At 36.1% G+C, this 144,179-nt stretch overlaps 2 protein-coding genes across 4 annotated transcripts in view; one reads left to right on the top strand and one right to left on the bottom strand.

The window, feature by feature from the left end:
* The window catches only part of LOC145980773 (uncharacterized), a 54,359-nt gene extending 654 nt beyond the window's left edge, over nt 1-53,705 (bottom strand). Inside the window, exons 1-14 of one of the 2 annotated variants that reach the window (XM_083113844.1) lie at nt 53,598-53,705; nt 45,389-46,624; nt 44,750-44,804; nt 40,322-40,430; nt 38,612-38,692; nt 37,722-37,823; nt 35,715-35,853; nt 28,790-28,986; nt 27,022-27,125; nt 26,029-26,065; nt 7,933-8,516; nt 4,284-4,452; nt 2,636-2,809; nt 1-34 (exon numbers count right to left, since the gene is read on the bottom strand). The exon at nt 1-34 is cut by the window's left edge and continues 654 nt beyond it. In XM_083113844.1, coding sequence (XP_082969970.1) covers nt 1-34; nt 2,636-2,809; nt 4,284-4,452; nt 7,933-8,516; nt 26,029-26,065; nt 27,022-27,125; nt 28,790-28,986; nt 35,715-35,853; nt 37,722-37,823; nt 38,612-38,692; nt 40,322-40,430; nt 44,750-44,804; nt 45,389-46,624; nt 53,598-53,637 — 3,061 coding nt within the window. In that variant the 5' untranslated portion in view covers nt 53,638-53,705. Of the gene's footprint in view, nt 35-2,635; nt 2,810-4,283; nt 4,453-7,932; nt 8,517-26,028; nt 26,066-27,021; nt 27,126-28,789; nt 28,987-35,714; nt 35,854-37,721; nt 37,824-38,611; nt 38,693-40,321; nt 40,431-44,749; nt 44,805-45,388; nt 46,625-53,334; nt 53,470-53,597 lie in introns of those variants that run through there. The other variant, XM_083113845.1, reaches the window with a different exon arrangement.
* Nucleotides 53,706-78,418: 24,713 nt separating this feature from the next.
* LOC145980760 (uncharacterized) lies at nt 78,419-143,727 on the top strand. 2 transcript variants are annotated; one of them, XM_083113824.1, is made up of 13 exons: nt 78,419-80,082; nt 86,688-86,742; nt 91,348-91,456; nt 98,662-98,742; nt 102,011-102,112; nt 105,976-106,114; nt 108,513-108,709; nt 110,158-110,261; nt 117,660-117,696; nt 121,320-121,840; nt 126,571-126,742; nt 129,620-129,796; nt 142,941-143,727. In XM_083113824.1, exons 1-13 carry the CDS (start codon nt 78,621-78,623, stop codon nt 142,947-142,949), a joined length of 3,165 nt encoding a protein of 1,054 aa, XP_082969950.1. In that variant the 5' UTR covers nt 78,419-78,620; the 3' UTR covers nt 142,950-143,727. The 2 variants fall into 2 exon arrangements, with proteins under 2 accessions (XP_082969950.1, XP_082969951.1); XM_083113825.1 differs by lacking the exon at nt 142,941-143,727 and adding an exon at nt 136,864-136,959.
* The last annotated feature ends 452 nt before the right edge of the window (nt 143,728-144,179 follow it).

Raw genomic sequence — 144,179 nt, 5'->3', positions numbered from 1 at the left:
TAATTTTAACTCTACTGTGATGTTCCATTAACATCTGAAAGGCAAGTAAAAGATAATTTAAATAACATTAAAGTAACCACAATATATAAAATACAATCTAAATCTAGTTTTATTTCAGCACATATTATGTTGCAAAATTTGGCAATTTATAAATAACTAGTTCATAAAAATTATAAGTACAGAATTTTTCAATGTTCTGATACAAGCACAAATGATACAGTTAAATCCTTATCATTGGGGCTCCCACGTAGCCGAGTGGTTAGTACTCTCGCCTTTGGTGTGAGCAGTCCCAGCTTTGATTCTAAAAATTTTGGCGTTGATCCAATGTGGTGAGGACAATTGGGAAGCTATTTGAAAAGAAGAAGTAGCGGCTCCGATGCACTGACCATGTGTCGCCCAATGAAAAGCCACTCTGACCCTTAGAGGGCTGTTGCATCACAGAGTTTTTTTTTAATCCTTATAATTGAGTCTTTAAATACTAAATTCTGAGGATTTCATCCCCGTGCAACAAAATGGTCTCAGCACCAAGGACTAAAAATGGGGATGTGGCAATTAATTCGTACTCTATCAATATAGAATGATAACACATGTTACACTTCAAAATAATAAAGCCATGTAAATTTAACACACTTATATTTGAACTTTCTGCTGCAAATTGTCCAATAAATTCTCTCAAATGTTTATCATATTTAAAATTCATACTCAAACTAATTTTATCTAACTGTTTTAATATCTATTACAGTTTACAACTATTGTTCATGAAATGTATTGTTAATCTGTGAAAAAGATACACCTACAAATAATAAAATCAATTAAATTCTTTAAAAAAAAACACCGTAGGTAGTGATCAAACATTGCCAGAAAAAAGAATTATAGTGGCCAAATATAACTTACATGGTTTCATTACTTTGAAGCACAAATTGAACATGGTTAAATAGCTCTTTGGGTAGTTGTTTAAAAATCTGAAATTTGTACACAATACAGTACTCTATGATAAGTAACTTCAGTAAAAATTTTGAGTTTGAGATTCAATTGGCTTAAAAGATACAAAACTCGTGAAAAATTCGATATTTTGCAATAAATATGGTATGCCTAATTTAATTTCTTATTAACATTTTGTGTTAAAATTCTGCAAAATGTAAAACTCTAACTGAAGGCCACGTACTGCAACTGATGGAGGTCATCAGAATCGTGTTCAGCTGGGGTTTTCCTTACGAGTATGAACAGCCCAATTTTAACACAAAATGTTAATAAATTAAATTAGGCATACCATACTTATATCGAATTTTTCACAATCTCTTTTACACCAATTGAATCTCAAACTCAAAAATTTTTTACTGAAGTTACTTATAATGGAGTACTGTATTGTGTACAAATTTCAGATTTTTAAACAACTACCCACCAGAGATATTTAACCCTGAACTTGGAATTTTTTAACAAAAAGTACATGTTTATGACCCTGTAGAAGAAAAAGGATTAAAGTCTCAAGCTTCAAATAATTTTGACACACACTATTGGTACACAGGTACTTGCACAAAAAAATCAAATGTTAAACAAACTGCCTTCCCCCTAGAAAAAATGTCCAAAAATGACATTTTGAGTGATTTAACACAACTTTGACCTTAATATGTATTATGAAGGAATAATATTGAGGATATTATACACAAATATAATTGTAGTCTATAATATGCTTAACATCACAGATTTTGTCTCATTGTCCTAGGACTTACCAGAGCTGAGATAAAAAAATTGCCGCTGATGCTTACAAATGAAGAAAATGACGCGCGCCATGATAAAAAAATGCCCGCCATCTTGAAATCGGTGATGGTGAAAATAAAATAACAGTGGTTCTGAACTGTCAACATATGAGGCTAACACCACACAAAAAATATAATTTCTTAAAAAGGTCAAGCAACCATGTTGTACCACATCATATGGATTGACAATACATAGTTTTTCCTTTTATAAACTATCAATCAAGTTTATGTACACAATTAAGGGAGAAAAATTATCTAGGTTCTTTGTAAATATTTAGTTTTATATATCAATACATTCCTCGTGCTCTTGGTTAGCAATCCCACCCCAAATCTTTAATTTAAGAGAAGTATTCAGAAACCCTTTACTTCAGAAAGCATTTAATTTGATTAATACCTTTTATTTGTGATACATGCTTTTATTATTATCTTGTTTACAATAAAACATTTAGTTACAAGATGAGATTAATTTTAAGGAATGGATCAATATGAAATTTTTACTGATGCTGCTAAAATACTAATATAAAACTGCAAGTGTTCCATGAGCACTACTTAACAGGTAACTGTAATGAATTTTAAGTTTTGAAAAGAAACTGAATAATTAAAATATTTAGACATTTACTTTACGAAACCAGGGATATATTGATGAGAAAAACAAAACAACAGAATTTTACACTAAATTACACAGATCAGTAAAATTGATAAAATATTCATATATTGGACAATACTAATTAATCTATCCCATTTCTCATTTTTTAAAACTGATTTGTGTTTGTATGTTTGAAGAAAAATAAATTATGCGTAAACTTATTCAGAATGTTATATTCTCAGTCTTTTACATATATAAAAAAATCTTATCCTCCCTTTACCAATTGGTGTACCTGTGATGTTGATTGCTCAGAAGTTGCATCTGCTAGGAACAATTCATCATTACAAATTCTGCATTCACTACCATCTTGGACAATCAAGAACACCCTTTTAAAGGATCTTTGTAGTTTTATCGCTTTCCTCCTTTCCTCAAAAATACCACAGAAAGACACAAGATAAGCATTACCCTGAAAAAGAAAATAAAACCTCATTTTAATTCATCACATATTCATAGCAACATAACCACTACTTTAAAATGACCTACCCTGCTCATTGTAACATGCAATTTACACATATGGAAGCAGATTATGTATGTATGTTTTAGCAACATGATATGAACTAAATTGAAGAACGTTTTGCAAGAAGAAAAAATTGTAAACTACTTTTTTTACTGCTTCAATATTTTCTGTTGATTTTCAAGCAAATTTTAAATCATTAGAAATGCTGTTATCAACATATTATTTTGTATCAGGTTTGTGCTTTTGGTATTTTTTCTGTCACTTTAGATAATCACAATGATGAGGATAAATGAAAAGACACTAAAATAAAATAATAAAGAACATCCATACTCAAGCTGGGATTCCAACTAGGCAGTGGTGTGCCCAAGGGGAGGTTGGTTGGTGGGGGTTATAACACTTCCATTTTTGTCCAGGATTCCTAAAAAGAAAAAGGCAAAGGCAGGAGAAAATGGCAAAATAAGGACAGACCGGTGGCTCAGTCGGTAACGCGTCTGACTACCATGCTAAAGGTCCCAGGTTCGATCCCCGGCCGGTTCAAATCCGGGAACTTTTCTAACGTTGGAAGCGGCCCCAGTGCCCACCCAGCGTCAAATAACATGGGTACCTGGGGGAAACCCTGGGGGGTAAAGGCGGTCAGGGGGCATGATGCTGATCACATCACCCCCACTCATGACCGGATCAAGAAAGTGTGAGGCGATACCCCCACACCCCCTATACGCCTTCATGGCATGGTGCTAAGCACAGGGGAACACTTTACCTACTAAAAAAACGTATACATAACCCCTCCCTTTCGAAAATCCTGAGCACACCACTGTAACTAGGGGTGGGTGTCTGAATCCAAATCCTACAGGACCAGGATCTGATATCCAAAAATTGGATCCTGGATCTGATATCCGAACATTGAATCCTGGATCCTATACCTGAACCTTGAATCCTGGATTCTATACACAAACCTTGGTTTCTCAATTCAATATAAAAAACTTGGATCCTGGATCTGAAAATCCTATATTTGAACCTTGGATCCTCGATCTGGTATCTGAACCTTGATTCCAAGGTCTGGTACCAAACCCCAGATCTGACACCCATATCCCAAATCATGGATCTACTATCCAAATCTCAAATCTGAATTACAAATCTTCATTCTTGGATGGCAAGATTGTTAATCAACCTTCCTGAGACACTGAAATGGCTGTTTGGGAGGAAGAGGGGTATTTTACGTTGCTTTTTATCTCCCCAGCATAATCATGAGAATGAAAATGAAATAAATTATGAAACAAGCAAAACGGCTCATGCACACCTTGTGCTGGATTTGGATCTAAGGCCTTTGTGTTTCTAGATTACTAAATACACAAAAATAGTGGTTTTGTGAATGTCTTGGTAGCACATTCACACCAAATAAAGAAAGAAGCAGAAAGGTACTTACTGTATAATACAAGAGATCAATTGAAAATGAAGTAGAAAAGTGTTTAGTGTGTAGAGGAAAATTGCTGAGAGCTGCAACAATTTTCTCATTTCCTACGTAAACCTTTTTCCATCTCTTCTCCCAACAGAACGCCATCAGGTTTCTGTCGTTGTTGTCATATGAAGAAGCCCTGCCAAATGATAGATGATGATAAATACTTGAATCTGTTCATCATATTAATCAATACAATACATACAGTAAATACAATGGCAGGAATTAGCTTCATGATAAATAATGAAGCACCTTACACCCTACCTTTGTACTTGTGGAACACACATGGCCTTTGCATATTATTTGAACTATGCATTTTTTATTGGGCGAGATAACTAGGATGCTAAGTCTGGCACTTATTTGGTCAACTGATCTTTTGGATATTTGTTCTTTTTCTTCTCTCTTTCATCTTGTTTCTTCATTGAGTTGGATTATTCTTGAGTTTAATTTTAAATTTCATGTATTCGTAATAAAAAAAGTTATAAATTTATTATTTATCAACTTTCAGTTGTAAGCCCTGATGTGCTGCATTTCTCTCCTGTGATTTTTTGTAATTGACATCCACGATGGATGAAATATTGTGCAAAAACAATGTGTGCCAGGAATATCAATATTCCAAAGTAATTGTACAGTACTTCTTTCCTCCTTAAAAAAGAAATACATTTTCCCACTACACATTTTGCCACAAAATTAATCAATGATTTTTGACTTTTGCATTACAGGATAATTTTAGATGTGGAAAGTATTGCATCTTCAAATAAATTATAAATTTTAATGTTTAAGAGTTAATTTTGCATCCTTTCATTGTAACATGTTGTTGGAAAATGCCCTTTCCACCTTTTGACACAATCTAATGAACATTAAGATAGGTAAGATATGCAATTCCACATTTTTAGTTTCTTTAGAAGGAATATAAAATTTATAATTCATGCAGTTTACAATAATTTCTTGAATATTTCTGAAGATAATTTTTGTAAAAACTTTTTAAAAAGTTTGTGCTTACAAGTGGTTATAAAGTCTCGATCCTTTTTTTTTTTTTTTTTTATTAGAAAAAAGAGGCTTGAGAGTAGAACAAAGCTGTTGAACTCCCTAGTGCCTGGTAACAAGTAATCAAGATTGAAAGAAAAAATATCGGACATAATAAGTGGTGTACAGAAGAAAATCCATGAAAGTGTCACCTGAGTGTACTTCCACATGAGCGCTTTGCATGTCCGCACATGAATCCCAATGTCTCACCCTTTCACCACATACAAGTTACTTGTCTGTGATTTCACTAAAACACCTTTGAGACCATTTCCGGTGTCATGTTGAGCACAACGTGCTGGATACGTTGACGTGGGTGTTGAAGAGGAATGATCGAATCTTCCTGCTTCTCTGCCTGTAACAGCTCTGCACACATTGTTTCACGACCAGCACAGTCCTCCCTGTCTAACTTGTGCACCACCTGAAGGTGGTATGACCGTTGTTTTAGGATGTAATGGAGTATCTTCCACACAGTCGGTTGTGGTGACAACAGCTCCCGAAGCCTTCTTGTTGATGCATTTGGGCTTCTGGTGATGGCATCTTCTGCCCGTTGCATGATTTCGGCTGCTACGCTGGGCCTTTCTAAACATTTAGCATCGTGCACAGTACCTGTTTGCTTGAATTTTTTGAACCAGTAGCCTGATATTAGCCCTAATTGGAGCAGGTTGTGGAATATACTTTCGAAGGTTGCACAGACCTCTTTGAAGCTTAATCCCAGCAAATCTCAGCAATTCTCTCTTCAGTAGTCAGCATCTTTCATATCATCCACAAGGGAAAGAAGAAGTCGGCAGTTTTCACAAAAATGGATTGAAACTTTATAATCACCCTGTATAATACCAGGCACTTCACATATGTACAAATATGCCAAATAGGATGGAAAATTTTTATTTTGTGTAATTAGTGTAAAGCACTGAAATCAAGTTTCAAATTTTATACACCTTAACAACACCAAACTATCAATTTATACACATAACTGAACCTGGAACTCTGTTCTTTCTTGTGATGAAATTTTCATTTTTTTTACATTTATCACAAATATGTATGTCTAGTTATTCATGATGATGATGAATTATGATTATGTAAAACTGATTACACTTTCTTTTCTTTCTATTTCAGTTATGACATGTTGCTTTCCTACCTCATATGTTAATTGCGACAATGAGGATGAATGATGAACTAATTAAATGATGTGGGGAAAACGAAGATATATCCATGTCTCAACCAGGGATTTGAACCTGGGAACTCTGGTTTCATAGCATGTTATGCTGAGAACTCCACCACAAAGGCTGGCAAAATTGATGAAACAACGAACATGATGAACCTAGATAGATCATGAGTTGACCACCATCCATACAACAGTAATTTATCCTGATATAAGGTATAAACCCAGCATACAAATTTCCACAGTATTAAATATACTTATTTATTTTGTAGTCTAAGGTTGTTACAAGCATAAAAACACAATTTATTGCTTTGACGTTTCAGGAGAACACACGCGTCCTTCATCAGACAACTATTTTATTTTTAAACTAAAAATAAATGGTTTTTCTTGTATGTACGCATTGCTTGCATTGTAGAATTATTTTCCTGTAGTTTACGGTTATTACAAGCATAAGAAAACAGTTTTTCGTCAGACATTTATTTTCATTTTGACTAAAGATACAGTTATAACAATGGTTAGCAAGTTTTTAAACAAAAAGAATCTGTTATATAATGGATGTTGTCAATGTTACATTGTTGTAATATAGCAACTTAACTGTGAAAAAAAGCAGTCTGTTTTATTTTTATTTCAGATAAAAATTTTGATCACATTATCTTTTATTTAAAATTATTAATCTTAAATATCATCAGGTAATTCAAAGTCATCATTGTTTTCACAAAGTCTCTTGATGTTTTCTGTTACATTAAATTTTAAAGATGGTGGCTTACTCCATACATACAACAGAAAACATCAAGAGACTTTGTGAAAACAATGATGACTTTGAATTACCTGATGATATTTAGGATTAATAATTTTAAATAAAAAATAATGTGATCAATTTTTTTTATCTGGAATAAAAATAAAACAGACTGCTTCTTTTCACAGTTAGGTTGCTATATTACAACAATGTGACATTGACAACATCCACTATATAAGGGATTCTTTTTGTTTAAAAAATTGCTAACCATTGTTATAACTGTATCTTTAGTCAAAATGAAAATAAATATCTGATGAAGGGAGCATGTGTTCTCCCGAAACGTCACAACGAAAAACTGTTTTCTGATGCTTGTAATAGCCGTAAACTACAGGAAAATAAAAATAAATGCCTGATGAAGGGAGTGTATATTCTGAAACGTCAAAACAACAAATTGTGTTTCTATGCATGTAACAAATGTAGACTACAAGATAAATAATTCTACAATGCAAGCAATGCGTACATACAAGAAAACTTAAATCCACTTCAAGAGCATATAGACTTACTGCGACAGGACCTACAGGAGAAACTGTACTACTAAAACATACACCTTCTGGGAACAAAACAAGGAACCCCTTGGTTAAAACTCACCACAAATTCTGAATTATACATAACTAAAAGAACAGAACATCGTAACTCACCCTTGACAAATTACTGATGTTAAAGAGAAAAGTGCCAATTGTGTATACCAATTAACCAGCCTGTTCCTTTTTCCTGAATCATATACCTCAACATACATCTGAACAAATTTGGTAACAAATTTAATAGCTTCTGGGTCATCTGTGACGAAAAACATCTGCTGTGAGCGTGGTAGAACCAAATTCTTTGTCCAAGCCTTGTCGGTTTCTTCAATCTTAATTTCATTCTTTTTTACAACAAAACCCTTTCTCTGAAGTGTGCTTGTACCTCCAACTACTTTAATATCATTATCCGAGCCATTTTCATCTACGAGATCAACCAATGGGGGCTTGACTTTAGGATTAAGAAAGTTGTAATGGCCCAAAATAAGAAATTCTGATTCTTCATCATCCATTCTGTCTTCCAATTCGATTCCTTCTACGTCTTTCCCTTCACATTCACTTGCATTTTGTTTTTCCACTGAGAGGAAAGGTTTCAAGACTTCCTTTATTAAGCTTCTAGCCCTTTCCTGTTCTTTTCTCCTTTGTCTGGCTAAATCTGTTTCTTCATTTATCACTATCTTGTGCTCATTTATACCAACTGAATCCTGAAAATAGAATATTCAAATTGAAAATTGAGAAACAAATTATATCATTTGCATGTTTATTCACTATTTAATACTGCAAACAGCACATTTTTTTCAGTTTCTCTCTTTAAAAAAAAAAAAAAAAACAGATGACATTTCACAAACTTGTTGTTTGGTCAGGTATTGCAGATGAAAGAGAAACTAGACATTTGCCTTCACCTGACAAAGCTGGATTGATCGCCAAATAATAAATTAGAAAGAAGTAGATTCATACAAACAAGAAATAATTAAATAACAGGCATGTACTTGGAAACCTCTATTTCACATACGTGGGTTGTAAATAAAGTAGTGGCAACACTGTCAGGAAGAGGTGATAACACTGTACATGTGCTATCAGGCAGTGAGCAAGGTCAGTTTCGGCCCATGTCGATGTGTGGAGTGCCAAAAGTGGTCAGTACAGTGAGTGCTGTGGTGTATGTACGACGTTGAAATGAACACCATTTTTTGTACTGCTCTAAAATATTTTTGCAAAGGAAGAACATTGATTGTGGATCAAAATCCAGGTTGCCTGTGGAAAAAATGCACGACAATGTCAGCAAGACTTGCATGAAGACTGTAGCAACAATACCTAGCCGTATCTGATGGTTGCATAACGCGTCCGTGAGAACAACCTCAACATGCATCATGATGGGGTGCCGATATTGTCACCATTGTGCAACAATTAGGTAAGGCTAGTTGTTGTTGCTTCAGGCTTCATGCAAGTTTATATCACATTCTTATGCATTTTTGCCACGATCAAACCTGGATTTTGATCCACAATCATTGTTCTACCTTTGTAAACATGTTTTAGAGCAGTACAGAAAATGGCATTCATTTCAACCTCCTACATACACAACAGCACTTGCTGCACCGACCACTTTTGGCACTCCACACATCGACATGGGCCCAAACTGACATTGCTCATTACCTGATAGCACTTGCACATTGTCATTACATTTTCCTGACAGTGTTGCCACTACTTTATTTACAACCCACGTTGGTACCAACAGTTAAAGAAATATACAATCAAGGTAGTAACATCTAATGAAAAAAGATAGAAATATAGCATAAGAACAGAAGACCTGGCAACTGTTAGATCATGTGTTTTACCACAAATAAACATATTGGAGCAGATTCAACTAATCATGTAATTCATGGTACTGGTATCTCCATTGGGTCTCAGTATATTAATGAGAAGTTTCTGTATCACCTCTTGTCAGTGGTAAAAAGGGAAATTCCTAGCTGAGGGTCGAGTTTGGAGATGTATGGATCAACACAGAGACAATAAAGCAAATGGGGGGATGCCAATGAAACTTATCTTAGCTGGGAGGTACCCCTCTACATCCTACCTTTCCCTTTGAGCACTGCCTATTGTAAAAAGAAAGAATAAACTGTTTATAACATTAAATAGTGAATAAAAATATATTTTTCCAGCACAAGGCATATAGCATAAGACAGTATCCCATGTCACCATCTCATCTGTGCTTGAAATATTAATATTATGTAATTCACTAAGATGCGAAAGAGATTTTCACAAATTTCAGACCAAGAATGCATAGACAATGTTTTTCAACATCCAACAATGCATTTAGAAAATTTTTACTTGATAACTCTTGTGTCTCAAAACAGATATTTTGGCAGCAACAAAAATCTATGTGAGTTAATCTCTGCAGTGTTACCAGAGGTATAAAATAGCACTGTTAGATGAGTATTGACATTATGTAGGGATTACAGCCTCAAATTTGTGATGATCGTGACTGTATGTGGACAAATTACAAAATATGTTCTGGTAATTCAAGTCAAAGAGTTATATCATCTTCATCCCAATATTGGAAAATTCATATTTTGGATGCATGCAACTTACTCACTATCATATATAAGCATAAAATCAAAATTTGTTATTTACTTACGTACAGTGAGTATATACTTGTCAAAGACAAATGGTACAGATGTAATAACCGTGTGGGAGTACGTGAGGTGGTTTAACATAAGTACAGGTTACAATTATTTTTACTGCAATGATAAAATCTTTATGCAAAAGGAAGGTCTAACAATGAGGAATCCTGTTTCAGGACAAATTAACAACATCTGCAGTAAATTATCATCTAATCTATACCTGCTAAAACAAATGGCTGAATATAATTTAACAGAAATTAACAAATGCATATATTATGGACTAATTTACCCCTATGTTGAATATGGCATAATAGCTTGGGGTGGATCATTTTATAATAATACTGTCAGAATACTGAGACTTCAAAAGAGAGCACTTAGAATAATGTACAAACTAGGCTGTAGGGAATCTTGCAAAGAGTTATTCAGGGAGAAACAAATAATGACAATATACTCCCCTATAAGGCTATAACGTTTGTTCTAAATACTGGAAGCATGACTAAAAATAACCAATTACACAACCACAATACAAGGGGGAAAGATAATTATTACCAGAACCAACACAGACTCAATATCTCAAAACAATCACCAATGAATGCCGGAAAAATATTCTACAACCAGCTGCCTCATGACATAAAACTGATATCTCCAAAAGATAAACAAATACAAACAATAAAAAAATATTTGACAGAGAGAGCTCTCTACAGTATCGGAGAATTCATGGAACAAGACAATACAAGGCCAATGTACTAAAAAATATGTATTTTAATTGTATTCGTATTTCAATCATGCAACAATGATAATGTGTTTTTTATTTTTATTGTAGTGTAATGAAGTGTATTTTTTTCATTTTTACTTTGGTGTAGTGATGTAATGCACTACACAATGTTTCTTCTTTTTTGTTATGATGTAGTTAACTAATTATTATTTCATTATGTATCTTGACGTTTTCCATGCCCTTTTAAACAAGGGTCAACGGAAGAAAAATAAAATTCAAATTCAAATTTTCATATACTATATTGAGAATGCAGCTTTAAGCGCATTAAGTAATGGAGTCAAGTACTATGGGAGATATGTAGACAACATTTTTAGTGATTGGGAAAGAAAAGGTGCTGGATAGCCTGTACTCGAACCTAGAAGAAGAAGAGGCAAGAAATAAGTTCACGAGGGAGGATATGAAAGATAATGGGATTAGCTTCTTAGATATGGAGATCAATAAGAGGGGTAGGAAAATTAAAACGGGTTTCTTCCATAAGCCCTTAGCAGGAGAAAAGTACATAAATAAGGCATCAACACATGCTATGAGGACAAAATATAATGTCTTCTTAAATTTCTTCATTCAACCCTTAAGATTATGTAATTGTAAGATGATGCTGGAAAAAGAAATAACAAGGTTTTTTGTAATTGGTAGAAAGAATGGGTATAAAAATGAAGAAATGTGGAAGAATTTGAGTAGGGCGAGAAAGATATGCTCCAAGGACGATAATAAACAAGGGAGAGAAGAAAGTGGAGGAAAATATAAATAAGAAAATAGGGGAAGGTAAGTTTACATGTGGCAATCCCGTATTTTAGGGGAGTATCGGAAAAAGTGGAAAGAGTAACAAAAGCGTATAGAATTAAGTGTGTAATGAAAGCCCCTAAATGTTTAGAGAAACATTTTATGAGTTACAAAAGAGAAGGAATGAGAAAGGGTGATAATGTAGAGGGAAAAGAGTGCGTATACAGAATCAAATGTCAATGTAAGAAAGAATATGTAGGGCAAACTGGTAGGAGTATGGGGGTCCGATGGAAAGAACACGATAAGGATATTAAAGATGGAAACCCCCGTACGGGATTATCCGAGCATGTATTGAAAGAGGAACATGAGATAGTCGCATGGGAAGTTATACGTGAGGAAGACAAATTATTAAGTAGGAATGTTTATGAGGCCTCATTTATATGCAAAAATAGAGAGAACAAGCTGAATAGAGAAGATGGGAATATTGATGAAATATGGCTAGGAATTATTTTCTTGTAGTTTACGGTTATTACAAGCATAAGAAAACAGTTTTTCTTTGTGACGTTTCAGGAGAACACACGCTCCTTTCATCAGACATTTATTTTCATTTTGACTAAAGATACAGTTATAACAATGGTTAGTAATTTTTAAACAAAAATAATCCGTTATATAATGGACGTTGTCAATGTTACATTGTTGTAATATAGCAACTTAACTGTGAAAAAAAAAAGCAGTCTGTTGTATTTTTATTTGAGATTTTTTAAATTATGAATCCCAAATATCATCAGGTAATTCAAATTCATCATTGTTTTCACACAGTCTCTTGATGTTTTCTGTTACATTAAATTTCAAAGATGGTGGCTTACTCCATTTGTGAAAAAGAAAACTCCATACTGGATCTACATTACCATTTTCATTATTTAATTTATTCCAGTGTTCTTCTGCAATGAACGAAGCTTCCCAGACATTCAACTCTGTGTTTCCCGTTAATCTTTTTAAAACCCTTCTCTTTTTAATCAAATGTTTCTCTTCGATGATATGAGTTGACAAACCTGTTCTTGGGTTTAGATTTATAATGTCCAAAACGTGTTCGTGCCATCTTATTGCCATTTTCCTTGCTGTTTGTCCCACATAATCCTTTGAACATGAACAACTTATATTATATATTCCTGTGGTTTCCGCATCTGGTAGAGAGTTTCTCATTTTGAATTCATTAAATGTACATTCCAAACTTCTTGGTGATTTAAAAACAATTTTGAAATCAAAACTTCTGAAAATTTTTGCAATTTTATGTGAGAATCCCTTGTGGAATGGAATGCACACAAATTTCTTTTCAACAGATTTTTCATCTTTGTCTGTATTTCTCTTTTCCTTTAGTTTTCTTGCTACTTGTTTTTTGATTTGGTTTATTCTGTTAGTGTGAAAGCCATTTTCTTTTGCTATATTAAAAAGCCTTTCTTCTTCATTTTTGATATCCTCATTATTAGAACATAGTCTTTGTGCTCTCAGGAAAAAATTTAAAAATATGTTATCCATTGTTATACGCGAATGTTCTGAATTGGCATGGATGTATTTTTCACCCGCTAATTTTTTCTATGGACTGATGTTTGAATTGTTGAGTCAGTTGTCTTAATTTGCAGATCAAGGAAAGAAATTACATTGTTATTCATGGGTTCACAAGTGAATTTTATGCGACGATGTGATTCATTTAACAATTTAAATACGTCCATGATGGTGTTATCATTTTTAGCCATAATTAGCACATCATCTACATATCTGATGTAGAGTTTGATATCCGCACCTATTGCATTAACAATTGGAGATTCTATGTAATGAAGGAAAATGCTGGAGATGATTCCGGATACTGGGTTTCCCATTGATAGACCATTACTTTGCTGATAGATTTTGCCATCAAATATAAAGTAATTGTAATTTGCACATACAGTAAACCATCGAACCATTTCCCATGATTCTACTGGGTTAACCTTCATCTCAATAAGCCATCTGTGTAATGCATCTGTGGCACCTTCTATTGGGACACTTGGATATAAATTTTCAACATCAAAAGTTGCAATACGATACTCATTATTCCAAACAATATTTTTTAGTTTCTGTTTCACTTCATATGCATTTTTAACACTGAATGGTGTTTGTTGTTTAATTATAGCAAGTCTTTCAACTAAATATTTGGATAGTTTGTATGCAGGATGTGTGAAAGTTGCAATGGTGGGTCGTATTGGAGTTCCTGGTTTGTGAGTTTTTGGTAGTCCAAAGGCAATCGGCAGGGTTGAATTTTTGACAATGAGTTTTTTCTTCATTTCCCTTGGTATCGTGATACTGCTTTCAATTACTTTCTTTACCTCATTTATTATTTTATTTATAGGGTTTCGAGAGGTTTCTGTGAAATTGTTTACTTTGAAACATTCTTCCATTTTTTCCTTATAGTCCTTAATTCGGATAAGGACAGGTTTATTTTCCTTGTCTGATTTTATTAAGAAAATGTTGTTTTCTTTCAACCAGATCTTGAAGCCATGAACTTTTTTCCCCAACCTTATATGCTCTTTCTCCCGTTCTGTGTATTTTGGACATCTGTTATTTCTTCTGTTGTATTCAAAACTTAACCGTTCATCAAGAGCATCATGTGTGAGACTTCGTAATTTTCTCTTTTCCTCCTCATCATCTAAGAAATTCAGTGCTTTTTCTATTGAAATCACAAAATCTTCTTTGTGTATATAAGCATTACCAACTGCAAATTTCATTCCGAATTGAAAAATTTGTATATACTCATCAGGTACCTCAATATCCGTAAGATTTATAAATAATCTGTTGTCAATGTTCTTAGTTTCTATTTTACCAATGACATTAACTGCTTCTCTTCTTTCATTGTTGTTGTGTGTAACTTGTTCTTCTTGAATTAGCTGGTAGAATTTCCTATCAAGTCTCCTTTCTGAAAGCTTGCTGTAGTGTTCTACAACTTGTTGTGTAGCTCTGTTTACTTTATCCCATATGAGTGGATGCAAATAATTTTTTCCTGAGAGCACAAAGACTATGTTCTAATAATGAGGATATCAAAAATGAAGAAGAAAGGCTTTTTAATATAGCAAAAGAAAATGGCTTTCACACTAACAGAATAAACCAAATCAAAAAACAAGTAGCAAGAAAACTAAAGGAAAAGAGAAATACAGACAAAGATGAAAAATCTGTTGAAAAGAAATTTGTGTGCATTCCATTCCACAAGGGATTCTCACATAAAATTGCAAAAATTTTCAGAAGTTTTGATTTCAAAATTGTTTTTAAATCACCAAGAAGTTTGGAATGTACATTTAATGAATTCAAAATGAGAAACTCTCTACCAGATGCGGAAACCACAGGAATATATAATATAAGTTGTTCATGTTCAAAGGATTATGTGGGACAAACAGCAAGGAAAATGGCAATAAGATGGCACGAACACGATTTGGACATTATAAATCTAAACCCAAGAACAGGTTTGTCAACTCATATCATCGAAGAGAAACATTTGATTAAAAAGAGAAGGGTTTTAAAAAGATTAACGGGAAACACAGAGTTGAATGTCTGGGAAGCTTCGTTCATTGCAGAAGAACACTGGAATAAATTAAATAATGAAAATGGTAATGTAGATCCAGTATGGAGTTTTCTTTTTCACAAATGGAGTAAGCCACCATCTTTGAAATTTAATGTAACAGAAAACATCAAGAGACTGTGTGAAAACAATGATGAATTTGAATTACCTGATGATATTTGGGATTCATAATTTAAAAAATCTCAAATAAAAATACAACAGACTGTTTTTTTTTTTCACAGTTAAGTTGCTATATTACAACAATGTAACATTGACAACGTCCATTATATAACGGATTATTTTTGTTTAAAAATTACTAACCATTGTTATAACTGTATCTTTAGTCAAAATGAAAATAAATGTCTGATGAAAGGAGCGTGTGTTCTCCTGAAACGTCACAAAGAAAAACTGTTTTCTTATGCTTGTAATAACCGTAAACTACAAGAAAATAATTCTATAATGCAAGCAATGCGTACATACAAGAAAAACTATGGCTAGGAATGTTGAAAATATGGGAAAAACGTGAATATAAAGAAATCGGATTCAAGGTTAACCCAGACATTGAACGGGAGGCAAGCATCATACTGTAACGCCGTTCCTCGATGTCGGTAAAAATGGGAAGCATGAACAAGGTGACCTATACTCGCAGAGGTATATAGAGCGTGGATAATATAAATCGAGGAACCGCAATTACAATTTTTGCTTGTTATGGGGTTAACCGAATACATATACGGAAATTATTCCCACGATAACAACAGTTTGAATAATGTGCGTGTAAACTCCTCACCCTTCTTTACCCTTTCCAAAAATTCAGCAAGTTGTACAACAAGCATTACCTCAATTACGTCACCAATCGCAACTCACACCAATAAAAAGGTATTACATTCACTATAGACGTTTATTTAACAAATTTAAATTTGCGGCAACATTCTTTCAATATTTCCTTCTATTTCTTTAACTAAGCTTCACAACAAAATTCCAGTTTACGTACACCCGACAATTCTCATTCTTAGCATTCTTTTTGATCAGAATAATTTACAATAATAATAACAATGCAAATAAATGGTACGCCTTTTTCGGCAATAATACAGATAAAATTTACTTCATTTTTAAAGTTTGTACCAGTTCAACATTTAACAGACAAATTCTACTAATTTATAAATACCTAAAATTATAACTATTTAAAAAGAGAATTAGATGCTCATTAATTCCAAATACTCAGTCGGTTAAGATCTGTCTCGTTTTATTATTAGTTGTAAAAGGACTTTCGTTATGACGTTTTTGAGGTTGAATGATTACCTATAAAAATTACGTTCTTGGGTCACACGCGTATCGGTTGCACATTTGGGTTACTGTTGCAACGACGTTTTACGCTGTTACATGGTACGCGCAAAATGTACATATCTATTTTCTCACTCGTGATCTTGTTTCATGCACATGACACATTCAAAGCCCCCATCTTTTATCGCGTCTTATTTGTAATGCAAAAATCAACAATTGGCAAAGTATGAATTTAAGTTTGTTACACAAGTTCCAGTTCACTATAACACACGTAATCTTACGTACCTTCATAAATGTTCTAGTTGCCAAATTAGACCGGCTGTTCGCAACATCCAAAGTAGTCGAATTGATGCAGTCAAATCCAAGTGTTCTGTTACGTAATAGATTTTATGCCGTTACTTCCTTGACGCCTTGTGAGCATGTGGATACTGCAGCAAATTGTATTGGTTCTAGTTATTTCAAGGTTCAATGTCTATGTTCCGACTCAAGTTCATGCTGACATTAAATACTTCTTGGTTAATTGCTTCGTAAAACAAATACTAGTCATGCAAATATATATATGTGTAAAAATGGTTACCACAAATTAAAATACTGGGCGTGACAATTACCACAAAAATGACTAACGCAAGATTTATATATATGCTGAAAATTGGTTCACGAAAAGAAAATAAGTCCAAAGCACAATTCCTTACAAAGTTTTTAGTACGGGACACGATGTTGCAAAGAAGCAATGTAAGTTCAAACGGCAACACGTAAACTTTAAAATGAATGACGAAAGTTCTAAAAGTCCCAACTTACGATATGTGGTTGCACACTATACAATAAAACTTGCCCCAGTTTTTGAATAAAATACCAAGCGACGTTGAACCTTGATTGTCGTGCGACGAACTGTGATTTTCCTACCTCCGCTGCTAACGAAGAAGAAACAGGTGAAAAGTAACAAGAGAGACATCTATCGGTATAACTTGGTAGTGAGGAAAAATAACCTCATGGGGATTTTTATAGAATGAAATTTCCCGGGTGGGAAATTTTGCACTCAATGTAATGGGATGACGCAAAGCGGGACTCACAAATAAGAGATTTACGTCATCACCGTTACAATACGAGACTTCTCGTTTGAAATGATGTAATGGAAGGAGAAGTTAGGGGAAGGAGGAAAATTGACTCACTCGCAACCTCGCGCATTTGAGTACATACCAGTTCCAGTCAACATGTGAATTGTGATCGGATAGTAACACGGGTTTTAACAGTTTTTATATGAGTTTTAAGGGATTTTAAAATGTGGGAATAGTCCTGTTTTAGTCATTTGTTATCCTAGCATTCAACCTGTCCATGTAAAAACCTATATCCTTTTTAAATGACGAAGCTGTGTGGATTTCCGTAAAGCAGACTTCTTGATCCAAAGAATGGGGCAGTTGCCACCGAAACGTTGTCTTTGACAAGTAAATACTCACTGTACGTAAGTAAATAACAAATTTTGATTTTATGCTTATATTGGAAATTTGTTTAACACGTTTGTATCAGTATTCATATTATTTTGCATCACTTTTCTATCACTAGGGTTAAGCAGAATAATGATCATTAGATAAAATGCCAATGTCCTGGTCAGGATTCATTCCAAGTAGCAGCATCTGCAGAACACATGCATACGAAGTGTTAAACACTTTTGCTGTAGCAGACCTACCTACCCTATGGTCAAGAGTACTGTACAAACAGATTTGTTTTTTGTTTTTCTCCTCTAACCTTTACTCCTAGATTTCTTAGATCTTTCCCAACCTCTTCCAGTCATTGCTTCCTATGTTTTCCTGCTCTTCTTTTTTTCCTGTGGTCTTTCCATTTGTCCTAGCCATCGCAATATAATCATCATAAGACTCATTTATGATATCTGGCTTCTTTTTAGTTCCACACACCCTTTCATTCACTGGCCAATATATTTTCCCGAAGATTTTCCATTCTTTAATCTGATTACTTTTAAAAGAAAAAAAAGTAGCAGCAATTCTATTGCTCATCTCTGTACTTATATTTTAATATCTGTTAAAATTGTTGCTAAATATTTGAACTTCTCAACTCTGTCTCACTACCTGTCGACTTCTTAACACCTTTCTATGTATTCCCTCTCAGTCACTGCAAGACGTGCACGTTCTGCTTGATTGTCTAATTGCATAAACTTTTATTTGATTCCTGTTACAGTCATACTCATTAAATATTCATCATCTGTGCAGTGCACTATGATGTCAGGGGTTCCGGGTTCGAATCCCAGCCTGGGCATGGGTATTCTTTGTGGGTGTCTTTTCATCAATTCATCATATCACTCATCCTCATCTTCGCGATTAAAAGCAACATAAAATAAACCATTTCTATCCCTTGTATGACTTTTTCAATGATCACACTGAATAACTGGGTTACGAGGACATCCTCCTGCCTTATATGTTGTGAAATCTAATTCACCTTTACCTTTGTGATTAACTTCTAAGATACATAGTTCCAGACAAACAAACAAAGTCAGACCTTGCATGCAGCAACAACATGTCCACGTGGATGTCCATACAAGAACTGGCAACATTAAAGTGTCATGCCTCTTCATGCCTTGTCAATACCATTTGTGACTGTTTTCAAATTGTAAAATGTATAATCACTTCTTGTGTAAAAGAAAAAGAAAGAAATGTTATAGCATACTGTTTTGTTGCGTAGCAACCAGTTGTTGAAAAACAATTGAAAAGAGATAACAAGAACGTTTTTGCATATAGTTCGAATCATAGTAATTGGTGCATAATTAATGTATTTATTCAGTGCAAATAACAAGTATACTCATCAGAGAACAGTGTTGTAATTTTGAACTATATACATTATTGTTATTTCATAATTTGCTGTGAAGTAGAACAGTGATTTACTGAGTATAATGTAAAATGCTCAAGCCTCTACGACACTAGCAAAAAGTGGCGACCGTGTGACAGGACTCTGAACTTAAGTAGTTCTTCGGATAAATGATGTCAAATATAATCTCAATAGGTCTGGGATTGATTTAAGTGTGTGTAAGTTTTTTTTTCGTTGATGAAAAATGTCTTCCAGAGATTCATCTAAATCTCGTAGCAGAAAGAAAACTGCTATGCAATACGAGGGCACATATCTAGCAACGTTTACAAACGTTCAAGGTCAAGAAGTTAATTCTGATGATAAGACTGATACCAGTACTCGCAAGGTGGAATGTTGTGGTGATACGAAAGCTGACATCAGATTTGTTCAGTGCTATAAATGTCTTTCATGGTTTCACTTTTCTTGTCTTAAGTTGTCAGTTGTACATTGGTCTATTTTTTCTACTACGGTAGAGAATTACTTTTGTAAATCTTGTGAACCTAGCTATAATCCATATGAATTGTCAGCTTACAAAGAGAGTATTAGTCCTAATTTTAACGATCTGATAGAAACAATCAAGAACATTCAGTTCGTGGTAGTTAATTCTAGTAAAGAATTAAAATCTCAGCTTGAAGATTCTAACAAAGAATTAAAATCTCAGCTTGAAGATTCTAACAAAGAATTAAAATCTCAGCTTGAAGATTGAAACAAAGAATTAAAATATCAGCTTGAAGCTTCCAACGAAGAGTTAAAATCCAAAATTGAAGCTTCCAATGTCGAATTACAGTCTAAAATTGAATCTATAAATTTTGATTTTAAGCAGGTTAATAACCGTATAGACATGTTGGCTTCTGATGTGGCAATAAGAATCGAATCTTTAGCAGAAACGTGTGTAAGTTCAAATGCAGAATTAAACCAGAAGTTGCAAGAAAGCATGCAAAATTATGACTGTAAAATATCAGACATTCTTAGTATACAAGATCTTCGTGAGAAACAAATAAATGAAATTGAAGGTTCTCTACAAGGTGCAAAAGACGATATAGGTAAACTCAAATGCGGAATTAATGATTGTTGTACGCAAGTTGAAACATTCGATTCTAAGGTTTCACAGTGTTTCGAAATTGTTAATCAGTACGATAATAATTTGAAACAGCTTGCATTACGTGTTGATGTCATTGAGAATAATATGCACAAACCAATTAATGTAAATTATGGTGGTGCTGATTGTGCTGTTACAGGTACTTCTCATAACAAATATTCTAATACGAACACTCAAGTTCATGGTATTGATAAAGTTACAAATCGCCAATCGAGAAGATTAAATGTAAGGCGTGATTCTGGAACTGGTCATAATCATGATTCTGGTTTGAGTGATTCAGATGGAAGTTCTATTAACGCTACGGATACTACTAAAGTAAAGACGTTTTATGTAAGGGAACCGCATCTTAAGCATGTAAGTTGGAAGCAAAATCGCAAACAATCTAGTTTACATTATGCTAGAAAGATGCAAGTAAATTCTAATTGCTCTTGTATGAATAGATCTAGTTCTATTTTAAACGAACACAGAGTACAAACTGAGAATAACATTGATGTTTCCTCGAATAACGCATTTCCTGAAACAACATCAAATATGTTAGGTAGGCCAGAGGACTTCCGCAGTTATGGAGGATATTGTAATTTGAATTACACAAACTATCCTTGCACTTGGTGTTCCGGTTCTACTAATTATACTCAAATTAATCCAGACAGGTCTGATAAAACAGCTTCAAGAATGAACAATACACAGAGAGCATTTAATTCTCATAGTGATAACGATGAGTCTAGAAGGAAACTGTTTAATTGTTCTTACCCTTGCACATATTTTGCTGGTAATCAACAGTCACCAAACAGTCATGATAGTGCATTTGTGAATGGAATAGAAAATTGTAATGGTACACATAATTTTCAAGAAGATTGTAATGCAAGACCGAACTCTGATTCTTTGCCCTTGTACATGAGGAAAGATAGACATTTGAAGTTAAATGAATTGTCTTTATTACCAAAGTTCTCAGGTCGAGTTGAAAAGCAATCTGCAAGAGAATACTTGGAACAATTAAACTCAACGTTAGATCTGATAGGAGTGCCTGCTGATAAACGATTGCAGAGCATTCAGAATTGTTTTACAAATCGAGCAGCTTATTGGTTTAGAACACACAAAAGATATTTCTGTTCTTACACTGATTTCAAAAGTAAGTTTATTCAGCAGTTTGCTTCGCCTGAAATGTTAGTCACAGTTAGCTGTTTTAAGGAATCAAAAATACGACCAAAATGCACATGGAAGTTTAGAAACCTTTGCACTAAAAACACATTCTACATATTGTAATTTAGTGAACAATCCGAATGATGTTGATGTTATACAATTGATAATGAGCCAGTTGCCTGATAATGTTGCTAACAATATCGCTTGTCATAGTGTTCAGACGATGGATCAGCTTACAAATATGCTTCGTAAATTAGATGTTATTAGAACTAGTAGGAAAGGACTTATGTATTTACCTGAAGATTTAGATTGCGACAAGTCTAACAAAGGTATTAAGAAGAATGAACATCAAAGATTAAATGTACGACAAGTAAATATTCGACAAACAAGAAGTACTAGTTCTTCTTCTACTCAAACTCTGCCTTCTGATAATTTGGATGCCTCTGTTGGAAATAGTTCAGACAATGTAAACCAATCTATGAGTTCAAGATATAATGCAAATAATGCTACTAATTTTGGAAATTTCCGACGAAATATAAATCAGATGTTTCCTAGGAATTTTTACTATACTGGCAGGTTTTACCGTAATAATAATAGAAATATCCCAAATGAGAATTCCAGACAAGATAATGGTCTTAATTTTAGGCAGCCTAATTACAGATTTTCTAGGAATGGTTACTATAATAGTAACAGATCTTTGTTTCCCTCTGTTTACGAAAACTGTCCACCACAAAATCGAGATGTGTCAGTGGTGAGTGATACAATGAGGAATCAGCCCAGCAATATGCAAAGTAATATAATGACGAGTACATCTAATACTGCTGTAAATCCTAATTTGACTCAAAATCCAACTTCTGATGTTCAGTCTTTACAATTTAATGATGCTAGGCAACAGCAGTTGGAAAGGCAGTCTACTATAAATTAAAGTGGCAGTCGGAAGAGCCTCTTTCCCTCTGCACTACCTACAAGAGGCACAAGGAAAAGTCAAATGATTTAATGTTTGTGATGCTATGCAATTTTCGAATGAAAATGCATTAAGTAACTTGCAAATTAATTTTTTGTTACAATGGTTTGAGGATGAACCTGACTGGGTTATTAACGATGAAGATATTCCTGTACCTTTAACAGAAGTTCCAATTGTACATGGAATTATATGTCAATTGCCTATCATTTGTATAATAGATTGTGGTAGCCAAGCAAATGTTATGAATTATGAGGTTTGGTGTAAGATATCATCCTGTATTGGTAATCTTACGTTGGACAAGGTGGATGACATTAGATTATGTGGATTTGCTGGAAATAGAAAGTGCAAAATTGTCGGTTGTAAGACGATAAATATTCAGATTAACAGCGAATACTTTCCAATGGAATTTTTCATTTTAAAAGAACTTAATGCAGACATTATTTTAGGTGTTCCTTTCTTACGAAGGTACAAAGCAATTGTGGATTTTAGGAACCAGAATATAAGTTTAATAACTTCATCAGGAAAGCAAGTGTATACATTAGATAATAAGGATTCTAGTACGATAAGTGTTGAGTCTGACAAGCTTGTATCTGGTGTGAAGCATGATACTGACATAACGGAGAATGAATTCCAGTCATGTAGGATGTTAAAATATGTAGACTACATATGTTAGATATTGAAACAAATTATATACCTTCTCAGAAGAATATTTAAGTAGAGTATTTGAAGATGAAGATGATCTTGAATTTAGTTTGGACGAGGAAGATAATAGTGAAATGGAAGATGTTAGTGATAACAATGATGAATCTGGTGTTAGTGATAGTTCAATATTATATGAAGATAGTTCAGCATTACATGATGATTCCTTTATAGAGAGAAGAGAAAAGTAAATAAATGGAGGTAAAGGGATTTTATTCTTCTATTTGAGATCATTTATGAGCTAGACAAGTTAGATGAATATGAGGAAAATGAAGATGATGGTAAGGGTGATTCACAAAAATGTGATTAATTTTCACTCTTATGTAATGAGTGACAGATATTCAAAGATAGAGAGAAATGATATAATGGTTTAATAGAGAAACATGGAGTGCTGAGTGTAAAAGAATACACAAATTTATGGACTTGTGGCTTGGTCCATATTTAGTTAAAGAAATTAATGGTAACTGTTGTGAATTGTTATCGTTGGATGGAAAGAGAACTGTACAAACACATAACGTATCCAATTTAAAGAAATTCAATTGCAGTCAGGAAAGAAAGGACGAATTATGTAAACTTAAGTAATTTCAAAAGATTTCAACAGCCTTTTATTAAGAAATGTTAATATGTTTTAAATAATTATGATATGTTTTCAATATTTTCTGTGTTAATTAATGACGATATGTATGTCAGGAGAAAGTCTGTTTTCTTTGTAGTTTTTCATGTTATCTAAAAATTTTAAAACCGATGTTCTAAAATTTTTCTCCGAAGGACGGAGAATGTTGTGACTGTTTTCAAATTGTAAAATGTATAATCACTTCTTGCGTAAAAGAAAAAGAAAGAAATGTTATAGCATACTGTTTTGTTGCGTAGCAACCAGTTGTTGAAAAACAATTGAAAAGAGATAACAAGAACGTTTTTGCATATAGTTCGAATCATAGTAATTGGTGCATAATTAATGTATTTATTCAGTGCAAATAATAAGTATACTCATCAGAGAACAGTGTTGTAATTTTGAACTATATACATTATTGTTATTTCATAATTTGCTGTGAAGTAGAACAGTGATTTACTGAGTATAATGTAAAATGCTCAAGCCTCTACGACACTAGCACATTGCGAGAAAGATAAGCTCAGAGTTTTCTTTTAATTTGTCGATAATTATACTGCTAACAAAAACTCTCTAGACATGTTGTAATATGCAAAAGTCTATAAACAAACAGCATAAGGTGATGTTATGTTCATACCACTTTTCGGGATGCATCTTTTCAAAAGACACAGTCTGCAGTTGATTCTCAATTATTACTTCAAATTTATCCGCTACAGGGTGTTATTCTTTTCACTGGCGTTCCTGACAAAATTCTATAGAGGACACTTAACAGTGAGATTCATCTGTAGTTTCTACAATCAGATTTATCCTCCAATTTACACATGGAGGCAAATAATACTCAATGTCTCATGTTCAAGTCTCTCTTCCTCTTTTCAAATTCTCTGTATGAATTGATGCAGTTTTCTTCCAAGCTTCACCCCTTCCCCCCCCTTTAACACTTCTGCCTCCCCTGGTGTATCGTTATTCTCTTACAGTTTCTTGAACTTCTTTGCAGCTAGATTCTGATGTTGTTCTGCACCATAAGGTACCAGCTGGCATATTCAGCAATTCTTTCAAATATTCTGCCCAATACTTTAGTATTCCTTCTCTTTCCACAAAATCCCCATCCTTAGTTTTTCATAAAGTAAGCCTTTGTTCATATCCTTCTTCATTTTCCCAGTTACTTTAGACATGTTTCCAGTATTCTGCAATAACTATTTGCTTCAATACCTTTCCTGACTTCCCTTCTCTTATCTATAAAGTTTTCCACTGAAGTACAGAGTACATGTTATAGTTAACATATTCGGTCTTGCCTCATCTGTTGAAAAAGTACAGCAAAAGTTATGAAAAACAATGTATGAAAGTAGCAAAGGAACATTTGGTGACCCAACATTTTTTATAATTTTTGAACTGTCTGCAGAAAATGTATGTAAATATTTCCAATATTTATATCTTCATATAGCTCTGCAACATTTCAATTCGTATCAAAATCACAATTTTTAGGGAATGTTTTATCCAACAGATGCAGGCCAAGACATGTGCTCATATGATAACATCCCGGGTTCGATACCCGGTGGAGGCACAAGTGGTTCGGATCCCACTTTAAACTGTAGGTCCAGTCCCGATTAGCCTTACTGTGCATAAAGTGGACTTAAAGCAACAAATCAATCAATCAATCAATCAATCAATCATATGATAACACAATTGCATTAAGTTCAAGACTACTTAAAGAGAAAAGTTTAGTGAATCCCTATCAAGAAAAATAAGATTTACAAATAAACGAAGACAATATATGATCCTTATCAACATTTAGGAAACTAACTCATAACAACAGCTAGACTATTTACAAAAATTGAGATTAAAATATCTCCTCTCTAGGTTTTTAAAAGTATGCTTACCAGCTTCTGCAAATGTGGTAAATACCTCCGAACAGAACTGAAATGAAGAAGGAAAAATATGAATGTAGAAAGAAAGGAATTATGCAAAATTCTAGGCACCCACACAAATGTTAATTCAGAATAGAATTTCAAAAACTGAATAACTTACAAAAACACTATTATCTTTGTTTATAAATATCAGTAAACAAATCTTAAGGACCGATCGTGAACAAAAAATAGCACTATATTTTACTTGACATACTGGCACTGCAAGGCATCAACAAACAAATGCATACACTTATCTAGTGAAGTGGGTTGCAAGTAGACAATGTACGCAAGAATAGCGGTGTAGATTCAACAAATGCCTGCCTGCTGCTTTCAATGCTCATTTCATTGGTTAGGATGCACCACGTGATCATACACCACATCCTACATTGCTCCAGAGCATAGTGCAAACAGTACAGACAATAAATATACTAAGTGACACCAAATTGACGAAGTAGAGGACTTGGTGTTGCACTTTCTAACCAAATAGATGTGAGAGTCAAAAGGTGCAGCAAACTGAATGAATGCATCGAAAATGAATCTCCTTGGACAGTGGTTTATCCACAATAGGAGGGGGATTTTAGGGAATGTGAATATTTCACTGCCCTTGGATATGTGAAGGGATCTCATTTCCTATTGTGATATATACTTCTATCTCATCTTAAGCTGAGGAAAAAAAGTTTTCATAAATACAAAAAAATGGCTGCAAAATATACATACATAGTAAAACATTAAAATACTGACAAAGGCAAAATTTATAGTATAAAAAATATATACTCTAAAATCTTAACGTTTCCACTCTCTAACAGGGTCTTCTTCAGACGAAACTTCACAATAAATTGAGGGTGAAAACGTTACGATTTTAGTGTATATATTTTCTGTACTATAAATTTTGCCTTGGTCAGTTTTTAATGTTTTATTAACATGGAGACAAGGCTAAACTGTGATACATACATAGAAATTAATTACCTTGCATACTCCTCAAAGTCAACTGAAACTAGTCTGTTTTGTTGCAAATATAAATCTGTTACAAAAAATGATTGTACATGGCTTAGCTCTGAATATTCCCTTATCTGAAAAATCATAGAATGGACAGTTATAATTGACAGATTAATGAATTTTCTTCACTTATACTATAATTTTGGATTCTTTAACTGAAATGAAAAGTTTCAATATGAATTAAAATTTCAATTAAAAATACAATTTTTATAACATCTAAAACAAAAAGGTAATATTTAAAACATTAATTTAAAAAAAATAGTGCACATAATAGACATCAAAATGGAAAAAAATTAGTTCATAACTTTTATGATACATTAACCTTTTATACAAATATTTGTATTAAGATGGATTGGTCCTTAGCATAATTTAATATATTTATAAATATGGGCTGAAATGGTATGAAATTTTAACTGACACTGATTCAAAATCACAGATTAGTAAAATTTAACAAAAAAATGATATGCCACTGTCAATTAACACAATCAAATGATTAATCTCTTCCACCCTTACCACCACACACAAAAATTTGAGACTGTCGGTGAAAAGAGTAACTTATGCAATGCTATAAATTCCCTCTGTGATGGTTTTGATCTAATTCATTTAATGCCACTTTCTGCCATATTTGGCCAATCGTGACGATCCTTCTGCAATGGCTTTTGAATGGTTCACTTACTACTTAAATAATGTACATAACCACCCATTTTGCCTTAAATGGGTAAAAAAAAGGTAAAGTGCTCCCCTGTGCTTAGCACCATGCTTGAAGGCGTATAGGGGGTGTGGGGGTAACGCACAAACACTTTTTTGTTCAGGTCGTAAGTGGGGGTGGTGTGATCAGCATCACGCCCCTGACCACCTTTACCCCCCAGGGTTTCCCCCAGGAACCCATGTCATTCGATGCTGGATGGGCACTGGGGCCGCTTCCAACGTTAGAAAAATTCCCAGATTTGAACCGGCTGGGGATCGAACCCAGAACCTTTAGCATGGTAGTCAGATGCGTTACCGACTGAGCCACGCAGCCTTAAATGGGGTATTTTGAAATTCAAAAAACAACAGCATACAAAAAATTACACATATATAACAAAAAAAATAGCACAATTGTGCAATTTATAGAAATATCAAATGGTATTTGTTCTTTATTTTACATTGCTTTCTGCCACTTCTGGCTAATTGTGACGTTGAGGATGAGATGAAATTGTGAATGGACACTTGCAACACTTATATCCAGGCCATTTAGAGCCTTTGGTGGAAGACCATAAAATTTGCAGGGCCATTACAGTGGGCAGTTTATATTGATATCGATAAGCCCATATCAAGCAATACCAATACACTACTGAATCCTAGAAAATATAATATATAAAGACATGAATTATCTGTGTGTAGTCAAGCGTAGTAGAGTTGAAACACAAAGAAACAATAAAGTAACTGTTTTACATATCTGCTTCAGTAGTGAGCATAGCTTGAAATGGGTTTAATATATATATATAATTCTCAAGAAGAATGTAGCAAAGTATAGAAAAAAGTGTGTAACTACAAGAAAAATACTATGAATTTATAATGCTTCTGCATATTTTTATGTGAATAAGACCTAAAAGAGGTTAACAAATACCAAATATGAACGTTATATTTAAAATTTTACCGTCAGTTACTATTACTTTTGAAAGAAAACATATCTTAGACTTACGGTCCATTAATATCACAATAAATAACATGAACAATATTTATAGAATATAGTTACCTCATTCCTTGATAGATCAAGTTCATTGACCATCGCAATTCGAGTTCCAACTGCCAATTTCAGAAATTCCAAGGACCTAATTTTATTCCCATTCAACTTCAGTTTATTTAACTGTCGCAAATGTATATTAATATATTGAACAATAAATTTAAAAACCTCCACGTCATAAATTGGGCAGCAATGTGTTGTAATTAAATCTGAAAAGATGCCAATTTCATAAATATATTATGTATGGACCAATATGTAATCTTAAGCAATAGAGATAAGGTACTGACAACTCATATTGTAAAGATCTGATACAAAATGGGCTTTTTCATGATTGAGTACGAGAAAACACCACTTCTTTGAGGTGTGTTTTGTGAGCATATGCTAGATTCTACTGTAATGCTTCACCGCAGACAGAATAATCAGCAAGTGGAGTGTTACTGAACCATTCGTATGCTCTACAGATGTTTGGCAAAAGATCCAAAAGCATGCCAGTAGCCACCTGTGAAGATTGATTGAGTTGGTGTTTTAAGTCTACTTTATGCACATTAAGGCTAATAGGGACTGGACCTACAGTTTAAAGTAGGATCCAAACCACTATATGTCTCCACCGGATACCACCTGTGAAGAGATCTCCTCACAAATAAAGGTTTGCATTATGAAGTGTCATGTACTGATTCGAAGAACTTATTCAATGAAACACTTGGGTTCGCACATTTTTATATTAACTCCATAACACATGTATAAAATCAACAACAAGTAACCATAACAACAATATATATTATCATTTGAAATTTATGGCTGTTTCAGCCCATGGCTTCATAACTCAACTTCCACTAATATATAACAATATTCCCCTTGGTTGCAAAATGAAACATAATAAATACAACAATCATAACCATTCTAAACTGGTTCATATCTGCAAGGTGGTTTATGTATCCTTGCAGACCTTTGTGGAAATGCTGCTGCTTCAGTGGACTCTTGTTTCGAACATCCTGGCTTCTCCAGGCCCTGCATCCTCCTTGTCACTGTTGCTCCATTTCTTCATTGTAAGCCACAGAAGGTAATTCCATATAGTCCAAGTTAGCAAATTGATTATGCTCACCACCAAACTCTTCTGTACATCGTTTCGAGCGTTCACCATTTCCATATCTTTCACTCTCGTTCCTTCTGGAAATCTCTGGCTTCAAAAATGAAAAATGAACATTTCTTGTGTAATTGTCCCTCTAAACTTTGAAAATTGAGTGCGATAATTGTCCTACTATCTCGCCTTTTTCATACTGATTTTTTTCTGGACAATAATAATATACTCCAGATCCTTTCTTATAATGCTCTGCCTCATAAATAACCCTTGTTCTATCATTATCAATTAATTTATTGGCGTTTACTTTGATATGTTCACTTTCTCGACTGACATTACTATCACCACCACTATTCATGTAACTATGAACAAGGGGAAGTTTAAGTCTTAAAGCATAATTCTGCCTCATTTTCGGAGACAGGGAACTTTTCTCTATGCTTTTTGATTCTGGATTGGCACAACCATCACCACCACTTTCACTACCAGCTGAGACGGATTTACTTGAACTGTGTTCACTAAGCTTTCGACTCAATGCCTTTGTACTTTTTGCAACACCTTCCTTCTTCCTAAGATTCATGATTTCCTGTCCAAACAGTTGCACTGTGACATCTGTGTCGTTGTCAGTGTTAAATCTTCCTATCATGTACGAATATTCATCGGTGGATTTACCAATTTGTTGAACTTCAAGTTCACGGCCAGTAAAATGTGCTCGAAGCTGGTACAAGTATGTCATAACAGCAAGCTTGTCTGGAACAGCTAGAACATCCATATCTGCTGGTTCTATGACTCTTGATATTCCTAGGGCTTCCCCAGCATAAAATGCCTTTTTACAGTTCCATTTAACATCATGCGGTCTCAATGACTCAAATTCAATCAAGTCTGGCTGAAAGTGATGAATCACTGCACAAAATGCCATCCCGTTTCTCCAAGATGTTGTCATGTTTGTAACTCTTACTCCTTGGTATTCTTTCGTCACCTCTTTACACCATTCCAGTAGGTCCTGACCTGGAGTTGTCTCCTTCAATCTTGACCCGCTGTCATTCTGATTCACTAAATTCAAAGGTTCTTTCTAATGATGAAAAAGAAGAAAAACTGATTTAATTTTTTATAATTGATCCTTGCATTCTTTTTTTAATATCTTGTTACTGTGATGGTCACTGTGTTATTTGCATCTCAGTTTCTATTACAAAATCTTCTGTATTAAATTTCATTGTAGAAAACATCGCTAAATATAACAGCATTAAGTGGGAGACAATTTCTATATTCGCTCAACACTTCAAAAAAGGTTGGAACAAATGTCTTCATTTCTCTTTCAAATGGAGTCATTAAGTACCGCTATCTGTGATCTTTGCACTATGTAGTCTGCATTTGTATAGTTCTTCAAGCATCTGTGGAGCTTGATGGCTCCACAAATGTCCACTTAGTGAATGGACTACCAGCATAGTATAAAACTTTATGATTTAGTATGTTCCACAAAATGGGCCACAAATGGTCCAAAAACATGCCACTCAGTGGCTCCATCTGAAGTGAGCCTCAACTTGAGAATTACTGCAGCTAACTAGATAATTGGTCTCACACTGTGGCCCTGTGGTCTAAGGTATCATGCTTTGGGCTTCGGTTACAAGATGAACCCAGGTTTGAGTGTCCTGGAGGAAGCATAACAACTTTTCTCCTGAGATTTCAGCCTGTGTATGGGACCAGTGGCCACTCACCATTGTGAGGAAATTGGGTTACGAATGAGAAGTGTAATCTGGTCATGGAAACCTACAACACCAACTGAAGGTTCGTCGTGCTGACCAAACGTCACTCTGTAACTGGTTATAATATCTCCTGCTCTGGTGGATGTAAGGCTAGCAGACAGACTGTTGTACATCAGGTTATTTATTACACTAGGCAACAAATATGGACAAAATTTTTGCCCCTGAAATGAAAACAGCCAATTCTTATAGATTTTGAGCTGCTGAATGCGAAAATGACAATGAAAATTTAAAATTGGGTACGGTTTATGAGAGATAAGCAGTAGTTGCTGATATAGTATAGCAATATGTATTTACCACATATATTGTTTTTTGTCCGCTTCTACTCGTGACTTATTGGCTGATTTTATCACACTATTGTCAGGGAACAAAAGTGAAGTACAGCGCTACCAACTGATACGTACATATGCTATGAACACTAAGTAGGCTTAAAAATACTATGCATATACATTAGAGCCAATCAGTATTTTTTATTGTCATTTTTGTTTTCAGCACCCCAATTAGAAAGAATGCGCTGTTTTCATTTCAGGGGAAATTTGGCTGTTGGTCAGTGTTATTATTTAACTAGATACAGTCAACTCTCGATTCTACAACCCCGGGTATAACGACCCTCTCGAAGTAACGACCCTTTTCCTGGGAACCGTGAAAAATTTAGAAAAAGTTGAAAAATCTGGGAAAAAAGTTAAAAAATTGAAGGAAATCGGCCGAAAAATGTGTTGTTTTTTTTTTTCACTCATTCTCTTCACGAGCGCTCTACCGCTCACAATTGGGTCTGAACTAAAAATAGACACCACTACACCATGCTTGAATGATATCCAATAGCAGTTGAGCTTTGCCCTCCCCTCCCTCAAGTGCACCAATGTTAACCCTGCACCCGACAGCCATCACCCAACGCACCAGGCTTGTTTTGCCACTCTTGCTCTTGGATACGCGAGAAGAGAAGATCGAATGTGTTTCGATGTTATTTTAAAATGACCTTGACTTGTTTCCTTGTCCTAAGAGCTGCTGAAAACTTGCAGGGGAGGGGGGGGGGGAACAGACCGAAATGACCGCTGGACTTGCAGTCTTTGCCAACGTGTATGGCACATTTCATCGATAAATACACCAGCTTGAGAGATAAGATCGCAGGAAGGTTCCAAAATACAGACGCGTGGCACCTGGAAGTCTGGCCCGTCTGTCCAGCTCTGACCTAGAGTTCAGGTTTCCCTGAGTGAGCAACTCTTGGCCTTGTAGCCGACAACTTCCGGTAACCGCTTTCATTCAAAACGTGTTCTCTGTTCCCTGTAACACTTCATAAAAAAGCGAAACTGTTAGAGATTAAAGATAATCAAAGCCACATAGGCCAACTAAAGATCGTCAACCCACTTAATGCGTTGTCATCCAGGTTTCCATAAAAGTTTACTCTTACGTGAATCATAATCCCACTTCATATGTTTTCCTAATTGTGTCGATGTCGTAATATCTGCCAAAAAATTGTTCCCTTTAGCTGACTGACTTCTCCCTCTTTTCCTGTCAGCAAACGTGGGGGAGGGGCAATGCCGATTGTTTCAGCCACGATTTTCTTGCTCGTGTGTGCACATGGGCTGATTACAGGCGAGGGTGGAAGTGGACCCACCCCTATTCCTTTCCTTTGACGTTTGAAATGGGGCAACCAGTTCTGGATATATTCTTGAAAACGAACAAAAACCATAGAACAAGTAAAAAAAAGTGTCCCCCCCTTTCCCCAGCTCATTCTCCCCCACTGGTGTGCACAGCAATGTTGATAATTGCAGAATTCAGGTCCTATTTTTTTTTTTAATGCTGTTGTCTGCATAGGAAATGTTGCCCGTATTATTGTCTGTTGCATGGTAAAACGTAAAGCAAGGGTCATTTCTTTCTTCTTTACACTGCTGTTAAAAGTTCAGTCTTCGACCACCTGTTGCTCGAACTTCCAGCCGGTCTCCTTGTTTTTACGCTTCACCTGGTGCCAGTGTTTTGTCTAGCGTCTGCAAAGCTCTTGCTTGCAGATAACAGCAATGATTCATCCAGCGCGAAGGAAAAAGTTATTGTTTTGAATCTCGCAAAGCTGTTTTGATTTGACGATAACGAAATTCGATCTCCAGAAAGAAAAACAAGAGTTAAAACAACTTCATGTTCTGCACCTTCTGTTCTGATAAGCAAAACTGTAAATTTAATTCGCATCAGCCTTTTCTTCAGAACCATTCATGTGGTGGAAGAAGAAGAAAAAAAAAAGTGTTCAATGTAGGAATGTTTGCTGAGACCGATTAAAAAGACATTATTCAAGGGGAAAACTTTTGGAGGAGTGGGTGTTTGACATCGAGAATACTCCTAAATCCAACATTAAATCGTCGATTAACGTGAGAGTAAATAACGATCTAGCATTTTGATATGTGAAAATAAACCTTGTTTTAAGTTCATTTTATGCTGATGGGCTAATTGGGACTAAATATACAGTTTAAAGTGAAATTCAATTCCAAACCCGAATGATTATCTACTGCAACCCTGTTTAATGACGTGTCCTAGAATACGCATTGCATGAAAACAGATCGCAAGTTGCGCATTTCCTTTTTAACACTGGATTACAATACAAGTCAAGGAAGAAGTTTGGACTGCTCCCTTGAATGGGGGACGGGGGGGAATGAAGTTGGTTGACGCAAAGAAAACGTGACCTTTTTTTACGATGTATTTTACACTGCCGAACCAGAACGAAATTTACAGCCCCGCCCTTTTTTAAAGGTTGTGTTGTTTCTCCCGAGAGATCTAATCTTACCAGTTAATCTTGTAACAGACAATGCTCCAGTAGACCCGTATAAAATCCAACCTTCATTCTGCCAGATATCTCCCGACTTTTGCTGGCGCCAGTCTGACTGGTGTCAAGATTCTTCGAGTTTCACTTGCAATAAGCGAGAGATCGTTTTCCTTTCCATAGGTCTCAGTGCAAACGGGTTTCTCATGAACTAGAATTGTAAAAATTTCCTGGGAGAGCAACGACTGTGCACAATTGAAAGAAAGTAACATTATTTTAAATCCTTTTTTATGAAAACGTTTTCATGTTCTATTTTCCTTCTCACAACGCCATGTGCATAACAGGTTGTATAACTACCAGGATACATGGTGTTACCATCTCCTAGGCATCTTTATGTCCGTTTGAGCTCCGTTTAAGCTGAAAATTGGTGCAAATTCCAATAACGACCCCTTCGAAACAACGACCCTTTTCCCGGGAACTGTGAAAGGTCGTTGTATCGAGAGTTGACTGTAATTGAGAAGAACATTGGATAAGGTAGATCACATTTGATGAGTCATGAAGGGAGCTCACACTGGGAATATGTATATGATGTAAAATTTTCTGAGTTTGCCTTTCAAATGGTACTAGTTACAAAGTAATTATAATACATACAATAGAATAACAAATGTTAAACTATTGTTTAAAGATACCATGCACAATTTGGTGCAAATTGTTTTTTTTATATTTTAGAGACATATATTATAATTTAGAATATTATGATAGAGAACTTTAGAGACTAGACCAGTTAACAATGATTAGTGGAGTGTCTTTTTTTAATTTTAAGCCCATTTTATGCACAGATGGGCTAATTGGAATTGAACCTACAGGTTAGAGTGGGATCCAAAACAGCAGTTGTAGAATAACACTTTCAGTATCAAGAATGTACAAAAAGCAATATTTTCCACTGGGTATCGAAACCAGAACCCCTTGATTACAAGGCAATAGCATTACTATTATGTAATTGAGGAGGCTCCATAATTAGTGGAGTGGAAATCTACAGAACATCAGATGTTGTAAGAGTAAGCTGCCTGTAAATCTTTTTTGTTCTATTGCGTAACAGGTGAATCATACGTACTTTCCAAACACACCATGTATGCAACATTTGATTGATTGATTTGATGTTTTAAGTCCACTTTATGCACAGTAAGGCTAATCGGGACTGGGTCTACAGTTTAAAGTGGGATCAGAACCTCTATGTGCCTCCAACGGGTATTGAACCATAGACACCTTAATATGCAACATTTACAAAAGAAAAATGATCTGGGGGGAGGGAGGTACAATGCATTCATACACAACTTAGAATATTATGATTAATACCAGACTTTCGATGAAACTCTCCCAGATCAAGTGTTTTATCTATTATTGTCCAGCTTGACAAAATTGTTCTTGCAAGCATCTTCTTGAAATCTTCTGATAGCACTGGGACAATAGAAAACAAGGGCTCAATACGTCTCACCTGTAACAGAAATAATTCTTGACAAGATATATGAATATAGTGCATATAAGGGAGGAGGGTCACCACAAGGGCCATATATATGTGTGTGGAGACTTGCAGTGTTATATATTTGTATTTTTTATGTTCCATTTCTGCCACATTTGGCTAATCACAATAATGAGGATTTGGTGAACGGCACTTACAAAGGAACAGTCATGCCCAGGCAGGAGTTAAGCCAGGAACTTTTGGTAAGTCGACCACATGACGCACTTGAACATTGAGATAAATGCATATATTCAGTAAAATGTGCATATAAAAAGCAATCTTTATTTTATCTGATATATGTGTAGCGCATTGAAAGTTGTTCAAATGTTATTTCTACAGCTGAGTGGATAATAGTAGTATTGATTTGAATGTCATTACTCATTCCAGTCAATGTCTTTCCAGACTTGGGACATCTTGTATGGCCTTCAACACTCTGTACAACATTTTTGTGAAGCAGCACCTGTAGTGGAAAATGTTAGCTGGGAATGTTTGGTTGAGCCTCGGGATTAGCTGAAGGGATGGTTAACATGGTGACAATGAGACAGGTGGGTGGGATGCTTTGTGAAAATTTTGCTACCTCCATCATCCCTCACTTACAGTCGTGAAGACCATATATCACTGAGATAATAACAAATGTGCAATTTTCATTAATTTTGCAGGTAATATTCTGATTACCTCAAACATATTGAACAATTTTAAATGATACAATGTTCATGAGTATCAATCAATTGGTAAGACTGTCTAGGTTCAGCACTAGTTTTTCTTCAATGTTCACACACATTAACGACCAGTTAAACAAAGAAAATATATGTATGTAGCTGTTGGAATATAGTGTTTTTAAATATGTAATATATATATATATATATATATATATATAAATCAAAAAAGGTAAAAGGAAACACTCACCGGACAGTAGAAAAATTCAAAATTTTCGCTAATTTCATAGCATCATCGGTGTGAGAAGAAATAGATGGAACCGGAATATATATATATATATATATATTCTCCACTTCAGTTTTTTTATGTTACTTCTCTATCTCTTAGGTTAATCATGATAATATGAATGAATGACTGATTGATTAAGCTGGTGTTTTAAGTCCACCTTATGCACAGCAAGGCTAATTGGGACTGGACCTACAGTTTAAAATGGGATCCAAACCACTATGTGCCTCCACTGGGAATCGAACCTGGGACCCCTTGATTACAAGGCGAGAATGAATGATGAACTGATGAAATGACTAACAGGACACACAATACATCACACCTCCACCATGTGCAGGGCCTCTTGGGGCAGTGATATTCAGGAATCATCGCCGAGTGACTCTGCATCAAATTACATAATTAATAGGAAAGTGATTGATTGATTTACTTTCTTTAAATCCTTCCACTTCTTTTCAAGTAGTGCCCCAACTGTCCTTATGATGTTGGGTCACCACATACTTTGGGATATGTGTCTAGAATCAAGCCCAGACCTCTCATACCAAAGGCAACAATGTTATCCACTCATCTATACAGGAACCCATTTTGTATTCGTATGTTTCTCATTATATGGTACTTTTCTACTATTTTGGCAATGATGAGGATGAATGATGATTAGATTAAATTGATGCAGGAACACTGACACCCAGAATTGAACCAGGAACTTTCATTGGTGAGATTGTAAGTTAAATACTCATCAAATAGGCCATTGAGATGGCTAACATTTGTTTTGCAGAAAACATCAAATTCAGATAACCTCATCTTTCAAATGGTATGACATGCAATAATATAATGTGTAAAACGTAAAAGAACTCTTTCTCTACAATACACAAATATATACTGTCAAACACATTAAATGTACAAACCTGAATCTTGTCCTTTTCTAAACATTTCTTCTTGCAATGTAGTTGGTATGTCTTGCTGCTACAATCCAAATAGAATTCTGCTAAACGATTGGTTGAAGAGTACTAGAAAAATAAAAATAATGTATATGTACTTTCATTTCTTACATAAAAATTAATTACACATTACTTACAAAGAGGATATTTGCCATGGGCATCCTGAGGCAAAAGGGGGGACTGTTATACGAGGGAAATTCCAAAAATAATGCACAATGTGGCAACACTGCAAAGTGGATGCTGCAATCAGAGTAAAAGTTATGCTAGTTGCAGTTGGGCATCTCTCCCTACCCTCAAGCAAAAAAGCTTAATTCACACAGTGAAAAGAATAATGTAATTTTAAAATCCATTAATATGTAAACCCAGATTTTTTTAAAGGAGGGTGGATATGAATTTGAATATGAATTTAAAATTCTGGGTGTGTCAGGACTTAGGCTATTTTGCACCCGTCACGTTATACGGGGTCCAGCCCCTTACCATAACTAAAATAACTGTAGTCGTAGCTAAAATATTAAAATATTCTTACTTGGGTTAAAAGCTGAGTCTGTAAAGGGGCACTCAGCACACACAAGGACAAAACACAGGAGAACACACACAAAGACCTACGAAGATTATACAGGCCGTAGGTCCAGACGCCAGTGCCTTGTTAGTCTGCAAAATGCTGTCCAGGATGTACTACATGGAAGTGGGGTTGACAGTTGGGTGTACTACGTGATAGGTCAGCCCTTACACCCCGAATAGGGTAATGAAGCAAAATAATTATACCGTTCTATTATTTTCAGGACAATGCTGTCAAAAGTGATGGAATCATTCCTCACACACATGCACATTAATAAGGAAAGCCAAAACCAACTTACGCCAATGGGAGTAACAATCCCCACATGTTTCCTCATTAAATGAAAGAAGGTTTTTTCTTTGAGATTGGCTTCAACCAAACACTAGAAAAAAAAAACACAAAAGTGCAAATATGAGATGCAAAGAACACAAAAACAAAGAACCTGGAACAAATACTAAATATCTTTACCTTTGTTCACGAAACAAATAAAATTAAAGAGAGAACACCATACACCCGTTTTAGAGATATATTAGTTTATTTATCACTTTGGCCTTTCTTCCCAGAATTCACTGCTGTAATCAGATTGGGTAATCAAAAGGGGTGTTCCCTTGCGAGTGTCAATTACATCTAATCATCATTCATCTTCACTGCTATGATGAAGTCAACAGTGGCAGAAGATCTATGCAAAAATTACAAATACAAAATTGAAGTTTTACCTGGACAGGTGTAGATAAGTTTTACATGTAGGTTCCGTAAATGCTTTTATTTACCTATTTCAAATTGCATTAGAGGTCCCAGGTTCGATACCTGGTGGAGGTGCATAGTGGTTCGGATCCAGTCCCGATTATTTATTTTTATTTATTTATGCTTTGCTCTTCTACAGATGATTGAACCTCCAATTACAGAAGGCGTACACTGTGTTTGATTAATACAATAGAAATTACATAGAAAAATACAAACACATATAGATTCATTCATGTACAATACATATAACATACAACATACGTAACACATGAGATATATATATATACACACTTATCTATATACATTTAGGCAAGAGGTTTATATGTAATTCACAAGTATTGCACACTGTAAATGGTAACATTTATATTAAACAATCTATATTCTATCAGAGTTTTGTTTCCTATAGCACTGAATCTATTATTCTTTTATGTCTGTCAAATGGAAGTGAAAAATCTACACATTGGTTGTTTGCAACAAGGATATTGTAACTGTGACACATTCTATTTATTCGTGGGTTTCTACATTTCTGAGTTTTTGAAATTTTAGAAGTTAGAATATTTCTATTACGCACATTATTTTTTCTTATATTGAATTGTATTTGACCGAGAAAGGAGCTGTTGTCTAAAACACCATTAATTGTTTTATACAAGTTCAACTGTTCTAATATTCTCCTCCTATTACTAAGACTCTTAAAACCAAATATGTCAAGCAGATTATTATAATTCATATCATAATATAGCCTTACTGTGCATAAAGTGTACTTAAAACACCAACTTAATCAATCAATCAAATTACATTATGTGGAAGCACACATCTTATGGTAACATAGTTTTAACGCCACATAGTTTTATATATGCATAGCAAGCAAAGTTTTCTTCATTTGTATTTTTGTTATTTAACATTGCTTTTCTGCCACTTCTGGCTAATCGTGAAGATGAGGATGAATGGCGATAAGATGAAATGAACGCAGGGACAATCAAAATCACACATGAAAAGAACACAATATAAGTATACATACAGGCTGTGAGTACAGATGACACAGCCTCATTAGTGTGCAAATGAAAGAACACTCACAAATAACACCCATGCACAGACAGGGAGTCAAACCTTGGACCTTAGCGAGATTAAAAGTCACATAGAACCTCATTGGTATACCACAGAACATTCCATTTCTATCGAAAGATATTCGGAACTTCATTAACATTTTCAACTACAAAGCACACATCTACAGAATTCACATAATGTTTGTCTATGAATTATTACTTACAGTGATTTTATAAAATGGAGGTAATTCTATCCAAAGAGGCTCAGTTATTGGCCCTCCGCCATTAGAGACTATCTTCACTCCTCCTTCAAAAATCTGGAATGTTGGAGTACTGCAAACATGAACGTAAGCATAAATATATACAATTGTTATTCAGAAAGTAATCTAAAGAAGGCTTAAAATTAAAATAAAAAAAAACATTTGAACAGATTCAAACTAATACTGATGCTTGCAAATTGTAATAATTAAAGGTAGTTCATAATAGTGGTCAATATTAGTGCATAAGCATTACATTCCAATTATACGCATCAGTTTACAAGTTTTGCTGCAAATGGATTGTCAAATGCCCTTTATATAATCACAAAATCCAGTTTTCCACAGAATTTTGGCCCAAAATAAATGGAAACATCGAATTTTGTTTAATTCCAAGGATAATTAGACTCAGCGTTGTGTGGCATTTTTGCGGACACCATGGAACACTAAAATGCCAGACAAGTATCAGCCAGTATCAGTAAATTGTGTCCTGCACCTTGTCTGTGCTGTCTAAGGTGTCATGCTTTAGGTTCCAGCTACAGGACGCATGCAGGTCCGAGTCTCCTTGGTGGAAGCGTTACAACTTTTCTCTTGAGATTTAAACCTGTGTATGAAACCAGTGGACACCCACCATGCTGAGGAAATTTGGGAGCTACAAATGAGTAGCGCAACCTGGTAATAGAAAACCTCTAACAATGAGTGAGAGTTCTTCATGCTGACCACAAGTTATCCTGCAACTGGCTGGTATCCCACCTCGGCAAGTAGGCCCTGGCCCTCATGGGCTGTAGCACCATGGGTTATTAGTATAAGTAAATCCCAGCCAACAATGCTGATACAACTGGTATCACCTGCCGTGTGGTTTTTAACGCACACAGCTATACAATGGAAAATATATGTGCAGAAGTTTGAATGTTTGTAAATGCTCTTGCCAAGGTTGCCGGTGAATTAGACGGTTAGTTTTCCCCCAGTGGCTTTCTTGTTTAAAAGGTAACAAAAGGACCTTCGCCCCGGTGATTGGGCGTGGGCCAGTTTTGTCGGAGGTATAAACACCAGGTTATAACTTGTTTGAGAGGCAGTTTCACAGAACCCAATGAATACATAGACTCAGATGGACTGACACACAGTTGCGAAGAGCCAGATGGATTGACATACACAGAGATGAATGCGCAGCAAGTGAGCGCTGTATGTAGGGACTCCTGCGTGATAAACTGTGGGGGTGAGTTAGCACTATGGTAAATAGTGCACTCGTAGCTCGACGTATAGGTACAGCACTTAATGAGAGGACTGCATAGACCACGGGTCTTCAACCCGTCAGACAGTGCAGGCCATATAACAATTTCAATGATGCTTGCGGGCCACGAAGCTATACTGCAGTTTTGAGAACAGTAAGATGCTGCCATCTACCAGTCCCAAGCGGTACTTTATGTTAAGTACTTAATTTTTCAAACGGAAACAAGCCACGGTAAAGGGCTCTGCAGGCCACCTCTAGACCACCAAGGGTTGAAGACCCCTGGCGTAGAGACTCTTAAGTGATAAACTGAGAGAGTGAGTTAGCACTACGGTAGTGTGCTCGTAGAGCGAAGTCCGGGAAAATGCATTCTTATGTAATGGAGCAAGAGGCAACCTGGAGCATTTTTTACTGGATCTGTAATGGAAAGATGTATATACGGAGAAGGAGAGGGGTGTAAATAAAGTGTACACATAAATTACCTCCATGAGGCATTCCACACTTAAGAAATCACCCGATACCAATACATCAGCATCAACTCAGCCCTAGTCAGAATACTTACACCATAGAGTACATCTCGACACGGTCACCACCATTGCTACAGTACTTGTCACACACTGGGACACAGGCTTTTGTAGAAATGAGATGCCCAATTCCTTTTGCATTGTGCATGTGTCATACCCCGTCCCCCCCTCACCCTGTTCCATCCTGGTCAGGTACCATTAATTAGAGGCTGAGTGAACAGCTTCTTGCAGAATATTGTCGGAAAAATTCCTACCAGAGACCACCCACACCCCTACTGGGTATTGAACCTGGGTCTTCCACGTGATAATCAGATGTTCTACAAACAGGACCACTGCTATAAAATCACATATTCTTTTACCGACATGACTATGAAGTTCCACTTGCATTGTGGTCCATTTATCAATTGATAATTACTGACTACCATTTCCTTTACTGGAGATATACGAGGCGTATTCGGAAAATAAGTACTGAAAGGGTGTAAAAAATAAAGTAAAATACTTTCGTACCTTTTTTTTTTATTTGCATTGCATTCCACAGACCTTAAACTACTTTTCTACGTAGTTTCCACTATTGTTCAAGCATTTGTCGTACTTAAACTACTTTTCTACGTAGTTTCCACTATTGTTCAAGCATTTGTCGTAACGTGGCACAAGTTTTTGTATCCCATCATCATAGAATGTTCCTGCCTGTGATGAAAGCTATCCATGCATAGCTGCTTCGTCGTCGTCATCCTCGTCAAAATGCTGACCAGCAAGAAACTTCTTCTTCAGATAAAGAAAGAGATGGTAGTCACTTGGTGCCAAGTCAGGGCTGTGGGCGGATGATCAAATTGTTCCCAGCCAAATGACGTGATCAAATCTTGAGTTTGTTCTGCCGTATGAGGACGAGCATTGTCGTGAAGCAACACAATGCCTTGTTAAGCATTCCGCGTCTTTTGACTTGCACAACGCAGCAGTATCAATGTGTCACAGTAGGCATTTTTGTTTATGGTCTGTCCTCTAGGCAAGAATTCAACCATTCTTGCATTGAGAAAACGAATCACAGGCCGGACTTCACAGTCAGCGGGATGATTGATTTTTTTGAACATTTCAAACCTTCAGAAAACTACGAAGAAAAGCATGACCTGCTCCCACACGTGCCTGTGGCTTACTAAGGGATGAAGGGCGTCAGCGAGAACTTACACGGTCACGACTGTAGTGCTACAGCGGCGATATTTGCAAACGGTACTTACTTTACAAATACGCCTTGTATTATGTAATCAATAATAAAATGCTAATTACATTTTATCTTCAGTATGTGGATTTACGTGAAACCTTGATTTATGTTCTAGATCTATTCATCAGGAAAAAGCTTACTTTTCCTCACAAACCTGCTTCAATACCAGAGAGACATTACTCCATCAGTATCAGTTAATATAGGCATATTAATGAATCGGTAAAATTACCAATGTTAGCAATCCTACTACTACGTATCAATAAATAAAATGTAATTGAAATCATATTATTTTTATGAATATGAGGTATAAGTTAAGATAAGATGTGGAGGTAGAGCTCCACATATTCTTGATCTCTGCCATAGTTGGGCTGATGTGATCAACATCACTCTCGACCGTTTTTCTTCCCCAGGGTTGCCTTCAGGTATCAATTGATACGAGGCTGGGTGGGTCTCACAGCCATGCAGAAAAAGGGAAATGACAGGAAAAATTCCTACTCCAGATCACCTGTCCCGGGAATCGCACCCAGATCTTCCGTATGGAATCCAGATGCTCTACCAACTGAGCTACTGCAGCCCATAGTTATCATGGTGACATACTTTAATTAAGCAGGTGAATGAGGAATGCATGTTCTCCATGGAATATTTACAATTATACAGGGTGTGTCAAAAGTAATAGCGCAAACTGACAGGTGAAAGTACACGATCATAGAAGCAAAAAAAATCTCAGTAAACATGGGTCTGCAAACGAGTCTGTTTTCGAGATAATTGCGAATGTGTGGTTACAAGCCGCCACTGACTTCATTGTTTGTAAACGTCGTCCTAGTTGGTAAAATGTATTCTTCGTTGCTGCAAGGTTTCATTTTCACTACGCAGTACAGCACAACTGACGTGACTTCCACAGTACGATTAAACGGTGTACTGATTGTATCCATCCTGCTTGATTACAACGCCACCTCTCGGAAATGTTCTGTTTTTTAAACAAAGAGCAACCCTCGGACCATGCAAGGAGTAAAGCACTCGGTGTTTACAAAATGCAATCAATGCTGGCTTGTAACCACACATTCACACACATTATTAGCATTTTACCAACTAGGACGACATTTACAAACAATGGAGTCAGTGGCGGTTTGTAATCACACATTCACGATTATTTCGAAAATGACTCGTTTGCAGACCCATGTTTTCTGAGACTTTTTTGCTTCTATGATTGTGTACTTTCGCCTGTGTCAGTTTGCGCTATTACTTATGAGACACCCTGTATATTAGATTGGTAAATATTGGTACAGTAAAATTTGGTATTGATCCATCCCTACCAAACACCAAAATTAAATAAATTACCTAATAGATTTTTCAATCGTATTATGAATAATATCTGATGTATATAAGTTTGTTAGCTATTAGTGTAATATGAAATTTGCAAGAAAACTTACAAATGAATACATGGCAGCTTTCCTTCATAATATTTTGTCCAAAACAGCTGAATGTCTGAAAGAAATAGTAGTTGAAAATCAATTAGTGCAAGTTAAATAGAAGAACTAAGTTGCACATCAATTAATTCTACATTTTTTAACCTGCTACTAGTTTGGTTTCACATGGTACTTGTTATAGTTCCACTCTGTGAATGTGTTATTTATTTCTTATTCAACTTGTTTGCTAACGATTCAATTCTTCCAAATACAATTATGAAATGAAGGCTAAATATGCTCATGAGGAAAATATCAAATAAATAAGCTTTCAACATCAATATGCATCAAAGTACTTTGTGTCTTTCTTGGATGCAAATATGTTTCAGAGGGCCTCCGAGATAACGTAGTGGTAGCATTGTTGCCTTGCAATAAAGGGATCCCGGGTTCGATACCTGGTGGAGGCACATAGTGGTTCAGATCCCACTTTAAACTGTAGGTCCAGTCCCGATTAGCCTTACTGTGCATAAAGTGGACTTAAAACACCAATTCAATCATTCAATATGTCTCAGAGCTTACTTTACAGTAAAAAGTGAAATATTGTAATCACAGATAACTGAAATGTATCACGACAATAAAGGGAGTTTTAGGTATAAATAAACTTACCAGCTAGAGTTGTTCCATGATTTTCCACTGTATGACGTATGAGAAGTTGATCATCTGCTTTCTCATCACTCCTATCAGGTTCCTTTGGATTGGTACATTGTGATTTGTTAACCCTGGTTTCTTCTTGCATGTTTCCCAAAGCTGGCAAGTTGTTTTCAGTCAATCTGAGATCGGTAAATATGTCTTGAATAGTTTGACATTCCTGTGCTATCTTCGCCCTTCCTTTATTGGTTGCACAGCAATTTGATCCAGTTTTTTTCTTTCTGAAATTAAGTTTTCGAGAAGGATGAACTGGTGTTGGCCACTGTGAAGAATGCGCTTCTGTAGCCTGGGAAAAATTGTGTTGTACTGGCATAGAGGAGGGAAAAATTGTAGCTAGAAATGGGAAAAAATGTTGTTCTATCTTAGGATGAGGGAGATGCATTGCGTGATAAGGTGGAAGGTCTGACAGTAACAATGTTCTCGAAGAATGCACTGAGGAAGCCTGAAATATTTTGGGTTTTGGAGGAAATGGTTGTGAATGAATTACTTGACAATGACCTGTTGCCTGTTCAGGAATAGAAGCATTCCTCCGAGATAATGAAGAGTCAAATAATGACGATGAGGATGGCATTAGACTGCTAGCACAACTTTCATTTAAACGTGAGGTAGATGAAAAATCATATTCCTTGGCCAAGAATCTGGAAGTAGACCCAACTTCATGGCAATTGTATCTGCCAAGTGATACTTCAGACTTAGTGTTGCCAACTACATCTATTTTTGGAAATAAATTCATATTTTTTGGTGTATGTGTTGCGTGTATTACGGTTGTGGAGGACTGTTGTACCGAAGCCCATATTTCAGTACAAACTAAAGGTATCTTTTCTCCTAAGGAATTTCTTAATTCATTATTTGGCACAGTACCTCTTCCACTTAGAAATTCAGTTGGATTACTCAACAGGTCTCCATTATCATTTCTCACAACAATATCATGTCCATCCTGTAACTGATCCACACACAAGCCCATGTTATCATCTTCAACGGTTCTTCTCATCTTAGGTGCCTTAAAATTCAACTTTGTTTCTGCAAGGCGCTTCCCAAGTTGAAATATTTTACTTTCCACAGAATTTTCTGGAGGATGAAAATGAGAAACTATTCCTAACTGAGAATCATCTAATTCTGGGACTGGTACATTCTCATCTTCACTTTCTGCACATCTGTACATTTCTTGCATGCTACGACTTTCACCAAATGTATCTGGAACATATAAGGAAATATCACAATTAGTATGTTTAGCTTCTTCTAACATTGCACTCAAGTTTCTTTGTTCACTATCATCATTAGAGACGGTTACACTGATATTCATTACCATTCACATTAGATTTCTCATTACCGATAAAATTTTCATCTTTTGTATTCTTGCATGTAACCAATAATATTTGTATTTGATATAGTGCAGCAAGGTGTTAATATAAGTACAGGTAAGGAACAGAATAATGTGTCAAGTCAGATAAAAACATAGAAAAAAGAAATCCAAGTGGAAGGTACAAAAATATAATTTAAGCTGGATATGGTAGTGAAACTAACATATTACCACAGAGTTACTGTTAAAATATAAAGTGCAAGGAAGGAATTGGACCATTAAAACAAACTTTCACGTTGCTTGTGCAATATGGGAGGAACACAATAAATCTTGTTGGTACTACTACCACTATCAGTGTAAAACTGAGAAAGCTGTAAATGTTCCTGTAGAATTTTATATTGTGCAAAATTAAACAATACCACATAAGCAAGTAAAGCGTTAAACATGGTTTTGATTTTAAATGTAGATGTTAAGCCATTTAATGAAAAAATTATTATCAAAGACCATGCAAATGTGTTCTCCCGTAGCATGTAAGGTGCAAGCATTGGGCTCTGTCTATGGGGCATGCCCAGGTTTGAGTCTCCTGGGGAAAGTGTAACAACTTTTCCCGAGATTTCGGTCTGTGAATGAGTAGTGTAACCCAGTCATAGAAAACTATAACGATTAGGGTCCATCGTACTGACCACACATCATCCTGTAGCTGGATGATCTCCCATATCTGATGTGAGTGAGGCTGGCAGTTTGTAAGTAGGCACTGGCCATCACAGGCTGTTATGCCACAGGATATTTGTTATGCAGATGTGTTAAAGCGGTGGCACATTCTCCCATGCTACCTAGTATACTTAGGGTTGCCTGATCGCTACAAGGAAAAAAATAGGACATAATGTTCCAAAATGTAGGACTTCAAGTCAAAATGTAGGACACAAAACATACGCAATAAATAATACAAATTTCTAGGACATGTTAGAAAATAATTTAAAGTTGACACTTTTCAGTTTTAATGAAAAACTATGGTTTCATAATGAAATCTTAAATGCAAAATTTCCAAACTGAAATTGTATTGAAATTATACTGAACCAGTATGAAACATTTTACAGACTTTATGAAAAAATATTTATCTCATGAGTCTGTTATGCTGCTGGTAATGAAAGTACTCTCTCAACATTTGCACAGTGATAGGAACGCTACATTTTAAAAGTAGCTTCGCTACAGCTACAGCTACTCTTCCAAAATGTAGCTTCGCTACAGCTACATTTACCAAAAAGTAGCTCGCTACGCTACTCCTGTTCGCTACTCGCTACTTTTTGCGCTACTTCTGCATAAAAAAAATGAAAACAATGATATGGGTATTAAAAAAATCCCCTACTACTGGTAAATAGATTGTTATTTTTTATCAGGATTCCAGTCATTCGATAATTTTGATAGCAATGTTACTTCAGTTACTTATTTTTACAATAGTTTTTGAGAATACCATACCTACGCAAGTGGCATACCAATTCAAATTTGATATATGAATATTGCAATTAGGGTGTTGCCCAAATTAATTATTACAACTATACACAAATCAAATTTGGTAGGATTACGTATTTATGTTCACATCAACATATTTTTCTTGAGAATAAATATTTCATTTTTTATGGACTGATATGAAGTCAGCCTTTTGAATGAAAAGAACCTGGAGCCCTTTGACTACAAAAGGGCCCCAGGTTCGATACCCAGCAGAGGCACATAGTGGTTAGGATCCAGTCTCAATCAGATTATCTATGCTTAAAATGGACCCACAACAAAAACTAGGAAAGATGCCAAGTTGGGAGGATGAGATCCACCTGCTCCTCCATTCCCCACACTGCTCATCAGTCATCATTCTTCCTCCTTCTCACAATTAGCCGAAAGTGGCAGAAAGGGACTATAGATAAGAGAATATTTAAATAAAATATTCATCCTCATTGTCATGATTGAGAGAAGTGGAAGAATAGATGAGGAGGTAAACAGAAGAGGACAAATGAATGGTGGTGGACTATATCAAAGCGTTAGAAGATTAATATGGAATAGGGATGTACCTATGAAATGCAAGAATGTAATATGTAACATACTATGTGCCAATAATTACGTATGGAGCAGAGACTTGGATAATGACATAGAGAGACAAAGAAAAGATGCAGGCAGTGGAGATTAAATTTCTAAGGAGTCTTTTGAGGAAGACTAGAAGGGATAGAATAAGAAATGAGGAGATCTTACAGACAGTGGGTGTAGTGAAGCTTCAGGACAGAATAGATCAGGCACAGGTGAGATGGTTCGGACACCTGAGGAGGATGGATGCAGAAAGACTACCAGTAAGAGCTTACAATGCACAAGGAGTGGGAATAAGGCCAAGGGGGAGACCAAGATCTCGGTGGAAAGAGCAGATACTAGAGAGTGTTAGGACACAAGATTGGAACACCTTGGAAAGAGAGGAGTTGTGAAAGACCAGGAAAAAATGGAGAGGCTTGACTTCTATGCCGACCCAGTCAGAGGCAGGAAACAGCGAAGGATAATGATGATGATGTCATGATTAGCAAAAGTTACAGAAAAGTGACGTAAAAGTAGGAGAAATACATAAATTTGAAAACTATGTATATTAACTAAAGAAAATTGTCGTTTCTGCAGGAAAGTCAATAACTCGTACATACTTTTTGCAATATGATAACATTATTGAGGAAACTGTCATATAAACCTGTGTGTTCTAAACGTATTGTAATTTTAAAATTTGTGAACAAATACTATCGTGAAAATAATTGTAATTACAGAAACTCTATCATTCTTGTAACAATAATTTCTTGCTGGTGAGATCCTATATACTGACGATGATCAATGCTGTTAACGTACTGAACCATTTATTGCTGGCACTATTCCCTTGTCAGTGCAGTGGATATTCCATTGCTCGTTTTTGCACTGTAAGTTGTGTCTTACACAGCAATTAATGACATTTTGGTGTCTCTTACACCATGAATATCCACAGGATTTGTTCGGAGGGTGACACAAACGAGGCACTTTTTTCCAGTGGTGCAGCAAACGAGGCAAAATAGCGAAGCAGCTAAAAAAACGTAGCTCTTAGCAGGAATATATTCATATACGCAGGGCGCGAAATTTCCAGTCGCCAGGTCGCCATTGGCGACCAAAAGTTTGGGGCTGGCGACTAAAATTTTGTTGTTTCAAATGTGTGTCAAACATGCCCGAACATCTCAATCCAACGTTCGTACATGCTTTTGGAAAGGAGCCAATTGAAAACCCTGCGCCACTCATCGCCGACACCATCTAATCAGCACAACAGTTCTGCAACTGTTGGGATGCTACCACTTTGGATGCACATGCAACCCAACCCAACTCATTTTCCCTGCTTTGCTTTTCCTCCACTCTGTTGTTTCCAAATGACGACACTGCATAAAGTATGTGTGCATCGTGCACCACGCGGACTTGAATTTTTTAATTTGAATTTGAATTTAAAATTTTGGATGCGTCAGCACTTAGGCTATTTTGCACCTTTTATACAGGGCCAGCCCCTTATCATTACAAATGACAACTCTAACGTTGCATAACTAAAAATCTTAAAATCTTCTGACTTCTGTTAAAAGCTGAGGCTCTAAACGGGCACCCAGCACACACAAGGACAAAAAACAGGACAACACACACAAAATTATGCTGGCCATAGTGCCAGTCGCCAGAGCCTTGTTAGTCTACAGTCCAGGGTGTACTATGTGGAAGTCAGGTTGACTTTTGGGCCCCTATCTGGAAGGTACCGCTTACACCCCACGCGGACTTGAGGTGGGGAGGGGTGGGGTAGAGTGGAGCAGACCATGGCCCAACCGAGGCACCTTGCTTGTGCACGGAAAACCCCTGTTTTCACAGTTGTGAACTGCTCTCGCACGTGCCAGTGTCCAGTCTTTTTTGACAAAAGAATGTGATAAATGCACTCGTGAACGTTGGTTGACATGGTAGTAACGTTCATCCTGTTTACCTCATTTTTTTTGGTTCCGTGGTAGTTGCCTGTGAGTGAAGTGGTTCCAGAGAAATACATACATCAGCCTTCTGATTGATGGATGTGTATGTTCGATACGTGGATGCAAATGATTGGTCACGTCAAGGAGGACATTTTAGGAGTAATAGAGCTTCCAAACTCTACTTCTACTGGTTACTTCACAGCCATAACTGATTATTTAGATAAGGCAATAGGTTCAAATAAATACTGAAACAAGTGTTACATTGTGTACTGCATCAAATATGGTCGAGCACAAATCAGGATTGGCGGTGCAAATGAAAGCTATTTGTAATAAAATGATAAAATATTCACTGGCTTGCACACCGTTTGCAGTTAGCTGTGCTGGATGCGTGTGGTGAAGTTGAATATCTTAGAGAATTTGTTTCCATGATTAGGAATATTTTTCAGTGTTATCATGGCTCTGCTAAAAGACTTCACCTCTTGAGAGAAACGGCAGAAGTTATAGGAGAAGAAATTCTAAACTCAGTGATATCCACACTATTAGGTGGTTAGCCAGCAAAATATGTTGTAAGAACTCTCTTGCAATCATGGAAAGCTGTTGTGACTCATCTTGAACAGGTGGCCCATGGAAAAGACAATGATGGCGCTAAAGGTAAGGGTTTGCTGAAAAGTTTGAAGGAATTAAGTTTGTTAAGCTTCTGTGCTTCCTTTTGGATTTCTACAAGAAATTGAACCCTTAAAGCGTGGCACTACAAAATAACAATATTTTGATTGCATCTCTGAAAATAAGAATTGAACACTGGATGACCTAGAATCTAATGTTGGACCAAGCAAACAAGATTTCTTGGACCATGTATCCATTTCAGGGAAGATCAGGGACGTGCAGCTCACAAACATTCAAAATGGAGAGCAAGAGTTAGAGGAAACTTAATTAACAATGCGAAGGTGTACATCACAGAAAGATTGCAATCTATATCAACAGATGTGATTGCATCTCTGTATGTTTTCAACACCTTGGGTTGACCTCCCAAAGAATTCAGTTTGGGATAGAAGAAATAAAGAAGCTCTACATGTACTTGAACCCGACCCTTTATAATGAGAAAATGGATGTTCTGTTAGCAGAGTGGACAGAATACAAACTTTTGTTTCCTTCTCTGACTTTGAATCAGATGCTGGAGGAGATTCACAGTGAGGAGTGTTCAACAAGATTTCCCAATTTGTTCCAGATTTTGACATTTTGTGCTGTTCTACCAGTGAGCACAGCTTCATGTAAGAGAGGTTTCAGCTGTCACAACAGACTCAAGACTACTTACAGGAACTCTGAAGACTGAGACACTGGATGATTTGCTCAGAGTTTCCGTAAATAGACCCCCCCGTCAGAGTTTGACCCAGCAGCTGCTATTGATAAGTGGTACTTCAGTGCAGAACGACAGCGCTACACAAACATTAATTCCTAAGGTATGTTCTTTTTAATAATTGCTCATTTTTTATTATTTATCAATACAAAATAGTGGCGACCAAAGATTTTAGTCCGGCGACTGACTTCAAACTTGAAATTTCATGCCCTGATATATGTCAGTTAGTTATCTGGATATCTGAATTCTTCAGATACTAATTAAATTACGCAGATATCTATAATCTACAATCTAGATAATCTGTATATCCATGTAATATACTGTCTTTATGAAGCTCCTGCAAAATTAAGGGTTATTGTCGATTTTTTCTGACGCTGTTGCCACATTCAAAAATTCACCTCAAAATGCCGAGAAAAAATGTAGCTGTAGCGAAATTTTCACTACAACTACAGGAATTTTGTAGCTTCGCTACTACTACAATTTTCAAAATGTAGCGTCGCTACAGCTACAGCTACAAATTTTGTAGCTAGCTACAGTAGTGACGCTACAAGTAGCTCGCTACTTCTGACCACTGCATTTGCATTATGATCTGGAATGGCAAACAAATGTCCAGTGATTACCGTCACATGAAATGGTTTCAGAAGTTTCATCTGGAGTAGCTCTTGGTTTAATAACTTTGTCCCCATTGAATAAGAATGGGAAACACCTTAAAGTCTTCCATCAGCATAAATAAGAAATTCCGCTCAGGCACTGAACAGTGACATCAGAATATGACCCAAACTTTGTTCAATAATTACTTCAGTTTTTGTTCTAGCAGGACAAACTTTCTTGGGGGGGATAACTGAATCAAAATCAATTTCACTATTGAGTTCGAGAGTGCAGTCCTTTGACTTGTAACGTGCATAATTTATCTTTGTTCAACTGTGAACATGCATTTTCCTAATTAATATTATGTGACGCTCAAAATGTAGGTCATTTATAACATTTTTCGAATTCCTCCCGGTCGCTAGGCTAAAATGTAGGACATGTCCGGGAAAACCTGGACGTCTGGTAACCGTATAACCACTGGTAATCTAAATTATATAGAAAATTTGAAGTTGTCAGAGTTCTGTTTTTGTTTTACTTGCATGCCAGTATTGCGTTTTATTTCTCTTATATCTAATTAATATATGCAATAAATAAGAATTGTTGCGGTAAACCAGGTCAAATTTTAAAATTTTAATTTTAAAATTTTAAAAGGAAAACCTCACAACATACAATAACATCATAGCACCTCAATCAGTGACGATAAGCTGTACAAGAGCATGATGAGAATTTGAAAAGTGTACCAGAATGTCAGAAAATGTAATGTCAAATTTAACGAAATTTGCGTATTCCTCTAGTACACTGTCAGTAATTTAAACCATCCTTCTCCATTCAAAATATATTACGCAGCATATCGTTACTGACAGTAGCGCTGAATGATACACACTGAATGACAGCCCTTCTTTATTTATTAATATTAAACATATTAATGCATGCTAGGTCTAAACTTACAGTTTGTAAACTCGGTGGTATACAATTGTATGTTATGCATGCCAACTCAATAATTTGGCACGACATTCATAATTACGATACGTGCCTTTAAAATACAGCGCCTTCTTTAAACACTTGAACAAATACAACAAATTTGATGACTGGTTCCGCAATGTGACCACACTGACCTACACCGCATCAATCTAACATATTAATACGATAATATCTTCTGTCATATTCAAATTTATTTCATTTAAGAAATATGTTGCATTTATCTACAAAAACTGATTTTAGGAATAAAACTAATTGTGCTGTGAACTAAATTAATACAATATTTTGACCAAGTTGCATAATGTATCTGACGATTGGTCCCTTACTGCGGCATGAAAAAAAACGTGCGCTGCGCTGCGGAAGAATTTGTGCGTTGCCCGCTCCTTTCATTTTTATTTTTTAAGAATGAAACTATGAGAGTATATCAAATAATAATCAATTATACCAGGGACGACTGATTATACTGACACCATCATTTTGCTGATACATCTCGCGTTCCAACACTTTGTTCGTCATGACTTGAAGATGGGTCAGAACAAATAATAAATACTCTCCTCATTCAAAGAATGAGGAAGAGTAACCGAAGTTTCATTCATCACCAGAATGAAAAGAAAATATAAAAATATAATGTGGTTTATTAATGTTCTAATTCGTAGGCCAATCCCCAAGGACAGCGACAGGGGTGGGCACGGGTGGGCAAACGCCCACCCACAAATTCCTCTGCCCACCCGATCAAATTCAATAAATATATACGTATAATTAGGGAAATGTAAACGGTTATGTGAGTATAGGCTGGTCCTCACTCCATGTAGGCTATATTTTACTTGTGAATATTGCAGATACTAGAAAGTTCACAAGTTTAAATTCATCCCCTAACAAGCTTTGCTGTCATTTGGAGAAACTTTTGTCAAATAAGTAAGTTTACAAACATTAGAGCAAATAAGGTGTTGAATGAAATTAATTTAAGCTTTTCTTTCTACTTCCTTAATTTTGCCATTGGAAAGCTAAAGCCACTATCAGAACGCTTTTTCAAAATGTAAGCTAATAAACACTGCTATGATTAGAAGCAATCAACAGGCTTAGTAAGTTTTATGGGATACTCATAATAATGAGTTATGTGTATATGATCAAGAGTTCGTCAGGATTTGGGAGGATTTGGAGGACTACAGCTCCCAGCCATCAATGCAGAAAAATTGCTTTGAAATCAGCCATATATTGAAGAAAAAAGATATTAGGAATGTGAAAAATATTGAAAAGTATAACTAACCATCTGACATGACTTGGGTCATAGACTAACTGAAACTGTGCATGGATGGGAGTGAGTTCTTGATGTTGTCAGCACCGGCCATCCACATAAATCTCGGCCTGGACATGAGTATGATCAAAGTAATAAACAATTAACAAATAAAAAAAACATCTTCTTTGCCTTAATCACAATGATGAGTATGAATGATGATGATGATGAAGGGGCACTCAAAAAAAGACCCATGCATGCTCAGACTGGAATTCGAACCCGGACCCCTGGCATAATAACGCACTGCGATAACCACTCCACGTGTAATTTGATGTGTCACTTTCTATATTCTATCACAGTTTTTTTTATTATACATACCTGTCAGTAGGGTGATCAGGAAGGTTCTGCGCCATACTTGGTACGAGGCCTATTATTTTTATTAATTTAAGCACAATAGAAAACCTATTTTGACGATGTTTTTGTCGATTTTATACTATTGCAAATCTGTGACTTTTCACCTCGTACTTGATACGAGTGGTACGAGGTCTATTATTTTTATTAATTTAACCACAATGGAAAATCTATTTTGATGATGTTTTTGTCGATTTTATACTATTGCAAATGTGTGATTTTTCATCTCGTACTTGGTACGAGTGTCAATTTTTTACGAGTTAAAGTACGTAACGCCTACACCCACCCACACTTACACCCACCCACACCAACACTCACCCACACCCACCTACACCCACGCACACCTACACCCATGCAAATTTATTTTCGGTCTACTTCGGGTCTACTTCTATTGCATCATGTTGCGCAACAAGTTATTACGCTACATTGCGATGGCTCGTAAGGGTAAACTATTGCATCATGTTACGCAACAAGTTATTACGCAATCTTATGATGACCTTGTATCTGACGTGACGTGGTGTTTTCTGATTGGTTGGTTTATGACGTGATGCGATGCCGTGTTGTTTTCTGATTGGCTCACTGTTTCTGATGTTCTCAACGCGGTCCGCGCTGAGGTTATATAAATGCGAAAGCAGTACAGGTCAGTCAGTATCGTGAGAGCGTTTGAAGAGTGCGGACGCGTTGTTGCAGTGCTGCTCATATTTTTTTTGTTAAAAAGTTAAGTATTCAATTTATTTTTAAAGCTACATAGCGCATAGTAATTTCGATCAGCTTGAGTTTTGGTGTGATCAGATGTTACTTGTTGTCTCTGGAAATTCTGTATAAATAACATAGCTGAAAATTTTATCGTAATAGCTACAATTATTTTATCTTGAAGGCGATTCAAGTCGTTTTTCATACAGATTGAATTTGTATTGAATTTTCTATTTTTTTCGTACAAAATTTGTATATAAATACCAGAGCTGAAAAAATTATTATAATTATGACTATTGTCTTTTTTAAGTTACATTCTATCAATTATCGTAAGTTTAAAATTGTCTTATTGAATCTTGACTTGATTGTGCGTCTTATTGTTATTTAGTTAAAGCATATTAAAAAAATGTCATCTACCACTTTCATCGAATGTGTCATTTGTGGAAAATTCATCTCCAAAAGTAATATTAGTAAGCATAGGGCAAGATGTTGTGAAGTAATTTAAGTAAACACATGAAAAGTTGCAAAGCATCAACCGGACATGGAACATTGAAAAGAAAAATTGATCATCCTGATACTGAAGCTTCTACTTCTAAACAAATAAAGATGTCTAATGACCAAAAGCCGATTAGATCTGCATTCAACAACCAACTCTTGGATTTCTGTTATACTTCGAACCCACGCTGTGATATTTCTAGTTTCTTGAGTGAAATTAAAACATCTATCATAAATATTCTGAAAAATAAACTAGAAAACAACTGCATAAAAGTATATGTTGATCTAATTTGTGAATATGAGAAACCCAATGGTACAAGAAATGTTTTCTTTCACAAAACGAAAAACCAAGTTCTTTATTTGGCAGACATTGATAATTTGAACGTTTTTTATTCTAATCTTACAAGTGAATTGATTAGGAAACACGATGAGTTCAAGGCTAAGGGGTCATGTTGGTCTCTATGCGGAAGTCCTCACAGGTTAATAGCTTATGTAAACAAATTTACACCTTTTTCTGCTTCGAGCTACGTTCCACTTCCGGTAGAAATTCTGCATAAGAGAGCTGTGCTGAACATTCATAACACCGACAATAAGTGTTTCATGTGGTGCATTTTAGCAGCGCTTCACCCGGTTCATCGGATAGATCATCCATATCGAGTTATTCATTACACACAATATATCGATGAGATTGAATATGCTATGACAGGCATCGAATACCCCGTTGCTATTTCCAACATAACAAAGTTTGAAAACAGGGTACGAAATGGAGAAGGAAAACGATTAGCTATAAATGTATATTCATATACTTCAGTTAAGAACTTTGTGCATCCTGTTAGGATATCTAATAGACGAAGCCATTGAAATCAATCTGCTTCTCATTGCTGACGATCATGTTCATCATTACACGCTAATTCGTTCACTCTCCCGCTTAGTCAGAAGCCAAACAACCAAGCGTGATGCACACATCGAAGTTTGTCCAAGGTGTTTAACCGTATTCGACGATGGTGACCAACGCAATTACCAAGATATCCAAAATCAAGAAACTGCCAAACAAAAACTTGCTGAACATAAAGTATATTGCGGTGTAAACAGACCGGCTCGCATGTTGATGCCCGAAGCGAATGAAGTGGAAAAATTTTAAATGCACAAGGCCTTGTTGGAACATCCGGCCATCCCTTATCGAGGACTTTGAGGCTTTCCTCAAACCATTGTCTTATTGCGATCCGGATCCAGAATTGTCTTCCACAACACTGTACCAGGTTCATGATCCAAATAGTTTTGGATACGTTGTTGTTTGGCAAGATAGGATACATAAGCCATATATATATCGCGGACCGAATGTTATTGAACACTTTTTCAAAAATATGGTGGAGGAGGTTGAGAACATTGGCAGCTTCTTATGTCAATCGAAATCAATGCTTCCACTATCAAGCGATGAACTTAAATTTTACAATAACATTGAGACGTGTCCAGTGTGCGATCAACATTTCACGGATGAGAATCGGAAAGTATTTCACCACAATCACTTCACCGGAAACTACATTAGTGGAATCTGTAACACCTGCAACCTCAAGATCCAGAAGCCCAAATTCGTACCAATATTTTTCCACAATGGATCTAATTACAATTTCCATTTCTTAATTAGAAGTCTTGGATACGATACGCAAAGAATAGATATTCTTGCTCAAAACGAAGAGCGTTATATTTCTATAAGTAAGAAAGTTAAGATTCCAGCAACGAATGAAATCATAGAGATGAGGTTTCTAGATTCTTTCAGATTCCTATCGGCAAGTCTCGATGCTTTAGCGAGTAAACTTACTGACGAACAGTTTAAAATTACAAACGCTAGTTTTCCAAACGTACACCTAGAGCTGATTAAACGTAAAGGCATTTATCCTTACGAATATGTAACCGATGAGTCTAAATTTGACGATGACAATCTCCCATCTCAAAAAGAATTCTTCAGTCAACTGAAAAGAACCGGAATCACGAACGAAGAATACGAACATGCGAAACTAATATGGAAGGAATTGAAATGCAATACTCTTGGCGATTATCACGATGCGTATCTCAAATTAGACGTAACGATACTTGCTGATGTATTCCAAGTGTTCAGAAAAACAGCAATAAATATTTATAAATTAGATCCAGCACACTTCTACAGCCTTCCAGGTTTGGCGTGGTCTGCTATGTTGCTCCAGACAAGGATCAAGTTGGAATTGATATCGGATGTGGACATGTTACTTTTTATAGAAAGGGGGATACGTGGGGGGATGGTGCAATGTTTGCAGAGATACGCAAAAACAAACAATATTCACATGTCTGAGAATCAATACGACGCAAATCGACCATCGAATTACATATTTTACGCTGACGTAAATAATCTATACGGATTCGCAATGATACAAAAACTTCCATACGGAGGATTCGAGTGGCTGGATCCTATTTCAATTGATATTAACCGTTTCGACGATCGTGAATTTGGTTTGTTCATTGAGGTGGACATTGAATTTCCAAATACTTTGCATGCTACTTTTTCCGATTTGCCTCCGGATGCAGAAATTAAATGTCCACCTGATTCTAATCAAAGCAAGCTTATGTTAACTCTAGAGAGAAAAGAGAGATATGTCGTCCACTACAAGAATCTCCAGTTTTTGATTAGGAAGGGTGTTCATATAGTAAATGTGAGAAGAATTCTCAAGTTCAAACATTCTGCATGGTTAAAATCTTATATTGAGACCAACACGAGACACAGAATTAGATAAAGATTTTTATAAACTAATGAATAATGCCGTTTATGGAAAGACGATGGAGAACGTCAGAAAGCATGTAGACATAAAATTGATTTCGGATAACAATAAATGTAGAAAATTGATAGCTGATCCTAGATTCAAATCGCGAAAAATTTACAACGAGAATTTAACACTTTTTAATCTAGATATAAAATTGATAAAATTCAGAAAACCTATTTACGTTGGCGCAACGGTTCTCGACTTTTCGAAACTGTACATGTTCGAATTTCACTATAATATTATGAAACCTTTCTATAATGATAAGCTGTCAATTTTGTACATGGACACTGATAGTTTTATTTATGACATACAAACATCTAACCTTTACGAAGATCTTAAACATCCTTCCATGCTTGAGTATTTCGACACTTCTTTCTATCCTCAACTCAACAGATTTGGAATTCCTTTCCACAACAAGAAGGTTCTCGGCAAGTTCAAAGATGAGTGTAACGGCGATATTGTTGTTGAGTTCGCTGGTTTGCGTTCGAAGATGTATACATTCAGAACAGAGAGCAGCGTCACGAAGAAAGCAAAAGGAACGTGCAAAGATTGATTGATTGAATTGTTGTTTTAAGTCCACTTTATGCACAGAAAGGCTAATCGGGACTGGACCTACAGTTTAAAGTGGAATCCGAACCACTGTGCCATGTGCCTCCACCGGGTATCGAACCCGGGACCCCTTGATTACAAGGCGACGACGCTACCACTGCGCCATCGGGGAGGCACTAGAACGTGCAAAGATACTGTAGAAAACAAACTAACATTCCAGGATTATATTTGTTGTCTTTCTTCACAGTCGAGGATACTTCGAGAGGATAATAGAATACAAAGCTCAAACCATGAGATTACAACGAATAAAATTAAAAAAAAATAAAAAATAAAAAAAGTAGCCCTGGATCCACATGACGACAAGAGGTGTATTCTCGAGTGTGGAATCCATACTTTGCCTTGGGGGCACTTTAGTTTAGAAGTTAATAATAATTGCAGTCTACACGTAGTTTAATTTTTTATATATTATTCTCTACTATGCTATTACAATTTTTCTATCACTCTTTCATTTTTAACATCATAAATATATGATTTCTCCGCAACTAAAATTGCACTGCATGTAGTATTTTCAGGTAGAGTTTCATGAAATTCACATATCAATTTTATATTAGTTCGATCATTTATAACTACTAATTTTCTTTTTGATGCGTTCATTAAAATCATTGGTCTGTGAATTATGAACTCATCTGGATTATAATACATGTCTATGCTACCTTCAGTTACTCGTTTAAATGCACTGTAAGCTTCATATAGTTTTAAATAATCTTGTTCTGCAATGTTTAAATTGTAATTTTCACGAGGAAATACTTCATTTCTGCCATTCTTCAGATACACATTTGTAACTTTACAATTATCAAACTGGCTGCTATCTTTTTGCTGATTGTCATCTCTTCCTGTCTGAAACAGCACAGCTACGAACTCTGGCATGTCATATTACAAAGATTGGAACTGATTAGTAAGGTCAAGTTCAAACAATTTACCCTCCACTGACCTCTGTATGCATTGATAAGTATAAAACTGAATCGGAATTTGAGGATTTTTCAAAATGTTCGCTTTGTATTTGAGGACATAATTCGATTCATATTCAACTATAGGCATTCGCAACTCCATAGACTGGATCACACATTTCGCAGCTTCGGGTAAACTAGCCTCATTGGCTGTTCCATCTGCATTCAAAGTTTTGTATCTCATAATGGCATTATGATCATTGGGTGCTCTGCGAAATATGACACTCAAACCACTTTTCCACATAATTTCTTTGTAATCAGAGAAAAATCCAAATAGCAATCTCATGGGGAACAGTACTGTGTGACTTGTTGCTTGAATTTTTGTTCCAGTTTGGAACCCACCAACTTTGTAATATGCACTCTCTAATTTGGACAGTTTCAATGTCCCTACTTCCAGGGCAATCAATCCTGTCAATCACTGTACCATGCTTTCTGACTTCAATTTGAGAGAATAAGAATGGAACAAAATTATCTATAAGTTTTATATTAGCCCCAGGGAGGGGATATTCTTCACCATTACTTTGTTTTACAATATCAAATTTTATATACAGATCAGATTTATGTTGATGAATGAACCCATCCCCTATCGTGATGTCATACTGTATCTCTTTGTTGGGCTGATTCAAATTTGCAAATGTTCTTCTGTTTGGAGGGAAGGACTGTAATTCATAACTCTCGATATTTTCCATCTTGGTATTTATTTATATATTTTAAATATTAATTTCTATTATCGCAGTGCTATTAGCACCGGCAAAGTCGATGATCTCATTTTTCTCATTCGTAATTGTTATCTCTATGTAATTAACTTTATCAATAGCAACAGGGAAATAGACTGGTGGGATTGGGGAATAGAAGATAGGTTCCATAAATTCCGAATTCGGTGTGAATGTAGCAATGATACCTGTCTCCTTGTGGCTGCCAATCGAATTTTCTTCTGCTTTGATAATCATACCTTGGCAATGTTACAGTGAATATTCAATGTCTCTATAGCTAAGAATGTTGGTATAAATTTACCTACGTGCCTAACACCTGGTTCTAATTTGCTATTGTTCTCAAATCCTAAAAGTTCCCTTATGGTAGATAAGTCCACTGTTTCATTAGTAGTTACAATCTCTACTCTGTGTGTTACAGAATTTTGAGAAAGCAAGACAGTGGTTGGAAGTTCAAATTGTAAAGTAGATAAGTTATACTGTCCAGGAGGAATAATTATTTTTTCATTACCTACTAATATAGTATTGTTGTAGGTAGTTACATTCGGAATTAGATACATACTGTAGAATGCTCTCAGAGCTATGGATTTTGGATAGATAATATCATTGTGAAGATGTAGTTTCAAAACCGAAGTCTCGCTTGAGAGATGGAAAATTCCCATACTTAATATATAATACAGCTTTTTGAAAATCTTTTAATTTGATGTTTGGTATTTTATTTAAAATTCTGAGCATCGTAATGCAAACATGACCACATATAATTTGATCGAAATCTTGAACACGATCGTCGTTGTAATAAATTTTAACATGTTTCAAGTAATGAATGAATTCTGTAGGGGGGTTCCCCTCCGAAAGAATCGGAATTAAAAGCATTGTCATTTTGTTTATGATAGCATATCCAGTGAGTACCAACGTTCTCGGACTTGTCCAAATTCACCACGCCACATTCTCGAGAGTGAAGACTACCTTTAGGGAGAGAATCAGACATGAAAACCCCCTTGAAGTTTTTAATTTTAAATATTTTAACTAAAGATTCAATATCTTGGTTCGTGAGTGCTTCTTATTTTTTTTAATTTTCTAAGTGCTCTAGACTTCACACCTTTACCTATTTTTTTCTCCATGGCAAGATTATGACGCTTTTGCTCTTCTAGTTCTGCTTTATTCTTCTTCGAATCAATCACAGTTTTGGCAATAGCAGCACTACCCCCAGCCAAGCTCCCAACAGCCCCCAATGCAGCCAGGAAAGCTGGAATGCTGAATATGAATCCACCACTGTGCGTTTTCTTTCTTGCATTTTGCAATCTTTTTAATTGTGGCGTACTGAGTAATAATTTCATTCCGTTCCCTTTGGCTATACATTGCCTCTTCTTTTCTTGTTTTTTAGTTGAAATCGAATTAAATTTTAAATTTTTAAGATCGTTATACGGTATTTGGTACACAACTCCTTTTGGTTTCATGTTGTTGTTGTTATTATTATTATATTTCAGTGTATTTATATTACAAACCCCACCCTAATTTTTGTTTTGTATTCAAAGTAATTGTTGTACCCAACGCTGTTATTTTTTCACCCAACGATGCATCTCTGCTTGTTAATCTTCCAAAAGCTGCCTCTTCTAGTTTTTGATCAGCCACATGACGATCATTCAGATCTTTGTGTGTGTTGTATGCAATATCATGTTCTTTGCAAGCTGCATCCAGAGGATTAATACCCCTGTCCCCTCTCTCTATTCGTTTCTCAAGTTTTGTACCAGGACCACAATATTGGTAACCAGGTACGTTTAACTCGAACGGAAGTTTATTAATAATATCATTCACTAAACCTCGACCCTCTGATATATTCCAGAATCTAGCAGGTAGAGTATTGATAATTTTAATTAAGTATCCTATGCCTTTAGGATCGTTTACGATAAAATTAGCTAATTTGTCACTAATCATGTTTACAATACCCATTTTCTCATTATGGAAATTATTGTTCCCAGCATTTTCCTCTCCTGCTATAACAAGCAACCTATCTATAAGTTTTGTCACATCGTTTACCCATACAAATTGCTTAGGTAGAGTATTGTATTCTTTTATACCACTACCGGTTTTGAGTTGATTCCAGATAGGTTTAATCAGATTTTTGTATTTATCCCCGCTGCTCGATTTCACACGCTTTTGACTAGCATCGTTATTTTGATACAAAGCATCAAAGAGTGTCAAAATTCCAGAGTAACTTTGATAATCATCTTCTGTAAAATGTTTTGGTTGTTTTTTGGTAATAAGCTCCCATAGCCCTACTGTACCAGGATATCTAGACCAGCTGTTTCTCCCACTCAAATTAATTTTTATGTTGTCCCCTTCGAATGTTACTTTAGACTTGCCAATTTTCCATACTACGCCTTCATTACCCTCCATAGTTGGATACAAACCAAACACTTCATCTTTTTCGAATTTTCCTGTACTAAAATAATCCCTTGCCAGGGGACCCAACTCGATTTTCTCTGACTCTTCTATAGCTGCTTTAGCAGGTGGTTCCTTGAGTACTAGAGGTGTGTGGATGCTAGACAATGGCGTAGGAGGAAAATCTGCATAATTTTTAGCAGTAAGAGGTACCAATTCATTGATGAGGTTTTTATTTTGTTCTGTCACACTCTTAATTTATTTACCAAGACCACTGATTGCATCGATAATAGGTTGGTCTTGACGCTTGTGTTGTTCGTAAAAACCTCGATTCTCTGATTTCCAGCCTTTGAAACGTTTGGACAAGTACTCTCATAATTTTGAATTGTCTTCTATTGTATGTTTCGTCATTTTTTTTATTTTTTTTATTTTTTTTATTAATGGTTATTTTATATCGGTTCAACGTTTAAAAAGTCGTTGATTTTATTTCTAAACTTACCATTGTTAGGTTTACGAGTCATGTCGATAGTAACAGATCCAAAATCGTCGCTGTTCCAACAAGATGAACAGAATTTTGAAAATTGATTGTAATTTAAGTCTCCTCCCACATAATCATCGTATACATGTTTCAAATTAGTATGATCTTGACGAAACAAACAGATTAAGTTTGTATTATCTCGTAGCTACTGTTTGGGAATTTTGGAATAAGTTTGAGCTAAATAAAAGCAGTCTATTTCTTTGTGACGATCCTGTGTAAAAAATTTCTAATCTCATTCTGATTTTCTAGAATAACATAATCGAACACCACAACAGAATTTTTCAAACATTGGTCGAGAGTTTTTTTTGTTGATGCAAATGTAGCTATGCCCAGTCCCTCGTACAGTTTCATGAGTTGTTGGTATTTCGGTTGCTCTAAACTCTTTGAGAATACATACAAGTGTCTATTTTTCCAATCTAGCCAATTGGGGGCAAGCTAGAAATTATCAACCAGCAAAGTGGTTTTTCCACAACCTGATGGGCCTGCAATGAGGCATCTTATGTTATCAGGTAACAACTCTCCATTTCTCTTATTAGTTTCCACTACATCTGGTAAACGCTGTACCACATTCCTTGTTGGTGTCAAAGAATCACTTGGTTTGCTTCTTTCCAACTTTTGTCTTGCAGACCTAGCCATTTCACATACAATTTATTATTTTTCTTCTTCAATATTTTCTCGATTAGATATGTATCTCGATATTTTGTTTTACTAAGTTCCTCTTCATAGAATATCCCTTTCGATATTTTGTTATGATTATCTTTTATGATATATGTATTTCTATTCCCTGGTAGAACTTGAACCACTGAGAATAACTCCGTACTCCAATTTTTAGTGAATCCCTTCTCGAATAACTGTTTATATTTACTGACTCTTACCTGATCCCCTATTTTAAACTTTGGCTTCTTGGTAGTGTATGTATATTTTTTACAATAAACAGTAGAAATGAATCGTTGCTCATCAGATTTGGTTACCTCAGCAGGTTTCATGCGAATGGTAGTGTACTGTATTGTTGTAATCATGAACTAGCTTGCGTAAAATTTGCACCCATTTATAATTGCCTTGTAGAGTAAATTGTCTCCACATGCTATTTTTTAATGTTCTGTTGAATCGTTCCACTATACTAGCTTTCAGATCACTGTATGTAGAATAATGTAGAACTGTATGTAGAACTTAGCAAATGTAGAATTGTAAAATTCTTTCCTTCTATCTGTCTGTAAATATTTTGCTATCCTTCCCTCACTGAATATCGACTTAAAGGCCTCGGTAACACAAGTACCAGTCTTGGATTTTAGGGGAACAGCCCATGCATATTTGCTAAAGGTATCAATAACTGTAAGCATATATTTGTAACCATGATTTATCTTATCCAAAATTTTTAAAGTGCCCCCTTTAGGCGAGGAGCCATCTCTATCAGATCAGCCTGGAACAGATCATTTATACAATTCGTTACTACACTTCATCGCTTGTAATTGCGACGGGCTGGTTTGTGTAATTCGTGAACTATATCTTGTCTTGACATCGAGTTCGAAGTGAGAATATCGCATAAAATGGATTGTCCTCAGGGTAAAAGCGCTTTATGTCAAATACTAGCTTGTCATCAATTTCAATATCAAAAACTGATAATTGTGCATCGTCGTGTACTTTTTATTTATTTGTAGACTCATCCCAGTATGCAATAGGTATTTGAACTGCCTTGTGTATACCATCTTTTCGCACTATAGTAAACTATGGAACTTCAATATGTTTTCCATGTTTTAGAAAACTAAACTTCAGAAATCGTAAACTACCATCAACAAAAAATTCATGTACCTGAGTGTACGGATATAATTTGTAAACATTGCCAGCATTGGCGTACGTCCAGTGCCCTCGAGCATTTGGAACACTTTGTAACCTAACGATTTCCATAGAATAAAATTGACGAGTATCTACGTCATCTAGTCTGCTTAATACCGATTTCAAGTGTTCGTTGATAGTACGAACCAACTCATCGTAGCTAGGTTTGATTTTTACATCAACATACAGTTGTTTATATTCCTCTTTGAGATCGTGAAGTTGAGTAGCAAAACCTGATAAAGCAGAGTCTTGTCTTGCTTCAAGAGTGGTAATTTATAACGTAATATTAGAAATAATCTCTTGTAAATTTTCCACAAGTGTCAATTTAGAACTTTGCGTAGCAAGATCGTGTACTTGACTTCTGATTTCTGTAAATAATACATGTAGTTCGTTAATTAATTGATTGTTGGGGAGAGTGGCAACAGTTTCTTTGATTTGCGCAATTTCTGCTTGAATGTTTTTGATATATTCAGATTTTAAAATTCGATGTACTGCTCTCCTCATAGCTCTGATTTCTTGAGAAGTAGGCAAATCAGCTACAGTATTCTGAAGTGTGGTGAGAGTTAATTTTATATCATGGAGTTCTGTTGCATCAGCTGCATTTTTCAAAATTTCTTGCAGTTGCGTTATGTCATCCTGCGTAGGTGTAGACTGTTGCAGTGTCTCTAATTTACTTTGAATGTCGTCAATAAGATGATGGAAATGCGATAATTCTGATTCAGTGTTCAAGCTTTCAAGCTTAGTAACTTGCTGTTGAACTATAGCTAGGATATCAGTAATGCCAGGCAGTTTCGATTCCAGAGTTTCCTGTACACTTGTTAGCTCATTTCTCATAGTTGCCATAGTATCTTCTATGTGACCTATGGTACCTTGTATCTTCCCAAAATCTTCGTAAGTCTCCAACTGTAATTTGATGCCGGCAACGCTCCGAGCAATAGCATTTAATTCAGAAGATGAAGGTAAATTATTGATAAAGTCTTCCAATGTCTGCAGTTTCGATTGAACTTCCGTTATAGCTGTATGCAGTTCATCTGTCTGTAATTCAGATTTGATACTTTGCAATGTAGGAACTTCGAAAGATTGAAACTGTTCTTGCAATTTAGCAATACTAGCATTTACCTGCTCATATTCTCCTTGAGTTTTGATATTCTGGATGATGTTTGCAGTTCGGTACGAATACTATTTGCCTGGTCATTTAATTGCTGTTTCAGCTGTTCGGTATTCGTTCTCTGGATTTGTCTAAATTTATCAAGTTCTTTTTTCAAGTTGGCAATATTCTCTTCTAAGTTCTGAAGATTATCTATTGAAGCTAAATTAGTATATTTCTCGAGCAAAGCTTTGAGTTCTCCATCAATTTTTACTATAGGATCAATCAGTTGAGTGTGAAGATTTGTAATATCTGCTTGAATATTTAGATTTAGCGAATTCTGTATATAAGTGTAAATCTGATTTCAGTTTCTTTAGCCCGACCCTGTGGCCGGGTGGTTAGCACATCGCGCTGCGACGCCAAGGGTCCCGGGTTCGAATCCCGGTCGGGCTTGGTTGTTTGTGAATGTCCATTCATCAATTTCATCATTTCATCACTCATCTCCATCTTCGCAAATTAGCCAAGAGGCACAAAACGCGAAGTAAAATAAACTAAATCAATCAATCAATTCAGTTTCTTTAGACGTGCATCTAAACTAGCAATCTCGCTTGAATTATCTGGAATCTCCTGTCGCCTTCTACAGGGTGTCGCACGAACAGCGCAACTGGGAATTAAGAGTGGCGTTACTTTGTAACCGAAACCTGTACATACATAAGTCATACACCAAATGTTAGCCCTGTCCAAGTAGATATTTTTAAACATAGAAACAACAAACGGAGTGCAGTGTTGTTCATGCAGTGTTGCCAAATGTAAGTGAAAGTGTAAATATATTTTTCCACAAAGCATGGAAAATTGCATGTCAAACATTCTTACGGAAATTTGGACGTCAATTTCCACCTTGGGTAGGTGGACTATTTCGCCATCTATAGTTCAGAGAAGAAAACAGATCGTTTTCGCGTATACACAATCCTGAAATGCCTTGTAAATGCGTACCGGTCCAAATGGGTGTTTTAAAAAAATATGAGGTACAGTGGCAACACTGTTGATGTTTGCAGGCAACGAAAGGTGTGTTTAGTGATGGTCTATGACATGGAAATACTGGAAACAGGAAAAAAAGAAAATGAAAATTATGGTGAAAAAAGTGCGGAGCGATACCTTGTGACCGGCTCTTAAAACAGTAGAATTTATTAATGATAGGATATCATATGCAGTTTTACAGGGTAGGTGGTGTAAAATTATTTTATAAACATACATGCACCAACGGAAGATAAAGATGATTATACTAAAGATGATTTTTATACAGAGTTAGATCAGGCCTTTGATAAATTTTCTCAGTATGATACGAAAATTCTGTTAGGTGACTGTAATGCACAGATTGGCAAAGAAGAGACATTTAAACCAACGATTGGTAAAGAAAGTCTTCATGAATTAAGTAATGATAATGGTATAAGATTGATTACTTTTGCAACCTCAAAAAATTTAATTGTGAAAAGTACCACTTTTAAACATAAAGATATCCATAAATATACCTGGTCTTCTCCAGATGGTAAAACCCATAATCAGATAGATCATATTCTCATTGATAAGAGAAGGCATAGTAGTATAATTGACGTTCGTACACATAGAGGTGCTGACTGTGCCAGTGACCATTATTTAGTAATTGCTAAATTAAGAGAAAGACTCTCAGTGATAAATCATAAGCAACAAAATCTAAAAGTTCTAAAATTTGATACAGGAAAGTTTGCTGATCAAAGAATTAAGAAAGATTACCAAATTAAACTGTCAAATAGATTTGATATTTTGCAGGATTTAAATGATGATGAAAATATAAATGAAACAGACGTAAATAAGAATTGGGAGAACATACGCAATGCAATAGAATCAGCAGCTAAAGAAAGTATAGGACACCATAAACCGAGAAAAAGTAAGCCATGGTTTAATAATGAATGTCATAATCTAATAGAAATAAGAAATCAGGCTAGACTTAGGTGGTTAAATAACTCTGATGATACAAATCTAAACAATTATAATAGAATAAAGCGAGAAGTGAACCGCACGTTTAGAAGTAAAAAAAGAGATTACTTGAAAAGCAAGATTAACGAAATTGAAACAAACAGCAAAAATAAAAATATCAGAGATTTATATAAAGGTGTAAATGAGTTTAGAAAGGGGTGGCAACCTAAAGTAAACTTGATAAAAGATAAAGACGGTGATTTTCTAGCTGACCCAAGCGATATTCTAAATAGATGGAAGAACAACTTTAATGACCTTTTAAATGTCCATGTAGGAGATAAATCAGAAGTAAATGAAGTACACACAGCCAAACCTTTAGTTCCAGCACCTAGCTTGACTGAAGTTAAAAATGCTATTAAAAGGCTAAAGAATAACAAAGCACCTGGCATTGATTTAATACCAGCCGAGTTAATTAAATATGGTGGAAATTCATTAATATGTCAAATTCATAAATTAATTTGTTTAATATGGAATAAAGAAGAAATCCCTCAACAGTGGAAAGAATCCATAATTGTTCCTGTGTTTAAAAAAGGTGATAAAATGAATTGCAATAATTACCGTGGAATTTCTCTACTCTCAACAACATATAAAATATTATCTAACATTCTCTTAACAAGACTAACCCCATATGCTAATGAAATTATAGCTGATTATCAATGTGGATTTAAACGTAACGGATGAACTATAGATCAAATTTTTCACATCAGACAGACACTTGAAAAAAAATTGGGAATGTAATCAAAATGTCCATCAGCTATTCATTGATTTCAAAAAAGCATATGATTCGGTCAAAAGAGATAAATTATATAATATATTAGTAGAGTTTGGAATACCTAAGAAGCTTGTTAGTATGATAAAAATATGCACCAGTGAAACAGAAAGTAAAATTCGTGTGGGTATTAATATGTCTGACAAATTTACAATTCATGATGGGTTAAAACAAGGAGATGCATTATCTCCATTGCTCTTTAATTTTGCCTTAGAATATGCTGTTAGGAAGGTAAAAGAAACTAATGAAGGACTAAAATTAAATGGTGTGACTCAGTTGTTAACATATGCAGATGATGTAGACTGACTGGGAGATGATGTGAATACAATTAAGAATAATGCTAAAATATTTTTCAACACTGCTAAAGAGATGGGTTTGGAAGTTAACAAAGAGAAAACTAAATATATGCTTACAGGCGGAAACCAAGTGTTAGGTAATAATCACAATCTAATTATTGATAACAACTCGTTTGAACCAGTTTCCAAATTCAAATACTTAGAAGTAATATTAACAAATGAAAATTATATTAAAGAGGAAATAAAAAGTAGGCTTAATTCAGGAAATGCATGTTACTTCTCTCTTCATAAACTTTTGTCTTCTCGTTTAATATCTAAGAAACTAAAAGTTAAAATATACAAAACCGTAATTTTGCCTGTAGTATTATATGGATGTGAAACTTGGTCCCTTACATTGAAAGAGGAACATAAATTGAGAGTATTTGAAAATAAGATCCTTAGGAAAATCTTTGGACCTAAAAGGGATGAGGAGACAGGTGAGTGGAGACGGTTACATAATTTAGAACTACATAATTTGTATTCATGTCCAGATATTATTAGAATAATTAAATCAAGAAGGCTAAGGTGGGCAGGCCATGTGGCACGAATGGGAGAGGAAAGAGGAGTTTACAGGATTCTTGGTGGGAAAGCTGATGGTAAGAGACCTGTAGGAAGGCCAAGACGAAGATGGAGGGACAACGTTGAGATGGACCTAAGGGAAATCGGTAGGGATGGAATGGAGTATATAGATCTTGCTCAAGATAGGGAAAGATGGAAGGCCTGTGTTGCTGCAGCCATGAACCTTCGGGTTTAAGAAGGCTAGAGAGTTAGTTAGTTAGTTAGTCGAATGGGTTAAGAATAATTTCGAGCAATCAGTTTTTCTGCTTTGCAGATTTGCCCGACCCACCTCTCCCATACAACAGACAGCTTCGTTTTGTACCGTATTCCGTGTTCCTTGCAGGTGACTCAGTGCAATCGGCTAGCGCATTGGTCTTGTGCTCGTTTCAAGAGGGGAGGAGGGTGAAACTGGTACATAGCTTGTTTGTGTGTGCTTTCGGGGTTGAGAACTTCGTTCGCTGCGCTGTACGTTGCGTTCTACTTATCGGTACATGGTAGAGACATCGCCTTTGCCAGACAGATCCAGTGTTGCCAGTTGTATTAGAATTATGCTACACCAATTCTGGCTAGATTGTTCTCTTTTAAAAGTATTACTTGCGCGTGTTGTTCTTCTCTTCACTGCCATAAAAAGAAACCTTTAAAAGCTGTGTTCTCTTTTATCATTACATGCATATTACAGTATGTGTGCTTGTCAACGGTGGTGTATGGACATTTAATGAAATTTTTAACGCCGCTGAAACATGGACGTCTTCAGGATTTTTTTCCAGAAAGGGACAAGCAAGGTATTTTTCCAAGGGAGGGGGACGATGACAATGAGGCAGAATTTCCCCAAAATAGTATTACTCTCTTTAAAAAATTCTACAGTTTGAAGTTATCATGTTCCTGCAACGCCCTTGCAGTAATTAACATATATTACTGTGAGTGAAATGAAATTATATGCGTGAAATATGTACTTCTTGATTGACTTTCATTTTCGGGTGGCGTGGCCCCCTCCCTTCCGGACGTCCATGCGAATGGAGAAATCATTCCAACCAGTCTCGGTTAATGGAATTATAAGGTGACTAGATTTGTTAAGTCAATATACAAGAACAACAAAGAAAAATCCGTAATTGTTAATTCTATGCATCATAAGCTACGAGAATCATGGAAGATCTATACTCTAATAATGAATTGAAGGAAACCATGCCGAGTTTTTATTTATAGTCTACCTGTTCAAGTAGGAATGGAAAGGTGCACAAAAAGAATTACAAAAATGTATGTAAAAGAAAACAAAGTATTTCGATCAAGTTATGTCTATAATTGTAATCAACAATGACCAATTGTCCTCAGAGAACTGCAAAGTCTAGCTTTTGCCTGCCCGTGCTTCTTGCCCCGCGAGAACAGGTTTACCTGTTCGCCTGCCCACGGCAACGAGTCGACTTGCGTCTTTACCCTGGTTCCTCGTCTTCAAGGCGCTCTGCGCTTACAAGGTACCTGGGCATTCAACAAGACCCGGGCGCCTGCAAAACCTGCTGGAAGGAAACAGCCCTCTTGCAGCGTGTCGCTCCAGGCGTTTCTTCACCACGTGGACATCTGCAGCCAGTGTTGCCTACTTACGTAACTCCAAAATCCTACGAAGTCCTAGGAGGAACTCTCTGCTTTAAGGAGAATTTACAGTATATACTTAGCGATTTCAGTTCATTGCAAGCAGTTTTTATCTTATTGCCAGGAAATGCACGCAATATTACAGCTTCATTTATTTAAATGAATGATCGGGCAAACAAAAAGCTCCTCATTGAAAACTAATTGATTTTCATTACATTGTGTCTTAACCAGGCACGCAGTGGCGCAACCACAAGGGGCAGGGGGCATTGCTCACTAACTTTCGACGAAAATTAAGTCTAGCGGGGTTGGGCAAATGGGGCAAACATTAAAGTACAAGAAAAACTAGGCTAAAGGGTACTCAAGATGGAATTAGTTTTCATATTTTTCTTGTATTATTCCTTCCAGACGGCAAAGGGCACCTGCAGAGGGGAACGGAGGGGCAATTGCAATTCCCTTGATTTCAAATTTTATGAAAGTAGAAATATATTAAAGTATATTATACAGTCAAATCAAGTTCAATGCCGTAGCTAGGGGGTAGCTGAGCTCGGCACTGGGAACCGAACGATCTAAATGAAAAACGTTTTTAAAACAGAGAATGCCATGGCGGCCAAATGCCAATATTGCTATCAATGTTGGTTTGTTATTAGATTGATTAATTGATTATGTAATGTATTTAAATATGCATTAAAGAAACTTTGAATACGTACTCAATTTGGCCGCGGTGGCTCAGTCGGTAACGCGTCTGACTACCATGCTAAAGGTCCCGGGTTCGATCCCCGGCCGGTTCAAATCCGGGAACTTTTCTAACGATGGAAGCGGCCCCGGCGCCCACCCAGCGTCGAATAACATGGGTACCTGGGGGAAACCCTAGGGGGTAAAGGCGGTCAGGGGCGTGATGCTGATCACATCACCCCCACTCCCGACCGGATCAAGAAAGTGTGGGGCGTTACCCCCACACCCCCTATACGCCTTCATGGCGTGGTGCTATGCACAGGGGAGCACTTTACCTCTTTTTTTTTACTCAATTTAGTGTTAACATGTAGCATATTTTCTTATTTTACGTCGCTCCATGTTTCATATGTCTTCCACGTAGTACACCCTGGACTGCAGACTAACGAGGCTCTGGCGACTGGCCCCATGGCCAGTATAATTTTGTTTGGGTTGTCCTGTGTTTTGTCATTACTTGTGCTGAGTGCTCCTTTACAGCCTCAGCTTTTAACGAAAGTCAGAAGATTTTAATATTTTATGATTTTAGTTCTGCAACGTTAGAGTTATGTGTAACGATAAGGGGCTGGACCCCATATAATGTGACGGGTGCAAAATAGCCTTAGTGCTGACGCACCCAAAATTTTAAATTCAAATTCAAATTCATGTTTCATATGTGAAAAGAAAATATTTTACATGAAAATTTTACATGCCATATGAACATTCGGAATGCATTTATCATGCACTTTCTTTCTTTCAAAAACAGTTTGTGTGCTTGTTTTCCATTATTAGCTAATGTGAAATTAAGGTGTTGAAAAAAAATATTTCAAATTCTTTGTTTCAACACAAATGCGTTAGAACCGATTTCTACCCACCACCTTTTTGCATGATTTATGAGAATAATAATGCCTTTGATGTTACTTTATTACTATTATTGTTATTGTTGTTGTTGTTGGCATGTTTATCCAGGTACTTGCCCCTCCAAAATAAAATTCGTGGTCGCGCCTCTGCAGGCCCGTAGCCAGAATTGATTGCGTGGGGGGGGGGGGCGCTCATGGGTTATCAGGGAGGGCTTCATAAACCAAGTCCATTTTCAAAGGTTTAATAGTATTATATGAAAGTAAATTATATGTTTGTGTAGCCTAATCATTAAGTTAATATAGGGCACAGAAAATCTAGAAATATTGTTCAAATACTTACAATATATTTTCAATGTCTTCCCATTCATAGCTGAAGCCCAGATAAAATATTCTAATTACTACCTGCTACTTTGACTTCGATTCGTAAATCAAATGAAATCATTTTACGCCTATCTGTTCTTTGTATTCTGTGAATTTAACCTTTATCAAGTTTTGAGTAAAATAATTTCTGCAGTCTACATTTTCACTCGTCACTGCAAACAAATTTTACAAAGTAGTTTACCAAACTTCAGAAAGGGGAGGGGGATTACTGCAATGCCCCTGGACCCTGTCTGGCTACGGCTCTGGTGTTCGCAGTAGAAGAGTGTGTTGCTATACTCGCGACCTCGGCGTCGAACGTGACATGTTCCAGTACTGCACTGGATTATTGGTTGTTTACGACATATTCTTATGGAGCCTATACCACGGAAAACCTATTTCAATGTGTGTGGGGGCAAAACTAGCAACATTCTTAAATCTCATTTCATTGGCGATGTGGCTTTGAGTTCCCTTTCTAAGTAGTGGAAATCTATTGCAGTTGGCAACACTTGCAGACAGGTGTGCGACCGGTGGAGTTCCTACTCGAAGCAACTACGTCATGCAGAGGGAGGGGCCTGCAGTTGATGGAAAGAACGAACTGAGACCTACTTTAGATATCGTAAGATTGCGGGTACCCGCCGGGTCTACAATGCCTGCTAGGAACCATCTGGGCAGGTGGGCAGACAAGCTGCTCAAGCGAGGGTGTTGCGCAGGTTGCATGGCATTTTAGGAGCGATGTTTTGCGAACGGGTCTGCTCCAGATCTTGTGCAGGTCTCTGATCTTAACTCAGCAGAGAACTCTGTAGTAAAGCACTCAGGGGGTGCTCGTTCGGCGGCGCAGTTGTCCGTGGATCCATAACGTCATCGTCAAAATGCTCGGCACAGAAAAGGCTGGTTCCTTATGCAAATATTGATATATTTGACAACGAATATCTTCTAAAATATAGTAGCAGGGGAAAAGTTACAACTTTTACTGTTAAGATTCATCCTTTCTAATAAATTTATCACAAAGTTGATTCAAATGTGTAAAATGGTTTTCGAGAAATTGTGTTACAAAGGAACCCCTGTGTTGTTCTTTCCAGGCTTCCAATGTAAGGGAGTTTTAGCTTAAGTGTGTTAGGTTTCTTTTTGCTCTATGTTTTAAAATAAGATTATTTTGTTCTTGTTAACTGAAATCATGCCTAAATGCTATGGAAAGCTGTGAAAACTATTATCAGAAAACTAACGGAAGAAATCTAAAATATCACAGCTTGATTGATATAAAAAATGCGGGATTGCCCATTTGGTGAAAAAGGCATTGTGTGTTTTATCCCTCCGTCATCCGGGCCCACATAGCAGCACAAATGTCCCGTGCGCCCTATCAAAAACAACTTTATTTGGATGAACTATTGATGCAAATTGATGTTGAAATACCCTAGCCTTTACTGGAAATTAGACGATATATATATGATCGCAAACAGTCCATTTCGGACATTTTTATTAGCTAAACTACAACTAAAACTATATAAGCTAAAAACATTAGAGGAAATAACACAGAAGTACACGCTTAGAGTCTTGAAGCAAATGCACAGAAATATTATTCCCAAAATACACGTAATTAAAATTTTGCCATATAATAAAGGAACTAATCATTCACAAAATTTTCAACGTAGTTTTCAAAAATGTTCAACATATTTTTCAAAACGAATTGAAATCATACAACTTATGTGTTTCTTTTGTTTTACAATATATACGTGAAAAGAGATATACAAACTGAAATAAAACGGACCCAATATTGTCACTTTTCAATACATTTTGACAACTCCGACATTTCGTATGGGTAGTGCTATGGTTTCTGCATACAATTAATTTGTATTCCGAACAACGTACCGTTGTTTTATTTTTCTTATATCCGCCAAATTCATGACTGGAAGGAGAATAATTCAAAATTTTAGAAAAGGCGGCAGACTGCAGCCCCACGGGTTACGGAGGGTTAATGTCCGCAACAGACTTGTAAAGAACGGACATGTGACAGGTGCAAATAATTTTAGTGTTGACGTACCCATAAAAATAACGAATATTTACAATATTCAACAGTTTTATTTAATTATTTACATAAATTATAACGCAAATCGCAGGAAAACATTTTTACTTTTTTGTTCTTGCTACAATATTTTACTTTTTAAATTTAATTTTGCAATAATTAAAAAACACATAGCACGCCGTGCTTTAGCATTAATGCATTTGATCATAGCCGTTCACAGACTTTTCATAAGCTTTCCTTGCGTACTTTACTGCAAGCCAGTGTGAAATAAACACAAAGGCTTTAGGATTATTTTCCCTTTATTTCTTGGACTAGAAGGATAACTAAATATCGTACATATCAATATTGCCTGAAAGTCGAGCTTACGACCTCAAATTGTTCAGAACTCACTAAACAACATACTTGTATAATTGTCTTATCACCTCGTTATTTTGAAACTCTTTTTAGTAAAAATGTTAATACTCATAATTATATACTTAATATATAGTAATAAGTCTTGTGTTTTGCTGTCTCCGGTCATAGCCCCCCAAAGTTGATGGTCTAGAACATTTCAAATGTGTTTTTCAAGTTAAGTTCATGTGGCACAATTCAGAGTAAACGTTACAAGAGAAGCAAAATAATACATTAGATCCTCTTAAGCAAAATTATTTGAGGGGCTCTGACCCAACATCATTAACATTGGGGCTCGAGCCCCCCAAGCCCCATGGAGTCGGCGCCTATGCACGTGCCTATGCACGCCTATGCTCACATTGAGCACATGTGATGCGTTGTTGTGAACCAAATGTAATACAAAACTTTTTGAGTTTCCCTTTCCATTGATATCACTTTCATATATCTGAGTGTTACTAAACGTTCAAGTTTGTAATCGGAAAGATCATTTGTAATAACCCTGTATATATACATTTCCAAGGGTAAAATCTCGATGCTTTGAAATTACTGGAATTTTCCCCTTGGAAATTTTCAACGCTGCTGCAGAAAGTCCTCGATGTTGGATTGTTGTTGCCTTGTAATCAAGGGGTCCCGGGATCACATAGTGATCCCACTTTAAACTGTAGGTCCAGTCCAGATTAGCAGCACTGTGCATAAAGTCGACTTAAAACACCAAACCAATTACCCAAAATAATCAAGGTAGTGTCTGCTGCCACGTTCTTTTTTCTGCTGGAATGTCAAAAAATATGCGCGTGGCAGCAGACTCTGTCTTTGTCTTGTCGTGATTTCATCATGCTATGTATGCAATTACATCTGTAACACATACTGTGAAGTTATAGCGATTACTTTCACAAAAATGTTTTAAGATTACGTCCCTTATTATTCTAATAATAAACCTAAATGCTCTTATAGTTAGGTTAGGTTCTGTTAGCATTAAAATAATATCGCTAAATGCTTTCTAAAGAAAAAGGTTCTAAATTACCTGTACATTCCTTACCGCTAATCATAAACTTGCATTTCTCTCGTCTCGAACTGTTATTAAGATTTGTAACATGCTCTTAGCAGACGAATTACGTGGCAGGAGCAAATTTCAAGCTTATTCTTACTGCTGACACGTGCGTGGCAGCAGACTCCGCCATTAATCAATCAAAACCTGCTGCAGAAAGAAATTAGAATGTGGAATTCCTCATGAGTGTTGTCAATTCCTTGGTCTAATCGTAAGATGCATCTTATTATCCCGTGCCAGAATAAACATAAGATTAATTAAGATAAATTGTTCGAACCTTAAACATTATACGTGTAGAAAAGTTTTCATAAATAACTACATTTACAAACAATATATTTCTTAAATAATGTGTAAATAACATTGATTTTATTACATTGGTTCGTTACCGAATAGATTGCGGGACCTGTGATTTGGTGGGACTACGAGTTGTATTTATATGAATCGAATAATATACAAGACTGGAATTTATAACAACCCTGTATACAAAGAGGATGCCTGTATACACCCTTCAAGTTGTAAAATGTGATTTTTTAGGACGAATATGCCGAAGATAACATGAAATATCTCACTTGAGAAAAAGTGACATGCGAAGCGATGATGTCCGTGGTTAAGGTTACTACTTAATGTCTCTGGAGGTATTTTTTTTTTTTTTACTGTCAAAGATGTTTGAAATTCGTGGCAAAGTTTTAGAGGAATACGCATATTCATTACTGGATTTGACCACCTGTAGCAAGCTACATATTGATATGTTAACCTTGCTCGCAGACGACAATATTACTCTTGCACCTGCAATAACAAATACAATAGAAAATCACGTTAATAACGTGAGATCAGAAATGAAAGTGCCAGCGTTATGTCTTATTGACTCCATTATAAAAAACGCTAAGAAAGAATATAGACAACTATTTTCTGCTAAAATTGGATCTCTATTTTGGACCACCTTCGTAAATGTAGACACAAGTTCGAGAAGTTTTATGTACAAATTACGCAAAACTTGGACAGGAATATTTCCAGAGAGAGTACTGTATGCTTTGGATATCATGATTCATTTATTAGATAAAGCTTGGCCTATCACTGCTCCAGTACCTCCATTGGAAGTTACAAACATGTTGCTTAAAGATTTAGGAATAGATAAAAATCCACATAAAGTCAAAAATGAACAGAAGAGGAATAAATTACATAAACTGCAATTGGAAGTGCTTGCCTTACATCAAAAAATGTCCAATAATATAAATTCCCAAAGTGATGTAGGTAGTGAGAAGTTTAATGTCAGTGGTGATAAAGTCAGTGTATTTTCATTTAAGAATGATAGTGAAATAGATAACTTGAAAGTGAAGAGTCCAACATTAAAAGCTAAACAAAATAATTTGGATATTTCTGAAGATATTTCTTTGCACGATTCAGACAACTTTGGTGAAATTCTCAGTATTCAAAGTATGATTAAAAATACAAGAAATGATTATGTGAATGTGCCAGTACCAGAATTATATCATCCTAGCTTATCACCATCAGGTGTAATTCATACTCTTCATGAAACAGCTTCTGTGAATAGTAAAGATTTAAAACCTGTGAAGCGCCTTTCACAAACTGAATTACATTTTAAGGCACCCAAGTTGAGAAAAGTAATTCAGGATAATAATGTATATTTGTGTGCGGATCAAACACAAGATGAAAACTGTAATGCATACATGCTTGGTAATTCAAATGAAAACAAATCTTCCAGTGAGAAGATTTGTCATAGCCATGTGCCTAAAATTTGTAATGTAATGTCCATTACAATAGAACAATCCATCACACTGTCTAGAACAGAAAATGGTGCAATGCAGGAGTCACTTGAAAAAGAAGTGCAGTGTCCATTAGTTGTCAATAATACATTATCAAAAGTAGATGGAGTTGACCATAGTAAATCTGATGTAGAACCGTCAGCTAGCAGACATAATTCTTCTATGCAACTTTGTGCAACAGATACTGGTTGTTCTTCAGACCTATTCACCAATGAAAATGGTGTTCTTGCTGCATCATGTTTAAATGTTTCTCAACCTTCTGTATGTCATTCAGTGGAAAATCATGGGCCATCTGTAGCTGGTAAGTTTCTTTACACTTCTGTTAAAGGTTATGATGCATTTTGTTGCTAACGGTTCCGATTGTTTTATATATTTTTTTTTCAAATTCTCCTTGCAGGAAGACTAATTATTGTAGAATTTTGGCAATCATTGTCACAAGAAATGTAAACCTTCCTTAAAGTAGTGAGCACTGTTTGGATTTCGAAAAAAGTTATTTATGTTGAAAGAAACGACTTAGAAATTACCTTAAGCTTCCCATGGACAATGTCTTTTCCATTCACAAGCGACTGTAAGTATCGTAGACTAGTGGCAATTAATGTAGAAGTAAATCGGAACCTTAGTAGAATGCATTTAGGGGCTAGCTATGAAAACATATATTGAACAAAAACTTAAGTAATCACTAAAACTCCGCAGTATGTGTCAACCGAAGTAAATCGAAATTGAACCATGTTAAAATTGCATTTGTAGCATGATGAAATTGCAATTAAACTAAAGGAACCTTTGCCATTTTGTTTTTCTTGATTTACATGAAATTTCACACTTTCTACCTTAAGAAATACTATGTTTATTAAAATTTCAATCTCCGCGAAACATCTCAAATTTGATTATTTTGTTATTTTTCACATTCGTACTTATGTATTCTGCATTGCTAAGGATTCTTGAAGGTGTGATTTCGCTTTTTTCACGAAAACAATTAGAATTTTCCACATATCGAGTAATTATTGTTCGTTCATTTTTCGCTTCCAATCTTGACTAGCGTTGTCTATCATCAGTGGGTATGCAGTGTTTCCAACCTTCGGTAACACTTTACTATACCGGAGACGGATTTCTTCAAATTTACAGGAGAAAGTACTTACTCATATCATTTTCTGTAGCATTGTTGATGTTTGGGAATGTAGTTTTGATCCATTTTAATGCGAATGCATGTGGTTTTCTACGAAAATCTATTTCCGATGTGCTATTGCTGCTGCCGCCGCCATTTGCTTTCTGCACGAGAGCACAATACATGCTATTCCTGTTGCTACAACATGATGTGTCGAGGATGCATCGTGAAGTTGTTGCCGGGTGTGGAAGATGCCATGGAATTTGTAATTCCGATGTTGTCCGTATATGCTAAATTGAACGAAAGGAGTGCTAATGGAACTTAACCTAACAGGCCTAACCTAACCTAGTAGGCATATCTCGTCCCCGTGATGGTTCGTGGGGCTATCGTATGTAAGAAATAGACATTATTTTCGTTAGAAATCCATTATTTCACCTAAAGAAATGTTCTGCAATGCAGAATAGTACGTTATCAATGTAAAAAATTGCAAAATAAATCATTGATAGGTGTCTCCGGTATAGTAAAGTAGTACCCAACCTTCTTCACTGAAAGATAACTACTTTGGTGTTACCAATTTCGTATTTTTTTTTCCGGTTTCGAAATCCCCGAACCATGCACGGCAAGGTTAGGTTACGTTAGGTTAGGCAAACATAGTTAAAATTGTCATGTTCTTGCAAAAGAATGGCATGGTTGGAAACACTGACCGGGGATTACATCATCAAAAGCATGCAACATTTGGTTCACGTAGTGGAAGGACATATAGGCAACAGCTTTTGTGCATCAGAGAGACATTAATCTTGAAAAAATACATGATTTACCAGCCAAATAAATTGAGCGAAGGGAGAAAACACTTCCACGACCTTTCAAAAGTCTACTGAAATTGTTCATGTCCCTTCTTTATGAATCTCTGAATTTCCACGTTGACTGTGTGAATTGAGATTCCAGGCAAAAATCACATAGTTTGCCAACTGTAGATATTTGCATGCTCAGCTTGCAATATTCTGTAAGTAGAGTGTTGAATCACAAGATCACAACACAGGCTCCCCTGTTGGTAGCTAAATTCTTAAATTTGTTAGTTTTCAATATGTTTTGTAGTTTCAAAAAACACAAATTTAATTGTAATGTGCAAATGACTACAATCTGAAATACTTTCCATGATTAGCAGATAAAATGGTTTAATACGGTTTCAACTCAACTATAAATGGGCAGTAGCATATAAGAAATTGATCTAGATGGAAGGTGAAGCCCAGACATTATAACAGACTATAGCAATCAAAGGTCCCCCGTTTGAGTTTCCCTATAGGGACTATTCACTGGAAGGAAGTGCCTTCGCGCGGGCGCCAACATGCCGCTAAAGGTAGTTGAGATTGTGTTATGTATGAAAGGAAAGAATGGGTGTGTACAAGGAGGATGTCAACTACGATCAGGGTTAAATAACACTGGGGAACAAAAAAAAAAATTATTTTGCGGCATAAAGTTTAATAACAGTTTCAGCACACAAAACAGCTGTGATTGCCAATTGTATGATTGGTTCAGTTGAATTGACTCCAGTTATAAAAATAAACACACCATGGAAAATGTAGGAGGTAAAATTACTCTACGCTTTTCTCTGTAATATCAAAATTTGATAATGGGCTGAAATTCTCATTAACAAACTTATTTATTTATTTGTACATTGTTGCTAGGCAAATTATGAAGCATTGCTAGGCAATATATCGGACACTCAACAAAGCTTAAGGAAGAATACCAAAACATAAAAATGGTTTTAGAAAAAAAATGAATATGCTGAACATAAGTGGCTCGTGTGTGAGGATTTGAAGATGGTGAATTTTTTACTAGGACAGCAAAGTGGGTACACAAAGTATCCCTGTTTCCTATGTTTGTGGGATAGTCGTGCTAGAGAAAAGCATTGGACGATAAAAGTTTGACCCCCAAATGAAAATATTAGTGGGAAAAGCTAATAGCATTCATGAACCACTGATAGATAGGGACAAAATCATCCTTCTGCCACTGCATATTAAACTTGGGTTGATAAAACAGTTTGTCAAGGCCTTACATACAAGTGATGATTGTTTCAAATATATATGCCACACTTTACCAGGACTAAGTATTGTAAAATTGAATGCAGGAATCTTTGACGGACCATCACAAATTCGTACACTTATAAAATATGCCAATTTTACAACTTACATGTCTTACATCGAATCTGAGGCCTGGCTGAGCTTTGTGTCCATCGTCAAAAACTTTTTGGGAAATCACAGAGCAGAAAAGTACCCCGATATAGTTGGAAATATGTTGAAAAATTTTGAGAAATTGGGAGCTAATATGAGTGTGAAGATACATTTTCTACATAGCCACATTGACAGATTCCCTGATAACCTTGGTGATTTTAGTGAAGAACGGGGAGGAAGGTTCCATCAGGATATAAGGATAATGGAAGAAAGGTACCAGGGACGGTAGGATCGCCACATGATGGCCGACCACTGTTGGAGCTTACAGACGGATTGTCCTAAAAAGCAATAAAGCAGGAAATCGTATAGAAAACGTTTCACATAGTTTGTTACTTCATTGTGTACATATTTCCTTAATTATTATGATCATAGGCCTATATAAATTTATTTTTATAATAATGATTGTAATCACAAAAAGAAATATTAAATTGTTGTTGGAAGTTCATTTATATGTATGTCTTATGTTTCCGCCATTTTGGTTTAGTTGCATTTATTTCATAAATTAGAGCCAATTCAGGAAATTTATTATTATATCATTATTCAGCAGCATGAAATTGCCCTAAATTAGCCCTCAAACACTGTGCCGCAATTTCACTGTTCCCCAGTGTAATCTTTCACGGGTCTCTCTTCATCCATTTCCTCAAGATCTAGGTGCCAAAATTATTGCATTGAAGCTGTCAGGCGTGAAACTTGGAAGCCCATTAGCAGGAGTAGACTCCGCAGTAATGACAATGGATGTACAGGAACCCAAAAAAGTCGGTACCTAAAAAAATAAAAAAATAAAAAATTATCCCGTTCTGATCCAAACTTCGGAAAAAATGATAGTTTTTAAAAGTAGTAAATTCCCTACATATCTTTTTTGTACTAAATGTCCGAAATTTTTTAAATTAGCAGTTCTTTTTCCAGAAATGCAAAATAAATCACCCGAGGGTGAAATTTTGTGTATAATTAACATTTTTTTAGTATCTGGTAATGTTGAATATTTTTGGAAATATTTTTTTGTGTAACGAGAAAATTAAATACGGGTACTATTATTATTATTTTTCGTCTTTTGCAATGGAAATCTCTTAAACATTGATAGAGAAGAGGTCCTAGGTTTGAACATGATCAGCAAATGGATCTCATCTTGGAATAATGCCATATTATTTATTTATTTATTTATTTATTTACTCAGAGTTTCAGATACAGTCTTATTTGGCTATTTTACACTGAAACAACATAAAGTAGAAACAAAAAATAACAAAAGATAAAAACAATAACAAGATGGGATAGATTTACATATTTTTGGTCAGTAATATACAAAAATTACTTTCTGGAAGGAAAATATCTACATTCAGGGGAAGTTTGTTGTAGATTTCTGGGAGCCTGTAAAACAAGGATCTTTGTATAAGGGATAGCCTAGTGGTTGGGTTGTGGAAGAGTTGCAGGTTCCTAGTTGCTCATCCAATTGATATGCAAATCCAATTGATATGCAAAGGCCTCTACTTTGCCCTGATATCTCTAATTCTCCTCGTCGTCAAGTGCTTTTATATGATCGATTTCATCCGATATACAAAACGAGAAAAAAGGCCACAAGTATGCACTTGATTTACCCAACCGCTGTGAACCGGAAGTTGCTGTGCTACAGTTCCACAATTGATTGTGCCGTTCGATATGTTTTTGTTTACTTGTGGATAGCCCCTATACAACATTTTTTCAACAGTAGAAAACCAACTAATGAAACTCTGTGAATTCAAGCACAAATGTTTGTATTTGTTAAAATAAATATTGTAAATTAGTTTTGAAACTGTATATCCACTAAGCCTACTTTAATAAAACTAAGACCATGAAATAAAACAATTATAACAAACAGCAACTGTGTTTCTTACAGCTAGTCTAGTGTATGGAACTGGTGTCACCATATTGTTTGGAACTGGTGTCACCATATTGTTTGCTTAGTACTAGGGCAAATCAAAAAGTAAGTTACACCCCCCCCCCCCCGTATAAAACAAACAAAACACATTAGAACGAAAATAATTATTGGAGAAAAATGTATGAACATTTAACTTTTGAATCGTGTGACCAGTTTTTTGATTTCTTGTGTGTAAAAATTCCGTCCAATTTCAATTGGGTTGACTTTTGTGCTCATCAGTTAACAATCGCGGCACCCAGTGAGAGCACAGTTTACTATACACCCAATTGGTCATGAATCAGCATAGACACACTGTTGTATGATATGTTCAGTTCACTTCCAATCTCTCTTAATTTTCACATTGTGGTTGGCAAGGATGATCGCTCCGTTTTGTCGATAATGTTCACAGTTGCAGACTGCCCAACACACTGTTTGTCGTTCACCTTCGTTCTTTCCTCTTCGAACATCTGGCACCATTTCCTGATCTTGGGGTGTGACATTGCATTCTCACCATACAGCTTGACAATTTGGCGATGGATTTCACTCTGATTATGCCTTCGTGTCCACAAAAATCAGACGAGTGAGCGCAACTCAATGCTCGATACCACCTCAGTACGACGTGCAATACTGACACGGTGACTACTCTCATATTAAAGCAGCTGCAGCATGACTGCTTTGGGTATGGGGAGAATACGTTCCGGACAGTGCTGCCACCAAGCGTGATTATTTTCTCTGTTTTAGTACAGGAACACAGCTTGGGTAACTTACTTTTTGATTCACCCACATATATCAGGGTGACCAGACATCCTGATTTTCGCTGGACAGGTTTTTTTTTTTGCGGGGGCGTGTCTTTCGGTCTGCAATGCTACTCCAAGAATCCAAATATGTCCTATTTTTCAACAGCATCCTGCGAAATGTCCTGCAAGACATCCAGATGAATTGTTTACCTCTGTGAAACTGTTAGTGCCTTTTAAAGTAATAGTATTGTTAGTTTGCAAAGACATACTTGTAGATGTAATAATTTTAGCTGAAAATTGAAAATAGCCCAATTCTGGGGATTTGCATGTTTGATGCATTGATGAGATGATTATGTTAATCTGTAAAATTATTAGAGGAGGAAGAAAAATGAAAAGGAGAATATATAAGAGGGGAAGACCTCCATGATGGAGTGATTGAATGCTAGGATGCCAGGGTCCTGATGTCGAAGCCCAGCCTGGGCATGGATGTTTTTTGTGAGTGTCCATTTGTGAATGTAATCATATCATCACTCATATTCATTCATGCAATTAGGCAAAAGTGAGAGGAATGTGACGTTAAATAACAAAAATCAAGTGAATAAGAAAGCAGATTGAGAGAATTCTGTCATGTTTCAGGAGCTGTTTAATTAGCATGGCTTTTCCTTTGTTAAATAGTGGGAAGGAGATGCACTTGACCCTGTGCACTTTTAGTTATAGCTGCAATCGCCCCATGGATGTCCTGCTTTTCTTTCAGAATATCTGGTCACCTAGTATATCATGGGTTTGCTGGTGTGGATATACTATAAAATCTTATCTCTAAATCCATTTGCATGTGTGTCTTTAAGACATTTGGAATTTTTCTTTTTTAATTTGAAATAAAATGTCGTATAAATTGATGTATAAATTACTTTCTCCTGACAGATTGTCAACTGCTTCTACTTTCAGATTTGCAGCTTTTTTGGACCAAATTTTATGGAAATGAGATGCCTAACATTCAGTTGTAAGTTTCTTAGAAATTAGCATATCAAAATAGCAGCTAGCAAGTTATGTCTAGACAGTATTAAATATAAGTCCTCATCCGTGGCCGTGCGGTCTAAGGCGCTGTGCTTCGGACTCCGACTGCGGGATGGCATGGGTTCGAGTCTGCCTGAGTTCAGTGTCTGGGTTTTCGGGCTGTCTATATAGGACCGGTGGCAACCCACCATTGTGAGGAAATTGGAGAGCTACGAGTGAGCAGCGTAACCTGGTCATAAAAATCTCCTATAATGGCTGAGGGTTCGACGTGCTGACCCCACGTCACCCCATTGCTGGTTGAAGATCTCCACTCCTCTAGGTAGGATTGTGAGAGGGAGACTGGCAGTCTGGAAATAGGTCAAGGCCCTTTTAGGGCTGTCGAGCCAGGAGTTATTTGCTACTACATATAAGCATTGTAAATTTTGTATTTTTGGTATTTAAACAATCAAAACAATATTTTTAGAGATACATTTGGTTAATAGTTTCACTTGAAACTTAGAATCAAATTGATATGAATAATTTCTAGAGGAAAGTGAATTCTGCAAGATACCCTCCCTTTCTTCTAAGCTTGTATATGTAGGTACATGCAGTGTGTCCTCGTGCAACTCCAAGAAACAGCATATATGCAGTTCATTGCCAAGAACCCTAAAAATCAACATTTTATGCTGTATGTATGCAACCTTTTATCCTTGCCCCAATAGAGGAAGACATGATGAATCACCCCAACAGTAGACCACCATACAAGCAGCACCCTGGATGTTGATCCCTATTATCGGATTAGAAATTATGGATACTTGAGTTTGGATTCCAATTAAAAATTAACCAGTAGACCCACAAAACAACGAGTTACATCAAAATATAGCCTATTCAATTCTACGCTAAGCTGTTTAACGAATTTTTTCGAGTATGCCTTTGATTTCTTATCGTGACAACCCAAAAAAGTGCCGTTCTTTTGGTGTTTACCAAACGACTGCTCTCTTTGAAATTCTATAAATAAAAAAATTGTGATGAAATTTAAATATGATACAGATAGAAAGATTTGGAATGCAATTCTTAATTTTCAGATTTTTTAAATCGCCCAAAAAAGGATTCCTTTTAATTTTGTAAAACAACCTTTTCTTCGTGTTGGATAATCCAACAAATATGCTCTTGTTCTTGTTTTGAAGCTCTTTGCAGCTGTGTTTAAAACCCACTATCCTTGTCAATTTACATTGCAAAACTGGTTTCATACAGATTATTGAGCAGAGTAAGAAAAAAAAGATGTGTGTTGAATGTGGCAGCACTGCACATGCTGTCACTACAGTGATGTCCGTTGAGCCCCGGAGGAATGATCCCTGTGCTAGTATTGGGTAGCTTTGGCAAATATGAGTGGTAATGCAGTTGTACAACATCAAGGTGAGCAATAATGTATTGTTCCTTGAGACCTCATTTTGATGCTATGAGTGTGTGAAAAATTGCATTTTTAAACTCTTTGTATAGCATCCATACAGCGGCGGTGCCAGGATTAATCATCTAGGGATGTGATGTTGAAAATATGGAAAACTTCAAACATGCAAGCAAGGGGACCTGCAGGAATTTTTCTCCAGGCAGGGAAGTGGGCAGAGTATCTTTCCAGGAACTTATATTTTACCTTCATTATTGTTGATGATGATATTATACAAATCTTAAAATAGATATTGAATTAAAAATACTTTGGTGTTGGTGTTAAATTCATGCTTGAGCCACCTATTTAAATAGAAACTGGATTCACCTCATATCCTTCCCATAAACATCTTAACATTTTGTTGAATAGTTCTTTGTCTTTTTGTACAATTTCACAATGCACAGATATTAGAGACCACTGCTGAGTGTTCAATTTGTATGCATTGGGTAAAAGAAAATCGCTATGCAACCTAAAGTTGTACTATTTGCAAATAAAAAAAAAAAATGACTACGAAATCATGTAATCAGTTTCGTGTAATTATCAGACTCCATCCCTAACACAGAACTGTGCATAAACAACAGCGAAAGAAACAACCATCTCGCGTTAAATAATTTCCTGGGCACAACCCGATGATCTACTTAAGCAACTAAAATTCATCTTGCAGTGCAATTTTGAGAATAGAGGAAGAGGAAGTAGATGGAAAATAAATCTGCAACAATGCTAAAAAAAATTGAAACACATGAAACAACTCACACTGTGCTGTAGGCAATTATCGGAAACCACGAATAGGCCACCAAAATAAACAATAGTAGAAACAATTCTAAACAACAATGGTGACGAAAGAAAGACAACAACCACTTATATTTGTACAGATTGCCGCCACTACAGGAAAGTAAATGCGATTTCTCTTTCAGGACCAATGGATTGCCTGTTGAATACAATAATACTTCAGTAGCAAGCATTCTCAAAGTGACGACATTCTTTTAATAACATAAGGTAATATAACATTTCATTAGGTTGAAAATCACCCCTTCGCATACTGCTGGTGCCGCCCCTGCATCCATATAGCATAAATCAACTTTTCGCACGGATATTTATTTTCCGAATAATGTTGTTGTCTAAACTTTATGTGGAAAAGTTTTGTGTGTTTGTGACCTGCTCTGAAAGTTTGTTAGCATTGTATGGTGGCTCTGTATAGTTGAAAATATATATCAGGTATGCCACTTAACACACTGAATGGTATATCAAAAAATTATTCAACCTCACAATTAATACATAGGTATGTTAAAATGGCATAAGTTAAATTAATAAAATACAGCAATGCAACTATGCCGTAGGTTTTCTGAATGTCAAGATAAACTTTTTTCACATCCAAAACTGAATTATGGATGTTGAGTTACTCCAAATTTATAAATCCATTCAAATCTGAATGAGAATTTGTTTCAGAAAAAAAAAGCAGGAAACAATGAATTGAAAGATGTGTTTTGTGTTATGTAAGGACAGTTCAAACCTATTATCAGTAACTGTTGGATTCCACATCATTGAATCAGTCAGTCATTTTGAGTTTTGGGTTTAAGTCCCATTTTATGCACAGGAAGGCTAATTAGGACTTGAGCTACAGTTTAAAGTGGGATCCAAACTACTTGTGCCTCCACTGGGTATCAAACCCAGAACCCCTTGATACCACTACACCATCTGGGAGGCCCTAAATCAGTCAGTCATATTTAGGATGTCTGATATATATATATATATATATATATACCGTGCGTTCATTTCGATCTGCAGCCGAGAGATCGGGAGAAGCATGGCGGGCGGCGCTGACGGAGATGCCGACATTTGCGGCCTGTAATGCCCGCTTATTTTTATAGACATATGCAGACATTTATATAAATATTGCAAAACGATCACTAACCTGTGTTATAACACGCAAAAGTTCTTCTGTAATTCATCCAAGTTCTGCTCTTATATGCACAAATAAATACGCTTTAGAAACGATGTTAAGAGCCACAGATAATAAAACATTTTAATCATAGTTTTGACCAGTAACGTCCTGCTTAAGTTTATATCCTTGAAAGAGTTTTGTGCCGATGGGGATCGTTTGGAGGTTTTGAATGTGCAACACTGTATCAAGATTACACTGTAGAAGAAACCGTTAAAAGTCAATAGTGTTCGTGAGCTTCCTTGCAATCCGAAATCTCCGAGCTCGAGTTTTTTGTTCCTTCGCGACTAGATGAAGACAGAGTTGTAAATATAGTGGCGAGCAACGTAAACCAAGAGCATGTTAATTTCGTACTGTGCGCAAGAGTGTTATTCTTGGTTACTTGCAGTTACTTGTTTGTGTTATTGTAGTGTGTATGTGTGACGTGTCAGTAAGACGATTGGAATGCCAGCCGCAAGATTCACGTTAGAACAAAGATTTTTTTATGTATGACACGTACCTACGTGAAAACAAACTCGTGTCGAGACGTGTGTAGGTAATTTGTACAGAAATTCCCATGCGTTTCAACTCCACACAGAGATACGGTTAGACATCTTGTCCTTAAATTACGAGAAACTGTATCGTTAAATTTTAAAACACCTAAGCAAAAACGACGGATTCTAACCGAAGCAAAACTCGATGATATTGGTGCAGCGTTAGAACGTTCTCCAAACAAACCTCTACGCCGTGTTTCACAAGAGGTGGGCGTGTCAAAATCATTGGCACATACAGTCACTAAGCTACTAAAATTAAAACCATAATCTTATAACACAGGTTAGTGCTCGTTTTGCAATATTTATATAAATGTCTGCATATGTCCATAAAAATAAGCGGGCATTTCAGGCCGCAAATGTCGACATCTCCGTCAGTGCCGCCCGCCACGCTTCTCCCGATCTCTCGGCTGCAGATCGAAATGAACGCACGGTATATATATATATATATCTGTCTGTAGATGTAACCCTTCTCTTTGGCATTCTGATTATGAATGAGTGGTTGAGTGGGAACCAACATAGGCTGGAACCATTTTCTAACATGATGCAGTATATATCTTTCTGTCCATTGTGGGAACTAAATTCTCGTTCATATTTGAATGGTCCTCAGATTACACTGGAAAAAGATTTTTTACAATATGTAAGCATACTTGAAACATGATAGCAATGTATAACTTACGCTTATATTTTTGTTTGCAGTAGTCCATCATTTCGAATATATGAAGGAGGAGTAAACATATTATCTAAAGATGGAGGGCCAATAACTGACCCTGTTTGGGTGGAATTGCCTCCATTTTATAAAATCACTGTAAGTTTCACTCTTACTTATGTAAGTTTAGTAGAAGTTAACATTGATCCTAATCATTACATTCTGAATATATTTGAATAAAAAATTATTTTAGCATGAGTGAATTTGAGTGTTAATTGTAAAACTAAAAATTATACTTTTTTCTATGGTGGTACTGAAAATCATAATTTTGGAACAGGCTTTTTCATAAATAATAGAATTATCTCGGCTCTTAAAACAGTAGAATTTATTAATGATAGGATATCATATGCAGTTTTACAGGGTAGGTGGTGTAAAATTATTTTAATAAACATACATGCACCAACGGAAGATAAAGATGATAATATTAAAGATGATTTTTATACAGAGTTAGAACAGGTCTTTGATAAATTTTTTCAGTATGATATGAAAATTCTGTTAGGTGATTGTAATGCACAGATTGGCAAAGAAGAGACATTTAAACCCACGATTGGTAAAGAAAGTCTTCATGAATTAAGTAATGATAATGGTATAAGATTGATTACTTTCACAACCTCAAAGAATTTAATTGTGAAAAGTACCACTTTTAAACATAAAGATATCCATAAATATACCTGGTCTTCTCCAGATGGTAAAACTCATAATCAGATAGATCATATTCTCATTGATAAGAGAAGGCATACTAGTATAATTGACGTTCGTACACATAGAGGTGCTGACTGTGCCAGTGACCATTATTTAGTAATTGCTAAATTAAGAGAAAGACTCTCAGTGATAAATCATAAGCAACAAAATCTAAAAGTTCTAAAATTTGATACAGGAAAGTTTACTGATGAAAGAATTAAGAAAGATTACCAAATTAAACTGTCAAATAGATTTGATGTTTTGCAGGATTTAAATGATGATAAAAATTTAAATGAAACAGATGTAAATAAGAATTGGGAGCACATACGTAATGCAATAGTATCAGCAGCTAAAGAAAGTATAGGATACCATAAACCGAGAAAAAGTAAGCCATGGTTTGATAATGAATGTCATAATCTAATAGAAATAAGAAATCAGGCTAGACTTAGGTGGTTAAATAACTCTGATGATAAAAATCTAAACAATTATAATAGAATAAAGCGAGAAGTTAACCGCACATTTAGAAGTAAAAAAAGAGATTACTTGAAAAGCAAAATTAACGAAATTGAAACAAACAGCAAAAATAAAAATATCAGAGATTTATATAAAGGTGTAAATGAGTTTAGAAAGGGGTGGCAACCTAAAGTAAACTTGATAAAAGATAAAGACGGTGATTTTCTAGCTGACCCAAGCGATATTCTAAATAGATGGAAGAACTACTTTAATGACCTTTTAAATGTCCATATAGGAGATAAATCAGAAGTAAATGAAGTCCACACAGCAGAACCTTTAGTTCCAGAACCTAACTTGACTGAAGTTAAGGATGCTATTAAAAGGCTAAAGAATAACAAAGCACCTGGCATTGATTTAATACCAGCTGAGTTAATTAAATATGGTGGAAATTCATTAATATGTCAAATTCATAAATTAATTTGTTTAATATGGAATAAAGAAGAAATCCCTCACCAGTGGAAAGAATCCATAATTGTTCCTGCGTTTAAAAAAGGTGATAAAATGAACTGCAATAATTACCGTGGAATTTCTCTACTCTCAACAACATATAAAATATTATCTAACATTCTTTTAACAAGATTAACCCCATATGCTAATGAAATTATAGGTGATTATCAATGTGGATTTAAACGTAACAGATCAACTACAGATCAAATTTTTAACATCAGACAGACACTTGAAAAAAAGTGGGAATATAATCAAAATGTCCATCAGCTATTCATTGATTTCAAAAAAGCATATGATTCGGTCAAAAGAGATAAATTATATAATATATTAGTAGAGTTTGGAATACCTAAGAAGCTTGTTAGTATGATAAAAATATGCACCAGTGAAGCAGAAAGTAAAATTCGTGTGGGTAATGATATGTCTGACAAATTTACAATTCATGATGGGTTGAAACAAGGAGATGCATTATCTCCATTGCTCTTTAATTTTGCCTTAGAATATGCTGTTTGGAAGGTAAAAGAAACTAAAAAAGGACTAAAATTAAATGGTGTGATTCAGTTGTTAGCATATGCAGATGATGTAGACTTACTGGGGGATGATGTGAATACAATTAAGAATAATGCTAAAATATTTTTCAAAACTGCTAAAGAGATGGGTTTGGAAGTTAACAAAGAGAAAACTAAATATATGCTTACAGGCCGAAACCAAGTGTTAGGTAATAATCAAAATCTAATTATTGATAACAACTCGTTTGAACCAGTTTCCAAATTCAAATACTTAGGAGTAATATTAACAAATGAAAATTATATTAAAGAGGAAATAAAAAGTAGGCTTAATTCAGGAAATGCATGTTACTTCTCTCTTCATAAACTTTTGTCTTGTCGTTTAATATCTAAGAAACTAAAAGTTAAAATATACAAAACCGTAATTTTGCCTGTAGTATTATATGGATGTGAAACTTGGTCCCTTACATTGAAAGAGGAACATAAATTGAGAGTGTTTCAAAATAAGATCCTTAGGAAAATCTTTGGACCTAAAAGGGATGAGGAGACAGGTGCGTGGAGAAGGTTACATAATTTAGAACTACATAATTTGTATTCATGTCCAGATATTATTAGAATAATTAAATCAAGAAGACTTAGGTGGGCAGGCCATGTGGCACGAATGGGAGAGGAAAGAGGAGTTTACAGGATTCTTGTTGGGAAACCTGATGGTAGGAGACCTGTAGGAAGGCCAAGACGAAGATGGAGGGACAACGTTGAGATGGACCTAAAGGAAATCGGTAGGGATGGAAAAGAGTATATAGAACTTGCTCAAGATAGGGAAAGATGGAAGGCCTGTGTTGCTGCAGCCATGAACCTTCGGGTTTAAGAAGGCTAGGGAGTTAGTTAGTTAGTTAGTTAGTTAGTTTGAATTTGAGTATTAGTTTTGATTTTCAAAACTGCTGTTGCAGTGCAAAATAGTTTCTGTGTGTAACATGATCTTTTACAGCAAATTTGTACTTTTTGAGGCTAGTGAGTACTCCATACTTACACATTGAACATCAAAGCCAGTAAGCAGCACTGCAACTTATCATTCCACTCCTTTATTTGTTGAAATCACAAGCAAAAGGAAAAGTGCCCTCCTTGTCACGAAACCACTTCCTGCTTCTTCTGCTGTCATTACAATGCCAAGAGGGGAATTGACCAGTAAACGCATGGCCATGAAATTGGGCAGGTGGCAGAAGTTTGCACTGTTACCACGTCAGAGCACAACCCCGTGTGTTCGGGCTTAAGAGAATGAAAGGTCTCGTTGTAGAGTTGGTCTTTGTAACCCATGTGATACAAACTGACTATATTTGCTCGAAAGGTCAGGGTTGACACAAAAGTGCCCCGGAGAGAGATCTGTCTGCTCCTCGAACTAGTCACGTTGCCACACAGTGTGCGGGAACCAGCGACTTTTCTCCCACTCTCACTTTGTTTTTCCCATATGTGGCACCAGCACAATTCTGCCGAGCTGCCTATTTTCTTGGCCGTGCATTTAGGCTATCGTAGGCTATAGCCTAGTGGATGCAAGTCCAGGTGACCACACACGAATGAGACACTGAAGGCAGAAGTGACAAAGACCATCGACTATTATACCCTGTACCAGCTAACTGTAAAGCAGGAGAACAAGTTTCTGCGCAAGTAGTGACGTGAGATGGCTCCACCAATGATTGTGTAATGGGCGACTGGAATTACCTGCTTTCCCTGCCTTTCAGCACTCGATTTCCCTCCTTCTCTGCCGCTATGCATTACCCTGCATAGCTGGGGCAGGGAATACATTACTTAATATTGTGATAATGCCAAAATAAAACAACATGTCAAGTTCTTTTACTTTCTTATTTCATGAAAGAATGTTGAAGAAATGAGTTTCTAGTGCTTAAATAACTTACTAGATCATAACCCTATTTTCATAGGTCACGTAACAGTGCTCAAATATAAGCAATTGAAGACCCTGATGCAAGAACCAGACAGCTCCAAATTATAAAAGTTTTCAGGAGCCACGAAAAACTGAATAAAATAATGAAATGTCGAAGAAGTAAGGGGTATTCACATACAATAGCTAGAAGCAACAGTAACATACATATTGAAGTGTGCGGTCTTGATAGCAACCGGTACACGGTGCCGAGTGACCGAACACTGAACTATAGCCGCTGCAAGAACCAGAATGATCCAGGAGCTGTCTGCGATCATGTGCCGGCAGAAACACGCCAGACAACTCTTTTTCCATTCCAGCAGATATAGCATTTTTTTCATGTTAGTTTACACCAAAAAAAAAAAAAAAGAAAACAATTTTGACCAAAAAGTGGACCTGTCTGGTTTTTGCACCGGGGTCTTCAATTGTTTCTCAAAGAAACTAATGCAAACGATTTGAATGCCAACAATTGAAAGTCAAATGGAGGGATGTTGACAGTTGAAATCAACATTCTTGTTTCTCAGTTCATGGCCAGTGTGGCTACCGTGATGTAGTGTCGGTTTCTGTTCCTTTGGTGTTTGTGCATAGTGCAAGTAGTGCTTAACAATAAAAAATAAGTTTCTTTTTTCATCAGATGTGTGTATTTGAAAGTTACAAGTGTTATTGATACAGAGCATGCAATTAGTGGAAGTGAAGTACTATGATAACAATATAATGTTGGCAGGTCCCAAAACAAAGTATAGCCTAGGGACTCAAATTTTATAAATCCCCCTCTGTAACATTGCCATGCTGTTGCTTACATATCAGATGATGAGATATTTCCCATTGCACGAACATGATCAACGAAGCCTCCTAACTCAGTAACTCCCTTCATCCGCCTCTCTTCCAATGTTACAGTATCGCTGCTTACTTTTCAGCCATTGTCAGATTTAGTGGGAACGGGGGGTGGACACATGCCTCTCCCAAAAAGGATCACTAAGAATTACAAGAAGTAATAATAACATTATTTTAGAAGGAACAAAGACTGTTCAAGCAATATTTTTCCAAATAGTAAAAGAATAAAACAAAAGTTCAGAAGAAATATGTTAATTGTGTCTAGATTTAATAGACACTTAAATAATTTGACATGGGAAAGTCTGGTACTTGTTTGTTACACAATAGTAACATTAACTGATATTGATGTATGCGAAGTTAGAGCATTCTCGATAAAATATTTCCCATGTGTTTGACAGTTTAGCGTGAGGAAATGAATTCTGAAGCATTTTCTTTCTCTAATTAATTGTTAGTACAAATAACAAAGGTAAAAAAAAAGGTAAAGTGCTCCCCTGTGCATAGCACCACACCATGAAGGCGTATAGGGTGTGAGGGGGGTAACGCCCCACACTTTCTTGATCCGGTCGTGAGTGGGGGTGATGTGATCAGCATCACGCCCCTGACCGCCTTTACCCCCCAGGGTTTTCCCCAGGTACCCATGTTATTCGATGCTGGGTGGGCACCGGTGCCGCTTCCATCATTAGAAAAGTTCCGGGATTTGAACCGGCCGGGGATCGAACCCGGGACCTTTAGCATGGTAGTCAGACGCGTTACCAACTGAGCCACCTTGGCCAACAAAATAACAAAAGTAATTCAATTATACAAAAACCTACTAATGCTATCAACTTATAATCAAAAGATCTTGGTTCATTTCTCCTGCAAAATTCAGCAGAAAGTGTCGCCTCTTCCTTCGCAACGGAGCTCGCAGGTGCTGTAATACTGCACATTGACGATCTGGCCTTGAGCTACGGTATGTGTTAAGATATCATCATCTCAGTCGTACACGAGAATCACCATAACTTTCACATTAGTGGGGTTCTGAATACACAACTTTAGACCGCCAACTCCAACGATACTCTATTTCTCTCGTCACTGTTCATGCGCCTAGTATTGGAAGGAAGAATCAATTTACTGGGAGGTAGCTTAGGTATCAAACTAACATGTGGTATAAGAGAGAAGCGTCGGTTCCGTTTCACGGCGTATATACAGCAGTGTTGCCACTATTAAATTTCCAACCCACGTATTGTGTTTTTAATATGTTGGATAATATGCACATTTTATTTTCAGTGTTACATCCTATAATGCGCTTACGGCATATTCTGTGCCCCTATCAGAAATAATTTCTGGTTTCGCGTATGTCTGCAGCCTACATGTACGAGGGTCATCCAGAAATTAAAGACCGCTTGGTTATACAAAATGAAAAACACAATATTTATTGGAAAAAACAATTCTGTTACATACACTTCTCTACATAATCACCTCCTACATTTAAATATTTGTCATAATTGGGCAGAGATTCAGAATTCCCATGTTATACTCTTCTGCCGCCAGTTCATTAAGCCAGGTGGTCACTGCATTCTCCAACTCCTCATCACTTCCAAAACGTTTACCGCCCAGAAACTCTTTCAGCTTAGGGAAAAGGTGGAAATCGCTAGGAGCAAGGTACAGACTATAGGGTGGATGATCAAAAATTTCCCATCCAAATTGATCCTGCAATTCTTGAGTTGCACCAGCAGTGTGAGGGCGGGCATTGTCGTGCAGAAACACAATTCCTCCAGAAAGCATTCCTCGACTCCTGTTTTGGATGGCTCACCGTAGTTTTCTTAGAGTCTCACAATAACGATTTGCATTGATCATAGTTCCTTTTGGCGGAAATGCGTGAGCGGTCTTTTGTTTGAATGCAGTGACCACTTGGCTTAATGAACTGGCGGCAGAAGAGTATAACATGGGAATTCTAAAGCTCGTGCCCAGATACGAAAAATGTTCAAATGTAGGAGGTGATTATGCAGAGAAGTGAAGGAAGCTTCAGGTATGTAACAAAATTGTTTTTTCCAATAAATATTGTTTTTTTCATTTTGTATAACCAAACGGTCTTTATTTTCTGGATGACGCTCGTACATAGAGTAATATGGCAGAATTGCCAGACCTGTTTGCACCTCAGGTTCCAGAAGTTTTGTCCGATATTGTCTTTCATATCTTTTTTAATTGTAATTTCTGTGTGTTAAAGATGCTCACAGTTTTTTTACTATATGTTTTCCACCCCCTCCCAAAAGAAAAGCATGCTGACATAGCACAGTCAATATTAATTACGTGAAGTAGATTTATAAGCATTATTATTATTATTTCTTCCTCAGATTATAATTTAGTGATCAATAACTTTTGCATCTCATTTCTGTTTTTGTGTATTTTCCTAGTGCTCCATCACGCCAGATCTTAAAAAAGTAGCATTCTTTGATTTGCTGAGGAAACACGTGGGAAATTTTACTCTTATTGGGGTAAGTTGATTTTTTTTTCTTTCTATTTTACCCTTTTGTGTGTGTGTAAGGGGGCTTTTTTAAAAAAGTAAACAAGTTTAGTCTTTCTTGGATGAGTTACACCCCGGAAACCACTGGCTGGCCTTTACAGTGTTTTTTTTTTTTCCGAATCCACCCTATGCCACTGTAGAAGTTTTTACGTCTGAGAGAGTCTCTGCCAATTCATGTTTCAGACTCGTAGGAGTTAGGGAAAGACTTGGGTATACTTCTTGACTTTAGTACAATATTTTTAGGTGAATTTTTCAAAATGGCAGACTTACTTAATTTTGCTTATTTTGATGCAGTTGACCTAAGAAGTGAAATTTTGAATCAAAATGTAGGTTTTTGGGTTTGAGTAATTTAAAGACACCATCCAATTTTCAATCTGAGATCCATCACTTTAGAATTCTCAAGTTTTATTTATATTTAGGTAGAGCTGGTCTGAAAACTAAAATTTAGAGTAAAAATATAAGTTTTCAGTGCCAGTAAATGTTTGAAGGACATCTAATTTTGGTTTCAAACATAATAAAACATATGAAGGGGACAATCAAAGTACACTTTTTAACTTTTTACAAGGATGCAATTTGAAGTTTGAAAATGCTACAAAATGAAGCAGAAAAAAAACGTTTTTTTGATGCTGATTTCTGCAGGACAATGAGTATTTTCCTAAAATTAGGCATGCAGGGATCTAGTACACCACTCGTATAATAGCATGGTATCAAAATCTCAATTTTCACCAAAAGTGGACTTGTTTTCCCTCTTTACCCTTCATATATTAGGGAAATGGTGGAACCCTGAAAAAATTAACTTATCTTTTGCTCTAAAAATTCAAATTTGTAGTCAAAATAAAGGTTTTCAAAGTCAATAAATCTAAAAAAAAAAATTCAAAATTTTATTTTGAATCAGTTTTTTTTTAATTCATAAAAATAAGCATAAACTGTATTTTGATCCAAATGATTGAGAAAAATCCTTGATTCAAGAAACGAAAATATAGATTTCCCAAATCGATAATTTTAAAACGAATCAAACTTGGAGTCAGAGTGAGTGACCTATCCACTATTTGGATATTGTTACATAATTGTAAAATTGGTGATTGATAAAATAAATCTAAATTTTTATCCAGCTGCCTGAAACTTCAATTTAGTGTCAAAGTTTAGACTTTTAAGTGTTAAGAAATCACAAAAATTTGCCCATCTTGGAATCAATGCCTTACCAGCTATGCCCGGAAAACCTGTACTAAGTATTACCCAACTCCTGAGAGCACTATAATGGGGTACACAACCTGCTTCGGGAGGAGAAAGCAAGAACAACACCAGCAGGTCACCAGTAGGTCAGGGATCCACGTCAAGTCGTGAATGTGCTACAGCTGGCAGCTGCAGAGAATCCACTACAGGGCCGTCAGAAGCCATGGGGTCAGCCAGTGGGACCAACACCCAGACTCGATTCAGAGTTAAATACCTGCCCCTTTATGGTGCTAATCCTTTCACCCTAAACTTATCTCCTTTATATGAGCCTATAGTTCAAATCACAAACCCTGAGACCTTCTGTAAACAAAACCACCTGCATGCAGAAAGCATTGCAAACTCATAGAAGTAAAATAATCCACACAAAAATCCAGCGTTGTTACAGGATTCATTACGTAAGGTAAAACAATGGCAAATTTGTAGTATGGGATACGCTGCCGCAAATGACGTCTCACTTTAAACCCAGTGCTCCTTCTTTTTTTACTTATTGCTTCACCTTTATGGTTAACTCTTTGCACCAGTAATCATTTCCCATAAATTTGGCTTCTTTCTTTGAATATATTTTACTTGCATTTTTTTAGACAAAATGATATAACATGTTAATGTATATTTCTAAGGTTTGGTATAGATAGGAGTGTATTTGAAATTTGTTTGTACATTTTATGTAAATTGTATCTTATGTAAATAAAATATATAATGGGCCTAAACAGCCATATGCATTGCTGTAAGTCCAATAAATATATTGATGATGATCAAAACAAGACAAAAAGTTCGTAAATTTATTGCGGTTGGAAACTTTGACAAGCATCCTAATAACGTATTTTTGTTCCGCCAAATATAGTGCACTTCGTAAAATAACTTGGTGACATGGCAAGGCAAGATAAGTGTGAACATTTTGTAGTAATATAACTTTCAATGAGCTTAGAGATTTGTGTACATAATGATATTTTATAACATTGGTTATTTTCTAAAAATAATCATGTGAACAGCAAGGAAGTAGTGCAACTTAGTAATATTGCCTGACTTAGCCTTAGAAAAATAACATGCCAAGTTCTATGCGTGAGGGAAAGTCTCTGTTTACTCCGAGCTTGTTTTCAAAACACCAGCAAGGACAGCCTTTGAAAAGGGGTGAGAAACAGATTCTACTCAATATTTATGAAACGTTCTGTCAGTAGTATCCTGAGAAACCAGTAAATGAAGTGGTTAAGTTGGTATCCCAGTGCAGTGGTGTGTCAGTGTCTGCAGTTTTAAGTGTTATGAAAGAGAGAATGACCGGGAGAGTAACAATGTATGCGGCTGCATATTCGTCTGATGTTTTGAGAACGGGTTCTCACATTCAGAGGCTCTTATATAAAATGAATAGGTGCGGCGAACTATGAGTGTAACAGCAGATGATTGCGGTCATGGATCAGCTGACGCGGAGTGATACATCGAATCGGTGAGACAGTTTGTTTACAGAAGGTCTCAGGGATGGTGATTTAGACCTTAATTGTAGTGCTCTTAATTGCCAACTAAATAAACATAGGCAATTTGTAATTGTGTTACTTAATTTATTGCTCTACCTCTGACTTGTCGCCCGTCGGTCAACAGGTCCTACCCCCCAATGCAGAGGGTGAAATCCAGTACGACTAAGGTTTAATGCCCCCACTTGAGTCTCCAGGGACCTGTCTTGAGACGGAACCTCAGCTCGTAACGAGTGTTAAATTTTCCCATTTTCCAGATACAGGGAGATCATATTTTTCTTCTTAGCTATTTTTTTCATTCAGCACTATCCAAATGTACATGTACTATTGGTATCTGAAGATATGGTATTCTTCAAACCAAACCCATTACCGTCATCTCATTTTACACATTAATTATATTGAACAACTCATGCCTTCAAGGAACAGTTGTAATTCTATATCGGATAAGTTATTGGTATCGATAAATTTTATATTAGTACTTTATTGGTATGGATCAAAATTTCACATCAATCCATCCCTAATATATATTTCTTTCTTTTTCAGTACACTTCAACCAATCGTTTAGCAGAATTCTATCTGGATTGTAGCAGCATGACATACCAACTGCATAGCAAGAAGAAATATTTAGAAAAGGATAAGATACAGGTTTGACCATTTTACATATTTGTGATACATTAGGTGTTTGTATATTGTAAAGATGGATGATTACATATGAGACCATTACAAGGCATACTGTTTTGAAGACGAACCCATCTGAATTTCAAGTTTACAGACAGACGGCTCAAGAATGGTTCATAAAGAATCATCCTAGCCTCCTCGTAGAGGTGGTATATCAGGGTGGTTACTCACCGGGAATTCCTTGAATTCTGGGAATTCTGCGTGAATTATTGGCTCCGGGAATTCTGCTTGAATTTTTCTCCGTAGACGTGAAAAATTGCCACTTCTATTAATCCAAATCCTATTGAATTTAGTACATATTGATAAATGCCCTGAGGCGAGATTTTCACAGTTGATTTTTATCGAGGAAGGAAAACAGTGTTGTGTGCAAAATAAAACAGAATTCTCTCGATCTGTTTACTTTGTTACTGTCCTTTGTAGAGCAATCTGACAGACGGAAGATTATTGCAAGATAAGATTTCTTGAAGATGATTAGGTAGATTTGAGTTTGAAATTCTTACTCAATTAACAATTTTTCGCAGGTTAGAACAGGGATCGGCAAACATTTTTTTGTAAAGGGCTAAACATTAAATATTTTACACTCTGCGGGCCAAGAGGAGAATTTTTTAGTTAAGTCTACTTAAAAAAAAAAAAAAAAGTTTACACAAATATATATATAAATATAATGTAGGGATGGGCCAATATGAAATTTTGGCCGATACCGATAAAGTACCGATATATAATTTATCGATACCAATAACCGATATTCTACCGATCCAATATAAAATTAGAAATGGTCCTTGAAGAACCTGAAAGGTTCATTGACCTCCTTAATAAATGTGTTTTCAGGTGACTGCAGTGCAAAATAAATTGCATATTTAGACATTTACTTTTTTAGAAAGTAGGGTATCGAGATTATCTATAAAAATTACAACAGAATGGCAGAATTTGCACTAAGTTATCAGATATTTATTGATATATCGGATCGGTAAAATAATCGGTAATTTTACGGATATGCCTATATTGGCCGATACCAATAGAGTATCGATTAATCGGTCCCATCCCTAAATAAATATACTCAGTAGACCACAATTATTGTTTGAAACACAGCTTTTCTAATGAGTGCATAACCAGCCATAGACACAATACGTATCGACAAAAGTAGGAATGTTCCCATACACTGCAATTCTAAGGAGGGCAAGGGGGCAAACATTTATAGCCAAGGCCACCTCCAGAGGGCACAGAGAGGCAATTATCCCCTTCAATTAAAAATTTTATGCAAATAAAAATACATTTCATTAAATTTTTTCTTCGCTCGCTATACCTGCTTTTCTTAGTATTGTCAAGTTCAGAACCGTAACTAGGGTGCGGCGGGAGTCGGCCCTGACCGCCAAACAATGTAAATGATAAAAGTTGTAAAAGAGAGAATGCCATGGTGGCTTGTGAAATCATTTGCACCCTATTAAATCAAATTTTGTTTTCAATTTGCAAAAAAAATGGATTAAAAATTTTCTTGTTCGCTTCACTCGCAATATGATTGTTTTCTGTAATGCATTGTAAATTACGAGAGAGAGAGAAATAGGACTTCTCTTAATGGATTTTGTCTCAAATGTATGAACAATTGTTGGGTGGAAAAGGAGCCTGCACATTTGAGAGACAATTTATATAATTTTTGCTCTTGGTTTGTTATGAGGTGGATGAATTGATTATGTAATGAATATATATAATAGACCTATATGCTGTATATAGAGTGGAGTCCTCAAAATCGGATCCCTTTCAAATAAAGCACACATAAAATCGAAAGTAGGCATTTATTTCGATATGAACTGAACAGCATCCGACAGGTACATCATTGCTACACATGTTCCCGAAACGCTGTTTTTTAGATTTGCATATTAATAAAGTTACATATTTTTCATCCTCAGTTGTATTTCACAACACATTTTTAGTATTGATTATTGTAAGCAGCGAGTTTCAGCTGCAACACGATGAAGAAAATAAAACGTGCTTTACACTCAAAATTATCTCGACTGTCAGAAGATCTGTGGGTGTAATATTTTATTTTCATCTTGACACACGAACAACAACAAAATATAATGCTACAATCGGTGTGATAACTTGTAATCAGGAGGTCCCTTGTTCGATACTTGGTCAAGGCACATAGTGGTTCGCATCACACTTTAAAACACTGAAATACATAGACAATGAAATAATTAATGTGTTACAAGTTGGTAAAAAAAAGCGACCATGAGGGGAATCGAACCTAGGATTTCAGCTTACATAGCTGACCATTAACCGACATGGCCACAAACCACGGTGAAGAAACCAATCTATTCAGGTAATTCAGATAGTGTTTGTGTGCTGTGCACATTGCTGATCGGATACAAGTCAAGCTTGTGCATGAAAATGAAGGAAAATGTTGCCCGAAGTCGTGCTTTTGTGGAAGTTGAGTGTTTCCAACCCTAAATGTTAATCGTTTTCTAGCTTTCATCAACATAGCAGATTCTGCTATGTGACGAGGAATCTTACTAACCAACGGCACATATATTATATTATTTTTAAACTATTTATTTCAAAAAGAAGAGTCATTATTCTGGATCTATGGAGAAATTCATTCAGCCGGTAGTGATTTTACGAGTCACAATTCTATATTTTTGCTCCATTATGAAACCAACGTGCACATGTAAAAAAGGAAAGCCCGACAATTTTTATTTTATAAAAATTCATTTTACTGTTAAAGTGAAATGAGAGGACAACCATTGACTTATTGTTAATAGCTTGGATGACTGATGTGTGTGTGTTTGTGGGGGAGGGATACCTCCTCTCATGTGTCTCCCTGGTTGTGACATAAACTCTTCGTGCTTCGGATTTCTATTATTTTTCCAATCGCATATTCAGTGCCGACTTTGCGATTATGTTTGCCAAAGTGGATGGGGAAGGATTTTATATATTCTTCAAGCCTTCTCCCGGGCTAGGATAACACTTTTTCCGAAAGAAAACATAAGGGTTTTTTTTTTTTTTGCAACATTTTCAGGAATTACAACAGTACTATTTCCGCCTCGCTTATTCAAATTGCATTTTTTTCGTTATTTACTGTTGCTTTTCTTCCATTTTCGGCTACTCGCAATGATGAAGAGAGACTCAAAAAGAGTCAGGCCAAATTCGAACCCGGTGCCCTAGCATTCTAATGCATTTTGATAACCACTTCTTCATGAACGTCAAAAATGCATTTTTTTACAAATTTCCCAAAATTTTTGCGTTCACATTACTTTCAATGTAGACGTGGACAGTCCAGTTAATTAATATTTATGCTGCAATCTTTCCGTTAGCCCTTTTCTTTGAGTCTGAGAGACACAAAATCCCCTGCATATGGTTAAAATGTTTGATAGTAAGCAACACTACTGGCTTCCGAACACTTACTTCGGCTGTACTGCCAGACCCGAAGCTGGACTTCAACTCAAATGAGTGTACCACTTTCTGTGAACAGAAGTGTACAAGGTAATCAGCATATTAAAGTAATTTTTATTTGGACATACAATATTGGAACATAATTATTGGAAAAGATACTTTTTCTTTATTCACAGAACATTTGGGCTGCATATATGTCTCATTGCATTTTGTAAACTGCTAAATACTCAGATTTCATTAAACTTCATTAAGCTTTAAATTCAACCAATACTTTTCAGTATTGATATCAGCTCAGTACAATATTAAAAATAACATTTGAACAAATTCCAATATATGACACATGTATCAAATAAACAAACAATTACTTTTTGTGCATTCTTGTTGATATCCGCAAGTGCTGTTCTCTGACAATAAATGTGTTATAAGTCTTACTTCTGTTACAGGTGAGATGCATTGAACCAGTTTTTTCAATTGTTCCAGTGCTGTCAGAAGATCTCAAAAGTAAACTTACAAGAACTATATTGTCAAGCTGGATGCCAGAGAGTAGAACACTTGATCTAGAGCAGTTTCATCGAAAGCCTGGTATTTATTCTAATATTCTAAATTATAATGTATTTTCCTAGTATTTTTTGTGGGTGGGGGTTAATGTTATGTACACAGAGTAAACAACTTATCAGGTTTATTATTCAAAAAATATCTGAAAAACAACAATGAGGTGTGTTGTGTAACAATGAGAATTTCTTCATGTTTTGTTTTCAAGTGCAAGACTTTTGTGAACACAGTCATTTTGGCGCTGGTATAGAGTTAAAGAAAATAGCGACTTTCACAGGTGGAGAAAAAACAGGCTGTGTCGTAAAGGTCCCAGACCTTACACCTCCCTAGACTTCTGCAGTTGGAACTTTGTGCCACCTATGCCCCAGAATGTGCAACAGATGATGGAGAGAATAAGAAACACCCTTGCTTTGGTGAACAAGGAGTTCTTGGGAAAAGTGTGGCAAGAACTCGAATTTTGTTGTGATGTGTGTTGCATAACTGGTGGAAGCCACACTGAACGTTTGTAGACATTGAAGTGTTACTGATTGATCACAACAAATATCATTGTTGTATTCCATAGTCCATTGTTTATTCGAAATAAATACGTGAAGTTGTTTACTTTATTATGATACCCCCTGTATATAATATAAATATATATATATACTCCAATATTGGTGTCCGATACACCAATAGTTGTACTTTCTTGCCATGGTCTTCCTCTACTTCCTCCTTCTAACATTTGAACATTGCTCTGACTAGATGAAAATTTAAAAAAAACAAAAAAACTGCTATCCCCAGGTAAAATTTTCTCAATATGAGCACAGCACTCCAGCCACAGTTTTTGCTATTATCTATAAGCCAGATGTATAAGGTTCAAATTGTTGTCAAGATGTGCGCTTCTACACAGGGGATTTAAAATCGGAAAAGAAATTCTGGAGCAATCGTAAGGGAAATTTCAGTTTGAGTCAGGAACAACACTGGGAAGAGTGTGCCCAGAAGTGAACGTGGAAAGGTTGCAGGTGAGCTGTTGTTCCAAAATCCAAGAATAAAGTCTGTTTTACGTAAGTTTCAGTAATTTCAAATGAGCAAAAATGCTGGCTTGATTGTTCCAAAGCAGGGTTCTCCTTTCCTGTTTCCCTGTTGTATTTTCGTAAAGCTTTGAGTAAGTATTTGAAATGAGTTGCAGATTTTAGTTTCGGAACTTGCATTAATCCAACATGCTAGAAATTTCAAGGTGGGTTTGAAGTTAAACCCTATGGACCCTAACCATTCCTGGCTTGGAATTTTTTATTGATTGTGTGGAAATTAAAACATGGTTTTCAAAAGTAAATTTCAAATCACACCATTTCCTTTTCTAACAAACAAACAAAAAAAAAAAGTCTCCGGAATAGCATAATGGTAGCAGTATTTTGCCTTATAAGGACCAATGAACCTAGCTGAACATAAAGTGGGCTTAATACAAACAGCAACAACTTTAAAGCAAAATTAATTGCAATCACAACAATGAAAAATGTGAATCAACCATTCAGGTTCACCATGGAACATTTAGAATCGGGGCTTATCCAATACCGAGACCAATCCATTGATATCAGAAAGTATCAGAAGTTAATCACTAATACCAACAAATGTTCTTCTGGGATTTTGGATATTGTGAGGTATGCAAAATGCCACATGACCCTTTCCCAGAATCTAAATATCGTGGACATTTAGCACAATTTTGCAGCATTATTGTGAAGAAAATGTAATTTGCAAACAGATATTTTAACAGTTTGATTATCTCATATGTGAAATCATGAATGTAATTGTAAAATAAACCTCTGGTACATTGATATGGAATAGTTTCAATTGAATACATATATATTAATGTTTATAAATATTCTGAACTTCTTTAAACTGTTACAATGTGCAAATATCAGTACAGTAAAACCTTGTTGATCCGACTAATGGGGGTGATAAGTTGACCGGTTAAACGAAAGTCCGGATTAACTGAAATAACCTAAAAGAACAGTAGAAAGTGCATTAAAAATCCGTTTATAGCAACAAAACATGTTTATTATGGTGTATTTAAAGGGCATAGGCCTAAACTATACAGTACAGTACAAAGTCTGTGGGAAACAATTTCATCAATGGTTGACTGCCTTTTCTTTGGGAAGTTCTCTTGTTGACTTCTAGCCACATTTTAAACCTTGCATTCTGCTTTTTTTTTCTATCCAGATTAAGCGAAGTCCGGCTTATCGGGGTCCGGATTAACAAGGTTGTACTGTATTTGTATTTGTGGCAATCAATAAGAGTATGTATTTAATTGTCGGTTATCTGGTCAAAGTGGTGTCAGCTCAGATATGAATATCAATGATCGCTATTTGTAAGTGTTATATTTTAACTTAATATTGGCTACCATTTTACATCACTTCCCTAATATGTATGTATGATGTTTGCATCTTTTCAGACTTAATTTCTACCAATTGCTGTCCTGTTTATGAAGTGGCAGTGTTTAAATTTATTGCCCAATATGTTGATAAACATTTGGGACAGTTGAATAAATTGAAGTTGAATATGAATAAAATAAGATCTCTGGAATTTCTGAAAGCAGCAGAAGGTTCTCTGATTACAAATGTCGATGTACTTGATCTGTCTGGGAATGAGGTAACTATATTATATTGTTCAGATGGTTCATTGTGACATTAATGGAAAATGAGTCTGAAATGTGTTTTCCGTATTTCTGAAAGTGATGCAAAATTTTTAAAAAATCCTCTGTACTGTACAACAATATACTTGAGCAGTGCTTTATTTCTTGTGATAGGGAATGAAATGCCATACCAGCACTTTTTATAGTTGAGAATAAAAATATATTCCTCTTGCAGGTCTGAGTCAACAAACCCTGTTCTTCGACTACAAAAATTGATCATTCTATCGATGATATAGTCTTCTTAAATTTATTTTTCTTTTTGGCCTGTAATTTAATAATATTTAGGCAAATGGCTATCTAGCATCCTCAGAAAATGTCATTCCACTTTTAACTGATATTTTTAAAATTTCTTTCACCATTGCGTCGACCTTCCATTTATTTCAGATTTCTTCACTTCTAATTTTGTCTCATAAAGTTACTTCACTTAAAGACCACAAGAATCTAATTTGTGAAGAATTTATTCTAGTTTTATCACATTGATGAAGAGTCCAACATTCAATAAAAATAACATTTTATTGTAACTAAAGAAGAGAAAGAGAGATTACACGCATGCATGATAATTTATAACATTTATTTTTCAACAGTTATAGACTTCATACATGAAGAAGGCCTTCTACTAATCAATACTGAACATGTACCACACTGTTTTTCTCGTACTAGTTCATGTTGCAACTTCACTTAAAGCCACAAGACGCACACAGAATTTGCTTTTCTTTTCATGGGTTATTTGATAGGTATGAGGCAGATTAATCTGCAGGCTGTAACTATATCCTATATGGGCATATTTATGCTTCAGTGGATTGATAATTTTTCTGATGCAATATTTCTGTAATAGCCCGTAATTGAATTCATAGGTTTACCATTTTGTTATTATTTATAAAAACATCTACATATTATCAATAATATCAAATATCAATTAATATATACACATACACATGCACTGCTTTTGTAAATTTCTAAATACCAAATTTATTTTTTCCTATTCAAAATGTTTTTCATGTTACATTCTGGGCTTATACAGAAAGTTTGTCATTTACAATCAGTATCTGTTAAAATTCCATATTAGTTGATTCTAAGTGTGTAGTTTATTTTTCTAATGAAAAGTGCATCAAATCCATTTTGTTACATACATTTGTTGAAGGGTATTAACTATTGTTTTGCTGTTTTCTGTCAGTTTTGGGCACTATTCTTATATTTTGTAAATGAATTTCCATACATTTTCAAAGTAAATGTTATATGTGTGCATTCCTACTTTAAAATTGCAATTATTTTTGATTAGATGCTCCAACAATTATGTTTTTTATTTAATTTTATATTATTTGTGTTCAAATTTTCATTTCACTCAAAAAACCAAGGATATGAATTAATCTGTCAATTACAACTGTATCATTTTTATAATTTTCAGATAAGGGAATATTCAGAGCTAAGTCATATACAATCATACAATACAACATATTTATATTTGCAACAAAACAGACTAGTTTGGGTTGATTTTGACGAGTATGCAAGGTAATTATTTGTCTCTGTAGGTAGATTTTGAAATAACTGATTTTTATTTTATTCTGTTAAGCTTGTACTATTTTTTTTTTTTTAAACGTTTGATTTTTATGATCTTAACATAGTAGAATCAGAAACTTGTATTGTAAAAGAGAATTCCACGTCAGATCGACCAGGGCCTCCAGGTCATGGGTTTTTGATTTGGATGAAATTTGGCATGAAGGTTCAATCATGTCTGGAAGGCTTGTATTCCAAATATTAGGTTCCTCCGAGAAATAGTTATAGAGTTAAAGCCTGTGGAAGAAGGTGGTGCGCAACAGAAAATGTGATCCAAATATGAGCCTCAGAGCTAACTTCAGGACTCGATAACTTTGGAACTATTGATCACAGCCTAGTGATATTTACACACCAAACAAACCTCTCACCAAGGAACATGTGTATTGCATCAAAATACCCTCAGCTTGTTTATGTTAGCAAATAAAATACCCCAAAATATGCCTTAAAAAGCCTCACAAGTCAAGAAATTCATATTCTGTGTGCCTGCTGTTACAACTGTAATCCAACCAGGAAGGTGGCATTAATTTTTCTAATAACCCTGATGTGAGCTCAGTATTATACGAGGGCCACTATTTATATTTTGAGCCTTGGCAACACTGATTGAAGTTAGGCGCGATTTTACGTTTGCACGGAATCATCTGGCATTATTGACCATAACGTACTTCAAATGTTTTGTCAATAGCTTGATTTGTGTTGTTTATGTTGCCTTGGAGATTGCGCGACAACAATAAAATGGAATTAACTCGTGAACATTTTCGTGCGATGATTTTTTACGATTTTCGACATGGATTATCAAGACAAGAGTGCATTGATCAACTTACTTCCACATTTGGCGATGAAGCCCCATCCTTTGCCACTGTGAAACGCAGGTATAACGAATTTAATCGTGGCCACCATTCGCTCACCGATGAGATTAGCGAAGATCGTCCAAAATCAGTTGTTGTTCAAGAAAACATTGATGCTGTGCAAAACCTAATACTGCAAGATCGTCATGTGACATACTGTGAGATTGAGGCAACCATAGGCATTAGTTCCACCAGCATATATAAAATATTACATGATCATTTAGCTGTGAGAAAGGTATGTTCTCGTTGGATCCCACACAATTTGACAAAAACTCAAAAAGACGCTCGCGTCAATTGGTGCAAACAAATGCTCAATAAATACAATCGTGGTGCTTCAAAAGACGTATATAAGATTGTAACAGGTGACGAATCATGGATATATGCATATGAGCCTGAACGTAAACAGCAGTCAACTGTATGGGTGTTTCAAGATGAATCCAATCCAACAAAAGTTGTTCGAGCTCGAAGCACATCGAAACCAATGGTCGCCTGTTTTTTCGGGAAAACTGGTCATGTGGCAACTGTTCCTTTAGAGTAACGTAGAACAGTCAACTCTGAATGGTACACAACAATTTGTTTGCCAGAGGTCTTTGGTCAAATACGGAAAACAAACAAACGCCGACGAATCATTCTTCATCAAGACAATGCCAGCTGTCACACATCTCGTCTAACAACCGACTTTATGAACAGTCAAAAAATCGAATTGATGGGTCATCCCCCATACAGTCCTGATTTGGCACCCAATGACTTCTTCTTGTTCTCGAATGTCAAGAATAAATTGCGTGGACAACAATTTTCGTCGGCGGAAGATGCCGTTGATGCGTTCAAAAACCTTATTATGGAGGTGTCTCAAGAAGATTGGAAAATCTGCTTTGACATATGGTTCGAACGAATGCAAAAGTGTATTGACCATAAAGGAGAATACTTCGAAAAACAATAAAGCAGTTTTCAATGCCAAATTCCTGTTTTTTCATTGTTAGGCTCAAAATATAAATAGTGACCCTCGTATGTGGTTGAATATGCAAGAAATTGAAAAATCACCGGAAAATGGTTTAGCACAAAAGGGACAAGAGATATCCAAGCCAAGTTGCATACACTACGTAATTAGACCTTCCTCTAATGTGTGTCAAAATTTCAACTTGTTATTGCAAGGAGCTATTGCACAGTAAAGGTAGACCCTTAAACGCCCAGCACATTTTCAGTGGGAAGTTTAAAATTGCACAAGGTTTTAAATGAAGATTTATATCTCTGTAACTATGAATGCTAGAGTTACAAATTATAGCTTGTTTCTTTCAGTACAGTCTCAGCTACACGCCTATTGTTGAAAAAATCCAATTTTCACTAACTAAATAGAAGAAGAAGAAGACGAAAGTTAATAATCTTATTTTTTCTTTACAAAATTCAATTTCGTCTGGCCCCCACGTTGCCAACGCCAGGATGTGTGGGTTCAAAACAGTTCCTGCGTATTGCCTGATATGTATTTCATTCTCAGAGCAAGAATTGTGCACTTACTGATGATACTTTTGTAGAAAAATATTTTCTAATATAAAAGCGGTGCTTTTTAACGGGAAATTCAAAATTCCAAAAATTGTTATCTCGGAAACTATGAATCCTAGAGTTAAAACTTTTATCTTGTTTTCTTCCGTACATACTAGACAATATGGCCATGGCCAAATAAACTTAATTTTCATTTATCAAGTAGAAGAATAAGACGAAAGTTAAATAAAACTATATTTTTACAAAATTTATATTTCATCAGGCCCCCACGTAGGCAACGCCGGAACGTGATGGTTTGAAATGTAACCTGCATATTGCCGGATACGTGTTCCATTCTCGTGGCAAGAATTGTGGAATTGCTTCTGATACTTTCGGAGAAAAAATATAATTTTTAATGTAAAAGCAGTACATTTTTTTTCGGGGGAAATTGCACCCCCCAAATATATTCAAAATAAAATTGAACTTTACAAAATACTAATAGGATGATTAAGCCTCTTTGTGTAGCACTGAAGACATGTTTCTGTGAACATTGACTGAATGATAGTATGCTCCAAAAGTCGAAAAAACCAATGTGACATATTTCACGTCTCGGCGTTTATGGTTTAAAAACATGTATTGGGACAGATGTCTACGTTTCTGTAACAACAACAAAATTGGGCTTTAACCTCGCACAAAATCACTAGAATGGAAGTAGAGGATTATTTACAGTTCTTTAGACATACATTAACTGGGTGAATTGAAAATCATAGGCCACCCTTTCATTTCAGAAAAGGAATGGATAATTAAATATTTGAGTACCATAGGTAAAAAGGTGTAACAGGACCTACCTTCCAAGATAGAACTACAACATAGCTCCCATATTGAAATCTGCTATCTTATGTATCTTGGTTTTGTTTTTTTTTTCAATTGGAAAGGGGGGTTACATATCATATGTGACTCACATATAATATATCAAGTGGGGTCTTTTTTTTCACCAGAAGAATTTCATTTCTGCAATTAGAATTGTTTTGCCATATGTGGTGTGGTACAAACGTTATTAGCTCAAAAATTTGAAACAACTACATCCAAATGACCACATAATGTGCTGCTATTTTGTGTGTTCTTATTGAAGGGACTTTCTAGTCGTTATGCACCAAAACATCTGGAGAAATGAATTACATTCTAGGCCTCCAGGATTCCTTGCTGCAGGTTGTCCTCGCAGCGCCCATATTCACCCTAAATGCACAGCGCTAGCTGGAAATGCTGCAGGAGAGAGTCCCCTCTTCAACTCTTAGTGAAGATGGCAGTTTCCCCTGTTATTTTCAACATAATGAAGTTCCACCATAGTGTGGATCAAATTTTCATCAATGTGTCGATATGAATTACCTGGTAATGGGATTGGTTGTCATTGTCCAGAGGAATGGACATCCAGATCACCCAACCTAACCCCCTGCTTTCTAACTGTGGAACATGTGAAATATGAAAATCTGCGACAAAGATCACTTGCAGGAACGCACCCTGGAGACCAGTAACATAATATTTCCAGATATTCTTGTGCGGGTGCAGAATGAGTGCATTATGCTCTGTGCTCAACCACACAAGGAGTAGCGTACTGAACACATCACATAGATGCATAACACTTGGTCCTTTGGAGAAATACTGCTCACATTTTCATCTGGCTCTTGGGAAACAGAAGGAATTAGCGATCAGTTGAATCCCATTCGACTGACATCGGACATATTCATGCCACTAGACACCGTATGCTCCTAGCAGGATGAAACAAAATAATAACATTTAAACACACCACATATGGCAAAGGGGATTGCAGAAATGAATTTCTGAGGGAGAAAAATCGGTGCGTGATTTGTACATCATAATGACAACCTTCTCTTTTGAAAAGAACCAATATGAACCCAAGATGGTAGATTTCAGTATGGTGGCTATGTTGTAGTTCTATCTTGGAAGGTAGGTCCCATCACATCTTTTTATCTGTGGTATTCGGATATTTAATTATCTACTCCTTTTCTGAAATCAAAGGGTGTCCTATGATTTTCAATTCACCCTGTTAATGTATGTCTAAAGATCTGTAAATAATTGTCTACTTCCTTTCTAGTGATTTTGTACGAGGTTAAAGCCCAATTTTGTGGTTGTTACAGAATCGTAGACATCTGTCCCAATACATGTTTTTAAACCATAAATGCCGAGACTTGAAATATGTCACATTTGGTTTTTTCGACTTTGGAGCATACTACCACTCAGTCAATGTTCACAGATACTAGTCTTGAGTGCTACACAAAGAGGCTTAATCATCCTCTTAGTATTTAGTAGGGATGTGCCGAAGCCGATTACAGATGTATGAAAATCGGCCAAAATTGACACATCGTAATCTTCAAAAATCTGATATTTAAACCGGTACAGATTATACTAGAGTTTTTACCTTCTAATAAGTTTTATATTCTAGTTTCGTAAGATTTATTGAAAATTTTGTTATGATTCGTCATTATTGTAGTTTTTGTAATAAAATTATTGCAAACTCTCAATCAGAGGATCAACCTAACTATAAATTGGAAATAAAACAGTACATTGCTGAACCAGGATCTGCTGTTGTATTGATTCAAAAATGAATATTCAAACCTGAAGCAAGTGCTGAGAAAATATTTGGGCATACCTGCTGCATCAGTATTCAGTGATTGAGTGTTCAGTGTTGCTGAACAGATTTGCGATAAGAGAAGAAGTAGGTTACTTCCTGAAGTGCTTCCAAACCTCGTGGTGTTTCTGAAGTTGAATCTGGCAGAACAGGAATTCATTTTGCATTTCAAAGAACTGCTTGTGTATTAATGGTATATCTCTTGAGAATCCATGTTCTTCTTAAAGGTTCACATAACATTTTGTAGATGCAAATATACATTCACATCTCTTGAGAATATATATGTATATACATATGATATGCAATAGAAATGTACATAGCAAATTTATTTTTGTCATGCTGAAAATAACATCTTATTTCTGTTTAATGATCTTATGTATCAGAATTGGTTAAATATCGGCATCGGTTCCAAAAATTATCGGTGAGTACATCGGCATCGGTAAATTTTCAGCTTCGTCACATCCCTAGTATTTAGTAAAATCCAATTTAATTCTGAATATATTTGGGGGGGGGAGGGTGCAATTTCCCCCGAAAAAAATGTACTGCTTTTACATTAAAAATTATATTTTTTCTCCGAAAGTATCAGAAGCAAGTCCGCAATTCTTGCCACGAGAATGAAACACATATCCGGCAATATGCAGGTTCCATTTCAAACCATCACGTTCCGGCGTTGCCTACATGGGGGGCCTGATGAAATATAAATTTCGTAAAAATATAGTTTTATTTAACTTTCATCTTATCCTTCAACTTGATAAATGAAAATTAAGTTTATTTGGCCATGGGCATATTGTCTAGTGTGTACGGAAGAAAACGAGATAAAAGTTTTAACTCTAGAATTCATAGTTTCCGAGATAACAATTTTTGGAATTTTGAATTTCCCGTTAAAAAGCACCACTTTTATATTAGAAAATATTTTTCTACGAAAGTATCATCAGTAAGTCCATAATTCTTGCTACGAGAATGAAATACATATCAGGAAATATGCAGGAACTGTTTTGAACCCACACGTCCTGGCATTGCCTATGTGGGGGCCCGACGATATTGAATTTTGTAAAGAAAAAATAAGATTATTAACTTTCGTCTTCTTCTTCTTCTATTTAGTTAGTGAAAATTGGATTTTTTCAACAATAGGCGTGTAGCTGAGACTGTACTGAAAGAAACAAGCTATAATTTGTAACTCTAGCATTCATAGTAACGGAGATATAAATCTTCATTTAAAACCTTGTGCAGTTTTAAACTTCCCACTGAAAACAGGTTGGGCATTTAACGGTCTACCTTTACTGTGCACTAGCACCTTGCAATAACAAGTTGAAATTTTGACACACATTAGAGGAAGGTCTAATTACGTAGTGTATGCAACTTGGCTTGGATATCTCTTGTCCCTTTTGTGCTACACCATTTTCCGGTGATTTTTCAATTTCTTGCATATTCAACCACATATAATATGGATTGGGTGATATATATATATGGAGACGACATAATGTGTGCATACTGAGCTCACATCAGGGTTATTAGAAAAATTAATACCACCTTCCTGGTTGGATTACAGTTGTAACAGCAGGCACACAAAATATGAATTTTTTGACTCGTGAGGCTTTTTAAGGCATATTTTGGGGTATTTTATTTGCTAACATAAACAAGCTGAGGGTATTTTGATGCAATACACATGTTCCTTGGTGAGAGGTTTGTTTGGTGTGTAAATATCACTAGGCTGTGATCAATAGTTCCAAAGTTATCGAGTCCTGAAGTTAGCTCTAAGGCTCATATTTGGATCACATTTTCTGTTGCGCACCACCTTCTTCCACAGGCTATAACTCTAGAACTATTTCTCAGAGGTACCTAATATTTGGAATACAAGCCTTTCAGACATGATTGAACATTCATGCCAAATTTCATCCAAATCAGAAAACCATGACCTGGATACTTTTCTGAAATTGGTCGATTTGACATCGAATGACCCAAATGGGATTCGGGTCTCGTGCAACCCACTCCACCAGATAGAGACTTGGTATGATTAGTGGTTATGAATGCTATTTTGTATGTACAGTACCTGGTAGTGTGTATTAGTAGTAATAGTATTTTTTATTATTGACAATCAGTCCTTATGCTATATTAATCACCAGGCTAAAAACATTTCCAAGTTCTCATTGTTTAGAGGATTTCATTGATCTGTTATTTCACTCCTGATTGTTTTGTAATTTCTTTAATCTTGTGTTTAGTTTTTTTGTACATGTGTACAAAAAGTAAATGGTGAACACTGATAATTTTCTTGGTAATATATTAAATTTTTGAGGTTTGTAATCAGAATTTCACTTTTTTGATTGTGCATTGAATTTTGTATGATTCCTTCGTTTGCACATGCATGTTTTTCCATCTTTATTTCAGTTCTGTTCGGAGATATTTACCACAATTGCAGAAGCTGGTAAGTATGTTTGAAGGTGGAAGGGGATGTGTTACCTTCCAGGTATTTATGGGTACTGCAACTGTTATTAAGCATGGGTGGTGTCTTGGTTTATTTGCAAATCCTCAATTTTTTATGAGGATTCAATCCTTTTTGATCGAATACACTTATCAGCTGTGCTTGTTAGGCGCTCGTAAACTTAATGCAATAAGTTTTACATGTGCGTATGTATCTCATCCTATCACTTGTTGAAAAAGCTACATGCTAAATTCCCTCCCTTTCATGTTTCACATCCTGGACTGCATTTTGCAGTCTTGTGAAGCTCAGCCATCATCTTGTGTCTTCCATATGTGTTTCTCTTCATCCTCATCTTTGCAATTAGCCAGAAGTGGAGTAAAATAAAGCAAATCATCCATTCATATACACTAAAATCAACAAATATAATTAAAAATGTTATACCGTATTTACTCATGTATAATGCACACTTTTTTCCAAAATTTTTGCCCCCAAAAACTGTGGTGCGTATTATGCACGGAATAATTCAGACAGCCAACATGAAACCGTACAGGGTCATTCCATGATTTTGGGAGACTTGCATTGATTTTTCGTGTTTATGGAACCCTATCATGTTATATATTGTTGTAAAGCTTGAATCCTGCAGTTTCTGAATATGGAAACAGTATTGCATACAAGATAACGACACTAATGTGAAATGCGGTTGAAATAAGTTAATCAAAAAATGAAGAAGCGTTCTGATTTTTATGGTACTTTGGGTGAAAGAAAACACAAGGTAAAAGATAATAAAAATTAAAATGTATTACTGGCCGAATAATATGACATTCGTGGAGTGTGTAAATTCCTTAATGGAAGAAATCTTGTGCTGCTAACTGCTATTTGGAAGGTCCTGAATGTGCCTTGTATAAATGTTACATTAGTCATGGAAAGAGAAAGTATATATTTTGAAAAAGAAGGAATGAGCAATTGAATAGGTATGATGTCATTCACTCTTGATCAGCATAGCAACAGATTTACAACCTACAACTAAGGAAGCCATTTCTTGAAACTGGATTGTGCTGCGCATTATATATGAGATATAATTTTTTGTCACTTTTACCCATCCAAAACCAGAGTGCGCATTATACACTCATGCACACTATACACGCATAAATACGGTATGTGTATAGCAGTACAGTAGACTTTTTTTTTTAATGGTTCAAAAATAACACAAATTGAGGATCATTCAAAAGTCAAGTCCACTTTTCAGCAGGCATGGTATTTAATACTACCTTGAATTGGTATTGGCATATACCAGCAGTGTTGGTATTGTAAAATATTGGCTTGAATTTGTTCACATGCTGGCCAATACTTTTCTGCGGTTTGGATACCTTGTCGGGTCCACAAAAATGTCGCACACAATTTTGCAAGGTCTAAATATACTGGATGTTATGCGAAATGAAACAGTGTGTTGCAAAGTATGCATATTTTGTAATTAAATGGACCAATGTATTAATGTTCCAGTTTTGTCATTGTCCATTCTTTGAATATTTTTAAGCAAAACTCTGTTAGATTGATTATTACGTAGTGAAAATTACATTTATAGATCAAAAATATATTATCAAACTATTTCAGCCCAAAAATGGGCAAAGTTAATAAGATCGATGTTGTGATAGAATACTTATATCTTATTATTTTTAAATATTATTTTACAAGTATCAGCAAGTATCATAGTCAGCAAGAGCATTGCAATCATTTTTAGTTTTGGCTCAGCCTTTGTACCTAATCTAATCATCATCATCACATTGTTCTGATTACCTAAAGTGATAGAAAAGTGTTCAGATACAAGAGTGCTAAGTATTTCTCGAAGAATGATGCTTCAATCTTTGATATTGAAATAATAGTACATGTTTTATAATTTGCTAAAATACAATCAAGATTTTCACAAATTTGAGGTTATGGATGACCACGTAATACCATTTCTCATCTAACAACACTATTAAACTCTAAACTTCTGGTGCAACATGCTTTTGAGGGCCAGTACATTCCAAGCATCTTTTCAAGGTCAACTTATCAACTCCAGGTTGTGGCTATTTTCTGGTTTTCTAGGGGCACAAGTTTTTTTCTCTTTTCAAGTAGCACCCCACTTGTCCTTATGATGCTGGGCCAACATACAGAATTTGGACCTTCCACTGGGGATCATACCAAGGGCTGCTTGCACTGAAGATAATCACCATCCAACAACATTGCTTTAAGATATCTATCTAGCAATACTGTGTAGAAAATGACTGCCTAGATTTAGTGGCATCAAAATAAACATTTTGAAATTTCATCTACAGTGTTGTCCCGCACCGTGCACACAGGTTCAAGTCGCCTGGGGGAAACGTAACAACTTGTAACAAACCTGAGCATTTAAGGTTTTAGATTTGTAAGATATTAAGATTTTAAAAGGTTTGTTACTTCAAGTAATGTGCAAGCTGTCACATACAACTATAGTTAGATTGATACAGTTGTGGTTGGAACTTGAGTATATGTTTAGAAATACGTCATAACCTGTTCGTGTTGACGTCACTTTGTCATCTCAGCAGAGTAAGTGAACCCACCTGAATGTTTTTCACCTGACAACACACTCAGTTAGAAAACAGGTGAAGGTGAGAAATCAACAGAAACGTGGTAACGATTAATGGAATGCCCGAATAGTGTAATTGGTAATTATTTTCGTTTCATTCTGGCTATACTCGGAAATAAAAATGAAGTACAGAAACTTTCGTGTATTTACGTTTGTCTTGTTCAACGTTAATTCTGTATGCAAGTGTGTTGAGTGATTGTGATATGATTTAATATGCTATAGAATTGTTCCTCTTCAGTCAGGAACGTAAGCAAATCTGTACCTTGCTTGTAAGTCCACATACAATAGCAAATATAAGTGATTATAAAACTGCGTTTAACTTTGAATACTGTGTTGTGTTTCTTTTCTACCCAGCAAGCCCTGATGATTTGCAAAGATTTTCATGTTCCCAACTAAAGGAGTAGCGGACTAACTTTCTGACAACCAGGGAACGTTGCAAACTTTTTCTGAAATTTTGACCTGTGTATGGGACCAGTGGCCACCCACCATCGTGAGGAAATTGGGGAGCTACGAATGAGTAGCATAATCCAGTCATAGCAAACCTTTAGCAACAACTGGGGGTTCATCTTGCTGACCACAGGTCACCCTGTAACTGGTTCGATGATCTCCCACTGGGCCAGGAGTCAGTACGTAGACACTGGTCCTCACTGGCTGTTAAGCCACGGGTTATAATCTGCAGTATTGCTGGGCAAAAATTGTGCAATTGTGATGTTAGAAGGCTAAAAATTCAATTTTGGGAAAATTTCTATTTAATCTTGGCAAATTATACAATACAATGAAACCCTGATTTGACATTTTCCCATTTCATACATTTCACCTGTCTGATTCCAATGAAGTCATATGTTGTAAAATCTTCCTAGATTATACATTTTCCCGCATTATGGGCTATTGTAAATGCAACACACTGAAAATTGTATAATTGAAGTTCCTCTGTATTTCAGTTGCAAATTACATAACTTTCCTGTATTTTTTTTTTAATACTCTGAGTTTGACTATTCCATTTTTTACATTTTTCTTACAGGATTCAATTAGCATATCTAAGCACCAGATATTGAGAAATGAAAACACAGATTTAGCTAAAAACAAGGAAAGAGAACAGAAACGGGGCAGAAAGTTAATAAAAGAAGTGTTGAAACCCTTCATAGCTGTTGAACAGGGTGAAAATAGATCTGAAGAAAAAGATACCGAAAAACTAGGATTGGAAGAGGAAAAGAATAGGGAAGAATCAGAGCTTGTTATATTAGAGCACTACAACTTTCTCAACCCCAAAGTCAAGGCTCCGTTGGTGGATCTTGTAGATGAAAGTGACTCTGAAAAGGAAACTGAGGCAGCTGGAGAAACAAGTGCAACCCAGACAAAAAAATTTGTTCTACCATGTTCACAGAAGATGTTTTTCTGCACCCAGGATCCAAAAGTTGTAATGTTTGTTGTGAAATTTGTTCATGACTATATTGAGGTGTATGATTCAAGAAAGAGGGACAATCTAGCCAAATGGTATACAGATTGGGCACTTTTCTCTTTAACTACATTCGTTACTGATGGGTGAGTAAGTTATAAATATTGTAGCGATTGTTATATTTATTTTGTTATAAATAGAAGCATGCATATTTCGTTTTTCATGGAAAAACAAAATGTGAAATATCACACTGCAGTGTTCATTTTTCTTGTTTTCTTAGGTGCATTTTCCTACCATGTTTTGTTATGAAATGATGTGATGTAAATTGCAAAATGCACATGTAAAGACGAAATTTAGAGTTTATTTACCGATGCAATGATTTCTGAGGCTCCTCTGAGTTATGCAAGTCATGGAAAATTGATGAATTCAGCTGCAAATATTTAAAAAGCAAAAATGGACTCCTTTGCACAGGAGTAAACTTAACACTCTTGACAACTACATAAATATGCTATTAGAAGGGAAGTTAATTTTGTGTAAAAGTAGTTTTCAAATCAAAATTTTGAGTTATTATTCCCATTATAACATGAAAATGCCTTTTATGTACTGCTTTCGATCCCTAAATGTGTCCAGTTTTTGTACTGAAGTCTATCTTTTATTCACCGTAAATATGTGGCTCTCGTATTATAGACAATACTCACTTTTTCCGCAAATACTCACAAACTCTCAAAATATGCATATGTGGCTGTAGTTATAAAAATAACAACAAAATATGTACTTGGAACTATTGTATTAAGATGTTGCATTTTTAGTAAGAATCTGATGCCATTCTAGTTGCAACAGGGCAGCTTGTGTGATCTATTCATGACAAAAACACTACTGCTGGTAGATTTGGTAGCAGGTGCAAAACATGATCAGAGGACCTATTTTGTGGACATGACATGTGGCACAAAACACTTATGGCACAAGGCCAGTGGCATATTCTAAAAATTTGACTTTGCTTACTGCAACAATTCTGATTTATTAGGGTGGAACAAATGAAAGCTGAACAGGGGCCACAGAATGAAATCAACAAGGTTTATTTCAAATGTAATCTCCAAAGTTACCCAATCACTTGTCCCACTGTTTCACAAAGTGGTGAATACCCTGCTCGTAGAACTCCTTTGGCTGAAATCTCAACCAGTTGCGAACATTGTCCATGACTTCATTGTCCGAGTGGAAGCACCGATCCTTCAATGCATTTTTCAACTGACTAAAGATATGGAAGTTGCATGGTGATCAGGGCTATACGGTGGATGTTTCAAAACTGTCCACCCAAACGTCGCCAACGTCATGCAGCAAAACCACTCCAGAGGACAACAGGCTGGGCCATTTGGCCTTGATTGCTGCCCGACCGCCTACGCATATCACGTGCTCACTCGCAACTAAGTAGGGCGAGTCCATTATGCAGTAGGGGTTTCCTTCCTTACCTCCCGCTCTATTCTACATAGCTACATAGGCCTGTCGCTACACGCTTACATAAATATAACCCAATACATCCACTGTTCTGTTTTCATATATACAGGGTGTCATTTTAATGGCGACCACGGAAACGTATAGAGGACATCAAAACAAACAACTTTTTTCAGTAACATTTTTCTCGTTGGAGCATCGTTTCGGCGCTACAGGCGTTCAAAAAAGCCCGTTTTGCCGCCTGAATGCTGGCAACCACACACAACATTTGATTGCATTTGTGACGTCATATCCCGTCGTGAAGCGATGCGTTACAGGGTTGCCAGGAACACACATATTCTGTGAAAAATGACATAGCTACAATCAGCCACATTATGTACCGTAAAACAAAACGTGAAAACACGTTCTGTAACCTAACAGGAAGTAAACAAACGGTACGAAAAATGGTAGAAAGGAAATATAATTCAAGTGGAAGTGGTCATATCGAATTTTGTATCAGCTTACATGTCAAATATTTGCAAATCTAGTTACCAAGTTGGCATCTACAATTTAGTCTATCCACTTCGTCCTTCTGATACTAGTTGTCTGTGACACACTGAACAGATGACAAAATAGAAATGAAAGAACTCAAAATTCCAAAGGTAAGCAACACATAATGTAAATATAATGTATATTCAGGGCATTATGAGGCAAGTGACAAAAATGGTTGAAAATATAGGGATATAAATAGTAGTAAAACAAACTCTCCGACGACTGTGTTTATCTACGCACCAGATACACATGTAATAGTTTGCAACTGTGAACAGGGTAGTGTATTCGCTACTGATTCATAATTAGATTGTTACTGTGGTTGTACGTGTTTTAGCCGTAATGTAACAACGTGAACCTCGGATACTTCCGTTATCATCACAAAGTACTAGAAGGCATCTGTACACAAACCTGTAGATATCAACCTTGCAACGAGATTTGCAAATATAATTGACATGTAGCTGGGCGTAAACAGCCACATGTAAGTTGTAAGTACAATAAAAGTTATTGTTGTTGATATTTGACATGTAGGCTGAGACAAAATCCGATATTGACTTTTCATTTTGAATACGTTTTTTACCATTTCTCATATCGTTGGTTCACTTCCCCCTTCCCCTGAGATGTTGCTGATCTTCTGGCTGGTAGGCTATTATGTTCGGTATACGGGACGCATTTCTCGCTTAGTTTTACAGCTAATAATGTGGTTGGTAGTTTGTCATTTTTCACAAAATTTGTGTATTCCTTGCAACCCTACCGTGCGCTGTTTCGCTGCAGGAAATGACGTCACAGATACGATCAAATGTTGTGTTGGGTTGCCAGCATCCAGGCGGCAAAACGGTCTTTTTTGAACGGCTGTAGCGTCGAATTGACGCACCAACGTGAAAAATGTTACTGAGAAAAGTTGTTTGTTTTGATGTCCTCTACACGAATCTGTGGTCCGTGGGCGCCATTAAAATGACACCCTGTATATGAAAAAATCAAAAATCAAAACTTCCGGTTCCGTCTATTTCTTCTCACACCGATGATGCTATGAAATTAGCGAAAATTTTGATTTTTTCTACTGTCCGGTGAGTGTTTCCTTTTACCTTCTTTGATTTTTACTTAGCCCTTTTGGCCCTCCTTGCTTTTATCCTATATATATATATATATATATATATATATATATATATATATATATATATATATATATATATATATATATATATTAATTAGATATAATAGAAATAAAACACCAATACAGGCATGCAAGTGAAACAAAAACAGAAGTGCGACAACTTCAAATTTTCCGGCAGTTACTTTACATGTGAAGATAACATAGAAGAGTAAACCGCTTCACAAACCCCCTTTCACTGCAGTGCAAGTAGCCTGTTGAGGGTCAGAGCTTTTAGTTGGGAGGTAAGTGGTCATGAAATCACATCACCAGTGTTTTCTTTCTCAAACACAGTCAGCTACTATTGCTTCCATGTAGCTTCCCCAGGGTGGCTATTCACCAGGAATTATGAGTGAATTATTTTCTCTGGGAATTCTGCAGGAATTTTTCTCCGTAGACGTGAAAAATTGCATCTTTTATTAATCCAAATCCCATTGAATTTATACATATTTATAAACACTCTGAGGCAATTTTTTCAGTTTAGTTTTTATTTTTATAGAGGAAGGAAAATAAGGCTGTGTGGAAAATAACACAGAATTCTCTCAATTATTTTACTTTTTGCAGAAGAATCTATCTGGCAGATGGAAGGTAAAATATCTAGAAGTTGATTAGGTAAATTTGAGTGTGAAATTATTAGATAATTAACAATTTTTTGTAAATTTGTATAACAATTGCGACTTGTGCTCGTAGATATGTTTCGAGTCTGACTTGTGAGTGTGTGAAGTGACACCTTAAATGAAATATTTTAAATGTATATACCATTTAATTTAATAAAATTAAAATTTTTGGATACACTGTGTGTATGTATATGTGTGTCGGTGATGAGACGCACTAATATGTAAGGTTGAAATGGAGAAAACATCTGATAGTACCATTGAATTTTTGGAAACGGCCTTGAAAACCAGGAATGATACTTGAATTTCATCTTGGTTCTAGAGTGGCCACCCTGTTCCCGGTTCTTCTCATGCTGCTGGTTCAACACTGATATATTTGGGAAAATCAATCTTTTTTTTTTTGTACTTGAGAATGAAAAGAAACTATTTTTTTGTAGAACTAGCTTATTGGGAGATTTTCTTTACAAAAATGTTTTCATAGTTTATTTTTATTTGTTCATTTATTTTGAACAATTTTGAATAAACTTTATTCTGTTGAAGAGCAAGTGCAGTTTAATATTTAAAACTTGAATTAGCATGTCAATGCACCATAAAATGATCTGGAAATTTGTTTTGAAAGTGACAGGAAAAGTTGAGTTGCTAAAATGATTGTGAAACCTGTTCAGTATGATTTCATAGCATTATTGGCTCACTTGTACTTAAATAAATGTTTATGGGCCTGTTTTTTGTGTAATGTCTTACCTAAGCCTTGTAATCAAGCAGTTCCAGACATGTGTGTAGTGTCTGTGATAGAGCTGCATTGGTTGAGTTTGTAGGGTGTCTGACTGCCTCACGGGAGATCCAGGTTCGATATCCTAGATGGCTGACTTCAGGTGAGAACTTACTTATCATGCCACTGCAGCTCTGGTGCTTGCCCAGCTTCTATTCAAGGGTTACCTGGAAGTAAATGTGACTGGAGTATAGTGCTGCTGATTGCCTCATCTCCAGTGTGGCAGAGTTTGAGAATGTGTGGGGCTCAATCTTCATGCCCCCTGATTGCATTCACGGTGCAATGCACAGCTGATAGCTTTACCTTATTATCAATAATGGGTAATTGAAAGATAAATTCCAACGTGTATTGACTTTAATTTTACAGGTCTTCATCATATGAAGAGAGGGACAGAAACTTGAAGATGATGTACAATAGACGGAAGAAATTCAAGAAACTTTGCATGGGGCGTGAATCTATCATTAAGATGATTAGAGGACTCCCTTTACTCACTAAGCACTTTGGAACTTCTTTTTCAATTGATCTCTTATGTTACACGGTAAGTGCCTTTATGGATATCTATTTCACCTTTATTATAAAACTTACTAGTAATATATTATTTATTCAGAAAATGTATAGAATTTATTCAAGTTATTTTGTAAGAGAAACAATATCATTGAGTATTACAAGAGTAAAACATACCCTAAGCCAACTTGAAATAACCAAAAATATAGGAAAAGTAAATACTATATTCAGAACAGCATTTTTAATAATTAAGAAAATACTTCAAAGGCTAAGAAAAATATTTGAGTACTTGAATCTTTTCACAAGTATTCAGAGTTACATAATTAGCTTATATTCTGTCCTAAATTCCTTCATAGATAAGTACTTACTTTTTCCATGAAGCTGTTTTTCGTAGTTCTATTAATTTTGGTGGCCACTGCCAATATACTTGTTAGAACTTGTTGTATTGTTGGTTAGTCGTGCATCTGTTGTTTTTAGTTCTTTGTCTGCTGCTATGTGCGCTGTTGTCATCTGCCTGCCTATGTCCGTGATTAACAGAACTATGAAAAATACCTTTGTGGGAAAAGTGACTACAGTGGAACCCTGATTTTACGTTCCCCAGTTTTATATTTTCCCGCTTTATACATTCAATCTTCATGGTCCCAATAAAACAAATTGCTACAAAATTTTCCCGCATTTTAGGTTTTTTCATCTTGATCCCCTGAAAAATGTAAAATCGAGGTTTCACTGTACTACGGTTCTCTGTATTTATTTACTACCGCTTCTCTCATTTCTCAAATATAAATTCTTCCTATACACTACAGTCCCGTTTAACTGAATTTGATGGGACCGATGGTGCTTCGGTTGAACCAGAATTCGGATAAAACGTGATAAAGGTTTTTTGATATACAGTACGTACATTTTATTACGTACAGTATTTTGATTTCAGCATGTAGGCATAGACAAAAAGCTTACAATAATACGTAATCATTTAACTCAAGAACATGGATTACAGTAACATTAAGGCTCTGGTACAAAAAGCCGTACAACTAAAACAATAAAGCTTAATTCAGCTTGTGAAAAAAAATGATATTTTATTTTGCCTAAGATTAGATGAACGCTTCTTAGCAGCTTGATCTCTTAAGACGTTTAATCTCATGCTGCAATGTCAGGGGTCCCGGGTTCGAATCCCGGCCTGGGCGCAAATGTTTATGAGTATCCATTCATCAATTTCATCATATCATCACTCATCCCCATCTTCGCAAATTAGCCAAAAGTGGCACAAAAAGCAAAGTAAAATAAAGCAAATCAATCAATCTAAAATTTTTAATCAGAAGCAATTCATAATCGCTGCCGATCACCAAAAATATTCTCTCACTGAACACAACGCCATGCTACGAAACTACGTACAATATAATGCTCGCTAACAGTAAGATTTCAGGTGCACCAAACTGAATTATCAATCTCAACTGGCAGGTATCTCTTGTCCTTGAGCGTACAGCACAGTACACATGCTAAAAATAGATGGGGTAGTGGGTGAGTACAGCCAACCATTGTAACAATGAACTTACTCTGTGATAACTAACTGTTAGACCAAAACAAAGAAAAAGTGCTTCGTCAGTGCTCCCACGTAAAACACGGTCACGCACGAGTAACTGCTTTTTTAGCGTTTCAGTTAAACAGGATTGTAGTGTATATTGTTTCTCATTGAGAGTCAGCTACATACCATTTTCAGGTAATAATTTTCTTCTTCTCTTATGAGAAGCACCCAGTCTTGTTGGTGCCAAATGGTTATTGAATGTTTCTTTGAAAATTTGTGAAAGGTGTTTATATTTGTTTACTTGTGTGAAGAAAGTGGCCACTGTGTCTATTGACTGTGATTAAACTTTAATTCTCAGAGTGGTCAGTGTCACGTGCTAAGTAGAGTGACTGCAAAATGATATGGAATTTATACACTTCTTGCTTGAATGTTTGCATGACTTCTGAATATAATTTGAAAAATGCACCTGCAAGTGGTTGTATTTTAACTTACAGTCCAGTGTTCTGGACCCATTTCCAGATCCAAAACAAAAATGAATTTCAAAAGGGAAGGGAGGAACGTAATAATAATAACCCGTGGCACCACAGCTTGTGAGGGACAGGGCCTACCTACCTATTCCCAGCCTCACGCCCAGCTGCCGAGGTGGAAGATCATGCAACCATTTACTGGGCAATGCGTGGTTAACACAACAAACCCCCAGTCATTGTTGTATGTTTCCATGACCAACTTACGCTACTCATTCGTAGCTCCTCAATTTCCCCACGATGACGGGTGACCACCAGTCCCATACACAGGCTGATACCTCAAGAGAAAACTTGTTACACTTTCCCCAGGAGACTCGAACCTGCACACGTTCTATAACCAGAGCCAGAAGCGTGAGCCTTAGACTGCATGGCTGGGGTGCGGGACAAGGGACGATCATGCTAAAACTTGAAATTGTGGCTGACCATGATATGAGGTTCTGTCGACGGAGCCTTGCTTATAATTTTAAATGAGACTATCTTCTTCATTTTTACCCATCTTTGTTTTATCTTTTTAAACTTTTTCTTAAAATTTTTAATTCATGGGGTTCCTGAGGAATTTGTTTAAAATGTTGGACTGAAGGGAAAATTAAAAGACAATCAATAATGTGAGTACAAAACCCTTTTTAATGTTTTTTAATTAATGCATATTTATATATTATTTTCTAATGTTTACTTAATAAACTGAAAGAACGTATGGTACTCGGTTACTATACATGAAACTTTTTTTAAGAGAGTACTTCATTTCAGTATATTAATTTGTTAGTGTGTTTCATTCCATGACACTTGAATAATGTTTACATTGGAATGAATATATAAATAGTGGTGAATTAAGTGTAAATTTTTGCCAACTACATTTTTTTTCTTTCAGGACCACTATCATCTTGTGTCTTTTTGTGGTATCTTTGAGGAGACCAGGAAGGGGAATAAAATATTCCATAGATCATTTAAGAGGGTGTTCATGATTGTCCGAGAAGGGATTGAACATAAAATTTGCAATGAGGAATTGTTCTTAGCAGATGTAACTCCTGAGCAAGCAGCATCCAAGGTATGTTCAGCGTAAAAGACCAGATAAGATTTTTCTTATTTGTACAAGACTTAAGAATATTAGGATAGCTGTGGTAAATCAGGCACAACAGACTACAGCTTGAAGCTTTCCTGGCAAAGAATCCTTTGGATTATAGATCAAGCAAATTATGCACTTTGAACCAATACCCATAGTGATGCCAATGTTCAGTGGTGCAGGAAGGGGGGGTAAATTTTTGAAGGGGGTACTGTACCCCCTAAATCCGTAAATCTAGTTGTACCCCCTCCCCCCACCTTTGGTAATTTGACAGCAGATGCAAGGTGCTACTGTTAAAAGAACATATTTTCAATTCGCCCAATAAAAAAAAGTGTATTTTGTTTATAACTTACAAGTGTTATCTTCCTTACCACAGAAATTCAAACCATTGTAAACTTATTCTACTACATTGTGCTTGCTACTAGTTAGTTGATTGACCTATGTTCTTGGAAACCTCTTTAAGGAGATGAAAATTGTTTAAAATGTGTGTGGAACGATTGAATCAGATTTGCCATCAGAAAATCACGCTGCAGATGAATGCTCCTTTGGGTAAGGGGGTACACTATTCTAATGAAGTGGTCGCGTTGATTCGAAGATAAGATACAAATCTTCATGAGAAGAGTATATGACTGATCCCATTATCTTTTGAATATTTAAAATGGAATTTTCCGAAACGAAATACTTACACGAACGAGACGAGACACGACAGACCAACTGGGGGGGGGGGGGGGGGTACAATGTATTCCGGTACCTCACACACATTTTTATAATAACTTTGTAAGAGGGTGTTCGGAAAACTATACTTAAATCTACATATTAAGACTTTTTTTTAAAATAGTGTCTCGAATAGCCTATCTGCATCTATAATAAGTTTTAATAACTTCAGAGTGGAACAAACAAGGATGAGAAAGACCTCACCACACAGGAGACGAGATGAGGCTGTGACAATTCTCGACTCAATGCATCGCGATAACATTCCTAGGTGAAATTAAATTTTTCCTAGACATTTAAACAAGGTGCAACTTGCAATTTTTTTATTTTTGCCTATGTATTAGGTATACTTATAATTGGACATAAATTGCTTAAAATCTAATTCTGATATCGAATGCAACACAAGCCAGATAAATGCATTGCAGGTACTATTCGTAGATTTTGGATTGGATTCACAAGGTCTTTGAATGAGATGGGAATGTTTGATTGATTTATTTGGTTCATTTTACTTCGCATTTCTGTAACTTTTGGCTCTTCGCGAAGATGAGGATGAGTGATGATGTGATGAAATTGATGGACACTCACAAATAACACTCATGCCAGGGCCGGGATTCGAACCTGGGACCTCTGGCATCATAGCATGCTATGCTAACCCCTCCGCCACAGAGGCGGGCGAGGTGGGAATGTGTTTTGGATTTTCTTTGTAGATGCGAAAATCTTTAACTGTGACGCGCACATGCTTTTGCTTATATTATAGTTTACCTTTTCACATAAACGAGAAATTGACATGCCTCTCTAAAACACACGCATGTATCGGCATTTAATACCACTATATACAAAAAAAAAATACTTTGGTCGGGTCTTCACATTGTCCACCCAAGATTGAGATGGAAAAAAACTTTTGAGCGTATGGCTTTCCTTGCTTCCTCTGAGATCTGAAGAATTTCGTTTTTGTTTTGTAATGATAGTAGTTTCAGTGCTTGAAGAGTGCCATTAGGTACAGCTAATTACATAACAAATAAATGCTTTGTCAAATGTTTCACAAATATTTCAAAGTTAGACATCCTACTTCTTGATCGGGAACCATCTCAACTTAGTTTTATTTTTATTTTTTAATACCACGGCCTATAGATGTCTGAGAAAATACCAATACATGGTTTCTAAAAGGCATTGGATGTGGTACACATCTGCCATAAATTGTTTAAAGATATTTTTATGAGTAGCTATGGAACTTTAAAAACAGAATGAACTGAACTGGACCTCTGTTAAGTATGGTATATTCAATAATGTGGTTCTATATCCAGTGGGTGGGAGATGATTATTCCTGGTTGGGGTGATTCAAGATCCTCCTCAGCCCCTTTAATCCCCGTCGTCGTCTTGTAATCAAGGGGTCCCGGGTTCGATACCCGGTGGAGGCACATAGTGGTTCGGATCCCACTTTAAACTGTAGGTCCAGTCTCGATTAGCCTTACTGTGCCTAAAGTGGACTTAAAACACTAACTCAATCAATCAATCAAACCCTTTAATCTCAACCTGCATTAAAATGAATAGATGTATCTTTGTTCGCAATTTTCACATTTCGAACTCATTTTCCGTTCCGTTAAATCCAAATAAGCCCAGAACAAGGTCGAGAGCTTTATATATTTCTGAATTGTTATCTGGTTTAAAATATGTTAAAAAAAATTCTAAGAAAAACAAACAAAAAATATTTATGCAAATTTTGCATTAAATAACAGGACATTCGTGTGTTTCTTGTTTTTATGCAAATCTTGGCGATATTAACTACACATAACAGTTGGGCTGAAAAGTTCGTAGGCTAACATAGTAAAAAATATTTTTTTGACAAAATTCGATTTTATTATTCAATATAGTTGCCTTCGAGGGCGATACAACGATTATAGCAGTCATACAATTTTTCGATGCCATTTTTATAGTACGATTTCTCTTTAGCCTCAAAATAGGCCTCAGTTTCGGCGATTACCTCTTCATCAGTGCTAAATTTCTTTCCAGCGAGCATTCTTTTAAGGTCTGCAAACAGGAAAAAGTCACTGGGGGCCAGATCTGGAGAATATGGTGGATGGGGAAGCAATTCGTAGTCTAATTCATATAATTTTGCCATCGTTTTCATTGAGTTGTGACACGGTGCATTGTCTTGATGAAACAGCACTTTTTTCTTCTTCAAATGGGGCCGTTTTTTTGTGATTTCATCCTTTAAACGCTCCAACAACGCTATGTAATAATCTCATCTATCTCGATCAACTTCACTTTACGATCATTTAAAATTATTTTGTGGACTTTTTTGATGTTTTCGTCGGTAACAGCCTCTTTGGGGCGTCCACTGCGTGCATCGTCTTCGATGCTCATTTCGCCTCGTTTAAATTTAGCAAACCACTTCTCAACGGTTGATTTTCCTGGTGCAGAGTCCGAATAATGTTTATCAAGCCAAGCCTTGGCTTCAACAGTAATTTTTTTTCGCCAAAAAGCAATGCTTTATTAACACACGAAATTCTTTTTTATCCATTTTTTCACAATAACAAAAGCTGCTTCACTCACAATGCTATATCTCACGAACTAATTATCCGGCAGCTGTGAAATTTATACACGTATCTTTTGAAGGTTAGTAGTAAGTAAAAATCACATGGATTTAATTCTAGTAACGCCATCTATGAGTCAGCCTACGAACTTTTCAGCCCAACTGTTAAGCTAGATAATGAGGGCGTGCTGTTATATCTCTATTATTTACTATCTTTTACCTATTCATGTAATATTAACAAAACAGTATGAATTAATTTACATATTTAATTAATATTTTAATTTAATTAAATATAAGTATTCTAATAAGGTAAAAAGGTAAAGTTCTCCCCTGTGCATAGCACCATGCAATGAAGGCGTATAGGGGGTGTGGGGGTAACGCCCCACACTTTCTTGATCCGGTCGTGAGTGGGGGTGATGTGATCAGCATCATGCCCCTGACTGACTTTACCCCGCAGGGTTTCCCCCAGGTACCCCATGTTATTATTATTTATTTTGATTATTATTGCGACACTTGGTTGGACACCCCCCCCCAAATGTGTGTGTGTGTGATATATATATATATATATATATATATATATATATAAAAATCAAATAAGGTAAAAGGAAACACTCACCGGACAGTAGAAAAATTCAAAATTTTCGCTAATTTATAGCATCATCGGTGTGAGAAGAAACAGAAGACGGAACCGGAAGTTGGGGTCCTGCAGAGTTGCCAGGTCCCCATTGAAGAAGAAGCGGTGCGTAGAACGAAAAAAACACTGTTTCGTCACCAGGCTTGTCGTAAACTGTGAGTGGGGAGGATGAGTTGGGAGGGAGGGCGGGAGGGTGGGTGAGGGTGGGCATTACTGGGTGGCCTTGTTCAGGCCAGGTGGAGTGGTTGCACTCATGGCCGATATATAGGCCCTCTCCCATCTTTTGCGAACAGAGGTGTTGGCTGGTTGGGGTAGGAGGTGGATGATCGCTACCCGGAAGCAGTCGTTGAAACTGATGTTGTGGTGGTTGGTGTGGACGGCGACAGTGAAGTCCAGGTTGTGGGTGGAGGAGCGGTGGTTATTGATGCGGAGGTTGAGGGCCGTTGATGTTTCCCCCAGGTAAAAATCACCACAGATGTTGCAGGTGAGGATGTAGATAAGGTTTGAGGCATGGCAGGTCCCTTTGGGATGGAGGGTAAATTTGCCAGTGGCCGTGTGCACCTGGAGGGTGTGAGAAGTGATGAGGATGGGACAGGTCTTGCACCTGGGTCGGTTGCATTTATGGGCAGGGGGGTGTTGGATGTGTGGTGAAGGAGTGTTGTGGACCAGGATGTTTTGGAGGTTAGGGGGGCGTTTGAAAACCACCCTGGGTTTGTCGGGAAATATGTTTTTGGTTTCGGGATCACTGTGGAGGATTGGGAGAAGAGAGTGCAGTGTGTGCCTGATTTTGTTGAGGTGGGGATGATATTGGGTGATGAGTGCAGGTGGGTTGGTGGCAGCAGGTTTCTTGGTGGTAGTGGTATGTGAGGCAGCTCGTGATATTTGCTTGGTGACCAGGATGGAGGGATATCCACGGTTAACCAGGGCCTGGTGTAGACCACATGCAATACCTACACTTCTCCAGCTCCCACCCGTTCCACACCAAAAAAGCAATTCCATTCTCTCTGGCCCTCAGGGGACAGCGCCTGAACTCTTCACCCACCTCCCGCCAGAATTATAACCTCCGCCTACACCAGGCCCTGGTTAACCGTGGATATCCCTCCATCCTGGTCACCAAGCAAATATCACGAGCTGCCTCACATACCACTACCACCAAGAAACCTGCTGCCACCAACCCACCTGCACTCATCACCCAATATCATCCCCACCTCAACAAAATCAGGCACACACTGCACTCTCTTCTCCCAATCCTCCACAGTGATCCCGAAACCAAAAACATATTTCCCGACAAACCCAGGGTGGTTTTCAAACGCCCCCCTAACCTCCAAAACATCCTGGTCCACAACACTCCTTCACCACACATCCAACACCCCCCTGCCCATAAATGCAACCGACCCAGGTGCAAGACCTGTCCCATCCTCATCACTTCTCACACCCTCCAGGTGCACACGGCCACTGGCAAATTTACCCTCCATCCCAAAGGGACCTGCCATGCCTCAAACCTTATCTACATCCTCACCTGCAACATCTGTGGTGATTTTTACCTGGGGGAAACATCAACGGCCCTCAACCTCCGCATCAATAACCACCGCTCCTCCACCCACAACCTGGACTTCACTGTCGCCGTCCACACCAACCACCACAACATCAGTTTCAACGACTGCTTCCGGGTAGCGATCATCCACCTCCTACCCCAACCAGCCAACACCTCTGTTCGCAAAAGATGGGAGAGGGCCTATATATCGGCCATGAGTGCAACCACTCCACCTGGCCTGAACAAGGCCACCCAGTAATGCCCACCCTCACCCACCCTCCCGCCCTCCCTCCCAACTCATCCTCCCCACTCACAGTTTACGACAAGCCTGGTGACGAAACAGTGTTTTTTTCGTTCTACGCACCGCTTCTTCTTCAATGGGGACCTGGCAACTCTGCAGGACCCCAACTTCCGGTTCCGTCTTCTGTTTCTTCTCACACCGATGATGCTATAAATTAGCGAAAATTTTGAATTTTTCTACTGTCCGGTGAGTGTTTCCTTTTACCTTATTTGATTTTTACTTAGCCCTTTTGGCCCTCCTTGCTTTTATCCATTATATATATATATATATATATATATATATAGAGAGAGAGAGAGAGAGAGAGAGAGAGAGAGAGAGAGAGAGAGGGGGGGGTAGGTAGGTACCTACCTATACCTAGCAGGCATGTATCTAGAAATACACACACACATATATATATATATATATATATATAATATGGGAGGCTGAGGCTGAATTTTGTACCCTCCCAAATGAAAAATGTTCCTGCGCCACTGCCAATGTTGATGCTGAGGTATTGGTATTGGCATCAGTATCGAAGAGTATTGGTTTGATTTTATTTGCTGATACTGACCAATATTTTCCCATCATTTTGACCATTTGCGGGGTTGCAAAAATGCTCTATGACACTTGTGCAGTATAATTATCCTGGAAGTTATGCAAAATTCAAATTTCCATTATTTTTTTTATTTTACCAATTTTACATATGTATAAAAAAGAGTGTATTTTGTGATTAGTCCCACACCGTGGCCAAGCCGTCTAAGGCACCAGGCTTTCGCCCCCGGCTAGGGATGCACGCAGGTTCGAGTCCCCTGGTAGAAGTGTAACAACTTTCCTCCTGAGATTTCAGCCTGTGTATAGTACCGGGGGCCACCCACCGTTGTGAGGAAATTGGAGAGCTAAGAATGGGTAGCACAACCTAATCATGGGAACCTAGAATGACAAATTTGGGTTCGTCATCCTGAGAACACAGTCACCCCACCCTGTAACTGGTTCAATGATCTCCCACCTCAGCAGGTGGGAGTGAGGTCGGCAGTCGATATGTGGCCCTGGCCCTCAAGGGCTGTTGTGCCACGAGTTATTATTATGAAGTTATTAAATAACAGGTATTTTTTATATTCTGATGTAATTTTTGCATTATTTTAAAGTCAAATAAAACCTGGTAATTTGATGCTTTTAATTGTAGTGAAGGAACGGGTCATGAATGTATCTTCAGGGCTTCTCGGTATCTTTGAGAATATAATTTGTATGATCGTTTCTACATAAAATTATTTTTGTTTTTTGACTGTGTCTGTTTCATATAAGTAACTTTTTATTAAACTTGAAGAAATGTTCATAATCTGTTTTCACTTTTTTGCATTAGTGCTGATGTTCTCTGTCTACATAAATGGAACATTCACCATTCACTTCATGTATTCTACAACATTTGCGGTGCTGTTCATGACATCCAAACATCTGGAGAATTTTCTTTCTGTAACGTGTACCTGTTATTTCATACATATAAAAATATCTTTTTGACAAATACATCCTAGGAGTAATAGTTGTAATATATAATAGCTGTTAAAACAATTATACACATAAATCTTATTGATTTAATATGAAATTAACAGAGTGAATTATTATGGAATTTTTTTGCCAGAAAAAGGATTCCTGGAGCAAAATGTTATCAAATTTTCCCTACATAGGCGTAACTTGATGAGAAGGGGGGAGAGGGCACTTTTCAGGTGTATTAAAATTTACGATTTAATGGTACTTTCGTTAACCTTGGGACGTAAGAATCATAGTAATGAGTAATTTTTATGATTTTGCACGTGGATGCTATTTTTATGGAGTAGAAAATTGATTTATTCTGCACCCGCAAAATTAAGCTCCCAAGTTCAAATCTACCTCCCCACCAAGTTAGGTCTCATGTTTTTCGTATTTTACATTTTTCCCACATTTTAAGTTTTTTCTCCTTGGTTCCCTGAAAAATGTAAAATTGAGGTTCCACTGTATGTAGTGTTAGTTGAAAGTAATTTGTGTACTTTTATTATTTTGAATAATTTTAATATTTTGTTTTAGTTCTTTCTGTACTTGCGTCTGCGTGTATTTAATTAATAGTATTAGATATTGCAAAGAATATGATTAAATCTACTTTGTTGTGTTCCTATATAATTTCTTACAGCAAGAAAAACATGTAAGGTGTTGTTGAAGAGATTTTCTTGGGACATCAACTAGATGAGTTCAGAACTTGGGAGGATTAAGGTGGAGGGCAAAGGTAGCAATTGCCTCTCCCTTTCACTTCCCAAATGGTGATCATCACTCAATGCAGTCATCCTCAAGATGCAAATTAGCACAAGAAAAAAATGATTGTCAACCCTAAAAGACATTTGAAGTTAACAATGAATTAACATAGTAACTGGCAATTTGGTAACCACGGTTAATATTGAAACATTATTCCATTTTTTACTTATCTTTATCTTGTTTACATGGAAACGAATACTGCATTACATCTGATGATTTCTCTCAACGTGAAATATTGCATTTTGTTTGCTAAAGAAAAGTTATTATTTTTATAATGTATAGGGCTAGGCTTGGTTTTCAAATTTCCTATAATTTTCTTATCATTGAACAGCCATGAAAATTCGAGTATCGGAAATTCTCGTAGCCTTCCGTCAATGGTTATAAACAGTGGCTGTGATTGGGTTTCAAAACCTGGATGGGGGACAAGGTGCCAAGACTGGGGAGGAAAGACATTATATTTCCCTTTGTAGATAAGGTTAAGCATAGTGCTGGGGTAAAAGTGGTGAAAAGTAGGGGGTAACTACCCCTCACCCCCCTAATCGCCCCCATTGGTCATAAAATTAAAATGACCAAATATTGCAGACTGCAGACTTCTGGAGCTTGCCTATCTACACAAACAACACATTCATTCATGAAAGAGAAAAATCGAAATTCTATCACAATGTGAAAAATTGTCAATGTTATTTTTGTATGTATTTTTTGGATCGCAAAGAAAGAACAAAATATTAAAGAACATCATCTGTCGATTGTTCAAAAGTAAGCATCATGAGTCACTTATACACTTTACCTCTGCTAACCCAGTGGTAAAAATGTGCACAATCTATCACAAGGTGAAATGATGAATCATCATTCCAATAAATGAGACATGAATTTACTGGTAATCAAAATTGATATTTTACACTAGAAAGAAGGCCCAGATTTGTAATTTATTTATTTTTCTTGTGAATTAAAAAGCTTTGTGAAGTATTTCACAATTTCACGTTTCAAGAAGGATGATAAAGGACCAGGTCTGGCTTCACAAAGTCAAATTAGCTATAGTGATTATCACATGCAAAAAGCAACGTATTGCCACCAAAGAGATCCCAACTTCAACAACAGATGAAGAGCAACCAATTGTGCTCTAAAGCCTCACACCACCCTCAAGTATTACAGCATGAAATGGTTCCAATAATTGGAATTACAATTATTGTAATCCCACTCATATGTGCTCACATGATTGTGTTAAGTACGTCAAGTTTATCCAAAAGATATTAATAGATTATTTTACATTAATGAAGAATCGATTCCATTTTCTTGTCCCATCTTTGATTTTTGTATTAAAAATTTGGGGGCGGCGTGACGTTTTGCTTATTAATCGTTTCGGGTTGGCGACTGTTTACTTGTTTATTTCAGCCGTCTGACCCGGCAGTGAATTAGGAATATTGTGCGTTATTGAAATTAATTTTTGTTGGTAATAATTTGTGTTAATTATGTTATGTGTTAATAATGATGTGTGTGTGTGTGTGTGTGTGTGTGTATGTGTGTGTGTGTGTGTGTGTGTCTGTGTGTTTATATTGTGTAGTAGTTGTGGTGTGTGTGTGTTTATATTGTGTTATAGTTGTGATGTGTTTGTGTGTGTCTTGTGTAGTAGTTATGCTGTCTAATGTGTTTGTGTTCGTCTTGTGTAGTAATTGTGCTGTCTAATATGTTTGTGTTTGTCTTGTGTAGTAGTTCCTCCATTCATATTGGGGGTTAGGCGTAGAGCTGACAACTCTGCACTGTAAAAAGACATGTCAAGAAACAGAAATATAAGGCCATGGATGTTCCCAAGGTAAAATATTCCGGAGGTAAAATAGTCCCCCGTTCGGATCTCCGGGTGGGGACTACTTTGGGAGGTCCCTGGACTAAGGATAAGATCTACATTAGGAATAAGGATATTAAATTAGGCACCTGGAATGTTCTGAGCCTTTACCGGCCTGGGGCATTTCAGTGCACAGTTAATGAGATAGTGAAGTATAAATTAGATGTAGTAGCTGTCCAGGAAGTTAGGTGGCTAGGAGAAGGGAATTGTAAAACTAAAAATTATACTTTTTTCTATGGTGGTACTGAAAATCATAATTTTGGAACAGGCTTTTTCATAAATAATAGAATTATCTCGGCTCTTAAAACAGTAGAATTTATTAATGATAGGATATCATATGCAGTTTTACAGGGTAGGTGGTGTAAAATTATTTTAATAAACATACATGCACCAACGGAAGATAAAGATGATAATACTAAAGATGATTTTTATACAGAGTTAGAACAGGTCTTTGATAAATTTTCTCAGTATGATATGAAAATTCTGTTAGGTGACTGTAATGCACAGATTGGCAAAGAAGAGACATTTAAACCCACGATTGGTAAAGAAAGTCTTCATGAATTAAGTAATGATAATGGTATAAGATTGATTACTTTTGCAACCTCAAAGAATTTAATTGTGAAAAGTACCACTTTTAAACATAAAGATATCCATAAATATACCTGGTCTTCTCCAGATGGTATAACTCATAATCAGATAGATCATATTCTCATTGATAAGAGAAGGCATACTAGTATAATTGACATTCGTACACATAGAGGTGCTGACTGTGCCAGTGACCATTATTTAGTAATTGCTAAATTAAGAGAAAGACTCTCAGTGATAAATCATAAGCAACAAAATCTAAAAGTTCTAAAATTTGATACAGGAAAGTTTACTGATGAAAGAATTAAGAAAGATTACCAAATTAAACTGTCAAATAGATTTGATGTTTTGCAGGATTTAAATGGTGATGAAAATATAAATGAAACAGACGTAAATAAGAATTGGGAGCACATACGTAATGCAATAGAATCAGCAGCTAAAGAAAGTATAGGATACCATAAACCAAGAAAAAGTAAGCCATGGTTTGATAATGAATGTCATAATCTAATAGAAATAAGAAATCAGGCTAGACTTAGGTGGTTAAATAACTCTGATGATACAAATCTAAGCAATTATAATAGAATAAAGCGAGAAGTTAACCGCACGTTTAGAAGTAAAAAAAGAGATTACTTGAAAAGCAAAATTAACGAAATTGAAACAAACAGCAAAAATAAAAATATCAGAGATTTATATAAAGGTGTAAATGAATTTAGAAAGGGGTGGCAACCTAAAGTAAACTTGATAAAAGATAAAGACGGTGATTTTCTAGCTGACCCAAGCGATATTCTAAATAGATGGAAGAACTACTTTAATGACCTTTTAAATGTGCACGTAGGAGATAAATCAGAAGTAAATGAAGTACACACAGCAGAACCTTTAGTTCCAGAACCTAACTTGACTGAAGTTAAAGATGCTATTAAACGGCTAAAGAATAACAAAGCACCTGGCATTGATTTAATACCAGCTGAGTTAATTAAATATGGTGGAAATTCATTAATATGTCAAATTCATAAATTAATTTGTTTAATATGGAATAAAGAAGAAATCCCTCAACAGTGGAAAGAATCCATAATTGTTCCTGTGTTTAAAAAAGGTGATAAAATGAACTGCAATAATTACCGTGGAATTTCTCTACTCTCAACAACATACAAAATATTGTCTAACATTCTTTTAACAAGACTAACCCCATACGCTAATGAAATTATAGGTGATTATCAATGTGGATTTAAACGTAACAGATCAACTACAGATCAAATTTTTCACATCAGACAGACACTTGAAAAAAAGTGGGAATATAATCAAAATGTCCATCAGCTATTCATTGATTTCAAAAAAGCATATGATTCGGTCAAAAGAGATAAATTATATAATATATTAGTAGAGTTTGGAATACCTAAGAAGCTTGTTAGTATGATAAAAATATGCACCAGTGAAACAGAAAGTAAAATTCGTGTGGGTAATAATATGTCTGACAAATTTACAATTCATGATGGGTTAAAACAAGGAGATGCATTATCTCCATTGCTCTTTAATTTTGCCTTAGAATATGCTGTAAGGAAGGTAAAAGAAACTAACGAAGGACTAAAATTAAATGGTGTGACTCAGTTGTTAGCATATGCAGATGATGTAGACTTACTGGGGGATGATGTGAATACAATTAAGAATAATGCTAGAATATTTTTCAAAACTGCTAAAGAGATAGGTTTGGAAGTTAACAAAGAGAAAACTAAATATATGGTTACAGGCCGAAACCAAGTGCTAGGTAATAATCAAAATCTAATTATTGATAACAACTCGTTTGAACCAGTTTCCAAATTCAAATACTTAGGAGTAATATTAACAAATGAAAATTATATTAAAGAGGAAATAAAAAGTAGGCTTAATTCAGGAAATGCATGTTACTTCTCTCTTCATAAACTTTTGTCTTCTCGTTTAATATCTAAGAAACTAAAAGTTAAAATATACAAAACAGTAATTTTGCCTGTAGTATTATATGGGTGTGAAACTTGGTCCCTTACATTGAAAGAGGAACATAAATTGAGAGTATTTGAAAATAAGATCCTTAGGAAAATATTTGGACCTAAAAGGGATGAGGAGACAGGTGAGTGGAGAAGGTTACATAATTTAGAACTACATAATTTGTACTCATGTCCAGATATTATTAGAATAATTAAATCAAGAAGACTTAGGTGGGCAGGCCATGTGTCACGAATGGGAGAGGAAAGAGGAGTTTACAGGATTCTTGTTGGGAAACCAGATGGTAAGAGACCTGTAGGAAGGCCAAGACGAAGATGGAGGGACAACGTTGAGATGGACCTAAAGGAAATCGGTAGGGATGGAAAAGAGTATATGGATCTTGCTCAAGATAGGGACAGATGGAAGGCCTGTGTTGCTGCAGCCATGAACCTTCGGGTTTAAGAAGGCTAGAGAGTTAGTTAGTTAGTTAGTTTATTATTTTGAAGTATAATATCGTCTCTTACGAGTAGAGAATTTGATAGAATCTTATTTTTATCATTTGTTGCTGAGATTGTGTAAAAGAACCTTGGATGTTAGTACATAAGTGTGAATGACAGAGACTTGTCTTTGTAGCACTTTTGCTAAGCTCACTGCATAATCCTAAACTTAGAATTGTTCACACAACAGTCACATACAGATAGGTGAAGTGCTGTAATAATTGTTTCTGGTTGATTTGAGTTCACTGGACTTCAAATTGCCTTGTTCTTACCTTTCAGATATTCTAGTGACAGCTTTAAACGAGAATGGCACCAAACATGCTTTAACTCAATAATGAGAAAGAAATGCTCGTGAGAGAGAGTGGGTGGTAAATTTGATTGGAACATTTGTACATCTCAAAGCATTTTGAAAAGTTATGAAAATTGCGAGTTGACCAGGAGCTTCAGAATTCTGTGCCAGTCGTCCATCATTGCACTACCAAGTAAACCTCTGCTTTCAGTTGTATGTCCATTTCACGCATACTGCAAATTCTCATTGTCAAAGTCTTCGTCTGGATGCATGAACACCAATGCCACCCTGCAAATGAGTAAAACTAATTTGAATTAAAATTCCTAGAGTTGCAAATAGCTGGCACTAGTGATCACGTGTGTGCAGGTGGCCAAAGAGAAATTGCAGTATAACTAAAAATGTACATACTTGTGCAAACTATGGTGAGGTCTTTGGTATACCAAGAACCCACATTTATTTTCTTGCTGATTTACTTAAATCCTCTGTGTGTGTAAGCACACAATTTCTACAGCTGTTCAATTATTATTTTTTTAATATTTTTCTACTGCAATTGCTCATTATATATATCAGTACTATGAGGAAATATTTTTTGTTATTTTCAACCGTAGAACCCACATTTATTTTCTTGCTGATTTACTTAAATCCTGTGTGTATAAGCACACAATTTCTACATCTGTTCAATTATTTTTATTTTATTTTTTTTATTTTTGTACTGAAATTGCTCATTAAATATATCAATACTATGAGGAAATATTTTTTATGTTATTTTCAACCATAGAACCCTATCATAAATTGGATAATTACAAGGGGTGTTCAAGTCAAACTAGAACTTTTGAGTTTATTAAATAAAAGAACAAATTTCACAGTGGAAACTGCATGTATTTTTCGACATACTCCCCTGCTACATTTATACACTTACCCCAACATTTAACTAATGCCTGGAAAGCTTCGGCGTAGAAAAATTTGTTAGTGTGCCTTTACCAGGAATGACTGGCATCGTCACTGAAGGATGGACAGCAATCTTTGAATCATTTACACCATTTAAATGTCTTACGGAGGCTGAGCGTCTCATCATCATACTGAGCTTGAACACGCTGTTCCATGCACACACTAACATTGTTGTCTGCTCTCCTGATCAATGGTCTCGGACTTGCCTGCAACATGTGCACCACCTATCAGTAATATGGTACACTAGCCACTTACTACTGCATATAGTACCACCATGCCAG

The sequence above is a fragment of the Lepisma saccharinum genome, chromosome 28 (genome assembly GCF_977018435.1).
Source record: "Lepisma saccharinum chromosome 28, izLepSacc3.1, whole genome shotgun sequence".
Classification (NCBI taxonomy): Eukaryota; Metazoa; Arthropoda; class Insecta; order Zygentoma; family Lepismatidae; genus Lepisma; species Lepisma saccharinum.
The sequence above is the reverse complement of the archived record's forward strand: the minus strand, read 5'-3'. Positions and strand labels throughout refer to the sequence as shown.

Excerpts from the sequence above, each read along its gene's own strand:
- LOC145980760 (XM_083113824.1), top strand. The coding sequence starts at position 78,621 with ATGTCTCTGGAGGTATTTTTTTTTTTTTTACTGTCAAAGATGTTTGAA. Across the intron at positions 106,115-108,512 it reads GCAGTTTCATCGAAAGCCTG|ACTTAATTTCTACCAATTGC; the intron begins GTATTTATTCTA and ends GCATCTTTTCAG. Across the intron at positions 110,262-117,659 it reads GATTTTGACGAGTATGCAAG|TTCTGTTCGGAGATATTTAC; the intron begins GTAATTATTTGT and ends TCTTTATTTCAG.